Source organism: Lissotriton helveticus, chromosome 6 (genome assembly GCF_964261635.1).
Source record: "Lissotriton helveticus chromosome 6, aLisHel1.1, whole genome shotgun sequence".
In the NCBI taxonomy this organism is placed as follows: domain Eukaryota; kingdom Metazoa; phylum Chordata; class Amphibia; order Caudata; family Salamandridae; genus Lissotriton; species Lissotriton helveticus.
The window spans coordinates 1,138,697,923-1,138,842,101 of record NC_136067.1 but is presented as its reverse complement, the minus strand read 5'-3'; positions in this window follow the sequence as shown (position 1 = coordinate 1,138,842,101).

Below are 144,179 nucleotides of genomic sequence, written 5' to 3'. Positions count from 1 at the left end.
ATCCCAGAATCCACTGCCTGCAGTATCCTAGTACACCCAGGAACATTCTGACGTCTTTTTGAGTACGGGGCAACTGCATCTTTTGAATTATTCTCACTCTTTCTGATGTGACTTTTCTGACACCCTTTTCTATCTGGTGTCCTAGATATTTCACTGATTTTGCACAGAACTGTAGTTTGTCAGGGGCCACTTTATGCCCTTTCTCACACAGATAATTTAGGAGGGCAATGGTGTCAACTACACAGTCCCTATGACTTTTAGACGCCAGTAGAAGGTCGTCTATGTATTGCACTAAGACAGAGTTCCCAGGTAAGATCAAAGTCTCTAGACATTTTTTCAAGATCTGATTAAAGATAGAAGGGCTCTCTGTATACCCCTGAGGGACCCGGTTCCAGCAATACACGTGACCTTCGAAGGCAAACGAGAAAAGAAATTTGCTGTCGGGGTGCAGGGGTATCGAAAAGAATGCATGACACAAATCAATCACAGTGAACCACTCAGCATCCCAAGGAATCTGGTACAATATCACTGCTGGGTTCGGGACAATAGGGCAGCAAGGAACTACAATTTTGTTTACCTTTCTCAGGTCTTGCCACTAGGCTTCTTGATGCCCATAATCGGTGAGTTGCATGGGCTGCTCATCACTTCCTGTATGATGTTTCCTTCTAATAATTTTTGTATTTCCAGAGTGACACCTGCTTTCACTTCAGCATTCATTCGGTAGGGCTTAGTGTTAGGATATACTGCATTGTCCTTGATGGCTATCTGTATGGGGTCCACATCTTTCATTAATCCCACATCTTTTCCAGTGAAATCCCACACCTCTGGCTTTACCGCTTCCTGGAGTTCTTGGGGCAAATCCTGCAGGGTCAATCTTTTAATTTCTGAGTCAGGTCTAAGTAACAATAGTTTATAAATGCCATCTTCATCCGGGGTCTGTATTTCAACACCTTTTGGTGTGCAAAAGATGGTACAGTTCATTTTGCACAGCAAATCACGACCCAGTAGATTCACTGGACTGGTGTCACAGACGACAAACCTATGCATTTGTTTAAAATTTCCAATTGAAATCTCCATTGGTTCGGTAACAGGAGTACTAATCAATTGATTAGATACACCCACTACTTGGATATTTTCTCCCGAGAGGGGTAGGTTTGGAACGTCCACTGTTCTTACAGTAGAACGGGTAGCGCCAGTGTCCAATAGAAAGGTGACATCATTTCCGTCGACCTTTCCTTCAATGTATGGTCCAGACTGGTCTACCGGCAAGGAAGCGCCAAGTACGCACTCCTCGTCCTCCCCTCTCAGGCCCCGTCAGTACTGATCATTACAAAGGAAGGTATCATTTAGCAGATACTGCGAAGTTGCTGTATTTCTGTTCTCACCGCTTTCCCAAACTTCTATCTCCTCACCCTCTCCCTGTTTTCCCCTGTATACTTGCTTTGGCGCACGAGGCACCTGAACTGTTTTTACCTGTGGTTGCGTTTTTCTTGGTCTTTCTTTCTGCGTCTGTGGAGTTAAATCAGGTGTTTTGGGGTTATCATCTGTCAGTTGGGGACACTCGTTTCGCCAGTGTCCAATTTCGCCGCACTGATGGCAGGGAAATTTCTTCATAGCCTCTTCGCCGCTAAATTTGGGCCGGGGCTTTCCTCCACCCCCTCCCCCAGGACTTTTGTTCTCAGCATTTTTAACCATGTTACTCAATTGTTTTTCCTGCTGTTCTGCGAGCTTTACTTGAGCCCACATCACTTTTTCCTTAAGGGCCTTTTTCTTTTCTGCCATCTCGTCCTCGCAGTACTTAGCGTACCGCAGGACCTCATCCATTTTCTTTGTATGCCAACAGATTTTATTATCTTTTATCCACTGACAAATTTCAGGTCTTAAACCATTTACAAACCTGTAAATAAAGTGCGTCATGTCCTTCAAATCGATGTTATCAATACCACTGTATGTTTTAAATACCTGCAATAACCTCTCATAGAAGGAGTGCACTGTCTCGTCCCTTTCCTGTGTTGTTCTATCTATTTTTGTCCAATCAGTTTCTTTTGCGGGCACCTTTTCTTTCAAATGCTGAATTACCTGCTCATATTTTCGCATGACATCCTTTGATGGCTCCCCTGTTTCCTTATTTCTTGGGTACTCTTCAGTAGGCCAGTCTATGGCTATTTTACACTGGGTCCATAAATCTACCGGAACCACAATGTCGAAAAACCCATCCAGGTCTTTCCACAGACATTTCTGTACCTTCACGAACCTTTCCACCTGCCTGTACCAGTCTACTGGTTTCTCTCTTAATTTTGGAAAATCGTTCGTAAAGGACACAATATCCTGTCTAGACCAGGGGACATGCACATATTTCCCTCCAGGTACTTCGCGCATGGGGCATAACTGCTCAGGTTTCTCTACCTCCCTTAAAGCAAATTCAGGAGTCACTTGTCGGGAGCGAGCCTCTTCCCTCTTTTTCGCCCACCTGCTTCTCCATCTTTCCACATCTCCCCATTTCTGCAGTACCCCCAATAATTCTTTAATCTGCAACTTTTTTCCCGCCACATTCAGGTGCTCTATATCTTTGTCTGAGAAGTCTGCTCTGTACGGTTTCTGTAAGGGCTTGGATTTCGAGATATCTACCCCCATACTAGCTGCGGTTTCGGTCAGTTTTTCGTGGAGCACTCTGGTGTTCCTTGTAAAGCTTTTACATATGAACGACAATTCTTCTTCAGAGTAGGTATTCAATCGATCCAACCCCACATTTCCTGCCATTAATTCTTCTATTTCTACCCTCAGCTTGTAGAGATCTAAAGGTTTCGTTTGCGGAGTCTGTTTCTCTAATTCACGACTCCAACTCTCAATTTCATCCGGAGTTACCAGAGAGACATTCCTAGTGCCTGTTGCTGACTCTAATTTAATTTCTTTCGCATTAAAAGGGTTATGCCTCTGCTGCATTCCCTTTCCGGTCGGTTTGTTTGGCAAGTCCAAGAACGCAACTTCAGACTCGCACTCACTGGACTGATCATCTATGATTATCGGTTCCTGTCTCGGGGGTGCCATGACTGGGGTCATAACTGGAGTAATCGGATTTCCCTGACCATTTCCGTATAACGGGACCACTGGTCCAATAGTTACTGGAATAGTCAATGCCTCAGGACTGGTATTTAACTGGGAGATTTTCTGAATTATTTCTGTCCTTTGTCTAGATAGGGCCTCTTGCTCCTTTTCCACTAGTATCCTTCTTAAAGTCGTGTCATGTAATATCTGTGGGGTCAATGGAGGAGTAAAACTCGGGGCAGTAGGATGCGTTTCACTTGGTCCTCCACCATAATTTGGTTTCGGGAATAAAGTTCCAGTGTTAAAGGACCTGCGTTCTTCCTCATATGGAGGTTGAACAAAAAGCAGTCCTGAATTCGATGGTTTCTCTTCGTTTTCATACAGGGGTCTGGGAAAGAAAACTTTTGTGCGTGAATATTTTTCTTCCTGGCTTGCGGGCACTTTGGTATATATATCCCTTGTTTCCGCCGGTTCGGGTTTCTCAAAATAGGGCAATACTTGACCACCCCCTCCCAGTCCTAGGGATCTGTCTTCTTCCTTGAGGAAGTGGCGTCGGGGAGCATCTCCTACACTGGAAGGTCGGGTTCCCTCGTTATAAGGTGGCGGACTTCTGGTACAGATGTCATCTATCAGTTCATCATCTGACTCCCCAGGGGCCCCCCAATGCTTACACTTTTCGGTACTTTTCTCACCCGCTGCAGGGTTATGACATGCCGGCATCATGGGAAACAGACCCTCAACAATCATGCTCTGCCTCCACTGTTTCATCCTTTTATCCCTGGACTCCTGTTTCAGCCTGGGGTACCACTTGGTCAAACCCTTGTCCATTCGGGGTCTTTCTCTTTCAAAAGCCTCAATCTCCCATTCCTCAATGCCTCATACTGCGTTAGTCTCGGTCTGGGATGCAGTTCATTCATCCGAGTTCTTAAATTAAATAGGATCCTACCATTGAAAGTCCCATCTAACGGAAAAGCCAATACTCCGTCATCTTTTGTGTACTTCACCCAATTCTCCAACCACACACAGGTATTGTATCCTCGGTCAAACATCATGAATGAGGCGGGAGTATTGGGTGGTGTGGGACAAGAACACCTTCTCTAGATTTAATTGGTTTGTCCGTTTTAAAATAATTTTTCACCTTACTTACAAGGGACAATTTTCTCTTTGTTCCGTACATAATATCGTATCTATTAGTTTTCCACTGATCCCTTTCAAACCCTAGGTGCCTTGGATCAGGTCGAGTTCCTGTAGTCTGCGAGTGCCACATACGACTTCTACGCTAAACTTTGTTTACAAACTACCTCCAATCAGAACGCGCTTCAGAAATCTGTGCAACCAATGGGTGCGCGACTCTAAATAATCTCCGCCAATGGGTGCGCGGCCCCTTCGTGAGACAGTTCCCACGCTCTGGCGCTCACCCCTCCTTTACAATCTCAGCTCCGCTACCCGCCCGCTGCTTCTACCAATCCCAGCGCGGCACAGAGTGACGTCAGAGGCGCTTCGCGACTGACTCCCTCCCTTCACAAGGTAACGGAAACTTTCTTTCTTTTAAAGTGCTCAGTGCTTGGTTATTTTACAACAAATACACATTCGCCACAGTGCTCAAGTGTCTAGACAGAGAAAGAATTATTTTACTGCAAGTAAACTACTTCCATTTACTTTTCACTCGCTGCGGGTAGATCTCTTCCGCCTACCCTTCACTTTAGCATCGGTGAACCTGTTATTCCCCTAAACTCATCCACTTCTTTCCGGGATATATTCCGAGTTTAAGGTTTCCCAGCGGACCCCTCTGCTTTCACGCTAGCTCCGAGGAACCTGCTACTCTTCCGATGTGACCCTTACCAGGTTACGCCACTATGGGAATTTTGCCAATGAACCCCGTTACTGACATTTATTCACACATGTATTCAGAAAACCCTAGTTAGTGCTTCCCGGTTATCTTAACCTGCACCTAACTTTCCTCGAGCCTGTGACCTCAGGACAATGGATTCTATTCACCACTTGCCCTTTCAATTCCCCGGGGAGTTCGGACAACAAGAAACTAAACGGTTGACAAACGCATGGATTAATACCTATAACAATATAAGAACAAGAATAATAATGAAAAAACAGTTCATTGATTTCAGCAGCGTATTCACAAGAGAGTGATCAGTCCCCTCGGAACAGCCGCTCTTATAGCAGCATTAATGTACTAGCAGCTTCCGACTCAACTAGTCTAACTAATCCTGCCTAACCTTTAGCTAGTCCCTAACCATACCTCTGCTTACCAGTAAAACTGATAGAGCGCGCGAGGCCACCCGACCAATAATTTTCGCCGTTTCCGGCTTCAGGGCCCATATACTTTCAAATCACCATATACATTGACCAGGTGACTTCACGAGCTCTACCAATTTGTGTGTGTGTCCCCTACTATTATTTCTCAGTGCACCCGACTTACCATCCACCGATGCGGGTACCTAATGACCACAATGAATCAGGGAGCTAGCTGTAAAAGGAAAGGCAGCAAAATACAAACCCAACCAATAACATTCAAATACTGTTTGAAATGACCACGGACAACGGGAAGTTTTAAAATGTTTATCTAAAGTTCATTTGCTTCATGTATAAGGTACATCAATATAAGGCAATCAATAACCAAGATAACGTAAATGATATAACTGTAAAGAAATAATGACAGAGTAATCATTGAAATACTGATATAAATGTAACGAGAAGATACTATGCTATTCAATAATATTTAAGCATGGGCGGATTATGTAGGTATAACTACAGGAGGGCCTATAAAGAGTAACACGCTTCACTTAAGGTGAACGGGCCTTTAAACAATCTAGGCAATGAGGTTCTAGACCATATCAGAAAATGACAAACTGCAATGCAAAATATAATTTCTAACAAGTGAGAAGACATAGGAACAAACTTATGGAAAAATGCAAATGACTTTCAATAGTTGCGGAAAGACATGGAAAAATAACATGTGCAATGGTAAACTTTATTGAAGCAAAAGTTAGAAATTCAGAAGGTGCAAGATTTAAGAGGTTCAGAGCAATATTTACCTAGAAAGGTGTGGAAACCAAACCCTGGCCACGGGTCAGTTAAGGACAGGAAACCCTCAAGGAAGGATACCCCTCAAAGGACAGCAGGTGCAGAATGGACACCCCGGATAGGACAGAATACCATCGGATTAGGAATCAGGACAGGACCTCAGGACAGGACAGCAAACCCTCAGGACAGGACCGCTCAGGACAGGACCGGAACCCACAGTTCGGAAGCAACGCCTGCGCTCCACCCGCTCTGCAGTTATCGATCAAGACCCCGATTGGGTCAGCGAACTTCCAGCAAAGTGCTTCGCCAGCACTTTAAGGTTCAGTAGAACCTTAGTCTATGGTCAAATTCGGACAGAGTGCTCTGCAGCGCTCTGTATCTTCAGTCACCTATTGAGTACGATGGGTCAGTGACAGGTCAGCTAAACCAGACAAGTCGGACGGTTCCCTAGGTGAACCCAGGGTAGATATACAGTTTGGGGACAGTGTACCACCCCCCAATGTTGCAAAGTGTCAGAATCCCTCAATTTCGATTGGTCCTAAGGTAGGATTTGGGTAACACACCAATCACAATTCAACATTTCAAGCCTGTATTTGCATGTTTGGGCACCGCCTAGTAAGATTGGGGTTCCCATGAGAAGCTACACGGCAAACAGTAGCGTAATATTACAATGTAACATATCAGGAGCCACATTCGCTGTTCTCGCAGGGCAGAGGTGACTTTCTCAGGAGCATCTCGCCCATCGCTGCCAACTGGCTATGTTCCATCAGTCAAGGTCTACTGTGCTGCCAAAGTTGCGCAGGCGCAGAAGGGACCTCCAATATGGCTCTCCTTTCACTCAGACCCCCATTCCCCGCGGTACATGAAAAGTAAGCGAAAACAAATTAATACATAATAATGTCATCATGAAAACACATCACAGGGTTTGTACTTTCTACTTATCATTATAAAATATACTTATGCAGGTTAAATGTTAGCTACATTGATACAGACACAAGAGCAGTGGCACGAGCAGTACCACATGATGAGCACAGCTATGGATTACGCATGCGCATAAATTTCCCTCCACTTCTGCAGACGCGTCAGGACACGTGAGTGTGGCTGACGCATGCGCAGTAACTAAAATACAAGCGGCGGCCATTTTAAAGTACACGGGTTAAATGTATTAGAAATACACGTAGGCAAGCTTCGCAAACTTTGCCTAAACAAAAATAAACGTTAGTAAAACATACGTTTTTGTTACCTTATTACACATAAACGAGGTTCTTGACTTCGGCAAGCCGCAAAATATGCGAAGCTTTGCTTCATCAACACCACTAGGTGTAGCTGGAAGTTGGTCTCTGTGTAGTACTCCCATCCAGTGAGACAAAGTGGGAATAGTGGTTGGCAGGATGGACATTCTCTGACTTGTTAGCGGGGGTGGAGCTGTCACCTACCACACTTGCACATCATAGATACTGATGAGCACACTCACAAAGGTTTTCACACTAGTATTTTGTGCCCCAGACTATCTGGGCAAGGGTAGGGATGAAGGAAACTTCTGGCACCTCTGTTAGGTGAGGACACTAAAAGCTTCTCGCATTTCAAAGTAGGCACCTGGTATAAATAACGGTCCCTCTGACCAAACTCTTTAGGGCACATCTCTACCTGCAGAAGACTCTGAAGAAGAACTGCTGTGCTGCTCTGCTGCAAGAAGGACTGCTATTTTGCTACCCAGCTACTCTGCTGTCCTCCTACTTGACTGAGAAGGAATGGAATGCATTTTGAACCCAGGACCACCAGAGTGACTCCAAGGGATAGTTGGCTGGCCTCCTAATCAGAGCCTCAGGGACAGAAAAGGCTCCAACCATCTTGAACCCTGCCCCTTGACTTTGTCTGCTGTGAGTCCCAACCAACCCCCAAATGTGCCTCTCCGGTTCTGGGCTCTTGGACGTAGTGATATAGGTGCTCTGCCAAACCAGCTGTTCTCCCAATCTGAACTAACGTGAAGCAACGTGATGCATCGCAAAGCCCAAAAAGTCTGCCACACAGCTGCCAGCCTCATCTGAATCAATGCCGAAAGATGCAGCGCCCTGCAACACCATAGTGCACAGCTGCAAGTTTCATCAGAACCAACACAGATTGACATAAAGCCCCGCCAAGCTTTGCTGCACAGCTTACCTGAACTAAGACAGAGTGATGCAAATCCCCACAAAGCCTTGCAGCAAATCTTCATCAGAACCGATGCCGGACGATGCAAAACCTCACAAAACAACGGCTTGCACATCAAGCACTAAGGACAAAAGGAACTTTGTTTAGCGGGCTTAACTTGGTTCCTGTATCGGGTCAGCTCTTCATTGCGATCGGCCTGAACAGAGTCAGCATGACCAGTTAACCACAGTTGGCGCTTTGTGTTTTAAGCACTGTTTTCACTGAAATCTTTAAAATTGCATATCTCCAGTACTATTGATTGGATTTTTGTTGTTTTGTTCTAAAATCATTTATTATATTTTACTCAATTTTTCTAAATTGGTGTGGGATTTTTTTTGTGTTGTGATTTCACTTTATTACTGGTTGAAGTGCTATATGAATACTTTGCATATTGCCTCTATGTTAAGCTAGACTGCTTTTGTGCCAAACTACAGAAGGTTGAGCACAGGTTAATTTGGGATTTGCTTGTGTTTCACTCTGACCAGAAATATTGTTACTGCTTGAGTATAGTTTTACCCCCCACAACCAGTAACCCAATTTGCTACAACCATAATTTTATCAATTCTATTTCTACATTTGGTTTTATTAAAGGTGTTACTTCCATCAATACCAGAACATGTTCGGCCATTATATGTCCTGGGTCCCTGTGCCAATGTTAGGGCAATCAACTGGAGTGCAGCAGAAGTCTACTTTTTTTATAGGGGAGAGTGCAAGAAGGGGCATTACCTACTTCTTGTCTTCTTCTTCTGTAATTGACATTTTATTACTAACAGTTCAAAAGTAGGGCTAAAGCCACCTGCAACTAAACTAGTTCCAGATTCAGAATTCATAGCCCTATGGTATGGCTTTATTTATGACCCCATAGGGGAGTCTCAGTGACTCCTAAAATATCTCTGAAATAAATCTATTAGTTTAATTTTGTAATTTAAGGACATTTTGATACAGAGTACAAGTCCTCCATATTGGCGTCCTGCATGCTTACTTTGGACTGGTATATATTGATTTGTACATCCTGATCTGACTATCAGTGTGGGGCTCCATGTCTCCTGGAAGAGTCAGATCTCATACTGTTCTATGAAAGAACTGGGTTCTGGCACTACTACTTTTGATTTGACTCATGCTACCTTCTATGACAGAATATTCAGAATATTAGTCTCTGCTTCGCAACTGACATTTTTGTACCATAAATCAGTGCTCGCTTCACCCTGGCATCCTTTCCTTTGTTTTTTTGTGGTATCCTCTTCTACAACTGTTAGGGTTTGGGCATTACCTGTATCATTGATTCCTTCACTTGTTCAATCCAGTAAGTCAACCTGTGTAAGCCATGAATCCTGTACAAGGAAAACAACAGTGTGTAACTTAACTAAAGTGTTGTGATGAGCTGAATCTGCGTGAATCTGACCTGAGAGTTTGTAAGAGGGCCCATAAATAAATCCACCCCAATAATCCCATATAGCAGTATCCTACTTTTAAACCATACGTCTATGTAATCAAAAAGATTTACAAAGATGACAACCGGAGAAGTCGCCTTGCCCATAAAAGTTTAGCACTTATCACAGATTGACACTTTCAAATTGTTTGTATCCAGTGAATTCATTTATTAATCAATGAGCACTCGTCCTCTGTAGTTTGAGAGGAGAATTTGGCTACATTAACCATATATACAGATCGAGAATCAATATCCCTGCAACTTCTGCTTATGACCCTATCTGGCCGAAGGTATGGGATTCCCTCATATATCTTGTGCTCCCTTCTCTAACCTTTCTCCAGCAGATGATTTGGTGCGTGTAAGCCCCCCTGAACTTGGGGGCATATTAGCAAGAACCTTGTTAACATGATCGCCATTTTAGCGGCAGGAAACTGACGCTAAAACGGCGATAATGGGCTTGCTAATATGCGTTATAGAATTCCAATAGAAGCACAGGTTAGATATACTGCACATCTAACCTGGGCTTCTATTGGAATTCTATAACGCATATTAGCAAGCCCATTATTGCCGTTTTAGTGGCAGTTTTCTGCCGCTAAAACGGCGATAATTTTAACTAGGTTCTTGCTAATATGCCCCTTGGTATCGTGACTCTATTACCGATGACTGAATCCTGCATGGGCAATACCTTTTTTTTTTGTGGCGTAGAGTTCTTTGTTACAAATGGACAGGGTGGTAGGCTTGATTTTGCCTCTCCACAGGCACTCCACTCCCCACCAGTGCTGCTTGGGTATAAACAGGTTCCCCTTGCTCTTGGGTGTCATGCAGGGTATTTACTAGAACTATTAGTTCTTCTGCCATGCTTGTAAGCGAGGGCACCTTTGCTTTCAGCTCATTTACCTCTGCTGCCAGAATTCTAACGGGTTGGGGGTTGCTGCCTTTCCTATGACTATCACCATAAAATGTGTTGTACCCTCCCACTCTGGACTGGCAGCAGTATCTATTCCCGGCTCTGCAGATTTGTGGGGGGATATTTTTACATATGATTAAAGGCTTCAGTGGGATGACAGCAAGTCCAACAATGGTATGGTGCAATTTGCTTATTGCTCTAGGTAAGTTTCCACTGTTATCACTTCATCTTACTTTTGGTTCAGGTACTTTGGTTTCTGATGGATTTATTTTAAACATACAAAGTGCCCTAGGAGATGTATTAATCTCATTCGCCCTACAATTCACCCCTATTTTTGGGGCAAGTCATCTTTTTTCCCCAACCCTTGAATAGGCTCAGCTGCCTTGCATTTATTCATTTGAGCAGGCAGTCATTGGTCCAACAATGTTTCCTCTCAGAGTCTCAAGGTCAGCTTGTCATAATGCAGTGCAAAATAATTAAACTTTCCAATCTTCTGCTACAAAAACTAAGGAGAAGTTAGGAAGATTGTTAGGTGCTTTTCAAACTCAATTTGAGAGGAGCAAATAAGATTTATCAAATGTATATCTCACCGCCATCGATGACTCTGTCTTTACTAACAAGTCTAGGAGGGGGGACCCAGGGTCTTCTGGCCGATGACGAACACAGACTGGTATGCCATTGGCCTGGGCATTGGCCGGGTGCAGCCCTCGAGTGTCCCACACAGCAGGAGTGCCATTGGAGCTTTGTAGTGCAAGCTGCAGGGTGGGCCCGTCTCTTCCTCCACCTTCCTCCTGCTGAATTCTAGGGCTTAGAGTCTACTTGCAGTCTCTTCTCTCCTGTGCACCGGAAGTACCACTGGTGCTTTGTAGAGCAAGCTGCATGGTAGGCTCACCTCCTCCTCTCCTTTGCGCCTGCTGGATTCTAGGGCTTAGAGCCCGTTTGCAGTCTCTACTCTCCCCCTAATCTAGTCACTATTATGTATTTCTATATTTTTTATATTATCTATATATTTAATTAGTAGGAGAATATTTTTGTTACAATATTTGTGTGTTCAATATTGTTAAATTTAGATATTTTTGATGCCGAAATTTTTTACATTGATATTTGTGTTATTTTTTATTAAGTAAAAGATATTTTTGTAAAACTATATTATTTTGACAATATTTGGGGAGTCAAGTTTGTTTTACCTAATATTCTGTCATGAAACTGACTCCAGGAGTCTCAGGATTTTGACACAAATTGATGTCTGCAATTCTTTGTAGATAGGGATTTGCTTCAAAACCCATGGGTGCTTGTATGGGAATGCCCATGCACCATTCAAGGAATGCTCCCTTGGTGCAAAACAACGCAAGGCAACACATTGTGCAGCTTTGCATTACTTTTGGTTATCCCATACAAATCACAATTTGCGTTGTATTGTTAATTCTAACACAACACTTTGGGCCCAATATGAATGTCAGGCAGAAAGCCTTCCGTCTGTCTGTCGGGGGCTTTCTACCCGACATCCAGGGTTTCCTTCTGACCGCTGTATTATGATGACAGCACTTGGCAGGAAACCCATGAAAGCTGAAGAGCAGAGTTGTAATCCCTTGAATGACAGCAGAGCCAGCCTCAGCTCCGCTGTCAAGATTACAATGTTGGTGTCCGACAGCCTTTTCATGTAGGGCTTTCTGACATGAAATGCTGTTGGAAAATGACTTTGGGGGCCCCAAGCAGGGCCCTCTTTCCCCCGGTCCTCTGCTATGGGGCCTGGGGGGCATCTATGGTGCCACCTAAACATGCCTGCACTGTGTGGCAGTCACCGCATGGTACCTGCCACACGGTGCAGGAATGTTTGTTAACATTTTTAATGGAAGCTTGTGCTGCAGACCTTTTCCACCAATAGCAGAAGCTTCTATTGACAAATGGAAGCTTGGGCATTCACATCACAATCCTGAGGTCGGAACCACTGACCTAAGGTCAGGCAGTTCCAAACCGCAACGGTGTCGGGCTGAGTTCGTAATGAGGCCCTTTGTGATGGGTTTGTATTAAAAAAGTAATGCAAAGCCAAAGCAAAGTCTTTGTAAATCTGAGTTTAGACCTATCAAAGTTTCAGTTTCTCCTCTGCTACAGTCCATTCACTACTTTGATATATTTCTGTCTCCTTGACCCCCCCATAATAGAATGCTCTCGTCCTTGAGCTTCCAACAATGCCTTCCCTACCCATCTTCAAGATTTCCCCAAAGAACCCCCTATAGAGGGTCTCAGCATTACACTTCCCTAATGGTCAATACTTAATTTTGAAAATAATAAGCACTGGTGCCCAAACTTTTTCTCATAAGTATGCAGTGGTGCTTAAATATTTCAGGATTGTCAGATAACAGGTCTACGCCATCTTGGTTCTACCTTATGTCTCTTTAATCCAGCAACAGACACTCTTCTTTATTTCGGTCTTGCAAGGTGTTTCTGCTCAATAAATACCTAAATCAATACACCTACATAGCAATTCATGTATCTATTCATCAATGCATGCATGCTTGTGTGTCGTATTATGTGTAACTCTATATTTATTATTTGTGTGTATGGGTACCAGTGTGTGCACACGTGCCCTGTATGTCTCTTGGGCTACGGGTGTGAGTGCCTTTAAATAAGCTTTTCTGTGTGTATGGATGCCTGAAGGCGTTTTGGTCTGTGCTGGCATGTTACTTATCTCTTTATTCACATGCAGTATACAAAATTCAAACCTAGTGACATTGTCAATCCATGCTGCCTATGATTTAGCTCAGATTTTTCCTTTTTTTTCGGTTGTCTTTAGAAAGTCTTGTGTTGGTCCTTTTTCCCACATTTCAGGATGTCTTTTACCAGATGGTTTATTGGGCCAACTAGGCCCAGATTATACATTAAGCAAAGTGGAATTTCCTTTGGGGAATTATGATAGCTTAATCATGAGTGGGCTAGCGCAGGATTTAATGGGTGTGAAAAAAATAAACCATATTGTATCCATCAGAAAATTCAGCGGGTAAAAAATCACATTGGGAAAGGGATCCACTTCAGATTGAACTGGTCCCTGGCACACATCCAACCCTCATGGAAGGACTGGAGGTAGCATGTAATGTGCCGCCTAGCAGCCTACATTTTCCCTTACTTTTCCTACCATTCAGGGCTGGACTGGCCGTAGCGTGCACTGGGCAATCCCCCGGTGTGTCGCATGGGTGGGGGGCCAGTTTGGGGCTCCTTGGGGCCGTTTTTGTTACAGTGCCGTTTTTGCAGCATAGCTGCAAAATTTGCCCTGCAACAAAATCGGCCAAAAACCGGCCCTGGCAAAGAGCATGGCGGCACCCACAACCCCCCGGGGGGGGGGGGCTGAGCACTTTGCCAGGACCGGTTTTGGTTCCCAGTCCGGCCCTGCTACCATTCCAACACTCTTCTTCAAACCACTGATTTAGAACAGCCTTAACAGAAACATTTACCAACTTCTCAGTGCATGGAGCAAAATGTGCATTTATCACCCCTCAGAGCAGTTTGTAAATGCTTACGATAATGGAAACTGAAATACTGTTCATAAATCCAGCTAGGAATTCCTAAACCTTGGACTTATTCCACATTGCCAGGGGGTTAATTTATAACTGAAAGAATTGTATGTGCAGATTCTATTCAGTATTTATAATTCTGACTGCCAGAAACTCCACGTTTAAATCCTCGCAGATCGTAATGAGGGCCATTCTGGGGGGGTATATTTATGAAATAGTGGTGCAGTGCACCACAGCAAGTCACCTTGGTGCGCTGCACTGCATCGCTGAGAAAGGGGAGGAATGAGCAGTATTTAAGGCCTACGACACGTTCCTTGCTTTTTTCCACTGCCCTGGCACACAATCGGCTGCCTAGCGCCAACACAGGCACCTTTGCACCATGGTGCAAGGGTGCCTGCGCTGCATGCAGGATTGTTTTTGTGCAGGAAGGAACACCTTCCTGCACAAAAACAAACCTGACAGGCATTTTCCTCTTTCAATGTGTGCTTGCAGCACACATAGAAAGAGGTAGTAAGGAGAAATAAAGATATTTCTCCTTGTTACTCCTCTTCTGGGAGGCTTACCATTTTGGTGCATTCCCAGGTTTACAAGGTCTTGTAAATCTGTGAATGTGTAAAAAACCATGGCAGTTGCGTGGGAACACCCACACAACGCCTGCCCAGGGCAGAGTAATGCAGAGCTTTGCACTGCATTACACCAAATTTTGGCTTCAACAATCTGACTTAAGGTTTGCTTCGCTCTTGCATCAAGAAATGGCCTTGATAGTGCTGGCAGAGCCATGCGTGCAATTTCGCTGCAAGCACAACACGCATGCCTTGAACACACATTTGCGTGGTTAAGGCAGTACGCGGTCTAGATGCACAGTTGGGTGGGCATGGGAAGAGGAAAGATCGAGAGAGGATGCAGACTGATAAGTGGGGTGGGGTTAGCTTTAGGGGTGAGTCATTTTCAGAGCACAGCAGTGGCGCCTGCCTCAGATCTGGGTGGTGCGGTGGAGGGTGGATTGGAAAAATTTAAATAAACTTACTTTCTCTGACTCTTGGTCACACCGCCACGCCACTGCACATCTCTCCCACCACTGCACGCCTCTCCTCCGTCTGCTGTGCTGGAAGCACCTGAATCCTCCAGGCTTTCGGACTCCCCCAGCCAATCATGATGCTGTAGGCGCAGCATCGTGATTGGTCTGAGAGACCTTTTTCGATGTTCAGTCAGTGTCTGGGGAATCTGGGCATGTACGTCACAAGGCTGTGCAACACAGCCCAATGGAGAAAATGCCAAACCGTCATGTGCACTTAGAGTGCAAACCACCCCCCCCCCCCCACGCTCTGGTATCACAAGCCTAGCCCTGCCCCGTCTCCAGCATAGAAAAATAAAGAGATAACAACATCCTGTTATTATTTTTTTTTTTAATGTTGTGCACTGCTAAAATAGCAGTGGAGAGACGCTCCTCTGCCTTAGCGGAGGAGTCGCCACTGGGGCTCAGGGGGATAGGGTTTTTTTATAGGGCAGGGGCCAGGATTTTAGGGCTCGGAGGCAAGGTGGTCAGGGTAGTTTAAGGTTTTAGGGGTGGGGCTAGTTTTTAGGGCTCAGGGGGTCGGGTTAATTATAGGGCAGCGGCCAAGGTTTTTGGGCTCAGGGCTGAAGGGCTAAGGTGTGAACCTTACCACTCATCCCTTTACCAATCATGCCTTTACCACGAAATTATGTGGTAAAGGCATGCTTGATAAAGGCATGCGTGGTAAAGGAATGCATTTTTGAGACACATCCGTTGTTCGGGCTGCGTGGTCGAGGCACGCACGGTTTAGACATGCCTGCTTCTGTGATACAACCTCTTACACTACGTTGTGTGGTGCAAGAGCGTCGTAAACTGGATCATAAATATGGCCTCGGGTCTCTGCGTACTTAGCACTAAGACAACGTAAACCGGCTTACAATGTGATTTGCACAGATGGAGATCGAATAAATCTATTTATATCATACAAACCCCCAGATTCATCATTGTCCTGTTTTGCGAGTCCTTAATAGCGATTATTAAGGAATCGCTATTAAAGACTCGCAAAATCACAATATTATTTGCGATTTCTACAGCTTCCTTATTTGCAATTAGCAAATTGCTAATCGCAAATAAGGAGCAATTTGCTAATCGCAAATAAGGATGCGATTTCAAGGGTGCCAGGGGTGTCCAAAGGACACCCTGTAGCACCCCTGAAATGAAAATGTAGACTGATGTTGCGCACACACATGTCCAAAGGACATGTGTGTGTGTAACATACAACTTAGAAAAATGCCCTAAAGTTTTCGCTATTTACCACAAAGTCAGACTTCGCAGGAAATAGCGGCCAAAAATTGCGATTTCGCAATTCTAAAATGGTTCATGAATTGCATTTAAGGAATCTCAAATAGAGATTCCTTAAATGCAATTCCTCGCAATTTAGCGATTTCGCAATTTGCGATTTTTGCATTTGGGATGATGAATCCCAAATGCAAAAATTGCGCTCGCAGAGGACCAGATTCTCAGAATCTGGCCCTTTGCGAGACGATTTTCCGTTGATGAATCTGGCTTACAAATTAGTGCTGTAAGAGTGCCCCCAGGCTTGTCAATCAGTCCATTTAAATGCACCAGTACCCCCTATTGAAAAATCGGAATTTGGCATAGCTTGGAACCATAGCATTTTTGTCAAATCCCTTTTCACCAGAGTTTCCCTCAGATCTTCTCGAACAACATAAACAAAGTTTAAAATAGCTCTTTGTTCCCAAGGCTGCTGGTACATATTTGAAACCATTGAATGCTTTCTTAGCAAACAGGCCAGATATATCAGCTCACTGACGGAAACTCCCTAGGGACATTTGAGGCAGTCTTGTTCTTCACGGTTCATTATAACACGTATGAGGAATGCCATGGAATTGATCAACCGAATAAGGAGTCATAAAATAACTGCACGCTCTCTACGCCGCCGTTGCCCCAGAAAAGCAGAAAGCAACAAAATGGCCTCCCGGGCGTCACTGGGTGCCTCAGCAATCCCAGCAGTGTGTTTCAAAAAGTGCAATAGAGGATGCATGTATGACAGCCCGCAACAGGTGAAGGAAAGATTGCTAAATACAACCCACCACCCCCAACTGTGGAGCCGAGAATAATAAATATCTTCAGCCTATCTTTGAAAGTATTTCCAGTTAAGTGCTGTTCCACCGAGCTCCGAGCGTAAATGCTGAAGCATCATAATAAAAGCGGCCCAGGAGCAGATGGGTGTTTATTTTGCAGAATGATATGCACCGCACGATCTTGTTATTCTACATGAAGGTGTTAATTCTTGGCAGCGGACAATCTGTCCAAGAATAATTGCTTTATTTCTGGCGCTCGCCTATGTGGTGGGAGCACGCGCGGTGTTTTAATATCTTGCATTCGCTTCCATTTAAATCCTTGGGTCAGTGTGGCTGCTGAAGGCAAGCAGCAGAGGCATACAGTCAGCACATTTGTTCCTTTATAAATAGATGAGATAGACTATCTAAACCTAATGGGACTTTCTGAGGAGGGGATGCGGGGAAGAGATGGGATCCTCTCTAGGACGTGCTCATCATATAAATTACTTGATTCCCTGGTCCCTTGATTGCTTTAATGTGTTTTTGCTTCAGAAAGACATGTTGCCCAAGAGCATCGAATGCGCATCTTAAGCCAAAACTAAAAATATTTGAATTAAATATATGGAAATTGAAGGATAGAAATAAAGTGAATAAAGCAAGTTACTATATGGTTCATTGAACCTATTTACATAATGTCATGCATTTAAAGAATGTGAACAGTAGGAACATTTTAAAGTAACAAGTAACATTTTATTCTACATTGTCTTTAACTGTTTTTCAAGTGTACGTAATGGATACAAGCCCCAGTAGTGGGAAGAGAACGGAGCAATGTATATAGATAGGGCCAGATGTAGGAAGGCAAATACCGGTTGGTAACGGCCTTACCGACCGCTATTTGGAGTTTGGGATGTAGGGGCATGTTAAAATACAGATTCGGTAATTTTACCGAATCAGTAAAATACCGAATGGGTAAAATTTCCGAATCTGTATTTTGACATGTAGGTAGCACTGTCATCAGTGTTACAGGGGTTTAAGAATTCGTTATTTACCACCAACTAGAAGTTGGTGGTAAATAATGAAAACCCTTTAAAAAGCATTTCTTTTGCTTTTTAAACAGTGCCATGTTGCAGACATACAAGCCCTAAGGGCATGTATGTCTGCAACATGTGCACCCATGCATAATTGAGAGGTGCAACAGGGTGTCAAAGTGACACCCTGCCACCCTTCAATGTTTCCCCCAATTACCGAATCGGTATTTACCGATTCGGTAATTGACATTCATTCCTATGAGCCTCCAGGCCCATAGGAATGAATGGCAATTACCGAATCTGTAAATACCGATTTGGTAATTACCGAATCATACCGATTCGGTAATTAAATCGGTAAATTTACCTACATCCCGATTGCCAGTTCTTAAATACCGAATCAGTATGATTTGGTATTTAAGAATCGGTAATCTGGGATTACCTACATCTGGCCCATAGTTTCGGAAGTAGTAGATGAAAGGCAGCTGAAAGTCACAGTGCAAAAAAATGTTCAGCTTGAGCTGAGATCGGATGAGCTGTGATTTTATGTGTGATACGAAATGTTAGGTTCATGATTTTTAAAGCACTGCTTGCTAAAGGTTCTGTTTGGCCATAAAAGAGCAGATATATCTCCTGACCCGGCGATCTGTCTAAATAGGCGGACAAGTATACACGACTCAAATAAATGGGCACCTCAAGACAGTCCAAATACATTTATTAATGCACTTTCGGCGTGGACATTGATTGAAATCCCATATTAAAATAAGACAGTGCAAACTTTTAAAAATAAAAAATAAGACAGTGAGAAGTAAAGAGTAAAAAGCAAGATACGCAAGAAGAAGGAACAATACAAAAATGTAAATATAAAAACATTTTCAGCTGTCTTTATCTCTCCATTGTTGTCATGTTAATGTCTGAGCCCCTATCTTTCCGTTATGCTAATTTCAAGTGGTTTTATTTCTCTTTCAACGATGCACAGTTTTACTTAGTTTGGGGCCTCAGTTTTTTTTTTTTATAACTAAAGTGCCTTGTGCTTGTTCATTGTATTATCTGTGAGTGACTTTTTTGTCCCATAGTTTCCATGTTTGGACAAAAACATTACAATCTTAACCGTGACTGAAGAAGAGACATAGGGGCATATTACGATGGACCTTCGGTCGGAGGCTTTCCAACCACCATTGTCGGTTTCAAATCCAACTGGCCGATTATGTATCAGACGGTCTGAATTGAAACCGGGCAGTGATTCTGGCTGGCTTCTGACTGGCTCAAGGAGCCCGTTGGCCAGTCGCAACCGGCTGGTAATCCTAAAGGTTGGGCCTTTCCGCCTTTGGGATTACGATGCATGGTTTCCGGCATGGTTTCCATGCCGACCTGGCTGACTTGGAAACCATGTCGGAAAGCCTGTTTAGGGGGCCCCCTTGTCAGCCCCCTTGCGTGTGCAGCCTCCAGTTGAGGGCCGAGGGGTCACTATGGTGATAGAGCACGCAGGGACCAACTAGCTCAGTTTACCATACTCACCTTGGGCCCATATAACATTCACACTTTGAACTAGTAGTCCTGCCTAACCAATTACTAAATTAGTCACCCTATCAGTTGCCCAGAGGTCCGATTTGGAACTTATACCTGTAAACCATGATTTACCAATCCTTGTCACCTTGCTATAAGTCCTGTTAATCAGAGAGTTAGAATAAACAGGTTGCATTTAAACTCATTTTACTTTCGTATATAATAACCACAGACTCGGGGAACGTTTTAAAACCTTTATCTATGAGAGATTTTCTGAGTCAAAATAAAAGGGCCACAATCTTGTGACCATTAATTTTACGAGCAAGATTATAACCAGTAGGACATAAAGTTTGTAAGAAATCACAGCAACACCTTTAGACATTGGTACCTGGGAAGGGTGAGAAAGGGAAATAGCACATGGACACACCACATAGTGGTGACAACCTGGACACCCTGGACAACCTGGACACACCTGAAGCCGACATACACCTCGGCGGGGCGAGGCTGCAGTGGTACCCCACCACATTCCGCTATTTAGGCATACGTGTATATCGGAATCCAGCAGACATATTAGACGGAAACTTGATGAGAGCGATTGCCTCTATCCGTGCTCAGATTGGCTTTTGGAAAACCCTGCCCCTAAACGTGCCTAGCCGGGTAGCACTAGCCAAGATGATAGTCCTGCCGCGACTATTGTACTACTTCTCCAATGTTCCGACCTACATCCCCACCAGAGTATTTCGGGACCTCGAGATACTGCTTCGTGGCCTCATCTGGAACACGGGCCGACCCCGCGTAGCCGTGACCAAACTATATATGCCTACAGGCTCAGGAGGTCTGGCGATTCCCAACATGGAATTGTATTACCTGGCGGCGCAGATGCAGTGGGTGTCGGGATGGCTCAGTGGCAGGAATCTGGAAGATACAGCCTCGGACATTGATGCCTGGACCCAGGCACAGATTTGCGTATTATTCCACCCCCTGGCACGACCCCCTTGTCCCTCCCAGTTACACCTGGCGGTGGCACGCAAGTGCTACCTCCGCTGCTTGCGCCTCACCCGGACCACGATGCCGTATGCTCCGGCGATCCCTCTACAGGGCACCCCAGGGGCGACGGGAGCACTGACGGACACTCAGCTGGCAAGCTGGACACGATCAGGAGTGGAGACACTGGGTGACCTCTACGCTGAAGGCGACCTACTCTCTTTTGACGCTCTAGCCACCACCACGGACCTCCCAGCCTGGCAATTCCTACTACATGCAGCCATAATGCGCACGCTGACAGCCCCCTGGGGCGACATCATGGAGGAACCGCCGATGCACCAATCCATGCAATATCTGCATGTTATGGACAACGGCTCCCATGTTATACATTAGCTGGCGCAAGCCCTATTGGCACACACGCAACCTTCACTCGCGCAATTGAGGATGAGATGGACGGCTGACAGAGGCAGGGAGTGGACAGACAAGGAGTGGGAGAGGATATTGCAGGGACCGACCAATGTTCCACGCAATCCCCGTTTTAAACTTATACAGCTGTACATTCTGCACCGGGCTTATCTCACACCTCACAAAATCAATAGATACTTCTCCCTCACGGACGCAGCCTGCCAGCGCTGCTCCCTGGTGGGAGCGGATCTTTTACACATGCTCTGGCATTGTCCCAATATCCAATCGTATTGGGAAGACGTTACAACTGCACTTGCACACTGCACTGGCGAACGTGTGCCACACACGTGGGAAGCCTGTATACTAGGGCTATTCAAACACACGAAGTTGAACAAAGTGCCGACACGGTTCTGGGACATGGGACTTATAACAGCCAAACGCCTACTCACCAAACACTGGAAGGCTACCACCCCCCCACACATCCGACACTGGCACACATCCTTCATTAATTGGGCACGGGCAGAGAGTGCGGTGCTCTGCCGGGAGGAAACGGCTGGCCTCCGGAAATTCCCTATAGCACAAGCTTGGGACACTTTCGTTACTTCCTTTCAGCGCGCTTGCCAGGAAAGAGAGTCGCACTGAATCAACGTGACTAGCTGCCGCAGTATGGGAATGAGAAGAGCCGTAACTCTATGGCCCTCGCCACCCCCCTTCTCTCTCCTCCCCCCTCCGACACCCCCCCTTTTTTTGACCCCCCCTCCCCCACTTTTTTCCTGTCTGGCTACCGCCACACCCAAACCATGACCAACACTTTAACCTCACGCTCGCCCACTATGACCGCGGACACACCGCACTGTGCCCATACCCGTGCGCTCGCTCCCCCCCTTGAACACTCTTGCTGTCCGCCCCGCAGCTATTGCCAACTCGCTGCCCTCCCCCCCCCACCTCTCCCCCTGGGCTCGCTGACAACGGACCTCTCATCGCACACCACACTGATAACAAGACAGGTTTCTCACCCCCGCCCCGCTATTACTCCACAGTTGCACATATGCCTATTGTTGTTTACTCATCGGTCATGTTCCCCGACCGGACCTTCTATTGCCATAGACAGAGACATCCCACATACGGTGACACTGCTACGGAACACTGAGAGCGTTGAGGCGAGATGCTCTCCTGTCAAGACATCTACAGATCCTCCCCTGCACACGCACGTTGCACACCATGGTGAATGATGCCCCCCCCACCCCCACCCCCTCCCCCTTCCCTGACGCTGAAGGATTAACCGTGGGAACAAGCTAGCGCCACTGCTGCGAGCACACTCATGGCCTCTGCTGAGAGATGCCACGGATGTTCAACTGACGAGCATCCCAGCCTTGGCTGTGCTGGCCAGGCACTGCCGTCACCAGCGCTGCGAGTTCATTTCCTTGCGTTAGTGAGCTCACTCCATAGCGACCCTACATGCATGATGTCCTCAAACCCTCGGCAATGTATCCACAACATGCCCAGCACTTACCTCTGTCACTACACACGAGCTGTGGACATAGATTGCTGTCTGACTGTTACAAGCGTCATGGGCGCACTGTCGAACCAACCAGATTTACTGCAGAAAATGGGAAAATGAATGGACCTAATAGTTTGTTGTACCCAATGCTATACTGTGTCCACACGTTCTCCACACAATACGCCGCCGGACCCCCGGGTTGTCGGTTGAATGGCTGTGTCACACTGCTCAATACTCCCTGTCTAACAACCATTGCGGCCGGCCCTATGGGTTGCAGGCTAAAAGCTGTGTGAATACGTGAAGGTCTGTCTAGAACAATAAAGGTTTAAAAAAAAAAATCAATAGTCAATATACAATTAACTACCTATGTTTAACTAATCCCTAACCATCATACTGCTACCAAGAAAAGTATACTGAGAGAGCGCGCAGGGACCAACTAGCTCAGTTTACAATACTCACCTTGGGCCCATATAACATTCACACTTTGAACTAGTAGTCCTGCCTAACCAATTACTAAATTAGTCACCCTATCAGTTGCCCAGAGGTCCGATTTACGACTTATACCTGTAAACCATGACTAACCAATCCTTGTCACCTTACTATAAGTCCACTGAATCAGAGAGTTAGAATAAACAGGTAGTATTTAAACTCATTTTACTTTCGTATGTAATAACCACAGACTCGGGGGAAGTCTTAAAACCTTTATCTATGAGAGATTTTCTTTTAAAAAAAATATATTTTTATTAATCCATGAAGCCACATCAGAGAACAATAAATACATTTCAGTTATACAATCAATGGTTAAAATAAAACACGCACATGGTCCTATACAGGAAAGAGAAAAAAGAAGAATCAGCAGTGCTAGCATAAAATATGCTTGGTACGGTGCACAAAATATATTGAATATTGCTTTTGATCAAGGGAGAAGAATAGAAGTGCAAAGTGCAATATAAGCTGCATGTCATAATTCCATAAAATACATATGTTTATTTCATAGCATTTCATTAATCCAAATAGGAGACCACCGGCCCCCAAATGTCTCTACCTAACTTCCTCTTCCGAGCCCCCTTTAATGCATATAGGCTGTATTCTAGATTAAAGATGGAAAAAAATCTTGCCCTCAATAGCTCGAAAGTCAGGGCATCCTTTTGCAGCCACATTGATGCCACGCACAACCGGGCTATAGCTGTGGCTACAAAAATCTGATATTGGTGTCTGTATGCCAGCTGGTCGCATCCATCTCCCTGCGTTACCCCTAACAACACATGGGATGCAGTTAATTTAATCGGGCCCCCAAGCAGTTCCGCCAAGAATTTTTCTAGGTCTCTAAAAATTTACCACATATAAAAAATATATGGACAATTCCTGCATCCTCTGCTACGCACCTAAAACATTTGACATCATTAATGCCACTCCATTTTAACAACCTAGTTGGAGTATAATAGAGGTTAAAAATGGTCTTATAGTGCTGTGCCCAGAGGTTGGCGGACATCAGTAATCTCCCCGTCAATTCAATGGAATTTTCCACCTGTGTCCCTTGACACCCAAGTCTATTATCCCAATTAGTCTTTTGCCTATCTAAATCCCCTTCCTTAGTTTCTAGTAATAAGTTATATAACAAGCCAATGCATGCCACTTTCCTTACACCTTCAATTACGGGGTTTATATGAATCTTCCATTGGCTCTTAAGTAGGTAATCATGGATTTGTAGAAATTAAAAAAATTCAGTTCTGGTGTGGTGGTACTTCTCGATCAGCATCTCAAACGGCATCATGTCCCCATTCTCATATAGGTCCCCGATGTATTGAATACCTCTTGTCCTCCATCTATCTATAATCTGCCAAAATATTGGTGGCAAAAGCATGGTGGCAGAGAACGGGGTATACTTGAGAGCTTGCTGCACAGCAGAAGGGTGAGATTAGTGGCAGCCACAGGGTCTGTTGGGAGGATGAAGTTCTATACACTGAGGCCAGACTCCCCCCTCATCCTCATTCAAACTCAGAGAGTGGTAGTACCTCAGAGGTTTAGCCATACTCCTCATTTTGGCCCATGCTTTCCCCCAAACTGAGTTCAGGATAACATTTAACTAGATTAGTCAGTCACTCCTGGTGACTCCTGCCAAGCCAGTGGTAAGGCTGGAGGCCACAGAAAGGCCACCTTAATTCCACTTCCTGTGGTTGGGGTACCCTTTGAAAGGGTAAGGGTTGTCATTGTTGGCTCTCTGAACCCTCAAATGACCTCAGGCAACAGATCTATTCTGGTAGTTGTGGATCATGCCACCAGGTGTCCTGAAGCTAATCCACTTGGGACCACTACTGCTCCAGCAGTGGCCAAGACCATCCTCAGTATCTTTACAAGGGTTGTTTTCCTAAGGAGGTAGTATCAAACCGAGGTACAAACTTCATGTCTGCATACTTAAAACACATGTAGGAGGAGGGTTTATTGATTTATAATCACTAACCCGGACCACCTATAAATTAATGCATTTGGAAAACCATGGATATATGTTCATTATTTTTCAAATCTGAATCATATCCTAGTGTACACAATATGATTTGCAACTACAACAAAGACAAATTGAATGGTGTATGTAATTTTTGTGTGGATACTTTTTGAAGTGGACCAACAGATGCGGGACCCAAATCAAAAAACGGTTGACCTTCACAACCCAGTAAACCTCTCATACAAAGATTTGTTTTTATTTTTATTATCTGTGTAAAATTTTTTGCATTTATTACAATTTTTTTGTTGTCATTTTGCATTTTTAGTTCCATAGTGGGATGTGGGTTTATAGGGGAATAGGGTGAGAAGTTATTTAATTGAGATTAGAGGTTACCAACTCCTGAGGCAGAAAGCCGGGAGTACGCTCGTTTTTTAAAAATTGTGAAAATTGGAACTGATTGTTTTTATCTGTTGTGCACTTCCCCCTGACCACTCCCCCGTCCTTATTTGCATCAGAAATCCCTGCGCAGCCGATCTAAGTGCTGCCGCGCGTCCGAGATCTTTTGCCGCCATTCGTCTCCAAGCCCACAGGCCACGCCCACGGCAGTAAGGCCACGCCCCCTCCTGGACCACTACTTAAGGCGCGCTGACTCACAGAGCCCGCATTAGGGGTTACCAACTCCTGAGGCGGAACGCCGGGAGTACGCTCGTTTTTAAAAATTGTAAAAATTGGAACTGATTGTTTTTATCTGTTGTGCACTTCCCCCTGAGCACTCCCCCGTCCTTATTTGCATCAGAAATCCCCGCGCAGCCGATCTAAGCGCTGCCGCGGGTCCGAGATCTTTTGCCGCCATTCGTCTCCAAGCCCACAGGCCACGCCCACGGCAGTGAGGCCACGCCCCCTCCTGGACCACTACTTAAGGCGCGCTGACTCACAGAGCCCGCATTAGAGGTTACCAACTCCTGAGGCGGAAAGCCGGGAGTACGCTCGTTTTTTAAAAATTGTAAAAATTGGAACTGAATGTTTTTATCTGTTGTGCACTTCCCCCTGAGCACTCCCCCGTCCTTTTTGCATCATAAATCCCCGCGCAGCCGATCTAAGCGCTGCCGCGGGTCCGAGATCTTTTGCCGCCATTCGTCTCCAAGCCCACAGGCCACGCCCATGGCAGTGAGGCCACGCCCCGTCCTGGACCACTACTTAAGGCGCGCTGACTCACAGAGCCCGCATTAGAGGTTACCAACTCCTGAGGCGGAAAGCTGGGAGTACGCTCATTTTTAAAAAATTGTAAAAATTGGAACTGATTGTTTTTATCTGTTGTGCACTTCCCCCTGAGCACTCCCCCGTCCTTATTTGCATCAGAAATCCCCGCGCAGCCGATCTAAGCGCTGCCGCGGGTCCGAGATCTTTTGACGCCATTCGTCTCCAAGCCCACAGGCCACGCCCATGGCAGTGAGGCCACGCCCCCTCCTGGACCACTACTTAAGGCACGCTGACTCACAGAGCCCGCATTAGAAGTTACCAACTCCTGAGGCGGAAAGCCGGGAGTACGCTCGTTTTTTAAAAATTGTAAAAATTGGAACTGATTGTTTTTATCTGTTGTGCACTTCCCCCTGAGCACTCCCCCGTCCTTATGTGCATCAGAAATCCCCTCGCAGCGGATCTAAGCGCTGCCGTGGGTCCGAGATCTTTTGCCGCCATTCGTCTCCAAGCCCACAGGCCACGCCCACGCCCACGCCCACGGCAGTAAGGCCACGCCCCCTCCTGGACCACTACTTAAGGCGCGCTGACTCACAGAGCCCGCATTAGAGGTTACCAACTCCTGAGGCAGAACGCCGGGAGTACGCTCGTTTTTTAAAAATTGTAAAAATTGGAACTGATTGTTTTTATCTGTTGTGCACTTCCCCCTGAGCACTCCCCCGTCCTTATTTGCATCATAGATTCCCGCGCAGCCGATCTAAGCGCTGCCGCGGGTCCGAGATCTTTTGCCGCCATTCATCTCCAAGCCCACAGGCCACGCCCACGGCAGTGAGGCCACGCCCCGTCCTGGACCACTACTTAAGGCGCGCTGACTCACAGAGCCCGCATTAGAGGTTACCAACTCCTGAGGCGGAAAGCCAGGAGTACGCTCGTTTTTTAAAAATTGTAAACATTGGAACTGATTGTTTTTATCTGTTGTGCACTTCCTCCTGAGCACTCTCCCGTCCTTATTTGCATCAGAAATCCCCGCGCAGCCGATCTAAGCGCTGCCGCGGGTCCGAGATCTTTTGACGCCATTCGTCTCCAAGCCCACAGGCCACGCCCATGGCAGTGAGGCCACGCCCCGTCCTGGACCACTACTTAAGGCACGCTGACTCACAGAGCCCGCATTAGAGGTTACCAACTCCTGAGGCGGAAAGCCGGGAGTACGCTCGTTTTTTAAAAATTGTAAAAATTGGAACTGATTGTTTTTATCTGTTGTGCACTTCCCCCTGAGCACTCCCCCGTCCTTATGTGCATCAGAAATCCCCGCGCAGCCGATCTAAGCGCTGCCGCGGGTCCGAGATCTTTTGCCGCCATTTATCTCCAAGCCCACAGGCCACGCCCACGGCAGTGAGGCCACGCCCCCTCCTGGACCACTACTTAAGGCGCGCTGACTCACAGAGCCCGCATTAGAGGTTACCAACTCCTGAGGCGGAAAGCCGGGAGTACGCTCGTTTTTTAAAAAATTTTAAAATTGGAGCTGATTCTTTTTATCTGTTGTGCACTTCCCCCTGAGCACTCCCCCGTCCTTATGTGCATCAGAAATCCCCGCGCAGCCGATCTAAGTGCTGCCGCGGGTCCAAGATCTTTTGCCGCCATTCTTCTCCCAGCCCACAGGCCACGCCCACGGCAGTGAGGCCACGCCCCTTCCCTTCACCAATAAAGCAATGTACCTTCCCCGGACGCGCAGCGGGCGTGGCGCCAGCGCGCCAAAGGCAAGCCCGTCTGCGCCCGTCCACGCCAGGCCGGGCCAGCCATGCCGGTTATTCCATCTCATACTCGCCCGACTCCCTCAGAGAACTGCAACTCCCATACCCACCACCCTCCCCTTCCACCATCAGACGTATCACTACAGCTGGCCTCGTGCGCTCAGACTTTCACCCCCCCCAGCCGGAGCATACCTCCCGCTAAACCGGCCAGGAGTGTCACTTCCACCCGGGTGTTGTATTTTAACACCCGCTCCCTGGTAAAACACCAAGCTGATATCTATATCCTCCTGTCTAATGAGAAACCACACGTACTTCTGCTCACAGAAATCTGGCTGACCACAGATTCCCTCCCTGACATTCGGGCGGCCCTCCCTCCAGACTACTACATCCTCCATGCCGACCGCACTGGTAAACGTCCCGGGGGTGGGGTGGCAGCCATTATATCAAAACATCTTAACTTCATCTCCACATCTTCCCTTACCCTCCCAGAAGTAGACAACCTAATCATCAGTCTTAAAACTGACGCAGGAGCCCTAACACTCCTTCTCTTATACCGGCCCCCACACTTTATGCCATCCTTTGCTACCACCCTGATCGAACACCAGACTAGCTCTCTTTGGCGACCTTAATTACTGGTTTAATGACGTCAACGCCGGCCCCCACGCCACATAACTCTTCGAAGCCCTCATTAGCCTTAACCTGACCCAACAAATTTCCTCGCCCACCCAGATCAAGGGCCACATCATGGACCAGTTATGGTCCCACAATTTAGCACTCTCCCAGCCATCCGTCTCCCCCTGCGTTTGGTCAGACCATTACCTAGTCGACACCACCCTCACTGTCACTGGCAGGACTTCCGTCCCTTTGATGGCTGGCGGCCTCTCTCGTAAATGGAACTCCCACGACTCCCAAGGCTCTCTCGCGACCTTAGCCGATACCCGTCCAGCTATTAACACACCAGCCAATATTGACACGATGGAAGGTGATATCGGCACCTGGCTAAAGTCGGCCAGTGACCACTTTGCCCCCTTAACCAAGTTCCCCCGCACCAGACACCACAACTCCCACAGATGGTTCTCTGGCGACCTTAAGAAACACAAACTGAAGGTGCGCCAGCTGGAACGGACGTGGAGACGCAATTACTCTGAGTCAGACAGACTACAACACACTACAGCTCGCAGAGAATACAAAAACGCAATCCTCCTAGCCAAATCGGAACATTTTTCAAACAGAATCTCGTCCGCGGACAATAAATCAAAGGAGGTCTTCAAAATCATGAATGAACTTACCTCAGACGACAGAACTCTCCCGGCTCAGACCCCCACCCAAGAGACCTGCGATGCTCTCAATCTTTTCTTTATCGAGAAAATCAATAAAATCAAGGACTCAATCCCCCCCTCCCTTAGATACCCCCCAGACACCCCTCCGAACAATTTACTGACCTTCACCCACTTCCCCACCCTCAACCCCAACTCACTAGCTGAACTTGCGACACGGGTAAAATCAGGCTCTCCGAACGACTGCTGCCCTCCTTCGGTCCTACGGGACGTCTGTCCCAAACTACCCAACTGCATCTTACCCCTGCTGAATGGCTCTCTCAGCACCGGCATTGTCCCCAGCACCTTCAAGGAGGCCATTTTAGTGCCTCTCCTGAAGAAACCTGGCGCGGACCCGGCGGAACTCTCTAACTACCGTCCCATATCGCTCTTGCCCTACTTTTCCAAGCTAATGGAGGCCCACGTCACCCGGTGTCTCTCCAACTCCATCGAGACCTCCGGCCACCTGGAGCCTAACCAGGCCGGCTTCAGGCCAGCCCATTCCACTGAGGCCGTTATCCTGGCAGTCTTGGACACGTTGAGGAGGAACGCTGACACAGGGATTCCCCAGGCCCTCGTACTCCTGGATCTGTCGGCCGCGTTCGACATGGTTGACCACAACATCCTTCTTCACTGTGTCGAGCGGGCAGGAATCCAGGGTCCTGCCCTCAAATGGACCCAGTCCTTTCTGACTGGCAGAACACAAGCCATCCTCTTGGGCCCCTACACAGCGTCCAAAACCCCCACGACTTGTGGAGTCCCTCAGGGTTCTTCCCTGTCACCCCTATTATTCAACCTCTACCTCCCGCCCCTGATTCACTCGCTTCAGAGCTGGGACATCAAAGTGTACAACAACGCCGTCGACCTGCAGATCATCTTCCCACTCAACACCTCGGACGCCGTGAACAACTTCCATTCCGCCATGATACACATCCAGCAGTGGATGAACTACAACCAACTAAAATTAAATCCTGGGAAAACTGAACTCCTCCTCCCCGGCTCCAGCCCTTCCCACTGGGGTCCGCAGTTTTGGCCTAACGAATTAGGCCCCTCCCCGGTCCCTGTGAAATCAGTAAAAAGTCTTGGTGTGACCATCGATGCCGAACTCTCCCTCAGATCTCAAGTGGGCGCTGTGATCTCCTCATGTACGTTCCAGCTTTGTAAAATCCGTAAAGTCAGTCATCTTCTACCACCAGCCGCTCTGGTCCAGGTTATCATCTCCCTATTACTATCCCGTTTGGACTTTTCCAACTCCCTGTATCACGGACTCCCACAATCTCTGCTGCGTCGTCTCCATGTCGAGCAGAATCAAGCAGCCCGTCTCATCTACAAAACTCCTAAATGGCAGTCGGCCAAACCTCTGCTACACAAACTGCACTGGCTACCTATAGAACAAAGGGCGGCCTTCAAGCTGGGCTGTCTCACGTTCACATCCCTCCTCTGCTCCAGCCCCGCCTTCCTGACAACACTTATCAACCCACACCGTCCAACGCGCAATCTCCGTTCAGCTCACCTCAACCTGCTTGTTGCCCCCAAAACCCAAACCAACAAATTCGGTGGCCGTCGGTTTGCCCACCTAGCCCCCAAATTTTGGAATCCTCTTCCCCTGTCCATCAAATCCAGTAGCTCCCTTCTTCACTTTAGAAAACTGCTCAAAACCTTCCTTTTTCCCCACCCGGCTAAACTCCGCCTCCTCAGATCCCACACTCACCTCTGTCTTACAGCGCCAGGAAACCCACGGTGTCAGTGCGCTCTACAAATTTCACCTAACATAACATAACAATTGCCTTAAATTGTAAAGCGCTCTGATATCCTTCGGGATCAAGTTCGCGCTATATAAAACTTTATAAATAAAAATAAATAAGGTAACTACACGGCTAATATGATTAGTAGACCCATCATCTGTTTGAATCTATGTTGCCGTGCTGAGACTAATGGGGTAATAATGTCAGCCAACTGGGTCGCGAGGATTTTGGCATAGATTTTGCCATCTGCATTCAATAATGATATTGGCCGATACGAGCCTGGCTGTTCGGCGGGCATGTCTTTTTAAAAAAAAAACCTATTATGCTAGCTTCATCCCAGGACAGTGGGGGGGGGGCTCCTGTCTGTGCCTGAAGAAAGGTGGTATGCATATCCATTTTATTTTATATACTTCTAACGGTAGCTTATCGAGCCCTGCTGCTTTACCCGAGGCTAGAATATTAATAGCTCTTTCTAATTCTTCCATAATAATGGGTTCCTCAAGTCTTTCTGCATCTAATATAGCTATTTTTTTGCAGTCAAGGCCCTGTAACAGCTTTTCAGCGGCCTATTTATCAGGAGGTTCACCTGCATAAAGTGCCTCATAATATCTCTGGAATACCTTTAATATCCCTTCGTCCGTACCAGCCAAGTTCCCTCCAGCATCTACTACTGGTCCAATTCTTTGGGCTGCTTTCCTTGATCGCAGCCTTTGTGCCAAGCAGCGGCCAACTGCCTCCCCGTATTCATAGATCTGACCCCTATTAATAACGTGCTTCTTGGCTATTTCTTCGCTCCAGTGTAGGTTTATTTTAGCCTTACACCTAGCTACATGCACCTGCATATCAGAAATCTCAAGTCCAGCCTGAATCCCCTGCATAAGTCTTTATTTCACTGCAGACAAATTGCCACATAATTCCTGCACATATGTATGTAGCTGCTTCTGCTCATGTAGCCCAAAGCTCAGGGTTTCACCCCGGAAACCCGCTTTTAGGGCATCCTACACTGACCCAATCCGAGCTGTGCTTCGGTTAATAGCCAAGAATTGCTCAACCCAGACTTTCATATATGCCACATACTCGCTGTACAGAAGCAAAATGAAAATGTACGAGGTCTAGTTCCAGTTTTAAACATATTAAGATTCAATACAAGAGGGCCGTGGTCTGAGGAGATCCTCGGGTGAACCTTAATGTTAGCACCTGACAGTAACAGCCCGGATAAAACAAAATAATCCAACCATACCAATTTCTGGTGCGGATGTGAAAAAATAGGTGTACCCCGGACCCTGACCGCCGCAGTGTTGCCCATGCATCCACCAGGCAATGATCTACTACTGGAGACTGCAGTGGCTTAAAGACTTTCGGTTTTCTTCCCTTATAAGACTTGTTATTATCATGTAACAGCCCTACCTCCAGATGTATATTTAAATCTCTGCATATAACCAGTGGAGTGGGCCATAATGCGAGTTCCAGATTTAGACCTTCTCATACTGCAGCCTCGTTGTAATTCGACCCATATATTGAACAAACAGCGCACTTTTGTTTACCCATCATACATTCCACAATGACCCATCTCCCGGCTTTATCTGCTAATACTCTTCCGGTCCCCTGTGTAGTGTTTTTAGCTAAAATAGCTTATGGTAGTGGATTGCTCTGTGCATGCCAACACATTAAACCCCAATTCTGCCAGCAATTTTTGTATAGTCCATGGGATAGGAGTTTCTTGAATGCATACCAGATCTAATTGAAGCAATCTCAACTCTGCCAAGATCCGTTGTCCCTTGTTATAGCTATTCAATCCACAAACATTCAGGGAGCCAAGCCGAATGCCAGTATTTTTATGCCTATCCCCCATTCATATTCATCACAATCTTGAGCATTAGGACCATATGGCCAAAACCATTGAATTTCTTGATTACTCTCATTATAGCTTCATGGATTCTTTTTCCCCGTACCCAACCCCCTTCCCCTCTCTCTTCCCCTGCACGGTTTCAGCCGAAGCATGCACTCCCTCCACCTTCCCCCCCAAAAAAGGCTAGGAGACCAAGGGCCTCCGTGATGGAACGAGCTTTTATCCCCCCGGACCCCCCCCCCCTGTTCCACTGTCTGCAAAACCATGCTTTTTTTTTCTTTAGCACCTGCTTTGCCAAAAATCAAAAATAAATTCCCAAAGAGCCGCTAAAAGAATACAAGAAGAATGAAAAGAAGAGCTAATCTAATCCATACATATCACTGTTATTAAATAAAAGTGACACATCTAGCACCCCATATCACTTTACCGAGGTTTAACCCAATATCAATTCTTCAATGAATGCAAATACTCCTTAGCTGCTGCTTCTGTGGTAAAACCGCTCTTGCTCATTATATATGATCTTAAGCTTGTGGTGATCTTAAGGCCTGTGCCTTTCTATCCCTGAATGGAGTAATGAGCTGACCCAATTGCCATCTTTTCTCTACAGTAAGGGGGCAGTAATCAGGGCACACAAAAAACTCTATCTTCTTCCCCTTTTTCTTCCGATCTGGTCGTGCCAGGTCATATACTGCCTCTCTTGCCAGAAAATTGTTGACTGATATTAAGATTGCCCTTGGTCTGCTTACATTCTGCCCCGCTCTGTTGTTCACTGTAAAGGAGAACCTATGTGCTTGGATGATTTCCTGATCCCAATCCCATTGGATCAGCTCAGGAAAGGCCTCAGAAAACAAATAGCAAATAAACTTTTGCACATCTTGCCCTTCCGCCTCCTCTGGAATGTCCAATATGCGAAGATTATTACACCGTAGGCGATTCTCAAAGTCCGTAATCTTCCAAAGTGTATCGTCCTTTGCAGTGCGGAGTGCTTCAGTTGTTGCTTCCTGCGCTGCAAGCTCGTCCTCTAGGTTTGAAATGCGTGCCTCTGCCTCGTTGAACCTCTCAGCGAACTCGGAGCAAGATTTTGCCACCCTCCGCACTGGATTCTGGAGCTTGCGACACGCTCCCTGAGTGCGTAAGCTCTCCGTGCGGGTTGCCTCCCTATGGGCCATGATGCTCCGGTAGATGAGAGCCAAGGAGATATATTCGGGGTTCTCTGTCTCATTCAGATTGAATTGTGTCCCAGAGGCTGCCCCATTTACTCCGGTGTCACCCATAAATGAATAATCCCATTGGAAGGAACTGCCATCATAGAGCCTACATTCTCCCCTGAATCAACCTTTTTACGGACTGTATCATGGAGGTCCGCCCTGTTTGGACAGAGTACTCACATCTGTCTCAACCCCCGAGGTATCAGATGGTTCAGACATTGGGAAGAAAGAATAATCTCCCGAGTCACTTTCCTTTACATTGTCCTGGTTGTCAGTCTTACTTCCCCTTGCCCCCAACCCTGCGCTTTCCTCGTGTGTTTTGGCTCCTTTTCCACTTCCTTCCCCCTTTTTCCCCATTTCTCGGTGTTTGTCACCCACTATGTTGTCCTTATCCAATATCAAGTCCGGTGTTAAGTCCTGAGAGAGCTCCTCCCCCAGTGTATCAGCTTCAGTATTTTTTATTTTGATGCTTATTTTAGATGTAGGGGGCATAACTTTCTGTATCTGTCCAGCCAAAAACAGCGTGGGAACGGACTTTTTACTGCTCTCCAAGCAAGTTTTCTCTGTGGTATACTCCAACTTCTTCTTCTGGGGCTCTTGTACTGGCCCATTGTCCGCTGCCTCCATAGTGCTCCTCGACTTTCCCCATCCTACTTTCTGGGGCATTGCAATGTTGCGCGGTCTAGCTTCCTGGGCACCTTCCGACCTCGTCAGGGTTCTGCATGCACCACTGCGCGCACACACGGAAGACCGCCCAGCTGGTGTCAGCAGCCTCCAGACCTTCACTCTGGGAACCCAGCAGAGGCTCAACAGCAGTGCCGCCGTCGCGCACCAAACCAGTAGCTGAGTCTACAAACCCCTCACAGCCCTGCCTGATGATCAGCTCCGACAGAGCGCTGCCTTCGGTGTCTTTGGCACCATCGGCGCGGTAAGCTTAACAGGGGGCGAAAGCTCCGGGAGCTGTGAGCTCACGGCCGCCATCTTTCCCTTTACATGGGCATGGTGCCTCTATGAGAGATTTTCTAAGTCAAAATGAAAGGCTCACAATCTTGTGACCATAAATTTTACAAGCAAGAATATAACCAGTAGGACATAAAGTTTGTAAGAAATCACAGCAACACCTTTAGACATTGGTACCTGGGAAGGGTGAGAAAGGTAAAGAGCACATGGACATACCACATAGATTATTTTTACCTAGAATAATGCAATGACCAATCCTGGCCACGGGCTGGAGGAAAAATATAGACCAGGACAAGGCTCCCGACTAATCAGGTGCCCACGGGAAAAGACTGGTGCAGATCAGGACTGGTGACCTCAGCTAAGTGCAACGCCAGCGTCACACCCCTCTCTCTAGGAAAGCCAATTAGTACACTGATTGGGTAATCTATTCTTCTGGCAGAGTGCTCTGCCAGCACCTCTGTTCTCGATCGCCTATTGAGTGCGTTGGGTCAGTGACAGGTCAGCTATTTGGACAAGTCGGACAATTTCTCTATCTAAGCCTACCTTAGTTATACCATTTCGAGGGCAATGTACCATCTCTAAATGTTGCAAATCTATGTGTTTCCCTTCAGTGACTGGTTGGAAAGACGAGGAGAGGTTATCACACCATACTAAGATGAGATAATTCCAAATGAATTGCATTGATCAAGTTCCCACCCATAAATTATTTCTCACGATTTTATTCCGCCCACCAATATTATTTCATTTTAGCATACAATGTTGAAAAATGTTGTCAGTCTACTTCCTTTTCCCAGGTCATGGGGTGAGATTCTCAGGCGCATCGTGGGTAAGACAATCGCTGGCACAGTTTCAGTGCCACAGTTCGAGGTCTCTCGTTTCTCCCAGCACATGTGCAGTGCGTGTTCAAAATGGCAATTCAGGACACCCCTCAGGCCCACATACGAGCTAGTAACAAAGTGAAAAATAAACATATTAGAATACAAAAATAAAGGAATGCACTGTATACCACTTATCTCTACTCTAACCCCATTACTTTATTTTAACTTGTGCATTAATAGTTAAGCAGAACGAACAAGCTTAGTACCGCTAGAAAAAAGACAGGGGTTATGCCCAAATCAACCTCCTATACATGAGCAAGGGACATCAAACGATGTGTATAAACAAAGAAGTAGTACAGAGGGATCAATTCAACATTTATTTACATACAAGGTACAATTAATTACCCTGATGTTCAATATGATATTTTAAATCAGTTATATTCGCAAAACACAACACAATATATATACGTGTCAAGGGACAAGGTGGGGCACAAAGAAAATAATACTGAAATAATACATATACAATAGGGGCTGTACAACAATGTAACACCCTAGCTTGCATTCATCTCTATATACACTACAATATACATCAATATATATACATCACATATACAATATATACACTACATACACAAAAAGATTCTTTAAATAACACAAATATATATCCATATATACCCTAAAAGAACACACAATTTTTTTTTAGTACAAGCTGCAGCACAAGCATTAGCATGTGAGATTTAAAGCAGCCATCTTTGGCACTAGTGCGCAGAAGCAAAGATTTCCCACCAAGCAGAAAAGACGTCACACTACGTGAGTGTGGCAGACGCATGCGCAGTGAAATTCCCGCATTGCGGCGGCCATTTTAGGGCATTCGAGTTATTGTTAGTAAAAGCACATTGTCAAGCTTCCCCTAGATACTGGAAATGTCGTGAAATGTAAATATTAGTAAACACATTATGTTGGTTAATATATTACAGGTTATTTAGAGATGGTTGAGTAAAAGCAAGTCTCAGTATATGTGAAACCTTGCTCCATCATTGGTGCCCCACTGTTGATCCCTGCACCCCGTGGCAGGCACAGTGAGGTGCCTGCTAAAGGGTGCAGAGAAGAACAATACCTCCCATTTCCCTATGGGAGCATGTATTACCGCTGGTTTACAGCCGTAATGCATGCTCCCATAGGGAAATGTCAGAATGCAACTGAACAGTATTCAGTCACATCCTAATGAGGCGGGTGGGACCGCCATCCTGGGGTCAGTCCCATTTACCAGAAAGTGTCTGGCTGACACAAGTCTGACCGACATTGTAATCACCCCATAATGTTTTTTATGGGCCCCTCTTTTTTCTTGATTATTTTGCATGCTTTAGTACTGTGAGCACTATGCTACTACATGTACTGTGCATTGGATTTTTTCTAATTGGCTTAAGTACCTTTCCAGTAAGACCATGTTAGATGATAAAAGAAAAGAAAGTTAAATGTTGTATGTTGTCTGCAGTATATATGTACACCACCTGCATATGTAAAACAAATCAGAGGGTGCTTGGGCACCATTGTTTAAAACAATTGCAGTGAGACATTGCAGGGAAAAGTGTATTTGCAATGTAGGAAACTTGGTTTTATGTATTAAGTAAGTTGCTCCCACAGTGTGATTTCTAAACCTACAAGGGTAGGTGCTTAAAATATTTAAAAAGTGTAATGCTATATTTTGAGATTGGCATGGACACTCAAGCACAAAATACCCCAAAGTTGTTGTTGCTGTTTGGGAAGGCTGCATTTTCATTGAAAAGGCCTTATGTTCACTTGGGAAAATGTTATCAGAATGATTCAAAGTTATTTATTATTTAGTTTAAAAAATCCAATTTAATGGTAAAAGAAATGTTTGGATAGCTGGAGGAAAAAAGTAACTTTTAAAAGTGTACCTTTTGCTGTCTATGAGAAAACAGTTTCAGAACCACACAGTTACTCAGCCCTTCTCCATAGGCTTATTATATATTATCGGTTGTGATTGTATGTATGTATTTAATCTTTATTTCGGCAAACAATGCCATAAAAGAATCGAGCACAAAAACATTACAATAATAAAACATTTTTAGACTGTTATACAATTCTTACAAGGCATAAAAAAGAAAAGGGAAAAATATTAAGCACATCTTTTAGAATATTACAAATGTCCCTCAATGAGAGATTGTTGTCTGTTGGTTCATTTATGAAATATACATTAATCAATTATAGCTGTTGTCCCTTCCTTTTCCTTAGAAAGAATATTGAATGTAGAAAACGGCTAACACTAAATATTATTATTTGGTTGGAATTTGTTTTTACTATTCTTAGTGCCTGGTTACATGAATTTAGCCCTAACAGTAAGAAAAGTGGTTTGATCCATCTTTTCCTGGCTATCGTATAAGCAGGACAAATAAAAAGAATATGAGCCTCGGTTTCAGGATGTTTACATTCGCACATGGTACATAGATCATCGGTTTCCAAGGAAGGATCAATTATCCTCCTAGACCATGTTTTTGCTGTGCTTTTGATTAACAAGTTGCCATACCTAAATTTTAGGAATAGAGTCTTGGCTAAGGGTGGTTCAATCTCGTCGAGAAAAGTCTCGAAGAGAGGCTCATCCTTGAAGCTCAAGAATTTTGTTGCCAAAGATCCTGCAACCGAAGCATTTGTTGCCCTGCTCACCATACAATTCCAGAATGCCCCTTTTAAGATTAATTTTGCATTGGGTGGTAAAAGTTCCGGGTTTTCCCAGAAATGGATTAAACCTATATCAGTGAGCCAAGTCTTTACATGCTTTATCCATGGGATGGTTAAGGAATTACCATATTCCATAATTTCTTTTAACCCATCCCTGTAATCCTGTAGTTCGGGCACTCTCCATAATCTGACCCATAGCATCAACGGTCGGATTATGGTGTAATGGTCAGTTCTTTTGAAGTTCAGGTCCAGTTCAAGAGGTACTAAAGGGGTTCCTCTTGGGACTCTTACCAAGCTCCTCATAAAGTTATTATCCAAAAGACGAAAGCAGTCTCTCGACCCAGGCCCCCAAATTTCCGCGCCATAGAGCGCTGACGGTTGAACCTTAAATTTGAATAGCTCAATTACCGGGGAGACCGCTTTACTAGTGCTCAAGCTTTGTTTTGCGAGGATTGGCTTAGCATTCTGATTAAATACTAGCTTGCTTTTTTCCCTTTGGGATTTCCAGGTAAACTTTGAATCCAAGGTAACACCCAAATACATAAAGTGCGAAACCGATTCTAATTTAGTTCCTTCCAAGGTCAAGCATCCTTTGGATGTTTTTTGTGGGTTAAGGGACATGCATTTGGTCTTGTTCCCATTTATCTCCAGGCCTTTCTTCCTGCAATAACTGCTGAAAGAATTCAGTAAAGCTTGGAGGTCTCTTTTTGTTTGGGAAATCAAAATGGTGTCGTCAGCAAACAACAATGACGTCACCCTTTCGCCATTTAATTTAGGTGAGTCGTTGATGCATCCTTCTAAAATTTTTGGAATATCATTCACAAAAAGTGAAAAAAGGGTGGGGGCCAAAACACAACCTTGGCGGACTCCGCGCTCGATAGGGATGTTTTGGGTTAATTCCCCATTTGGGCCCCTTCCGATTTTTGCGAAATTCCTTTCGTGTAGTTCTTTTATTTGTACCAGAAGGTTATTTGGCAAACCCATATCATACAATGTTTTCCATAAAAGGTTGCGAGGCACTAGATCGAACTCTGCTCTCAGATCAACGAAGGCAACGTATAGATGACCCTTTTTGATATGAACATATTTCCAATATAGACAACAAAATCTGAATATCTGATCAATTGTGCTTACTTTGCTACGGAACCCAGCTTGGAATTTCGTTAAGATTGTATTCTCGTCCATCCAATCACTGACACGAGTTAATATGTGCCGTGAATAGATTTTCTGAAGGATGTCCAGCAAGCTGATTGGCCGGTAGTTAGAGGGATTCTTCCGATCCCCTTTTTTATAGATTAAAACTATTTCAGCCCCGCGCCAACTTTCCGGGAATTCTAAGCAAAGGGATAGTACATTACACAAGTAATTTATATACGGTGCCCAGGTAATTATATCATGTTTGTACAGGTCACCTGGGATCTTGTCCAAACCTGGTGCTTTACCCGATTTTACTAATTTAATTGCCGATTCGGTTTCGGCTATTGTGAAACCTGTAGGGTATTCAAGACATGGGGCATCCAAATCTATTCCAGTGCCCTCATATTTTTTGTATAGGTCAGTAAAGTGGCTAACCCAAGTTAATTCGTCCAAATGGACGTCTTTAACCACTCTCCCTACATGATTCCTATTGGCAACCAGCCTCCAAAAGCCAGCGTTGTCATTATTTTTAACAGCCAACAACATGTCGGCCCATAGTTCATCTTCCCAGGCTTTTTTGGAGGCCTTTTGTACTTGCTTGTAGTTATTCCTAGCATTTTTTATCTCAGGTAAAATATTTGATTTTATAACTGAGATGAGAACTTTTTTGGATTCCCTACAGTTTCCATCATACCATGGTTTACTATGGGATAGATTCTGTATATTTTGTTGGGCTTTTTTGGGCATTTTAGTGACAAGCATTTTTAGTTCGTTAAAAAAGTTTTTGTGCAAGGAAATAAAATGGGTGGGATTACCTTCTATGATAGTAAAACCTACAAGGGAATCTAAAACCCCGGCAAGGAGTATATATATCTGAGCCAGAATCTCGCCATGATCCAATATGAATGGCCATTTTAAGGCTCGTCTGTTGTTACTGACATGTATCTCTGTATTACCAGCATTATCTGATGGCAAAGTACCCACTTCACCCTGCAGTAGTGGTTCTATTGATAGGCTCAATGGAAAGTGGTGACTTTCTGTTCTGTCCTTGACCTCGAAGTCTAGGATATAGGGCCAAGTAGAAATAGATACTATTATAAAATCAAGATTACTCCTGCAATTATTTCTACTGAAAGTTGGTTTTTTCAAGATGTCGGACGAAAAGCGTCCATTACAGGCCCTAAGAGAATGAGTTGCACATATATTAGTTATCTGGACAGCCAAAGTTGAACATTTGATTGGTTTGGCGTTCTCTAGTGCGGGAATTTTATTTGCATTATCCTCATCTTCGAAAATATCACTAAGTCCCATTACTGGTTCATAACTGCAGTTTAGGTCACCAGCCAAAATAACATGTTCATCTTTCCTGTCTAACCTACTTAAAAAAGTGTCTAATTTGGATAAAGTTAGCGAAACTTTTGATAAGGGTGAAGGTCTATTATAAACATTTATTAAGTATAGTGTTTTCCCTTCACAAGTAGTAATCTTAAGCGTTAATATGTCGGGTGAGTTTACATCTACCACCTCGATTTGGACCTTTAAATCAACTTTTACCCAAGTTAAGAGACCCCCCGACGGCCTGTCGGTTGTGATTTAATGACACTAATCCTAGAAGACCATAGCCTGGCATCTTGGCTCATGAAGGCAAGGGTGCTATTGACAACTGTCCACTTTGAAGGAAGTAGCCATCTGGGACAGGGATAAAAACATTTGGATAAAGAAAGGAAACCTTCCCACTCCATCTTTGACTTGGTAATGCCAAATCCAGGTGGATGGATCTGCTCACATTAGGGCCAATGTAGACTCTATGGCTCCACCCCAGCAGGACGGAAAACATTTTTTACATAAACGAAAGACCATTATTGGGTTTTGGATAGACAGGGTGAGATAGGGTGAGAGACTAGACATAATATATAATAGAAATTCTCCACCCACTAGCTGGTAAACAGCATAAGACTGGCATTTCACCATCACTTCCTCTAAACACTCATGGAAAGAGAACATTTAAAAAATGAAGATCCTTTACAAAACCTCAGGAACTCTTGATGCTTGATGGTACCCAGGGATTGGAACTGCTCAAGTGGTTGCCCTTCTGTCTGCTTAATCAAGGAAAAAAAGCAGAAATATTCCTTATTCCAAGTAGGCCCAACTGATCACAGAAGACTGGGCTCTGCAGAGACCCTGGTGGGCAAGCAAGCTGGTGCTAGGAAGACAGCCTTTAGATCAGGAGTTTATAGGTGTGACCAGCAAGCTCTTTCCCAGCAGGTGGAGGGAAGTGGGGCTTATTAACATGGTGCTTGTAGACTTGCTGCATTTCATTTGTGAACAGAGAGGGACAGATTGTGTTGTGGGCTCGGCTGGGCAGTGTCTGGAGTCTTATCTCCAGCTCGCCTGAGTTTTCTTCTTGAGAAGAAAAAAGGGTTGGTTTTCAGTATGGGAAATTTCAACCTATGCACATACCAGCTGTAACAGGCATATATCTTCAATGTTGATTCAAACTTGGTGGTCGATTAGGATGGCGGATGGACTTGCGTCCGTCCGCCACCCCGAGGTGGAGGGACCGTCCGCAAGGGCAGCGGCGTTCCCTCCATGCCAATTAGGATTTGACCGCCACCCTGGCGGTCACATCCTGTATCTTTAACATTGTGGCGGGTGCTGCTTAAAGCAGGACCCGCCGCAATGTTAAAAATGCATGCATTGCATTTGCATGCACAAAGCGGCAGGCACCGCGCGGTACCTGCCGCTTTGTGCATGCAAATGCAGGGGGGTACCATAGGTACCCCCATGTGCACCCCCACCCCCTTCACCCTGGGGGTCCGCAAGGGCCCCCCAGAAGCAAAGGTCCACATGCTTTTCCACGGCGGAAAAACCGCAGTTGAAAGCATGTTTGCACACGCTTCCTAATTTGGCGGGCGGTGTCTTGCAGACGCCGCCACCAAATAGCGGTCTACACCCCGCGGATCAGCGGCGGACAGTGGCTTCCACCGACCCGGAGGATGCGGATTCACCACCATCCTAATCGACCCCCTGGTCTAGGACAGAACATAGAAGGTATACATGTTGTGTTTATAGGTACATAATATAGCTTTTTTAAATGTCGTAGTATGTAATATCGTTTTATTTACTCTAAAATATTGTGTTTCAATAATTTTTATTAATATTAGTTAATATGGCATTATAAGGTATTAGTATTATATTATTTGTTTTTTGTATTGTCTGTAATTTTTCATCTGATATTTAATTGTTTTTAAATGTAATTAGAAACTTCTGATTTAGAGAGTCGCGCTAGCGCGTCGACAAGATGGCCGCCGCCACCGGAGCTCCGTAATTTCATCAGCCTAATGAGCTGATTTACGACGATTTTCACCTCAAGGTTTGCTCGTTTTTAATAGCGCTTGCCTCTTCTGCCGGCCCCTTACCTTTTGAAGTGATTTTTGGGCGTTTTCATCGTGTGGAGTTTCCTCTGCCTGCTTTCTGGCTCCTCTCCCCAGCCTCTGCTCTGATTCTGCCGACTGTCTCAGCTCAGGGGGCGGTGCATTTCTAAAGAAAGGGCCTGGCTTGGGCCTAGCCACTCCCATGGCTCTCATTAACTCTTGCACTGCCTTTTTCTCATGCACTTTGGACGCTTTTAATACTCTTTTCCCTCACATTTATTAAATTTTTGAGGTGGGATTGGTATTTCTACATTTTCCTGACGCAAAAAGTTGTTTTTTCTCCTCAACATGGATAACAAAAATCTTGCTACCAACAAAAGGAAGCAGCAGGTGTCTCCACCCCCAAATAAATCGAAAGTTGTTGAAACTTCTGAACCTTCACTTACCCTGATACTGGAAGAAATAAAAGCGCTGCGTATGAATACTGATGCTATTGCAAATGAAGTAAAAAAATTTCGCAAAGATATGGCGTCAATGTCCATGAAAGTTTCCGACAATTCTATTAAAATTCAGGACAATAAAACCAAGCTCGACGCATTTACACCTTTGATGGCTCAGATAGTACCAATGCATAACCAATTATTGGAATTGGAGAACCGTAATAGACAATATAATCTCCGTATTTTCAATTTGCCTGAAGAAGTTGAGGGCTCCGACTGTCGCTTGTACCTGGAATCCTTGCTGCCCGGTCTTCTAAATATCAAATTTCCAGAAAAATTTGAGGTGGACAAAGCGCATAGAATTCCCTCACACAGGAATCCACGCCATACAAAACCTAGGCAGATGATTTTTAAGGTCTTGCGTCACCATCACTTGGTTCTCATCAGGAAAGCTGCCAGAGACATTCCTTCACTTCTGGTAAATGGCTCCAAAATATTTATCCATCAAGACTTTGCTAAAGAAACGGTTGCTATTCGCAAGGAATTTTCTTCTATGCGTCCACATCTGAAAAGCCTTGGTTTTAAGTATGGTCTATTTGATCCGTCGACAATGAGAGTTTGGAAAGACACCTTCTCAAAATCTTTTCATCGTCCTGCAGACTTAAGACTCTTTTTGGACCAACAAGCTTCGTCATCAATGGAGACTCAAGCTTCTATTACTTGATTGCATTTAATTTGAGCATTCCTGGCGATTCTTTTTTCTTCATGGGCTCCAACGGTTTCTGGCCATGCTTGTGCAACGGGTGTGCGACTCTGTGTCCTTATTTATGTGCCTTGTTTGTACTTTTTTCTTCCTTTTCTGTTTCTTCCTTTTGTGTCTTTCCCTGCCTTTTCTAGCTTCCTACGTAGAGTTACTTTTCTTCCATGGCTGTTTTCCCTCTTCTCTTTCTCTAACTCCTCTCTTCATTCTCTTTTTACTTCTTCATGGCTACTACACATGATATTAAAATTGTTTCTCTTAATGTTAAAGGTTTACGACATCCAGTTAAACGAACGAAGATTCTAGACTACTTGGGGGCTTCTAAAGCTGATATCTGTTTTCTTCAAGAAACACATGTTGATGACACCATTTTGCAATATATGAACAAAAAGTGGGTAGACACTATTGTTTCCTCACCTGCCCTTGGTAAAAAAAATGGGGTTGCGATTTTCTTTGCAAAGAGGTTACATTGTCAGGTTATTAATAAATTCACAGCTACCAATCCTGTTATAGGTACTATAGATATTTCAGACCATGCTTTAATTTCATTTGTCTTAAATATTTCTTCTAATTTTACTAAACAAACGAGGTGGCGTATGAACTCCGACATTGTCCTTACTGATAAGCATAAACCTAAACTATTGCAGGCTATAAAGGATTATTTCCTATTCAACCCCGAAGACTCCACATCACTTGTCACCAGATGGGATGCATTTAAGGCCTACATTAGAGGTACCACTATTTCAATTATGGCTCATGAGAACAAACAATTTAACGCTACCATTAAACATTTGGAAAAGCAAATTGCTAAATTTGAGCGTTTGTATATCTCTTCCAATGACCCCCAGTACAAACTAACGCTTCAAAAACTCCGCTATGAATTTAATACCATTCTCAGTCGCAGAGCAGGAGTCCTACTTTCAAAGTCCAATGCTGAATTTCGTTTTAATTCCAACAGATCAGGTAAACTCCTTGCTAATTACTTACGAATTAAAAGAGATAAACTCAGATTACCTCTATACGAGCATCTCAAGGCACAGTAGCTATTTCTCATAAAGATATTGTGCAATAATTTTTACGTTTTTATTCTACCCTTTATAGTAAACCTGACACCTGCCCTGACTCTTTAATCGATTCCTTTTTAAATAAGTGCAATTTACCCCATATTTCCTTATCAGATAGAGCAGGTCTAGATTCGCCAATTACTTCTGAAGAAATTTTGCTTGCCATTAAGTCACTTCCCAAAAATAAATCCCCAGGTCCTGATGGTATTCCAGCAGAATTTTACAAAGAATTTCACTCCCATCTCCTCCCTTATTTGCATGCCCTTTTCTCTCATTTTGGCTCCTCTGGTACTATCTCGGGCTCGTTTACGGATGCCTTAATTATTGTTTTACCCAAGCCTGATAAAGATCCTACCTTGGTCTCTAATTATCGCCCCATTTCCCTAATAAACCAGGATTGTAAGCTCTATGCGAAAATCCTGGCTACTAGACTAGCTCCTGTACTACATTCCATTATTCATCCAGATCAATCTGGTTTCATGAAAAATAGATATTCTGCTAATAATACTAGAACTCTATTACATATTATTGAACAAAGTTCTCAACTTACTTCTCCTGCGGGAGTGATGGCATTAGATGCTGAAAAAGCGTTTGATAAGATTCACTGGCAATTTTTATTTAAAACTTTACTGTCTTTTGATTTTGGTACCCCTTTTATTCGTATGATTTCTGCTTTATATTTTGCCCCTACTGCTCGTTTGTTCATTAATGGTCAAATTTCTAGTCAATTTTCGCTCTTTAGAGGAACTAGGCAAGGTTGTCCCCTTTCCCCACTGTTATTTCTCTTAGGTATTGAACCTTTTCTTAATTATATTCGCCTCTGTGATGACATTCAAGGTATTATGATCAATGATGTCACTGTTAAAACTTTAGCTTATGCAGATGATGTTTTATTATTTATTAATAACCCTCTTTCTTCTGTTCCTTCCCTATTAGACATTATTGCTCAATACTCTATGGTTTCAGGTTACAAATTGAATGTAAACAAAACTGAATTTTTTCCTTTGAATGTGTTTTGTACCTCAGAGATGCTCCCAAACAAAGATATTCTTTGGCAAACAACCAAACTCAAGTATTTAGGTATCCTATTTGCTTCATCGCTACCAGCTACATTGAAACTTAACTCTGATTTTATAATTGACTACATTAAAAACAAAACGTCTAAGTGGTCCGCCCTTCATCTCACTTGGTGGGGAAGAATGGAATCTATAAAAATGACTATAGCGCCTAAAGTTTTTTACTCTTTAGCTATGATCCCCACCCAATTTCCTCTCAGTTTTTATAAAACTATTGACATACTCTTATCTAAATTCCTTTGGTCTAACAAAGCCCCTCGTATTGCTTATAAAAAGTTACAAATTCCCAAGGCTCAGGCTGGTTTTTCCCTTCCAGATTTTCGCCTTTACCATAAAGCTTTTATCTTGAAACAGAGTGCCTTTTGGTTTAATACGTCACATACGGTAAAACCTCCAATTTGGTTGGACATTGAAGCATCCATTGTTTGACCCTTTTCTTTACCTTCATTGCTGTCAATGTCATCCACAGCGAAGATTGTTCATCTCTCCTCCATCATTAAGTCCTCCAGATTGATAATTAATGATTTAGATTCTAATTTTGAATTGCCCCTACTTTCCACAATCCACTTGTCTTTGTGGCACAGTGCACTCCTTAAATTGAACAGAAACATTACTTTCTGGTCCTCCTGGATTTCAAAAGGAATTTTATATCTTAAAGATGTCTTTACTGGTAATGCTTTTATTCCTTTTGACCAGCTACAGTTAAAGTTTGGTCTCCCTGCTATTGACCTTTTAAAATATCAATGCTTATGTAACTCTATTTTAGATTCCTTTCCCAATGGTATTCCCTCTTCCACCACAAATGACCTATTAATCTACATCACAGCTGCAACATCGTCCCCTAAAGCTGTATCTGTTTTTTATAAACAGTTTTCCTCCTCAATGGGTTCCAATGTTCAGATTATTTCGTCGTTCTGGAATACTGAACTTTCCATCTCCCTGTCAGATGACTCATGGTCCTCTATATGGCTTGCCAGTATCTCAGGCTGGCTCCCAGTGTCCCTTTATCAAACTAATGCCTATATTTTATTTAATGCTTTGTGGACTCCATTACGTCTATTTCGTGCAAAACTGTTGCTTTCTGATGTTTGTTGGCACTGCCATGCTAGCTCTGGTTCACTTCGCCATATGTTGTTTGAATGTCCAGTTATTATGAAATTTTGGTTAGCAGTATGGAGTGTAATTTGGAAAAATTTACCTTTACAAGATGATATTTCCTTTAATTTATTAATTTGCAAATCGATTGCCTTGACTTCTCCCCTTTCTGAATCAGAGGCAAAATTATTTAATTTTCTAGTCACAGCTGCTTTAAAATCCATTACTTTCTGTTGGAAAGATGCTTCTTCTCTTTCAGTCCATGCATGGTGGTCATGGATTACCTTTACGAGAAGAGGTGCGCAGCTATCTCTTAATGGCATTACTCATAATTCACAATCATTTCAGTCGTTTTGGTCTTCTATTGATTCATATGTTTTACAATGAAATTATTATGCATTTTCTTATGTTCTATTTTTACATTACAATATAACAGTAACTCTGTAGTTTATGAATTTATGACCCTATGACATGTTCTTTCCTTCCCCTCTTCCTCCCTTTCCTCCTTTCCCTTCCTCTTTAATTGCGATTCTATTCTATTATTATATGTTAATATTGCGTATTTTGGCTTAATGCATTTCATATTGATTAATGGATTGCTTCTGCTTGTAATTTCCTTCCTCTTTTTTGTATTGTATTTATTCTTTTTCTTAAAACTTAATAAAATCTTTCTGAACTAAAAAAAAAGAAACTTCTGATTTATTAGCGGGTTGCAAATTATTGCTTGTAATTTATAGTTAATTATTAATTTAAATGAATGTATTAATTGATAATTAAGTAACTGGATAAATAGATAGCATAATTGCTATTTTGTTTTTTAACTAATTGTTAACTGATTAGTTTAAAATAATGTTATTTTTATCATCATCTTACATGACAGAGGCAGATTGGACACATGGCAGGTAGTAGCAAAAGGAAAGCAAGGTGCAAAAAGATCAGTTTCAGGCTTAAACTTTATAGCAATAAAACACCCCAGCACTGTATTGTTTTACGGTACACGGCCCCCTCTATCTGCACTGGTAACTAAAGGCCCCGGAAACTCCAACGCAAGTAATATCTGGCTCCTGAATTTATGCTGTGTAGCCGAGCTGTTACAAGCGTTATTATATAATGAGCCTTGGTTCTAATTGCTCTCCTATAGTGTTGTCAGTGTCATTCTTATCTGCGTCTCTAGCTGACAGGTACGTCATGTACAGCCCCCAGAAATGTTTTGGTCTACTTCGAGGGGGGGGGGGAGGAGGTCACTGAAATTTTCGGTTTGAGTGCTGCAGTATAGCATGTCGTGTGACCACTTCGCCATAGAAGGGATAGGGCCCCTCAACCAACTAATTGCTCCTCTACGCGTAGCCAGTAGCAACCCTTTGACTACCAATCTTCGCACTCCCCATGGAATATATTTTGAATATTTATAATTTTTGTATTTGTCATTTATTTTTCATATAAAAAGTATATTACAACATGTAATTTAATTTGATTTAAAATTAATGAAAATATGGTTTGTTTTAAATATGTTACATTTGCTATTTTCTTTGATATTTATATATTTTTATAACAAAAATTACGAGTTGCTAATAGTAAACCTAAACGCTTTAAACTCAAAATTTTCCCTACTTCCCTACTTTTGCTTATGCTACAGTGGAAACAGTAAATCTAACTTCTTCAAAGTCCAGCACTTTCACAAATGTACTTACTTTGGAGAGGGAACAGTAAATCTAACACCTTGCTGGGAGTGCTAGCCCCCCAGAAGTTTGGCTCTAGTTGTGCCCCTGAGCAAGCCCCCAAAATTGGAAGGGCATTAACTTAGCTAACCTAATCGTGCTGTTAAAAACATAATGTAACTAATACAGCCCTGCAGCCACAGGCTGTCACAGAACTACACATCACTGGCACTGACACTGACAAGGCGTGACAATTGGTACGGGCTGCTTCACTGTTACAACATTCTTGGAAACGCCGGCCCGAACAAGATACTATGGCTCAGTAGAAGCTGCACCAGGACAAACTTTGGCCTCTCAAGAAAACTGTACAAATGGCCGGTATTTTTCTTAATGTGGAAACCATACACCCAACCAGGATGTCTGGCTCGGCCCTGTCAATCATATGACGACTTGCCCTCTTGTAGAAAGCAAATATTCTAATCCACAAGAGACCTAGCAGACACGGTGTGAAACAGGCAAAGGAGGCGCACGATAAGGAGTTACATATTCAATCCTTATGTCGCACACTTGACTCCACGGCGATAGGTGGCTCCACCATTCCATCAAGTCATACTTGCCCAGCACCCATAACCATGATCCTGTATCATTCCTCGTAATTCCCCCTCAGTCACTCAGAACTTATCACCAGGTTGCCTTCAACAGCGTGGGCTATCGCTGCTTCTGCACCGCTTGATCAGGGCGTCGATGGGCCAACTCCAACCTTCAGTCACTATGGCTCTGCCCTCTCCTGCCACGCTCACTTTAACACTCACCCACTGCCTAGCCCCACCCGCATGTAGTGAAAGTTATGATTCTGACTCAGCTTTGTTTTGCTTGGAGGGAGCATTCAGTTGAAAACTGAACCGAAAGAAGCGCACAGGAGTTAAAGTCAGTCAGTTAAAATAAACACAGGAGTTAAAGTTAGTGAGTGAAAATCGGGGCGCAAGAGGGCGCACACACGGAATGGCCGCCTGACGGTGAGGCTCCTGTTCCCTGGAGAGTTTATCCTTCATTAATCCTGCCTTACTGGAGAGCGAGTGACCCCAAACGCTAATGATTCGGAGACGCATACTAACATCTAGACTCGGTCCAACTTTGGAGTCTCTGCATGCAATTGAAACCGAGAAAGTGACTTTGATGGTTTCCCCCGGAGCTGCCACTGGAGCCGGCGAGGCGAGAGGATCGGATTACGGCTGCCAGGCGAGGCCGGGGATCACCACGAGGCGACAGGCCCTGACCGTTGGCCTCTGCCACGGAGGTCGGAATTTCTGCTTTTGCCAGCGAAACGATTGATCCCCTCCCCTGCCACCTGAGGATCCCCCACACGGAGCCCTGGACCCGGACGGAATATAGGTATTAGATCTGCCAGCCCATGCTCTGATTATACGCATACCCGTGCCCTGTCTGGGCAGACGGGGATAGGCGCCCTGGGAGAGACTCAGCGCTGACTGCGGAGCGTGCTGCGAAGCCCCGTAATTATCACTGCGGGCTACGGCTGCTGCCGAGTGAGACGCCTCTCCGGAGCTGATCCCTGCTGGTAGTGAGAAGGTACGGTGAGCTGCTGGTGAAGGCGAGACTGACGCTGTAGACACCACGGTGAGACCCATTGGCGACAGCTGAAGCTGAGCGCTGGAGGCATTGGTGAAGCCTGGGGACTGTACTCGATCCCTCTGGCTCGTGACAGCGTCTGGCATTCTCATGGCACACTTGTTGTGGGGGCACCTGGTGAAGCAATATACTTGCTGCTCCCCTGATCCCAGAGAGGCATATCGAGGTCGTCCTGCGCACCATTGGTGGAGACAAGGAGGGGAGCTGCGAGGGCGACTGCCGGCAGCCGCTGGCTTGCGTGAAGACCTGACAAATTGCCCCACCATAACGCTGTCGTGTGGAGACGTGGAGCGGTCAACTGCGCCTTGACATCGCGCACGCTGTGGCGACTGCTGATGGTGCGCTGGGTGCAAACTGAGGTGCCAATACTTCACAGCACGTACCCACGCCAGAACAACTTCTGGATTAAACAACGCCTCCTGAGAGGAGACAGGCGATAGACAATATCAGTGAGACATTGCCCTTGTCAGTGGCCTATGAGGACTTCCTGCTATACGTACCATCCCCAACATCAGTACCCTGACTGGGCAACATCCCGTGGGGCATACATATTCGCTGCGAAGAGACAACGCAAGAGGGCACGCGCTGCAGAACTGTCGCAATACCTCGAAAGAGGGTGAGCCACAAGGTATCGTGACTTCCCACTGGGCCAGGTGTGGCACACTCTTGTACCGCTGTACTCCAAAGTGGCATGCAGAGAACGGCGCAGAGGCACGATGGTGAGGCCAGACAATCGCCAATCGAAAATTAACTTTGAAACCACGAAGAAAGGATCGAAGTCAATGGCGGAGGGGCCTAGGTTTAGTGGAGCAGGCGATGCTGACAAAGACTCCCCCTGCGGAACTAGACATGCACCGAATATTGCAGGAGATGCGACAAGGTTTTGCCACAGTGGTAGAGAAGGTAGATAGAATGTCCTCCAGGTTGCACGCCTTAGTGCACAAAGTAGACCAACATGAGGAATGGTTAACAGCGACCGAACAACGCATCTCAGACAATGATGATATCACCGCGTCACATACATCCCAACTAGCCCGTTTGGACAACCTCTTACTTCTTATAGCAGCCAAGAATGAGGATTTGGAAGCCCCCAGCAGACGCAACAACATCCGCGTCACGGGCATACCGGAGTCCACAGACACGGGCAGGATGGAATTATACGTGGAGAAACTCCTAAGAGCGGCAGTGGGGGAGGATGCCTTCTCACCACAATTCATTGTCGAAAGGGCGCATAGATCGCTGGCCCCAATACCTAAACCTGGAACACCACCGCAGCCTATCATTGCCCGTCTGCTGAACTATCGTGATCGGGATGTAGCACTGAGAGCAGCTCGCACTAAACAGAACTTGAACTACAATGGTATTGCCTTTTCTATCTACCCTGATTTCACTCCAATGGTGCAGGAGGAGAGACGAAAATTCATGGCTGTCAAAAAGAAACTGCGCGAAGCTCAGATAGATTATGCATTGCTCTACCCAGCGAAACTGCGGGTAACGCACCAAGGAAAGCAGAGGTTTTTCACAAATCCGCAAAAAGTGGAGGACTATTTGAAAGCAGTGAAGGACAGCACAGAGGGGAGGTCAGGGCAGGAATGCCGAACACGATGACGACGAAGACAGCTGAGGCAGAGTACCTCCAGCGAGTTCTGAACCTCCGATGCTGTCGTGGCTGACTGGAAATTGAGAACATTATGACCGAAGGTCCGGATGCGATACTGAAGTTGGGGTCGTTCGAACTCTTCCAGTGGTAAAGTACTCCAGGGACCACTATCCCTCCTTGGCCTCCACCGAGGGTGGCACAGAACAGGAGGCTAAAGGGGGGTTAAGTGGTTGTGCGCTCTTGATGTTGTTTCCCCTATGGGTATACCCCAACCATGGGACTTGCGTACTAGGGTTTGTTGCATTGCATGGGAGGGTGGCTGAGAGGGGGATGAGGGTAGACTTCTCTTTCTTAGCATTTTGGTGTTGTCATTATGGGGTGAGTTGGGGCGGGGGAGGGAACAGGTGGCTGCCTGCATGATTGGGATGCGGTGGTGGGAGAGGGGTGGAGAAACTTAGTTGGGGGGTTTCATTTTGCAGAGGGGGCGGGACGGCGACTAACTCCACACAGGGGCGTACGGCATCTGTGGAATATGCATATTGTAGACATGTACGAGATATATCCTATTCTTACAATATATGCACGGCTATGGCAGGGATAGAGAAAGACAAACTACTAAGATGTATGTCATGGAACATTAGGGGCCTGAATGATGCGCAGAAATGTCGAAATGTGCTAGCGTATCTGGACCGACATCAGGTCCAACTTGCCATGCTGCAGGAAACACACTTGTCACCACAGACACGAGCAACATTTGCCAGAAAATGGGCTGCTACTCGAGCTTTCTCCTCTTTTTCCACATATGCCAGGGGAGTTGCTATCTTGATAAGGCGTACTGTGTCATTCCAGGTCATTGGCGAGAGCCTTGATAACGAAGGGCGTTACGTTATAATATGGGGCCGCCTTGGACAAGACACTATTACCATAGTAGCCTGGTATGCCCCTAATGTGAATACACTGACCTTCTTCACGATGCTCTGGGGTAAAGTTGTGGATATAGGCTCCAAACATGTCATCTGGGGTGGAGACTTCAACGTCGCCCTGGTAACTACTCAAGACAGGGCGGAATGGGGCGGCACTATATAAGAGTAGAACCAGAGATGCACTGCTGGGTATAATGGACGAAGGCGAACTGATAGACGCCTGGCGACATCTTCACCCCCGCAAGAGAGAAGGTACCCACTTTACATCGTTAACGAGTACTTGGGCGCAAATTGATTACTTCCTACTGTCCAGAGGGTTGGGAGCCGGTCTGGTAATGGCAACACATCTACCCAGAACGTACTCAGACCACTGTCCAGTCCTGATACACCTACAGATGCCTGGTTGGGATAATCCCTGACCGCACTGGTGGCTGCAACCTGGGGCCTTATTGGACAATGTCTTCCGCACAGAGCTAGGGGAGGAAATAGCTGATTTCTTACCTCGCAACAAAGGTACGGTCGACTCTGTCGAGACAATCTGGGAGGCATTCAAAATAACGGTTAGGGGTCACTGCATTTCGAAGAGCTTCGGAGTCCTGCGCGATATACAGCGCACATTACGCACACTAGATAGTGATTTGAAGAGACTGGAGGAACAGATGGTGACGGGGGATTATACAAGGACACATGCAGAATTCAGACAAAAACTGACGAAATATGAGAAAGAGGCAGCCAGAGAGGCTAAATTCAAGGGGAAATACTGGACGGCTAGGAAGTATGGGGAAGGTGATAGACTGGGCAAGGCTCTGGCGACTCTGACTCGTAATCCCCACCTCAGTACCACGATTCTCGAGATTGAAGACGAAGGGGGGTGAATCATCAGGGATGCCGAGGGGCTAATGAATGTCTTCACGGTACATTATCGTACGCTATATACCACTGCTACGGCAACTGACGTACACTATGATCCCTTTCTCAGCGATGTAGCACTATGCTGGCTAAGCGACGTACATAGAACTTTCTTGAGTGCCCCCTTTGAACTAGACAAGGTCAAGGATGCCATAATGTCACTGAAAAATGGTAAGGTCCCCGGTCTCGACGGGATCCCTGCTGAGTTTTACAAAACCTATATCGATATCATGGCCCCCGTTCTTCGAGAGGTCTTTGAAGAAGCTCTTGCTGACGGGATCCTGCCCCGCTCGATGCGGGAAGTCATGATCACATCCCTTTTAAAACCCGGAAAAGACCCTCGTGTTTATGACTCCTACCGCCCACTATCACTATTGAACTGCGACGTGAAAGTATTGGCCAAGGTCCTGGCCACCAGGCTGTCCCTTCTAATGACAAAAATAATACTGCCCGATCAGTCAGGATTTGTCCCCGGCAGATCCACATCCCATAACCTTCGAACTTTATTCTCCCTGATCCGGACGGTGCATCCCGAGGTCCCCGTAGCTGTGATATTTCTAGATGCCACTAAGGCCTTCGACTCCGTCGAATGAAACTATCTATTTACCGTCTTGGGGCGTATGGGATTTCCCAAGTTATTTATCTCCTGGGTCCAATTGCTGTACACACAGCCATCCGCGAAAGTCCTACTTAATGGCCGTTTATCGCCCTCGATAGCTCTCACACGGGGCACCAGGCAGAGATGCCCACTCTCCCCGCTCCTCTTTGCGATAACGGTGGAACCGCTTGCCTGCCGATTGCGCCAATTGCATCCGGAGGGGGCATTTCGCTGCTTTCAACGTCAGATCGCTGTGTCACTATACGCAGATGATATGACGTTATTCGTCAAGGACCCCATGCACAATTTAAATCCCTTGCTGCGGGAATTCGTTGTCTTTGGTAGATTATCGGGGGTGAGGATTAACTGGGCAAAATCACAATTCTAACCTCTCACGAATGCGGTCACTGACTTTCCGTTAGACTATCCGTTTGAGTGGTGTCGCACGGACCTACGCTATCTAGGAATCCAAATCTCTAAAGATAAGGACGAGACGCTGAGACTTAACTATGGAGTTGCTGTCACTAAACTTGCCACCACTGTTGATCGCTGGCTCTCCCTCCCCCTTTCCATGGCGGGCAGAGCCTCACTTATCAAGATGATAGTACTGCCCCGCTTTTTTATCTGGTTTTGAATATTCCCTATTATCCGGGTGCTTTCTTCTTCAAGACATTGAGGATTGAATTGTGCCGATTGTTCTGGGGAGGTAAGCATCCGCGACTTTGGTGGTCGGTGTTGACACAGCCATACGACAAAGGCGGATTTGGCATACCTGATTTCGAAGCCTACTACGCCTGTGCTCAGGCGCATTATGCGTACTACTGGATGGTCCCCACGCACTTCATACCTCAGATAGCAGCGGAGGACTGGATTGCAAATCCTCTTCCACTGAGTGAACTCATACAATGTCCGTTGGCGGCTATAGAAACACCATTCACAACGGTTACGTGCACTATCGATGCCTGGAGACGCATCGCTAAGCTGCTGGGTTGCACCATGTTCTATTCTGCTCGGCTGCCTTTGACATATCACCCTAAACTAGCGCTCCTTCAGGAAAAAGGCTTTCAACTTCTGTGCGAGCGCCTGCAGATATCTACTTGGGGCGATCTATTCACTGATCGCCAATTCAATAGCAGGGATGTGTTTTTTAAAACTCATAGTCCCACCCCGCTCGATGTTTTTTATTACATACGATTGCGACAGGGAATGAGGGAGATATTGCCGGACTTTCCCTGTGAGCCAGAGGCTCTGCCTCCCCTACACTTTATGCTCTGCTCACAGGATGGCTCACACCTGGTGGTAGGTATGTACAAACGGGTTCGGATATCCAGGCTGAGTATTGCGTCCTCTGCTCGATCTCACTGGGCCACCGACCTAACGGTGGAGATTACTGATGAACAATGGCTCTACTGCTGTGACATCACGGCCAGGATCTCCGCTAGTTGCAGGCTCAAAATGATTCACTACAAATTCTTGCAGAGATTATATTATACCCCGGTCAAGAAGTATAGATTTCATTTAACTAATGACGATAGATGAGAGCGTTGTCATGCGGAGCGAGCTGGCTTCCTTCATCTAGCCTGTGAGTGCCCTGCAATACAGGATTACTGGCAACAGGTACGAGATGCTCTGGAGACCATGGTTGGGGAGCCCATAAACCTCAACCCTCTATTGATGCTCCTAGGATACACACTGCCTATCCCAAAAACGTGTAGGAAATTCCTAGATGTCGCCATACTCCTGACAAAACGACGAGTGGCATGTCGTTGGGGTCGTGGCAGGGCCCCGAAATTTAAGGAATGGCTGGCAGATGTGATTTACTGTTAGGAGCAATCGGCAATCTTTGCCAAGACACTGCCGATGCCCAGTATGCCTAGAGACATATGGGGACCATTGACCACATACTTGCTTTCTCGGGGGAGTACCGATGACGACGGAGCTCTGGGAGAGATGCAAGATGTAGATGAAGAGAATGTTGCTTTGTGAATTTGCATGCCTATAATGGTTATTGCCCCAGTGCAGTGAGTAGAGATGTTAATTTTCATATGGGGCATTCCTGGGACGTTATCCTATCTATGTCAACACTATGCATGCTATATGGCAGATTGCACTGACGCCCTCTGAATATGAATCGCTATTATGGCTGAGACATTTCTGATTTGCTTAAAGTTGTTGTCCATGTTCCGGACCCCTGTGGGATACTAAGTGCCAGACCTGTCACCTGCCTAGATACATGTCGATCCAATTACAAGCTGTGCTATGTGTACGATGTGAGATGCAAATGTCCCTGTGATGCCTCCTTTTGTTTATTTTCTTGTTCTGAAAATGTCAAAAAAATAAATAAATAAATAAGAAAAAAGTTAGTGAGTGAAAATTAATCAGTCAGTATTAGTGCATGATTACTAGCACTTCTGAGGACCCGCAATTATGTATGACTTTACATTTCAGTGCAGTGATGCGGACCACCACACTGAAATGTGTTAGTCTAGCGCATTGATGCGTGGTACTTGGCTGGGCTGATAATGATAATGATATTTATAAAGCGTGCAAATACCCAAAATGGTGTCTCGGCGCTAGAACCATGAGCAGAACACCAACCGACACCCCTCACTTGAACAACCAGGTTTTCAAGTTCTTCCTAAAGCTCATAAGAGAGCTGGCCTTCCTAATCTTGGGTGGCAGCAGGTTCCACAACTTAGAAGTGCCGTGATGGAAGCTTTGTCCGCCCCAATGCAAAGTCTGAATCTTCGGCACTGTTAGTAGTTTGGCACCCGTAGAGCGGAGTGATCTGCCTGGCTGGTACCACACAAACAGCTCCTGCAGGAACAACTGACCCTTCTGTGTCAGGGCTTTGAAGGCCACGCAAAGCGCATTGAATTTGATCCGTTGCACCACTGGAAGCCAGTGCAGCTTCCGAATCTCTTCTGAGATGGATTTTTGCCAGGGTAGGCTCAGCAAAAGGCGAGCTGCTGAATTTTGAACTGCCTGAAGTTTTTTCAGGCACTGCTTCTGGGCATTCAGATAAAGCCTGTTACAATTGTCCAGCTTGGACTGTATAAGGGAGGTGATGACCACTTTCTTGGTTTCCTCAGGGATATAGGGAAGTACCTTCTTGATTTTTTTTATCAGGGAGTAAGAAGCAGACACGATGGCATTGGTTTGTTGAATGAAAGTCAGTCTATTGTCAACCAGAATACCCAAGTTTCTAGTCTTAGTCATTGGAATGGGCGGTGGGCCCATTTCTGCAGGCCACCAGAGATTACTCCAGGAAGGTTGTAAGTTGCCAAAAATCAGCACTTCCGTCTTCTCGGAGTTTAATTTAAGGCAGTGACTACTCATCCAGATGTTAATGGCGGCCATGCAATTATGAAATTGCACAGCAGGGGAGCTCTGTTTTTTATGAGCTGCAACCACAATCTGAGAGTCATCTGCGTACGATGTTAAAGAGAAGCCATGATCTCTGACCAACAGCGCCAATTCCGTGACATAGACATTGAACAGCAGTGGACTCAACGAGCTTCCCTGAGGAACTCCACAAGGCAGCACATAAGGCTCTGAGTTAAACCCGCAGAGTGACACTGCTGATCTCCTCTCCTGCAAAAAGGAGGCCAGCAAGGCCAACGCCTTGCCATCCACACCTAAAGTTTTTAATCGGTGAATCAAGAGAGTATGATCAACAGTGTCAAACGCGGCGGAGAGGTCGAGTAGAGCCAGTGCCGCGGTACCTCCACCATCCATGACCGCTCTAATTTCTTCGGTCACCTTAATAAATGCTGTCTCGGTGCTGTGTTCCTTGCGGAAGTCAAACTGAGAATGGTCCAGCAACCCATTGTCATCAATAAACTGCGTCAATTGGACGTTCATAATTGTGTCCACGATTTTGTCAGGAAGAGGAAGGCGTGCAATGGGACGATAGTTTGATGTCATAGATGCATCTAAAGTAGGTTTCTTAAGAAGCGGGAGAACAGAAGTCTCCTTCCAACTAGTGGGAAAGTTTCCTGAGGAAAAACATACTATTAAAGATGCCTGCCAACACAGGACTCACCAGATATACTAGTTCCATCAGAAAGGCTGACGAACACGGGTCTGAGGGGGAGCCTGATTTAGAGGCCAGAATGTAATGGCTCACTGTATCAGTCGACACAGGGGAAAACTCGAGAAATCTACTGGTGCCGGCAGCTGCAACCTGCGTGCTGGGAGCTGATTGAGCACCTAAGCAATCCTTGAAATTGCAGACAATATCCAGAACTTTGCTGAGAAGGCTGAGACTTCAGAGATGATTTAAGGCATGGCAAAAGTGGGCTGTGGCCCAGGCCCCCAGCCTTTAAAGGGAGCCTCCTCATAGTCTTGCTGTGATGACCTTGAATAATTACTAAACTGATTGTTTTGAATACCATTATCCCTTAATTTTATTTTTAAGGTGAGTGATGTGTGAGAGTCTATGATAGCAATTCTGCAGAAAAATGTTTATTTTTCATGCAACATCCATAAAAACGTTTCTTTTAGATCGCAATAGGACCATACATATGAGAAATATGAGAACATATAAGTCCATGCCCTGCAGGAACTTGGGGTACATGCACACAGGGGGGCATATCATGTGCCCCCCTGCATGTATCCCCAGGTATGCGATCTTGTATAAGCTCCCGACGTTTCCCCACCCTATGAACAGAGCTCTAGTTGACAATCTTTAGTGAAATCCTATATTGGTACCACTATTGGAGTCCTGTGATTTTCTAAAGCTGAAGTGTACTTGCCTGTGTAACCAATTCATGTCATGGTGTATGTATGTAAATTGCAAACCTGCCTTAAGAGCCATCTTGTGGCGCTGTATGTGTGGAATGCACGGTATTTTAATTTTTCAAGCAAAAGTTTGGAGTGATGTTTGCACTGATATTTGTTGCTACACACATATTTGCGGTCCGGTTCTTGGCACACATAGCATGGGCTGCAGCGCACAAAGACCTTACACTGCTGCACACAGATGAAAAAATGGTGAGGGAACATTGACCAGGATCATAATTGGGTCCTAAGTGTGAAAGTAAAAGTTTGGACCAGGATGAGGTGGCAAATCTATCACAACAACAAAACAACCTCAGCCGCTACACAATCCATCTTTCACCCAATCTGTTTCTTTGGTGCCAAAACCAATAGCTTCACCAGGAGCTGGACTACTATGTATCCAACTTTGATGGACAATTACCAGCTTCAGCCTTGGACCTTGTCCTGCCGGTGGATTCTTACTTCTGAAAAAGTAAACTATCAGCTTTGGATGGAATGGCTTGTTTTGTTTATCCAAACTCTGCTCCATCATAGTTGATCAGAAGATTTAGGTAGGCCACGGCCAGCCACAAACTAATAATTTTTAATGGCTCTTTACATTTTCCATGCACTAGGTCTTAAAATTTAATAAGAAGCGTTTCTCTAGAACAGCGTATTCAGCTTTGATCATTTTTGACTTTTTTTTCCTATAACATTTTACTTTATTTGTGTATATTGGTTGGGGAACTGTGTTGTTTCCTTGACTTCAAAATTATTGGTAATGTGTGCGCTTAAGACATATTCCTCTAGGGAATTCTCTGCTACTTGTGCCATTGCTACAAGGGTTGAGCTGGCTTTTTGGGCTTCCTGTTGGGCTAATACTGCCAGATCGACTTGCTTAAAAGGACTAGTATGAGGGCTATTATTTTTAGTTCCATTATGGCATATAGAATAAAAGAAATGACCCACACACTGGCTCTTTCAAACTATCCCATCTGGTAGAGCCAAACTACCCAGGGGTTGTGTAGACGTTCTTTAAGAACTATTGCGTTTATTTCAGCCTAACCAGATTGTGTTTATTAAGGTGGTAGGCTTCTCCACCACTCAAATTAAAGATCCAATCCTGACTGTGACTTAAAGGATCAGGTGAGTGAGGAGCTATATCTTAATTTCCTTTGTTTTTCAGATAGGTGGTGTTAGCATGGTTGCCTTTAACTTCTTCCTCTTTCACAATTTTATCTTCAGTATGAAAGCATAAAATGTATAAAATGTACTTCTTGCTCAAGACCAGTGTCTATTCTCCAATTTATTTTATCTTGATTTTTCTCTACTATAGAGAGAACATTGTTTCATATTTGCTTGAACAATTTGATTTCTTCTACTACAGTTAAAACATAAGGTTGTGGTAAGATGCGTGTGAACTGTTTTCTACGTAGAATATATGTAATTTTTGAAGGAATTACAGGAGTTATTCAATCTTTGGTTGGGCTGTTGTTTGCTTGAAAATTACATGTGAGAAATTCTGTCTTGTGCATAATGCACATGAGGTACTAGCTCAATGTATGGGGGCTAATTACAAAGCAACCCGGAAAGGTCTGAGCCTTCAGGGCTGCGTCTTAAAGGGCCACGTGGTTTACTTTCGGTCTGCCTCATTATGATGGAGGAGATAGGAAAGTAAACCAGTCGGTCATTACGGCTGGCTTCCGACTGGCTCAGAGAGCTTGTCAGCCAGTCGGAAGCTGGCCAGTGATCTCAAAGGAAACCATGTCTGAATGCATGTTTGGGGATCCCCAGCAGGACCCGTTGGATGCACTGCCTTCGGTTGGAAGCCGAGGGGGCACCAAAGGTGCCCCCCTGTTGATCCCTGCACCCCATAGTGGGCACCTTGAGGTGATGCAGGGATGAACTACACCTCCCTTTTCTCAATGGGAGTGTGTGTTATGGCCGGTTTACTGTCGTAACATGAGCTCCCACTGAGGAAACAGAGCATGCGACAGACCAGAGTTTGGTTGCATTGTAATTGGCAACTCAGGACCATCAACTGGGTTTCGGTTGGTCTCAGGCCCGAGTCAGTGTCTGGCAGTAGCAATTCCGCCCAACATCAAAATCAGGCCCAAGTCACTTGATGAATAGTGCTGGTGCAGTTCCCATGGCTGCAGTACACATCCAGTTTCACAGTTCCTGTAAGACATTTTTGCACAAACACATTGCCCATGCACAATTATTACATGAACAGTGTAAGCGTAAACATATCATGCAAAAATTGTGAAACCCAATAACAACTGTTTACACGAGCCTTAGATACAATTTGTCACCTAACACAAGCATTATTTTTTTTTCATAGAGCTGATTTGAGTTAATCTAGGGTTTTTATGCCATTTTTCCAACTCTTGTTCTTTTTTCTCTGTGTATCAGGACTGTTTTTAATGCCATCAATAATATGGACAAATAAGTTTGCCAATTCTAGCTATGTCACTGTCTTTTCCAAATACTTCATCACTTGAAATTGGGTTCTTGACTTCAAGGAACTCTTTCCAACATCTGTCCACCTGATGGAATATTGGATGCCTTTTCATATATCCTTGTACCTTTGACTGCCTTCTGAATAACATAGTTCCATATTGGGCCAACCACGTTTTTTAATTTATCCTAACATCAGTGATTTGTTGGAAATTGGACTTTCCAGTGGCTGTTAAAGTCCAAAATAGTTTGAGGTTTTAGCACCACTGACTTCCAAATAAATCTGCTCATTCCTTCTATTGTGGAGTTCCTTTTTCCCTTTTATTAGATATTAGTAGTTTGTTCTGATGCCCATTATTCCTTTGTTGCTCATTCCTTGTTCGAAACTTTCACGCTTTCTTACTTTCCTGCACTAGATTGTTGAGGCACTAGGATTAGTGATCTTGTATTGTCATTATCCAAAAATTGCATCCTTAGCTAACAGGTCACACTAGTAAAAACAGTTCTTTATATTAGAATCTTACGGACCCTGTATTTAGAAGGAGAGCTAAAAACCATGACAGTTTGACTGAAAGAAGAATAAATAACATTTGTTTTAGGGTCTACATCAGTGGTCTTCAAACTTTTTAATGCCGCGCCCCCCCTAGTGGGGGAAATAAATTATCGAGCCCCCCTCAAAAATTTTCCCATTCTTTTATTAAATTGGCAATGTTTAAATATGTCTATACATATTTAAACATTGCAGTTACGTTCTGTTACATTTTTAAAAATGTAATCAAATACTGTCCCTTCCCTTTTGACACCATCTCCCAGCTAGGATATAAATGACAAAACATGTTAGTGATGGGCCATTACAGAGTGGCTTCGTGCCGCTCATTTTTGTCAGCTTAAAACAAAGCACAATGCTTCTTTTGGGCAGAACCTGGCGCCCCCCCTGGGATCACCTGGGGCCCCCCTAGGGGGGCCCGCCCCCCAGTTTGAAGACAACTGGTCTACATGAATGCCTATGAATGGGTTCCTCCCACAGCTTTGAGAAGCGAATGCTCCAAGATCACCAGACTGAGGCTTCCACAGAGATCTTCATCAGTTGAAACTCTAATCCTGAGAGCCATCCAAAGACTTATATGCCTGATAGTGACTTGATTAGGTAGGTATTCTGGGTGTTAGGGTATAAGGGATCAAAAAAACTATGTTTAAAATGTCAATTGAAAGGCAATTATTTAAAGATATGCAAATTAATAATTTAGAATGTTTACATTTATTTTCTCATGTTACTATTTTAATATAACTACATTTGATGTTAATTGAGATATATGTTAATTGTATTACATTTTATAAATGCAAAAAATATTATCAAATATTAAAAATATTCTTTTTTAGTCAAGTAGAATATTTAGAAATGTTTTCCTGTTAACATAATATTAATTAAATAACACATTTAGAATTGGGTACATTTTTAAACATTTGTTATAAAAAATTAGTTTTCGTGTTGTTACTTTTTTAATTTTGTAAAAGATGAAATTCATATAATGTAAAACAATTATGATTGTTAATTTTGTGTTTGTGTATTGTTTAATATTCATGAACGGTAGTAAATATTTTGGACTATTTATTATTTATTAATAGTAATTTAATTATAATTTTTAATTTAAAATATTAAAAATGTAAATATGTATATAAAGGTTTGTAGTTCAGATTAGTGCGTTTTTAGATAACATTTTAGTAAAGATTATAATACAAAAGATATGTGAGAATATGAGTATTGAATTTCCTTGTAATATTTTTTGTTGGGAGTGAGAATAGTAAATGTCACCCCTTTAATGTCCAACACCTTCCCCAAATTGGTTTAGATTGGAGTGGGAATAGTAAGTGTCAGCCCTTGAGTGTCCAACATCTACCCCAATATTGTTAGATTGGAGTAAGAATAGTAAACGTCACCCCTTTAGGGTCCAACACCTTCCCCCAACATGGTTTGAATGCAGTGGAAATAGTAAATCTTTTAGCGACTGATTACGATGGCAGGCGGATTTATGTCCGCACGCCACCGTTTCAGAAACGAGACCGCCAGTCATGCTGTTGGTGGTCCCGTAAGAGGCATTACAATGCGACCGCCACTATGACAGTCGCAATGCCTATATTTTGCATTGCAGCGGGTGCTGCTGGCTGCAGGACGCATGCCGCAATGCAAAAAGGGGTCACTTTCAATATCCCTGAACTACGTAGCAGGCACCATGCGGTGCCTGCAACATGGTGCAGGGATATGTAGGGGGGCACCATAGGTGCCTGCCAGTGCCCATATCGGGGTACCAGGGGGGAATGGGGGCCTGCCACAGGCCCCCAAATTCCCTTACCACTGTCTTTTTAATGTTGGGTTACCCGCCATGAAAAAGGGAGGCGGAAGAGGACATCATAATCCCTATGGTAGTGCCTGGTAGGCACTGCCACTGTTGTTGGGGTATGATTCCCCTCCGACGGTACGATGGACTCCTTGTGCCCATCCGCCCGCCTTTGTAAAATGACGGGCATGAAACCTTCTTACAATGACAGTGAGACTGTCACCAACAGCCTGTCATCGTAATTAGGCCCTTAGGGGCTGATTAGGATGGCGGGCGGTCTTTGTCCGCCCGCCACACTAACGGAGAACGGGATCACCTGCCATAAGGGCGGGGGTCCCGTAGGGGGAATTAGGATGTGCCCGCCACTGTGGCGGGCACGTCCTCCATGTTTTGCATTGTGGCGGGCAGTGCAAATGCAAAACAATCGTGCAGGCATTTGCATGTGCAAAGCGGCAGGCACCGCGCGGTGCCTGCCGCTTTGCATATGCATATGTGTCCTCCCCCTACACCAGCATCACCTGGGGGCCGCGCAGGGGGCCCCCGCAGCACACACTACCTGCCTTTCCGCGGCGGCATTGCCGCCGCGGAAAGGCACCTCTCAGTGGCCATTGTAATATGACTGGCGGTGTCCATTGGACACCGCCACCATATTATTCCATTACCGCCGCGGTCGCCTTGCGACCGCGGTGGTAAAGCGGCGGACGGTCTTTCCGTCCGCCGCGCTCCCCCCGCCATCCTAATACGGCGGGGTTGAATCCGGGCATAGGTGTCGGGCAGATTGCCTCCCTGGCGGAGGCAATCCGCCCGACATCATAATGGGCCCCTTAGTGTTCAACACCTTCCCCAATATGATTACATTGGAATGGGAATAACAAATGTTATCCCTATACTGTTCAACACCTTCAACAAATTGGTATAGATTGGAGTAGGAGTATGTAATGTCACCCTTTAGTGTAAAAAAACGTCCCCACATTAATTCTATATACATTTTGACTGTACTGGGCCCAATTAAATTGGCTTTTGGAATGGTTAAAGGGACTTTGAGTCTATTCTTAAATCTTTTTGGTGTGACATGTTGGTCTCTGCTGAGACCCGCCCGACAGCACTACCACAGATAGTAGGCACAACCACATGCACAGCTATTTCTCACTCTCCTTCTCTTCATTCCATGCATAAGAAAAGCAAAACATTATCAAATATTCAATAAAAGCCCTATATACCAACACTAAAATATATCAGCACAAGACTCAATTTTCATCTAGGCACACTTGAGCAGAAGTGTGCTAAAGTCCACAAATAAATTTCATGGTCTCTTTAGGGTACAAAGGGACAGATGTGCTGTGCAATGGTTGCAAAATACTGGTTGCAATTTGTGACCATTGTTTTTGCAAATAGTGCAGTATTTTGCCAAATCGACCTATGTACTAATAGCTCTGTTTGCAAAGTATCAAAGCATAGTGGCTTGCAATTTGACCTATCTCATGAATATTAATATGGTAGGTCACATATTGCCACCCACTAAGATTCTCAACTATCATAGTGATTGTGGCCTGCTGGGGTCAGCAAACCCCCATGTCTGTGATTGCTTTTAAAGGAAGCCGTCATTTTTTTATGTGCAGCCCATTTTCCTTAAAGAAAAATGTGATGCATAAAAAAATTAAAGTTTGACAAAATATGTATCATTTTTTCAACATTCACAAATCGGTTTGCCACTATGTTTATGGAGTCTGTAAAACATTATTAACGTTTTGAGACTAGACTTGGGTCGCAAATCGGTATTTTGGAAGGGACGCCTTAAACACACCCTTTCCAAATATCGATTTAGAATGAAGTTACAAACCAAATTTGTGATTTGGTAACATGTTATATATACAAAGGGGTTTTTGCAATCGCAAATGGCCAGAATTTGCAAATCAAACCCTTTGCGAACACAAAAAGCTGTAGTGAAAATATGGTACCATACAACTTCCCACATTTATTCAAGCACCTAGCATACATAGTGCAAAAAATGGTGTTGAATGCACTAAGAAATCCGATTCGTACAGTATGTATACAGGAAGGACGCCCTTAGGTAATTTGTAGCAAACAATAATAATTAACACATTTGGGGGCACATGCATCAACCAAAATACCAGTCGCAAGCGGTCCGATTCACAGAATCGACCCCTTTGCAACCAGTAATTTGGGATTTGGGAAGCATCAACCCAAATGCAAATTCGCAAAATAGGTAATCGCTAAATTTGTGATTACCTAAATTGTGAATGCATTTAGGGAATCGTAAATTCTGCTTTCCTATTTGGAATGCGACAAGCTTTTCCTAAATGCGATTTCGCATTTAGGAAACGCTAATTACCATCAACTACAAGTTGATGTTAATTTGCAAAAACTTTGAAAAATGCACAAAACTGCATTTTTCAAAGTGCCATGTGGTGCACACACATGCTCTTGGGGCATGTGTGTGCGCCACATGTGCACACGTGCCAATTTCAGAGGGGCATCAGGGTGGCCTTTTGGCCCCCTTGCACCCTTGAAATTGTATGCGCAATTTGCGAGTACCTATTTGGTACTCACAAATTGCACATGCAATTCCCATTTATTCCTATGGGCCATTAGGGCCATAGGAATGAATGATAAGCTATTCCCTAATTGCGAATCGCAATTTGCTATTCACAATTAAGGAATATGTAGGAATCACTAATATTGTAGAGAAACCTACATGGATAAATGTAAATGTGAATGTACCGGTATTTATAGAGCGCACAGCTACTTCCCTGAGGTAGTGTCCCGGCGCTGTCCATTTACCGCTTAGGAACCCTTCCTGGTTTTCCCTGTGAGTGTCCACTCCTGGGCACCCCCCAGGGTGAAACCAGGCATCCCAGCACTTTTGGGGCCCTTGTGGAGATTAAGCAAGCTATTGCCCAGAGTCGCAGAGTGGGACCCATGATTAAAGAATAGGCACCGAGGCGAGAATTGTCAGGTCTGAGGAAATTGAGCCCAAGACCTGCCAAGGAGGGTATTGAACCCTGGTCCCAGGCCGGACCTCTGCATCAGGGTCTGCCGCTCTAACCATTTGAGCCACACTTCTCCACAGGCAATTGCGATCCCATAATTGCGATTCCTTAATAATCGCAATTAAGGAATCTCAATCACCCACCTTGAGACATGTGCCCCTTTAACTTTAAAATGCTTCCACCCTGACATGGGCTTAAATTAAAGTGAATTAACACATACATAGGGTTAGAAAAAGGAACGTAAAGCTTCATTGTAATTGAAAATTGTACAAATTCATCCCTATAACAAGATATTCATACTTTTAATGTGAGTAATACTCATTGCTTACTTTATTGTTCTTGTTAATTACGACTAGCATAATGCACAATTTGCCATTAGCGTTGTATCGCAAAGCCTTCTGATAGTCGCACGTATAAACCACTGGTCACACTCGTATAGCCTTATCCCACAGCATTGTGAATCAGCCGCAAAGATATTCACAGCAAATGGATCTAATTTACCTTAATAATTCTTGCCAGAATGTTACTTTTGGATATTTCAAACAATTGTTTTATTACGTGAGTCATCTTTGGAATCTCGCTGTAACAGAATTAAGAAAACGGCTTCACAAGAGCCCCACTCCAGTCAGACACACAGACCAAGATTCCATCACTTGAGCACAGTAGCTCGTTCTACCCTCAATCACCACTGCAAGATAGTACAACCTGCAGCCTCTTTCAATAATTTATCAACAACATGAGTGGTGAAATTATGGTGCATTTTGCAATAAAATTATATTGCGGCTGAAAATTACACCCAGGAGAAAGCCCAGCTGTCCGGGCACCAGATTCATTACGTAGCTCTGTTGGAAAACACATCTAGGATGGCAAGGCGTGCAGTTTTTCTAACACATATAAATCAAGCATATGAGAAAGCAAATAGGTTTGCTGTTTTTTTTAGTGTATGTACATGTGCAACTTGTACGCACAGGTTGTCTTAAATCACACACACATGCTCATATGCAGAGTAACATGCATGTAGACACCCACAGTTGTAGACGAGCAGTACAACAGGCACCAGGCGTACAGACCACCAGACACACAGCTACCGACACCGATCATCAGATGGTATACTGATTGCTGTAATAATCTTTAATGATGCGTTAAAGTGATGGATGTGAATGGAAAGTATGGAATTGGAACAAGAGTAAATGAGGAAGCAGACTTGTCAATGAAATGATGTTTCACAAGGCAGGTATAGTTTATTGTTTATTTTTATTAAGTATCAATTTTTTCCTACCCCATACTATATTTAGTCCTCCATTGGTGTTATTTTGAGTTGTTTCTTAAAGGAAGAAGACACATTTGGGTGCTGCTGTTCATCAGGAAGGGTAAGTTAACTTTTACCATTTTTAAGGTGTTTATAAGGTTGAGGGTATGTAGTAAAGTTGTGTAAAAGTATGTAAGTGCTGGTGTTGCTAAGAGGCTAATTATAAGTACAGTAGTCTTGAGACCGCTGTACCATTGGCGGTGGTCTGACCACAACCTCTTCAGTGATCTGACCTCCTGATTGTGAGGAGGGCAGTGGGACCTACACAAGGCCGTCGTAACCACCAGCATCTTGGATCCTGCAGCAGCAGAGGTGGTCAAAGCGGCACTCTATGGCATCAGTGCCGATGCTGGCACTGCCGTACTGATCACCATCTGCCTTTCCACCAACCTTTTCATGTTGGTGACCCTGCAATAAAAAGGTCAGCGGAAACGAAGGGAAGGGGCCCCAGATAGGGCCAGAGGGGACTTTGCCCATTGGGGACTGTGCATGGGGGCACATGTTGTACCCCTGTTTGCACTGTCGCACATGCATTGTGTGCACAGCATTATGCCACACCATGCAGGAAGGTGCAGTCGGCACTCTGCAGCCTGGACAGCTGGGCTTTCTCTTGGGTGTAATTTTCAGCCGCAATGCAATCTTATTGCAAAATGCACCATAATTTCACCACTAATGCTGTTGATAAACTATTGAAAGAGGCTGTAGTTTGTACTATCTTGCAGTGGTGATTGAGAGTAGAACGAGCTACTATGCTCAAGTGATGGAATCTTGGTCTGTGTATCTGACTGGAGTTGGGGCTCCTGTTAAGTTGTTTTCCTAATACTGTTACAGCGAGAGACCAAAGATGACTCGCATAATAAAACAATTGTTTGAAATATCCAAAATCAATATCCGGGCAAGAATTATTAAGGAAAAGTAAATCCATTTCTGTGACTATCTTTGCAGCTGACTCACAACGCTTTGGGACAAGACTATACGAGTGTGACTAGTGGTTTATCCGTGAGACTATTAGAAGGCTTTGCGATACCACGCTAATGGCAAATTGTGCATTATGGTAGTCATAATTAACAAGAACAATAAAGTAAGCAATGAGTATTACTCACATTAAAAGTAGGACTATCTTGTAGGGATGAATTTGTACAATGTTCAGTTACAATGAAGTTTTACGTTCCCTTTTCTAACCCTATGTATGTGTTAATTAACCAAACTATATTAAGCTTGTGCCAGAGCGGAAACATTCTAGAGTTTAAATGTGTTAATTAGTATTGTTTGCTACAAATCACCTAAGGGCGTCCTTCCTATATGCATACTGTATGAATCGGATTTCTTAGTGCATTCTCCATCATTTTTTGCACTATCACCCAGATTCATGAAGGTGCCATTCTGCGAATTGCAATTTGCGAGAAATTGCGATTCGCAATTTGAAATTCGCAGAATGGCATTCATGTAGAAATGCGATTTAAAAAAGCGAATCGCAATCGGCCGCAATTGCCGATTGCGATTTTGCCACAATCGCTTACATTTCGCAGAATCGGCATTTTTCCATGTAGAAATTGCGATCTCGCAATTAGCGAAATCGCAATTTGCGATCTCGCTAACTGTGAGATCGCAAAAACGGGAAGTCACATTTCGAGCCCATTGATGACATCATAACCAGGAAGTAGGCTTTTCCCACCCACAAACAGAACACAGAGCCAGAGAGTGGAAGCAGCATTCTGAGGAGCTCCAAACCTTTGACTGTGCAGCACCCCAGTAGGACACAAATCCTCAACATGTCCCAAGATGCAGCAGGGAGCAGTGGGCAGGAGAGGAAGAGAAAACTCAAGTTCTCAGAACTAGAACTGGAGTATTTGATCGAGGGGGTCACAAAGGACCATGCACGCCTCTTCGGCATAGACTCCCGGAGGGTGCCAGAGGCAGACAAGCGCCGGATCTGGCAGCGCATCCGCGCTAAAGTAAATTCGGTTGGGTGACCCAGCGGTCAATTGATGACCTCAAAAAGCGCTGGTACGACCTGAGAGGTCGTTCAAAGGAGCGTATTGCCGAGAGGCTTGGGGAGCGACTGGCCACCGGTGGAGGGGAACCTATAGCCACACCAAACACTCCATTGGAGTACCTCATAGAGGACACCATCGCACCCGAAGCCTGCGTGGGGGTGATCCAGCTGGACTCGTCCCGACCCAGCCAACAATCAGAAGGTAAGTGCCATGCGACTGCGACCCTGTCCCCCAACAATGCCCATGACTCCTGAGCTAGCAATATGACATCCCCAACAATGCAGGCCATGCACACCTGAAATGCCCTATTGCATTGTGGTAGTTGTAGTGAAATCATATATCCCCAGTTAGCTCAACACAGCCAGACCTGCCAATTCCAAAAGCCAGTCAGGGTAAGCAAGCCTGCATGCATGTATCAACATCACATGTGCAAGATACATAACATTAATCATGCACCCTTTCACATTACAGGTGCTGTTGAGCAACCCAGCACAGATAGCGAGGCCCTGCACATCGCGGAGACCCAGGAGTACACTGAGGGCGAGGGCCCGTCCAACCAACGACCCGGTCCATCACAGCCACCTGCAGTGCCATCACCACCACCACCACCCCGTGTGGACAGGGCCACCCCTGAAGCCACAGGTGTCCAGCCAACACCCCAACAGACACCCACAGCAGTGGTACATGCCCCACCACCAGCGCCTAGGAGGCAAACGAGGCGCACAGCTGGAGCAAGAACACACTCCAGCGCACTGAGGCGCCAGCAGCGTCAGGCCTCAACAGGCACGGGCAGGGCACTCCTACTTCCAGATCCTAGAATGGCCATTGAACGCCGCATGCTGACGGTACACCGTACCCAGGCGCGTCACCTGGCAGCAATACACACACAGCTGCAGGCGACTGGCCAAAATATCGCCCAAATGACCGCTGCTGTCAGAGAGAACAGCCAGCTGCTGGTAGCCCAGCAGGACATGACCCGCCGCCGCCACCGCCAACTACTGGCCTACACCAGGTCGAACCACGTTGTTGGTAATGCAATGTCACAGCTGGCACGCAGGTCACTTACCATGCAAGGCCAGATGGTACAGTGTTGCCAGGATGTGGCCAGGTCACTAGATCAGCTAACAGCAGCAGTGCTCGGCAGCCAGCCCACTGCCCATGGAGAACCAGGGGGGCCTGACGATGTGAGCGAGGTAGCGTCGCCAAACAGCAGCGCATCCTTGCCGCCTGTGCCTGTACGTCGCCGCAGCAGCAGGCCCACAGCATCAACTCGGGCCGACCCCGTCCCTCAGGACCCAGAGAGACGACTTGGTGCGTCTCGTCGCAACCGACAGTGAGAACTTGGACACTCTCGGGGAGGCGATGCTGGACACCCCGGCAAGCCCTCTACCCCTGCATGGGGAGGTATGAAGTAATACTCTCTTCATCTGAGACCAAAGTTACAAAAGGCCAATTTATTGTGCATTAACAATAAAGATTTATGGTCTGACTTGAATCAAACTCATGTCATTATTTCATTTGTCATGCATGAGTGCAGTGTCTTGTGAGGGGAATGGGTACACTAGAAACAGTTAATAGTGATGTGGTTGCTGCGCCTGTGTCCTTCAGCAGGATTTTCTCCGCGTGCATGACGCACATGTGGAGGTGGGCGGTTGTCCCCTTCCGACTCACTGCCAGATATCTCCACTGGTATCCTGCGCTTGGTAGCAATGTTGTGGAGTATTGCACACACGGCCACGATGCGGCAGCAGACCTCAGGTCTGTATTTGATGGCCCCACCAGTCTTGTGAAGTATGCGGAAACGGCTCTTCAATTGGCCAAATGTCCTCTCAATGCAATTTTTTGTGCGTATGTGTGCAGCATTGTAACGCCGTTGCTGTGGTGTGGCAGGGTTGAGGAATGGGGTGAGGAGGTACTCACGTAGACCGTAGGCGCTGTCACCTGAAGGTAAGAAGCACAGGGTGAGTGCCTGTTCTGCGCAGATACATGATCACAGTGTACTATTTGGGGGCATGTGTACTTACCTAGTAGGTGTCCTTCGCCAAAGTCTCCCCTGGCCAGTCGTGTGTGCATGCCGCTGTGCCGGAAGATGAAGGAGGACGCCCTCGCCACCGTCCCCCGCATCCAAAGAGCCACCACAGGGGGAAGGTCCTTCTCCTACCTCGCCGCCAAGACCTGGAACTCCCTGCCGACCCACCTCCGCCTGACCCAGGACCACCTCGCCTTCAGGAAGCAGCTCAAGACCTGGCTGTTCGAGCAGTAGCGGACCCCCCCTAGCACCTTGAGACCCCCCGGGTGAGTAGTGCGCTATATAAATGCTTTGATTGATTGATTGATTGATTGATTGATTGATTGATTGATTGATTGAAGGAGTCATGTGTGCTCCCCGGATATTGTGCCACTATGTCCGTGATGATAGTCTTGGCGTTGCACACCATCTGGATATTGAGGGAGTGGTAGGACTTGCGGTTGCGGTACATGTATTCCGTTTGTGCTGGTGGGCAGATGTGGATGTGGGTACAGTCAATGCATCCAATTACATGTGGGAATTGTGCAATGTTGTAGAATTTCCGCTTGGTGTCATTCAAGTCCTGTTGGGTAGTGGGGAATGAGATGTAGTGGTGTAGCCGGGTCAGCATTGCATCCAGGAAACTCCTTAGGCAGCGGGACATGGTGGGCTGGGATATCCCCCCTTCATCAGCGACTATCCCCTGGAAGCTTCCGGAGGCCAGTAGGGGCAGGCTGCACAATACCTGCACATGGGTGGGCACGGCATTGGTCCTCCTTGTTGGGTGCTGCATCAGGGGGTCCAGGTCCCGGATCAGCTTGATGATCATTGCCCCATTCAGGTGGTACTTCGAGTAAATTTGCTCATCAGTTTGGCCCAGGAGGGTGATCCGCTGGCGGAATATTCGCTCCTGGATCCTGCGTCTGTTCTGTGCTGCTCGCTGTAGCCTTCGCCGCCTGACCACCATGTAGAGTCCTGGCATTGTGAGAGTCCTCATGCTCCAGCTGCGTCCCCTTGAGTGTGTTTGGTCAGAGCTGCACCTGTTGGTAGTTTAGTAAAGTTATTTTTTTTTTTTTCCTTAATGGTTACCACCTGGTTTGAGTTCTCCTTAAATTGCGCCTCGCAAATAGCGATTTTTGGGTTCTTCGCTCTTTGCGATTTTTCTTGATTTGCGATAGCGAATATTTTGCGAAATCGCAACTTGATTCCCAGAATCCATGGTATCTCGCATATTCTGAATTGCTAATGGGCTTCTTCCAGGATTCTGCGAATTTATTTGCGATTTCGCAAATTTTATTTAGCGAATTCGCAAATATTGAGTTTTCACTTTCAAGAATTCCTTTTCTTCAAATTGCGCTCACAATTGCGAATTTGCAGCCATTGCGAGCGCAATTTGGCTTCATGAATCTATCTGCAAGTATGCTAGGTGCTTAAATAAATGTGGGAAGTTGTATGGTACTATATGTTCACTACTGCTTTTTGTGTTCGCAAGGGGTTTGATTTGCAAAATCTGGGCATTAGCGATTGCAAAAAGTGCTTTTAAAATATAGGAAACACAAATTGTGATTCAGTAACAAGTTACCAAATCACAATTTTGGTTTGCGACTTCATTCCGAATTGATATTTGGAATGTTTAGGGCGCCCCTTCCAAAATACCGATTTATGACACAAGTCTACTGTCAAAACATTAATAATGTATTACAGACTCCATAAAGGTAGTGGCAAAACGATTTGTGAATGTTGACAAAATTATACATTTTTTGTCAAACTTTTTTTTAACGCATCACATTTTCCTTTAAGGAAAATGGGCTGCACATAAAACAAGCATTTGCAATGCAATAGGTCTCGGGTTGATTAAGTTTGAGCTATTGGCATTGCTAAATATTGCAACACCAACTGCAACCAAAGCTATTGGTGTTGCATTATTTAGCAATGCCAATAGCTCAAACTTTAATAATGCGAGACCTATTGCATTACAAAATGCTTGTTATACCCATGTTTTGAAGTTGATAAAGCGGTGTTTAAGCGTTTTTATCCCCAGCATACTAGGATGACAAACTGTTATATATCTCTTATAATTCTGGAAATATGCACTTCATACCGATTTCAAACGAGCAAGATTGCAATGATTTTAATTGTGCAATAAAAATTATCTAACTACCTATCTAAATCCACTACTAGAGACTCAATGTCCCTTTACACCACTCGTGCAAGTTCCTGCGTTCTCCCTCTGTTAAGGGTTTTCCACCGTCCTCTTCCTCGTCTTTCTGCTTTGTTTGTTTACCCTCTTTAGCACTGGACAAATGTCTGAAGTAGAAAACTCAGATGCCTTTAACGCTTGATTGTCACCGAGACTTCCTGGGGAACAATGTCAGTTTATTCACTCGGTGTTTACACGCACGTTCAACTACTAAAGGCGCATTATCAGAGATTGGGAACACGTGTCTCGCTCTAACTCAGCGAAAACAAGAGCATTTTGTGGTTCACCGCTCTGACACACTAGAATGAGTGTCCCTTAAAATCGCAGGGGTGACGAATTTACACAATTCATATGCAACCGCGGCTCACTGTGAGAAGAAGCGCCGTCGCGACAACACTCTAAAGTGACCGCGCGCTTCACAAAATTACTTCGCACATTAAACAGTTTTGCTTTGTTTAAACAGAGTAAAAATAAAGAAGAAACATAAAAGCGGGCGCGCATTATAGACAAACGGCTGCACACATACAAAATAAACAAGCAGTGTCCTGAGGCTCACATATGGCTCGGCAGACCAGGCTCGAAAGCTGAACTCGAGGAGAGGAGATGAGCTAAACCGAAGACAACAAGAACATTTATGGTCGAGTTAATAAGTAAAGCAAGTTATAACTCTGATTAGTGACTAAGTGTAAAAAAGAAAAGGAAAACACAAGCCAGCAGGACTTTTCCATATGTGAAATGCTCGGTTTGTAATTTGAATCCGGCCGCATTCCACGCTCAGAGACGAGACGAAAAAAAAAAAACATGGCTGTTTATCAGCGCCGCGCGCCTCTCTGCAGACTCCCCCTGCATTCCAGAGAGGCGCGCGTCGCGATCCGGTCTGCCATGCCATGCTGTGGAGACAAGACCTGGCCGCGCGCACAACGTTATCCTATGGGGAAACCCTGCGCGCGGCCAGGTCTTGTCTCACTTCGTCGTTCTGAGACTGCTGAGACGCCGACTATAGTTCTCTGGCGAGAACGCGCTTCGCGCTTTTCTAGCCGAGACCTAAAAAATGATGGCTTCCTTTAAAGCAATCACAGACGTGGTGGTCTGCTGACCCCAGCAGGCCCCAATCCCAGTGATGGTTATGAATCTCGGTGGGTGGCAATATGGGACCTACCTCATTAATATTCATGAGATAGGTCAAATTGCAACCCACTATGCTTTCATATTTTGCAGATTGAGCTATTAGTACATAGGTCGATTTGGCAAAATACGTTAACAATTTGCAAAAATACTGGTCACAAAACCAGCATTTTGCAACCATTGTGCAGCACATCTGTCCTTTTGCACCCTAAAGAGACCCTCAAATGTATTTGTGGATAGTAGCACGCTTCTGCATCAGAGTGCCTGGATAGAAATATGTGGGTTACCAGTGAGTATTGTGTTGATATGTTTTACTGTTGTGTATATAGGGCACCAGCTGCTTTTATCGAATATTTAATCATGTTTTGCTTTTCTTTTGCACGGAATGAAGAGAAGGAGAGGGAGAAGTAGCTGTTTATGTGGTTGTGCCTACCATCAGTGGTAGTGCTGTGGGGCGGGTCTCAGCAGAGACTGACAAGTCACACCAACAAAAGAAGATTTAAGAATAGACGCAAAGTCCATTTGAACTTCCCAAAAGCCAATTTAATTGTGCCCAATACAGTCAAAATGTATCTACAATGAATGAGGGGAAGTTGCTAGACTCGGAAGGGTGACATTACATACTCCCACTCCAATCTATGTCAATTTGGGGAAGGTGGTGAACACTAAAGGGATAACATTTACTATTCCCACTCCAATTTACCACATTGGGGGAAGGTGTTGGACATTAAAATGGGGGCATTTACTGTTTTCACTGCAACCAAACAACATTGGGGGAAGGCGTTGGACCCTAAAAGGGTAGCGTTTACTATTCTTACTCCAATATAACAATATTGGGGTAAGTGTTGACGCTAAAAAAAGTGACATTCACTATTCCCACTACAATATAAACTACCTCAAGAAGGTATTGGACACTAAAAGGGCAACATTTACTATTCCAGCTCCAATATAGCCTAACTCCGGGAAGGTGTTGGACACTAAAGGGTTCATGTTACTATTCCCACTCCATTATAAAGTAACTCAAAGAAGGTGTTGGCCAACATTTACTATTGCAACTCCAATATGATGTAACTAAGGGAAGGTGTTGGACACTAAAGTGGCAACATTCACTGTTCCCACTCCAATATAAAGTAACTCAGAGAAGGTGATGTACACTAAGGGCCTGATTAGGAGTTTAGCGGTGCAGCGGCAGGACCACCCCACAGCTGCACCGCCAAACCCACGTAAGACCCGCCCGCCATATTATGACTTCTTTTTTAGTCACCGGTTAGTGGTTTCTTTGGCGTTTCCACGGCGGTGTCTATAAAATAGGCACCGCAATGGGAACATCAAAAGAAGCTCCAGTACAGCATGGTCAGTGAAGTGTATGCCGTACTGGAACTGGGGGTGCATGCACACAGGAGGGAACATGTTGTTCCCCCCTGTAGGCTTCACCATGGAGTGAGGCACAAGGGGACCCAGCAGGTCCCTGTTTCTTTCCTCACTGTGGCTGTTTTCATGGAGGGAAGACCTCCATGAAATCAGTGGCGGTGAGAAACGTCATAATATGTTTGGCTGGACTGCGACGGTCCTGTCAATCATATTACTGCCTCAAGCCACCACCCCACAGCCAGGGAACAGCAGTTCCCTGGTGGAGTTGGTGGTCCCAGGGAGGCACCAACGCCAAGGTTGTAATGTGGTGGTCAGAAGACCACCACTGCCGCCCCACCACGAGTCTGACGGTTCGAGTGCTGCCAGACTCATAATTAGGCCCTAAATAGGCAACATTTACTCTTCCCACTGCAATATAAACTAACTCAAGTATTGGACACTAAAGGGATAACAATTACTATTCCCATTCCAATATAAACATACTCAGGAAAGGAGTTCGACACTAAAAACATTCAATTTAGTATTCTCACTGCAATATAAACTAATGAAGGGGTGGTGTTGGACACTAAAAGGTAACAATTACTGTTCTTACTACAATATAAACTAACTTAGGGAAGGGGTTGGACACTAAAGGGGCAACATTTACCATTTCCACTCCAATATCAACTAACCTGGGGAGGGAGTTGGACTCTTAAACGGATAGCATTTGCTATTCCCACTCCAATATAAACTAATTCAGGGAAGGTCTTGGATGGTAAAGAGGTAACGATTCATGATTCCCTACCTGCTACAAAGTTAAATGAGAGACAATATTGAACATTACAAAAATAACATTTACTATTTTTGTATTTATGGATTTTACTGGGAAATTTTACTAGGGTTTGTGCTGTTTTGTATTGTATGTCTTTTATGATGTAAATCGAAATTAAGACCTTTTTGACTGACTGACATTTACTATTGCCACCACAATGTCAACAAACTTAACAAACATATATCTAAATATTTTAAAAAAGAATGTTATTCCAAATAAAAACAAACATCCTTAACTGCAGTATATTTTTCTCCAAAAATGATTAAATATAATTGATACAAAATTTTAGACAATATTATGTTCTAAAAAAAATTGCGCACTTCAATATTTTTTGAAATTATGTAAATCGAAAAAATTTTTTTATTAAAAAATGAAAATATGATAATTTAAAAATGAACAAATGTGTTTGAGAAAAAAAATATATATATATATTTATATATATTTTTTTTCAACACCGAATACATTTAATTACAAATATAGTATATATATATATTTTTTTAAATACTGTTTTCCCAATTAAAATGCTAAATATGTTTAAAAGTGTGTAAAATTGTATTTTATTTTTTCAAACAGAACTATAACATATTTGTAAAGTATTTTATAATTTAAAATGTATTTTCTAATTTCTCTAAAATTCCAAAACATTTCTTAATTTAAAAGAAAATATTTATTCCAAACAAGAATTATATCATTTTTCATCTAACAATAATATTACTATTGTAACAAATATCAAATTGCAATATTTATTAAAAAAAAATCTTTAAACGTTTAATGTTTTTTATAACAATACATTTATACATTTTGAAACTTTATTTACAATATATAAAATTGACTTCCAAATATTCAAAATATATACAACTTTAAAACTGAATAAAATAATATTTTATAAAAAACATGATAATATAAAAAATTCTCCCCACCATAATCCCCTATAAACCCAACATCCCACCCCTAAATATATAAAAATAAATGAAACAATTTCAATTACAAAATAACATTCTTATATGTGCATGATATCCAAAAATTAAAAAATGTCATATAAATTAAAATACCATATAAAATGAACATACAATATATAACACACTATTTATCACTAAAGTATGATACTATTAGCAATGATATAAACTATGCCAATATTAAATACATCAATATTTTAAACAACACATAAATCAATATGTTTGATGACAATATTAAAGATAACAATATTTTTGTTTAACAATACTCTTGACACAATATTTATGTTACATGATATTTTTGATTCAATATTTTGTCCAAAGAGCGATAGAGCACTTCAGTCTCTATGCTCATCCAAGCATTGCCCTTTAACATATAAACATATTTAAATATTTTCTATACATGCAAACTCTATCCTTGGCCTCTAGGGTTTGTCCAAGAGGTGCAATATCTACCAATATGTCTTTAATGATAATATATGGTACGGTTTTGCCTGTGTTATTAATATCAAGTTCCTTGGTCCCACAGTTGCAAGCAAAGACTACAAGTCCAAGAATGGTTGGATTTGTGTCTAATGGAAGGCCAGTACAGAAAATAAGATTTCCAGCATAAAAGGAGTTTTCTAGCAACAAATAGACTTGCTTGTTCGTATTTGTACTTTCAAACAAATTGCACCCATCTTGGCTTTTTGAAAAAAGATTGAAAAGACACTACCCACACATATTTTAATTATTGTACTATGATGATCTTACATTTGGTGTTTATGGTGTCGTATTGTTGCTTTCCTTCATATTTAATTTGTTTCTGTTACTGTTTTGGCTATCAGTTTGTTTATTTATTTTGCTGTCAATCACTTCCATGAAAAAATCATTGTCAGTGGTCCAGGGAGGAGACAGGCCTGGTTTAAAAAGAGGATGTTTGATTTAATATGGATTTAATATGGATCACATATCTATCATATTAACTACCTGACAGTGTTTTCAATACAAACTCCACTTTTTTAGGTCTGGAGTTTGCCAAGACCTTTTAATTAAAAAAATATATATGTACAAGATGCTAATATAAAGGGACTTTCAGCCAGCTTTCTTCATCCATTGGTCGGTTTATGTGTCATTCACATTTTGCTTCCGCCCACTACAGCATACAGCATGGGGCAAGCGGTCATGCGGTCAGTCAACCATCAGGCACTCAATAGCTTCACTATGAATTACTGCATTTTGCATTTTCACAAAGAGCACATCCACACATAAGCTAGTACCCTTCTGTACCAATGTTTTTTTTATGTTTTACTTTGATGTTGCCATTGTGTCTCCTGCCAATGTTGTTGTAAATCCCCTCCGGAGTATCCTTTGTTTACTGGTTGACTGTTTGTATTTCACTGCGTAACAAAAGCTTGAATATTATGCATGTGAATTCATTAGCTGACAATTCTACAGAACATGTTTATTCTGAACCTAAGTACATTGATGTTTTTAATAAACTTTGCACAGGAAGAAAACCAGCCTTAATGTGTTTAATTTGCACCATTTGTAACACTTTCATTTGTTGCTTTCTTACATTTCTAATTTCTTTCTGTTTCTTACCTTTTTCCTTCTTTCCTTCCTTTTTTCTTTCATTTGTTCTTTCTTTCCTTATATTCTTTCATTCCTTTTAATTACTTGCATTCTTTCATATTTCATTCTTTCTTTTCCTTTTTCTTTCATTCCTTATTCATTTCTTACTTTCCCTTTTTTTATTCCTTCTTTCCCTTTTTCTTGCTTTCCTACTTCTTTCATTTTTTATTCCTACATTCATTTTTACTTATTTTTCTTTTTTTTCAATCTTTCTTGCCATTTTTCTTTGATTCATTCATTTCGCTTTTCATTCCTTTGTTTTTAGTTCTTCTTTCTTTCCTTTTCTGTCTTCTTCTTTCCATATATCATGCATTCCTTTTTTCTTTATTTCTTTTATTCTTTCCTACTTTCTTTTTTACTTTCATCCTTTTTCTTTTTTTTCTTTCTTTCATTCTTTCCTTCCTTCTTTCTTTAGTCGTCTTTTCATATTTCATGCTTTTGTTTTTTCTTTCATTCTTCCATTCCTCCTTCTTTCTATCTTTTTGTTTTATTCGCTTTTTCTTTTATCCTTCCATTCCTTCTTTCTTTTTTCCTTTTTTCTTTCATTCCTTCTTTTCTTCTTTCTTGCTTTAGTTTTTTTCTTGAATTCTTTCATTACTTTTTTCCATCTATCTTGCTTTATTTATTCTTGTATTCCTTCTTTTCTTCTTTCTTGCTTTCTCTCTCTCTTGCCTTCCTTCTTTCTTTTCCTTCCCTTTTCCTTCCTTTCTCTCTTGTCTTATTGCTTTCCTTCTTTCCTTCTTTCTCGTTTTCTTTGTCTTGCTACGTTCCATCTTTCCTTAGCTTGTTTGCTTTCAATCCTTCTTTCATTCTTTCTTGCATTGATGTCTTCTTTTTTGCTTCTATTTCAACTTTCTTGCTTTTCATCTTTCTTTACTTCTTCCTTTCTTTCTTTCCTTCTTTCTCTCTTGTATTTCTTTCTTTTTTCTTTCTTGTTTCTCGCTTTCATTGTTTTTTCCTTTTTGTCTTTGTATCCATCTTTCTTTCCTTCTTTGTCTTTTTTTCTTTCTTTGATTCTTTCTGGCTTTCTTTCTTGCCTTCCTTCATCCCTTCCATTTTCTTTCTTTCCTTCTATCCTGCTTTCTTTCTTTCTCATAGGCAAGAGGTTGGCAGCCAATGGCACAAAGATTTGCTTTTTTAGGTCTGTGTTAGCCATGACCTTTCCATTTTAATAAAATGATGTATATGATATAGTTACTTAAAGGGGTTTTCAGCCACGCTTCACCCATTTGCCTGTGGTTGTGTTATTCACTTTTTAGGTCTCACTAGCGAACGCAGCGCATGTGCTGATTCGCTTGAGAGCCTCTATTGCTGCCGCTTTCTGTCCAGAAGGGAGACATGAGGTGGCATGCGCGGACAGGAGATGTGCACGGGTACGGACAGAAGATGTGCACTCCGTACACATGCACATCTCCTGTCCCCGGAGGCTGGATGTGCGCGCATCGCGCGCTTTCAGTTTCCCTTCCCCCGAGAATGTTCTTCCATTCACTTCCTAAATGCCAGTTTGCGCATTTAAGTACGTATTTATGTGATTTGTCCAGCTTTACATGCCCCCACCCAGACTAATGGCTTAATGAGAGGATGCGGCTTAGCGGCTGGCGGGGCCGACTTTGAAGCTGGGGAACCAGGTTGCCGTCTTGCAGGAGATTCAAGCATCCTGTGATTCTGGGCAAATCACTGAATCTCCCCGTGCCTAAAATGAATGTGTCTGCCTGTAATACAACTGGTGCTCACGTAAAGCGTACTGATATCATCGGGTCGATTTTGCGCTATATAAAACTGCAAAGATGAAAAGTATCCCCTGACCATCAAGGAACCTGTCCTACATTCACAGTGTGGTAGTAAAAACAACAATATTTGGGTGCTGGGGCCGCTCCTGCCCCTGGGCCCTCATGGCACTGCACATATTACGCTTTGAGTAACTTCACCATGACGCAGTCTTCAGGCGTCACCAGTGTGTGGTACAGGATGCGGCAACTATGTACATGGAGGCTGTCTTTCATCTCTTCCATGGTGTGGGGTCACTGCACGACTTGAACGATGGGATTAGAGCCCGGCCTCTGCTTCTACCTGTGCAAAACATTGTCTATATTTAAATCTTTAGACGTTAGAATGTGTGTATAATTCTCAGGCTTTTTGGCATTTAGTGCATACGTTTTCTCGTGCCTAAAACAGGGTCCTCTAAAGAAAGGTATGAAATTTACTTAGATAAAACAATGGGCATTAACCTAATTCCTATATCGACGCAAGCCAATTGTAAGGTATGCAATAAAAACTGCTGAACATCAGGCCCTTTCAGCCTTCGCTTCTTCTTAACTTTCGCAGCTTCTTTAAATAGTTGCTCTGATATGTATAGACCCGGATTGCATTTCCTGGTGTGACAAGCCTCAAGCAGGGAGCTCCCCTGTCCCATCCTTTGTTAAACAAGCCCCTGAAGATGGCCTCCAGGCGCTACTTTCAGCTTTTATTTCCTGCACTAATTCCTCCTGGCGTTGAGGTGAGGTTGCAGGGTGGGGAGCTATTAAAGTGATTGCTAATTGTGGGATGTTCTTAGAGGGGACAGGACAGGGTGCTCACTGTCCCCAGTTAGTGCCTGGTTGCAAAGTTGAGGAGCAGGGCATTAATGTGGCATGAGTGCGCGGTTTCACCAACAGGTGTGCACACACAGGCAGGAACCCGGGACAGGTGCAAATTGAGATCAGGGCTGGGGCCTATCCAGGGAGCAGGGCACAATCAGGGGGCAAGATCAAACCTTCCTCCTCTTCAACTCCTCACCCTCCTCTTCACAGTGGCCTTCTCCCACGACCCTTTTACCTTTCACCTCTCCCCTCTCTTAGGCATTTGTTTCTTGCTCACCCATGTCCCTCCTGCCTTCCTTACATGCTTGTGTGAGTCATGATGCACGTTATATATGACTCATGTCTCCAAGCGTTCTAATATCATATGCCACTACCCAACTCATCATACTTCATTCATTGACTCAGAAAGATGAATGTCTTTGATGGCTCTGCTTTCATACACACACAACTCTTCAGCACTCATTTTATTGTTCCCTTTAAATGCTTTCATTTTGCTCTTGTGGTATCAATTTCTCTCTTTCTTCTTTTTTTTGCTTTTCTACATCCTCACGTTCTATTTTACCTTTCTATATAATTAATTTGTTCTTCTGGATATTCCTTATTTTTATATCTTTACTTCTTTTTTTCTCATCTTACCCTTAAATCCCTTCTATCTTGTCTATTCCATCCCCTCCGCTCTCCTGTTCTCTTTTCCTGACGTTTTCCTCTTTCACCAGATCTTTTCAGTTTATAAACAAAAATGGGGTTATTTACTAATATTTTACAGTAGCGCTTCTGCAAAACGACAAAAAGCACTTACGTTGATTCATGCACCACTTTAAAAGCTGCAGGTGCAACGCAATATTGTGCAGCGTAAGCCTTAGGAAAAAAAAACACGTTATTTTGATTCTTGCTCTCTTGCCTACTCCTCCCCCTTTGCCTCCTTACAAGACTCCGGTATTTGCCCCTCAACCCCTCCTCCCTGTTTGTCTCTATACAAACTCCAGTATTTCCCCCTTACAATCAGCCCACACTGCCCCTGCTTAATGTGGTTTGGTTTGTCTGCCTTTATTAGTAAGCACGCCGTGCCCTTACCTGCAGCAGTGTCTATAGCAGCCTAAATTAAACCCAAACTCTACCCCCTGAAGAACCAAAACAAGCATTGGCAATGCCAATAAGTCCCACCATCTTCCCTAATAACTATATTTTGCACAAACCAAGATAAAACAAAACTGCCAAAAGGCTGGCGGATGATACCAGAAATATTCGATTTGCCAGTGCTTGTTCTGCAATGGTCGGGGGGAAATCAATGAAAAAAATAGCAAGGAAAGTGGCATGTGAGAAATCGAACACTCCCCATTCCTAAGGCATGATTGTTGCATATCACTCATTCTCAACAGTTACATAAACAGCGATTCCTCAAAGAAAGAAATCCTTGACCATTCATTTATATTATTGTCACTGCTTTTTCATTTTCTCACACCTGCTAACGTACAAAGTATTTTCACTATGTGAGGAACAGGCAGGGCCTTAGAGGGGGTAGGGCCAGGTACTGAGAGCTAACTAAGAGGCACTCTGCTCCTCACCAAGCCTCCCCACCCCCTCCCAAAAACAAACAAAAAAGGGTCATCTGGGCTGTCACTGATGTCCTGGGGTGTTTTCACACTACTCGACATCGGCTGCTTACAGTTTCCGAGAACGAGTTGGAAACTCCGAGAGCGTGCTGGAATTCCTCTGTTTATAGTGAGTTTCAGCTTGTTTTGTCTGCGACCGTGGAATTTCGGCTCCTCACCTGGTGACCGTGTGAAGGGAGCCAAAATCGCAGGACACACAAGGAACTTTGGGGCATATTACCAAGGAGGGCGCTAGGCGAATATCGCCGCGTTAGCAGCCGTTTTTGACCACTAAGCGGCGATAATTCGATCGCCCTATTCACAAGCTGTCGCTAGCTTGTAGGCGATAGCGAGTGGTTTGGGGCCCGCTTTGCATGTCAGCGATATTTATCGCTAATGATGGGCGTACCCAACCCGTTAGCGACTGAAAGCAGTCGATAACGACGCTATCACCTATTAGCAAGTCAGGCATAGTGATGGAAATATTCGCGCTAAGCGTGAATATCTCCAAATACTAACACCTGCCCAGACCAGTTCTTAGCCATGTTATCCAATGGGAGGTGGATAACATGGCTAAGAGCATTTTGTCTCTAATGCGTGAATATCGCTCTATTCTCAGCGATATTCACGCATTTTGCTGCTATCGCCTGGATTTTTATCGCTTTTGAGATAAACGTTGCTAATAGCAAGTTATCTCAGCGATAAAAAACGGTGATGCGCGGCGATAAAAATATTGCCGCTAAGCCTACTTAGCGATAAATATCGCTATTTGTTGGTAATATGCCCCTTTTTTGTGAGTTGCCAAGTATGCATTCTCATGAATAGCGAAAGGGTCTACGAGACAAGCCTAAAATGTAGCTCAATATTCAATGAAGTATGACTGTGCTTGGTAATGCACTCGATAACACACAGCGCACTGCAAGCAATCAATTATGTGAGTGAATACAGTCAATTTTAGCCCACTGCAATTAAAACGGAGGGGAAGTGGACCTTAGCTTTTACTGCACAAATGAGAAAGTGTTACATATGGCTTTGGATTCTGTGTACCGGAAGTTCAAGTTACAGTCAGTCAAGAGTTCTGACCAGAGCTAGCAGCAGAATGCAGATTAATTAGGTAGCCTGGTTAATGGTGTATTAACCCGGGGGATTGTGGGCCTTCACCTTCGTGGAGGCCAAGACAGCACGGTGGCCCGTTTAGATTTACACAGCCGCTAAGAGGTTCTCATTAGACTGGGTACATTAATATTGATGTGGCGCTTTCTTTCTCTCCAGAGTGCGAGCTGCCCATCTGAATTAACTCACCACACAAAACTTCCAAATCGAAGCTCAGATGCAAATCGAAGCGGTTTTTGGAGGTTCTCCCGCGCATCGGTGATCAGAAGATTTTCTTGTTCTTGTTAATGGCTAACAGGTCGTATTTCTGAGAGGTGAATCCCTAGTGGAGTGCACATTCTGACATTTTTTCTAATTAAAATACCATAGGAAAAAAAGCTATATATTGCAGGAGGGCACGGTTGCTAATTCAGTTAGCTAATGAAGCTTTAAGCACAGAGAATGTAGGTGTCTGTTCAATGTCTCATAAAAGCTGTATTGTGCAAAAACACATTTAGTTTCAACTTTCCAATAACACTAAAAATAATTTCTGTTAAATCAGAAAACCTCCTTCAATAACAATTTTCATATTCAATGGCAAGCAGCCACTTACTGCCACATAAAATGATGTGAGATCCTGGGTCATTGATTGACCAATGCTGCTCCACCACCCAAATCTCCTGCCTCCCAAGCTAGCTTAGGGCAATTCATGCATTAATCGCAAGTATCTATATGCAAATAAGGTAGATCATTACAACTTCACCCTCTTATGGCCTAGATGTTCATTTTTCTATTTCTAACAGTGGAAAAGGTCAAGATAGCTTGCACTCTTTAACTTTTGGTTTATCCAAAGAATACAAGCTTTGACTTCTTTAGCAAAAACAGAAATCCTCCCCTTCCCCCGTGCATATCTGAGTCATAACCAAATATAAAAAACTAAATGTAAAGAATATTCCTATGGGAAACCCCACTATGTGTTTTGTGCTTCCTACTAGACAGAAATATATCATGGAATGCAATCTTATGTCATGCAGCTTAGAGTTTTCCAAGTCTGTCTATAGAAAATATACTTGTGATAACATCAGGTATGTGGGGTCCGATTTCGAAGTTGGCAGTGCGACACCTGGTCCGCCCCACCACTGCACACCAAAGCCGTGGCCGGAGCACCTGCCAGATTAGGAGTTTCTTCCTGTCTGGTGGCCTTTTTTTGGCGTATCACCAGGGTGCCTCTATAAACGGGCACTGCAATGACCACACCAGAAACAGTTCCTGCACGGCATGGACTAAAAAATCCATACCATGCAGGAACTGGTGTGAATGCACACAAGGGTCCACATGTTGTACCCCCTTTGTGCATCCACAGCGTGCAGAGGCATCGGGGACCGTGTAGGGCCACCTTTGTTTCCTCTCCGCCAGGGTATAAATGGAAGAGGAATCGCCATGAAAACCCTGGCGGAGAGGAAACTCCTAATATGATTGGCGGAACCGGTGCGATCCTGCCAAGCATATGGATGGCTCCACAGCACCGCAACACCACCAGGGAGCACCAAACTTGTTTAATTCCCTATAGCATAATGACACAGAATTACCTAGGAATTCCACAAGGTTACACTTGAATTATGCAACAAGAGTAATTCTGCATTTAGCGCTATTTTGTGGCGCAAAAATGCAGACACCACCGCATTGTCTGGAAGGACACCATACTGACTGAACCGGTCCTCCTTGCTCCTACGCGATTAAATTACCCGTGACGCGTGCTCCCGGCTCCCGACCCTGGGAGGTCAGTGAATCCTGTCTTCCCGCCATCACCGCTTGGCAAGCGCCCCGGGCTCCCCGTTGGCAATAGAGGCTTACATCAACTAGGCACTAAATAATGTCCTGATGATGATGCCCATGATTACTTAGTGGGATCGAAAGGCCCTCGACTTTTATGTGCACTTATACAAATTTATACCATGTGTCATGTATATGTAAAGGTGCCTCATGAATTTTCTGTTTCTTTTGAAATCACAGAATCCTAAAGCTTTTGCCTAAAAAAGCCCTGTTTTGTTCTTTGTTCTTTACTGTACCTACCTGTATGTGTTTTAGTAGGGTACAGGCTTGTGCCCCACTACGTTGAACGTTGAAAGAATTCTTTTCTCTTATCCCTCCGTAAGTAAACATTGAGACCACTGTCCGGCTGGACATGTCATACTAATATAGAATCAACTGTGTCTATATTTATTGTGCTTGATATTCGCTTATGTAAGGGACCATTGTTGCTCAAGCAAAAATGCCCCCTGCATCCAAAATGAATGTGTGGGTACTTGTTGCTCTGAGAAGAATCTTTTGCAAAATGCACGCTTGTGTCCATTATGGAGAAGAGGATGCATTTTGCAAAATAAAAAACAGTGTTAAATGCAGCCGAACATGAATAGTGAACGGCTACTCACATTCGCTAAATGTGGTCTTGCTGTAGGATTTTTTTCTACCAAATTACTATTAATTGAGCAAGGAGGAATAATTGCGCAATTATTGGCAACTCAGCATCAAAGAGTAATGCAGAATTGTCGAATTCATTCTGATTACACCAGCATGATTAAAATTCTTCCCAGGCCTAATCTAGGTCTGCACTTTCATACAAAAGGCTCAAACTTAAATGATGATCTACATCTAATGTGTAATAACAAGATTTTGTGTTTGGTTATAAGCATCTACAATGACATGTTTATGTATTTATTCTCCTTTTTGGCGTTTTTCTTTCCACCCTGTGTATTTTCTATTATGAATGAATTTTGTATCTGACTTTCTTGCAATAAAAAATAAAACCTAAAAAAAAAAAAAAAGGCTCAAACCAACACTCACAGGAGAACATTATGCTCCTATGTAGGTACAAACAAATTGAAAATGTGTAAACTACAGGTATGAAAATAATTGCAAAGTCCACAAGAATTTGCTGGCATAATTAATGCTTCCCGCTCCCATATTTATGTAGAACTATCCATGTGAATGACTTATGAACACTGACTAACACAAACACTCGTACTTCAGCAAAAAACCTGCAAATCATCTTTTTGACCAACCGTTAAAATCCTCAAAAAATGAAATCTGAGGCAAGGAATGCTCCAGAGAACTGATAAATCTAATAACATTGGGGTATATTACCAACAAGTAGCGATAATTATCGCTAATTAGGCTTAGCGACGATTTTTTTATTGCTGCCTATCGCTGGATATGTTAGCGGAGAAAACATGCTATTAGCAACGTAGTTCTCCATTGTGCTAAAATATCCAGCGATAGCGGCGAAATGCGTGAATATTTCTGAGAATACAGCGATATTCACGCATTAGCAACGAAATGCTCCTAGCCATGTTATCCACCTCCCATTGGATAACATGGCTAAGAACTGGTCTGAGCAGGCATTGGTTTTTGGCGATAGCGGGAATATTTCCATCGCTGCGCCTGCCTTGCTAATAGGTGATAGCGACGTTAGCGACTGCTTTCAGTCGCTAACAGGTTGGGTACGCCCATTTTGCATGTCATTAGCAATAAATATCGCTGACATGCAAAGTGGGCCCCAAACCGCTCGCTATCGCCTAAAATCTGTCGCTAACATCAGTTAGCGACAGCTTGCTAATAGAGCGATAGGATTATCACCGCTTAGCGGCCGAAAACGGCCGCTAAACCGGCGATAATTGCCTACCGCCACCCTTGGTAATATGCCCCATTCTGTTCTAAAGTAAGTTGGTGAAGTAATGCAGACAAGTAGCTAGACTATGAGAGGGGTAAATGTAAGCTCCCTTTAGGAGCTGGCATAGTTAGTTGTTCAGCCCTGGTCACTATCGCTCAACTGCCCTCCGGGCAACCCTCATGATTCTGACATTCCATTGCCTTATTGGGTAACTTGCCAAGCAAGACACAACATCTTCTTAAAGTAACTTTTAAATCCTTCTAACTTTGAGCTGTTCAGAGGAAGTAATCATTTCTCCTTCCTAGAAGGAATAGGGGTGGCAGAAAAATCTCCTGCGACTTAGGGGAAGTAAAGCAGCTCTTATGGTCAAAATCTTGATAGGACCCAAGGCTGAACAACTCTGGTCTAACCTCTAGGAATGAACATCTACCAAAAAGGCACTCCAGTTCACCCAACCACATAGCTAAAGTATTGGCCAGTTCTAGCAGGGTAGTAGGGCTACACAAATTTCTGAAAGTGTGAATTCTGTACAAAGCCAATTAATGGACCTTAGCTCCAAAGTACCTATGTTCTATGGTATCAATAAGACAAAAGCATATAATAATGAAAGGCTAGAATATCAACGGTAACTAGGAGTAGGAATCAGATTTTAATACTGTATGATCGCAGCTTAACACCAATGAATGAATGAGCAATAAATGCAAATTACAAAAAGAGGCGTTTGGGCAAGGGAACTCAGTGAAAGACTATGAGGCAGTGAAGTGAGGGCCCTTGCCCGCGGGGCCCACGAAAATAGGTCTTTGTCCCGCAGTCTTTTTTCCCGCATGGAATCACAATGTGGTTGTTACAACGACCGCGTTATGATTACGCATACCATTACTCCGCAAGTCGGAACAACGACTTGCGGAGGGGGTGCTCTATGTTGGAATAGTATAATTTACTATTCCAACTCCATCTGTGCGGACACTAGTGAAGGTGTTGGATTTTAAATCCAACACCCCCCCCCCCTCCGCAAGTTATTGTTCCGACTTGCGGAGTAATGGTATGAAGAATGACAAAGCGGCCGTTGTAACGACTGCGTTGTGATTCCATGCGGTAAAATGTTTTGTCATAAACGTTTTTTACCGGGACCCACAACTTAGGCCCAGCCCACCCTGGCCCGCAGGCAGTGACCAACCATGCTTTATGCTTTCTACCACACTATGACCTCAAGCGGTCCAAGGCTCTTTATTTATCCCCATGGGCTGCACCCAGCCCTCGGCATGCTACATCATCTGGACATCATGTGGCCGGGTGGCTCACTACATCCCGTATAACCATTGTTTTTGAAAGAAAAGGAAAAGAGGGTATAGAAAAAGTTTTAAAAAGTGCAGGAACGGGGGCGTGGCCAAGATGGCGACGGAGTAAGACGTGTCTTCGGTCCCTCCGGCGCCAGGCGGCCCTTCATAGCATTGTCCAGCTTCTGCCCCGGGCTTCTATTTGACTTTCTGGACACCCTAGCGTCCTCCTGAGGGCAGTGTCCGGTGCCTGACCTGAGTGAGCTGCCGCTGAGCCTGGGAGCGGCGCCGCGACTGAGACAGGTGCACCGAGGGCCGCTCTGCAGCATCGGGCCGCCGCGAGCAGCGCCGGCCGCGTGGCAGGGAGCGGTGTGCTGAGGCGGCTCTGAAGTGCCTACCGGGACCCGGGGACTCCAGCGGGAGACGAGGCAACCCCCCCCTGCCAGACCGCTGAGACGGCGGCCTCCGGACTCGGAGCGGAGGCGGAGCTGGAGACGTGGTGAAGCCGCCTCTCGGACTGCAGCTCAGGCAAGTCCGGGGCTTGCGGCCTGGTCGCGGAAGGCGGGCCGGGTAGCTGGGGCCCGCACCAGAGGCACTGCAGCTACAGCTACGACGGGGCCCAGATCGACGCTCTGCGGAGGAGTGCGGAGGAGTGCGGGGGCCCATACCGAGGAGGAGGAAACTGGGCCGCCCGGCCTCTCGACCTGCGGAGCGGGTGCACAGTGTCCGGGGAGCCACGTGGGGGAGAGCCGGATGCCGGGGATAGCCAGGACCCTGAGCCCCCTGCACAGCAACGGAGTTAGTGGCGGTGCCTAGCGCTGTCCGTGCGAGGGCCCCACACAGCCCACAGTGGGGAACTCATAGAGGCGAGTGCATTCATCGCGGGGCCCGGCCACGTGTGGGGTGACCGGGGACCGGCGTGGAGCCATTCAGGGAGCGCGGAGGAGCGGAGATTTGGGAACGTGAGTGCCCTGGCGATCACCGGGTACCGAATCGGACGAGGAGAGAGCGGTGAGCCGTCGGGGGTCCACCTTGTCCCCCCCCAACTACAGCACGTATCCTGCATGAACGTGGAGTGGCAGCGCTTTGGGGAGACGGTCCCAGCGTGATTGTGAAGGCCAGTCACACGTGAGGAGGCAACTGGGAGACCGGTCCCTGGGCCCGACGGTAGGTTGACCCTGAGCTGGTGGCCCCAAGTGAGACAGTGGCCCTTTGACCATTCCTTGCCGCCCTACAACAGCAACTGGTAACCACCTGGTAGGCTGGGTGGCTAAGGAATAGCTCCGTGTGCGCTGCCCTGTCTTTCCGGGTCCCGGCTCGTCTGCATACTGTGATCAAGGTCGGGAGACGACTTACGCCGCCTGGAACCTCCGCTTCTGTTGAAGGGGCTTTGGCATCATCTGCGGTCGTGGGGGAGGCATCCTTGCTTGAGACCGGCTGCGACCATCTTGACGGAGCTCCGCGCTGCTGCTCGGTGCTTCCTGCCTACCTTCCCTGACGGAGTGAAGTAGCGGTGATGTCGGCCTCGCAGCGCAAAGGGAAGCCCGGCAAGGAGGGCCAGGCCAAGGGTTCCCAGCCACCAGCCTCTCCTGGCCCTAGTGCCTCGCCTGGGCAGAAGGATGATGAGGCCCCTGCTACCAAGGCCTTCATGACGGAGCTCTTCGCATCTATCAAGGAAGATATCTCGGAGCTTCGCTCTCAACTAGCGTCTGATCTCCGCGAAGTGCGACGGGATGTCGATGGTATTGGAGAACGTGTGGCTACATTGGAGGACCACGACCTGAGCATGGCGAATGATGTCCACCAGCTGCAGCAGGACGTGCTGAGGCTTATGGAGCAGAACTTAGACCTGCAAGCTCACGCGGAAGACCTGGAGAACCGTTCCCGTAGGAACAACATCCGGATACGGGCGGTGCCGTGGGACGGCGAAGCGGGCGACCTTAGAGGCTATGTGCAGGCACTTTTCCTGCAAATACTGGATGAAGAGGACTTGCAAGAAATTAGGATGGACAGGGTTCACAGGGTGGGACTGCCCAGACGTGGGGGCGGACCGCCCCCAGACATCTTGGTCTGTGTGCATGACTTCCAGCTGAAAGAACGAATCCTGAGGAAGGCGCGGGACATTCCTTCCTTGCAATTCCGAGAGCATCACCCTCAGCTTTATCAGGACCTGGCAGCCACGACACTCCAGAAGAGACGCGAGTTTCGACCAGTGACCTCCTATCTGCGAGAGCATAATATCTCATACTCCTGGGGCCATCCCTTCCGCATTGTTTTTCGGTGGCAAAACAGACTGGCGCAAATCCGTTCTCTCCAGGAGGCAAAGGAGCTTTTGGGCATAGATGACTCGTCCCCAGCGCCTGGAACTGGCAGCCCGCCTTCACGAAGACAGCGCCGATCCTCATCATGGAACAGAGTGGGCTCGGAGGCGAGCCGCAGGCGACCTGACCGCATGACTAGTTTGCAGGAGAGAGGAGCCGCGGTGGCGTCCGTGGCCTCGGCAATGGAGATGTCCTCCCAGCAGAGCTCCGGGGCAGCCTGAACTCTCTACTGGCCGTCCGGTGCCGGAGGGGCACATGAACTAAGGTACCGAGGGTATGTTTGTACTTTTTGAGAAGACAACCCGGTCCTTGGCCCTGGGGGGCCCTACGATTGGTTCCCGACCCCAGCCCTTGGGAGGTCCTTCGGACTACACTACTCCTTTGGGATTGTTTTGGTTTGTTCTATGGGGGTTCTGGTGTGTTGGGGTGGGGGGGAGTTCTGGGGGAGGGGGTGGGGAGGGGGGTAGTTGGGGTGGGGAAAGGGAGGGTTCTCCGAGTGGGTTGCTGAGGGAGAGGTGGGGGTGGGGGTTGGGACGATCGGGTGGATTGTTCGGGGGGGTGGTGATGACAGGAATGCTTGGATTGTTATGCGTGTCGAATTTGTTGGGGAGCTCTTTCCTGGTCCCGTGAGGTTGGGGCTCTACGGAGGTTACAGGCCGCTTCTTGTCTCTGCTGGCCCTTATGGCGGGAGGCTTTTGAGGAACCCCGGGGGGGGGGACTGGGAAGCGGAGCTGGCTGCAGCAGAAGAAGGTGATGGGGCATGTTGGCACGAGGGGCGCTGAGATTTGGAGAGGCTGGAGGACTTGGGCTGATGTGCTGGCGGGTACAAGGAGGCGAGGGGATGGGATGACTGCAAGGCGGGGGAATCTACTCTGTTTCAATGCCACTTAATATTGCTACTTGGAATGTGAGGGGCCTGAACTCTCCGCAGAAGCGCCAGAAAGTTTGGAAATACCTGACTGATCATCAGCTAGATGTGGTGGGCCTACAGGAAACCCACTTGGCGCGTAAAGATGAGCTCCGTCTTAAGCATAGACACTTTCCTCTTATTTATAGGTCCTCGGCCTCCACCAAGCATAGAGGGGTGGCTCTTATGTTTCGAGCGGCCCTCCATTTTCAACCACTGGGGATACAGGGTGACAAAGAGGGCCGTTGGCTGATGGTCAAAGGATTGCTGCACGAAAGGCTTTGTACGTTTGTGGTGGTGTATGCTCCTAATTCAGGGCAAAATAGTTTTCTCCAGGATCTGCTGCGTAAAGTTGAAAACTTTGTTGAGGGTCATTTGATTTTCCTAGGAGATTTTAACTTGGTGTGGGACAAAACCCTGGATAGTTCAGGTACTCTAAGAGCCGATGCCGGCTCGTTTTCTTCAGCCACGCAGAGTGGGATTGGTGAAATGGGTCTGATTGATAGCTGGCGCGCGCTGCACCCCCACTCCCGAGACTACACTTTTTTCTCTGCTGTCCATCGCTCCTACTCCCGTCTGGACCATATCTTCCTGAGTCAGGCCCTTCGGGGCGATGTCCGCGACTCGAGCATCTTTCCACTCTCTGTCTCAGACCACAGCCTGCTGGTCCTTGGGTTGTGCTGGTCGGCGAGGGGAGACGGGCTACGCAAGTGGTATTTCCCAGCCGCCTTGCTCCGAGATGATACTTCGTGTAAGGCACTGCGGACGGCCATCCGGGACTTCCTGGCTCTAAATCCCATCTCGGACACCTCCATCTTTAATACTTGGGATGCCTGCAAGGCTTCCCTGAGGGGCACATGCCTCTCCCTGAACGCTAATCTTAACAAATTGCGGAGGGCGGAACGGGAGAAGTTGGAAGTGGAGCTTGCCTCCCTGGAATCAGCACATAAATTGAACCCCTCCCGACTCACCCTTCGCCCCCTTACGGCGGTCAGGGGGAAACTGAGGGCCCACTACAACAACAGGGCGGAATTTACTCTACTGCGGCTGCGACACACTTCATATGCGCAGGGAGACAAGGTAGGGAGACATTTAGCCCGTCAGCTTCGAGACAAGCGAGAAAGAGAATATATTGGGGGCATGCGGGACGAGACGGGTGACTCACTCCATCGAGACGAGGAAAAGGCGGCCCTGTTTGGCCGTTTTTATGCTGACCTATATAGAAGCGATGTCCTCGATCCTGAGGCGCAAAGGAGATATCTAGCAGACTTATCACTACCTCAAGTCTCTGCTGACCGTAATGAACTCTTAACGGCCCCCTTCTCCCGAGAGGAAGTTCTAGACACCATCAAAGCCCTGAAACCTCACAAGGCGCCGGGGCCGGATGGGTACACCGCCCTATTTTACCAGACTTTTTCCACCAAGATCTGTGACTCCCTGGTTGACCTCTTCAACGCGATGGCCGAGACAGGAGGCATCTCTGGCTCTATGGCCGAAGCGGTGATCTCTGTCATTCCGAAACCAGGGAAAGACCCCTCTAGTTGCTCCTCCTACCGACCGATTGCCCTTTTAAATGTCGATGCGAAACTATATTCGGCTATCATTGCAAGGCGCCTCCAGGATCTAATGCCGTTCCTCATCCACCCGGATCAGTTGGGTTTTATCACGGGAAGACAGACTCACGACAACTTGCGTCGGGTGATTCATTTGATTGAAAAAGCCAAAAGATTCCGCATCCCGGCAGTGCTAGTGGGACTGGATACAGAGAAGGCCTTCAATCGGGTGGATTGGGGGGTTTTGTTCCATACCCTGGCGGCCTTCGGATTCTCGGATAAATTTATCACGATGATCCGGGCGAACTACAATACTCCCCGTTCCAGGGTGTCGGTTAACGGCCACTTGTCCCCCTTTTTCTCCCACTCCCGCGGGACCAGGCAGGGCTGTCCCCTTTCCCCTCTGCTCTTTGCGCTGAGCATTGAGCCGCTGGCGTTGGTGGTGAGGGAGCATGAGGGGATTCGGGGCATCCCCTTCACCGGGAACAGCACAAGATTTCACTCTTCGCGGATGACGTTCTACTATCCGTCGGGGAGCCAGCCCGCTCGCTCCCACATATCCAGAGGGTCCTGTCCGAGTTTGAGGAGGTAGCCAGATTTAAGGTTAACTTTGGGAAGTCGTATATCCTTAACCTTACACTTTCGCCGGCTGAAATGGAATGTGTACGGCTTTTGACCCCCCTGTCCTGGGCAACCAGCTCCCTCTTGTATCTAGGGGTCCGCTTGACACCTACTGTAGGGGGCCTGTTCTCTGCAAATTTCCCCCAGATGCTGACGTCCATGAAAGCTGACTTAGCCCGATGGAAGCCCAAATACATCTCGTGGCTAGGCAGAATACATGCCATCAAGATGGTTCTCCTCCCCAAACTTCTTTACCTTTTCCAAGCCCTTCCCTTTCCACTGCATCTGGACTTTTTTATGCGCCTCAAGACTTTGATGCTCCGCTTCATCTGGCAGGACGGGCGAGCCCGTTTCTCTTTTTTTACATTGCGCCGATTGCGGTCAGAGGGGGAAGTGGGTCTTCCTGATATGCACTTATATTACAAGGCTGCGCAACTACGAGTCCTTGTGGAATGGTCCCAGCAACTCTCAGAAAAACACTGGTTGCATATGGACAGGAGTGTCGCGGGACAGTCCGTTTGGGACCTGGCCTGGAAGCCCAAAGGTGATAGGCCCAGGAATGCCTATATCAGTACCCCCACTAGCACGGTGCTGAAAGTGTGGGACACAGTCTCGGGCGATGACCGCTGGACGACATTCCCGTCGCCCTTCACCCCCATTCATTTCAACCCGGCCTTCCCCCCGGCGTTGCAGGAGGGTCCCTTCCGACTGTGGCGTGAGGGAGGCTGTAGAGCGCTTACTCATCTCTTCCACGGTACCGTCCCGCTTACCTTCGCTAATTGCATGAGAGACTATGGGGTTCCTCCATCTGAACGGTATCACCATCTCCAGCTCCTCCACTGGGCTACCTCCACCGGGGTAGGGGATGCGGCCACAAGACCGCCGTCCGCCTTCGAGGCCTTCCTCCTGCGCACTACCTCCATGAAGGGTGCCATCTCCTTTCTCTATAAGTTGCTTCTCACTACGGCGGCATCGCCCCGTCCACGTTATATGGGACACTGGGAGGAATTGCTCGGAAGAGACATCGCCGATGCAGAATGGGCGGGCCTCTGGCGGGACATCACGGCGCACAACCGATCGGTGGCGCTACGGGAAGCCCATCTCAAAACACTGATGGACTGGTACTTGTACCCATCCAAACTGCACCGCATCTTTCCGTCCTCATCAGACCGCTCCTGGAGGGGCTGTGGTTTCTTGGGGGATTTCCGCCACATCTGGTGGGACTGCCCGATCATTCGCCCTTACTAGGAGGAGATTATGTCCCACCTCAAGGACATACTGGGCTACCCAATCTCTGACTCACTGGAACATTTCCTACTCGGGCTTCGAGATCCTGGTCTCGAACACCAGACGAGAGCCGACAAGCAGATTCTTTGGCTCTGTCTTGGAGCGGCTAAACTTACCCTTGCGGCAGCATGGAAGAAACCAGCTGCTCCAGCGATCTCCCTCTGGCACGCTCGGCTGTGGAGGCTCCTGAGTGTGGAACGAGTGGCGGACATCTTTCTGGGCAACTTCAAGAAATTCATCTTCCGCTGGGGCCCACTAGTTCGATTCCTTTCACGGGGATTACCATCAGCAGTCTGCCCTTCCTCAGTGCGCGCGCTCCACCTGTTTCAACTTTAACTACGCAGATAGTATGTCTGTGTGTATGAATGGCTGTCATCACCACGGGGGGGGAGGGAGGGGGGGGGGGTTCTTTGTTGGTTGGTCCTGATATACGACACCCCTGGCACAGTTAGAAGGGTCCAGCGATTTGTGCACAATGTTGCCTGCTTCTGCTCCGGCTACCCTCCTTGGCAGGACTTAAGACATGGACTTTGGATTTTCTCTGCTGAACTGCGAGGTGCTTGCTTCCTGAATTGCTCTGCCCATATGTAGTCTGCATTACAGGGGTGTCGCTTGTTGTACTGTTTTTTCTTCTTTTTCTCCTATTTTGTACTTTGGAAACCGAAAATAAAAATGTTACAAAAAAAAAAAAGTGCAGGAACATGGAGAGCATTATAAACACAGGAAATGTTTGACACCTAGGGGTAGGTGAGGCTGTTAAGTGGCTAGGTGAGATCAATATCCATCTGGGGTAAACCCACTGAGCCCGAGGTCAAATCCCTGACTAAATCCCCTGCAGTTTTTAACCTGCTCCCTAATGTTTCCCACCCTACGCACAATAAGGGCCACACCCTCGACCACATTTTCTCCAATTCCGAGCTCAAGGTGGATCTGTCCCTTCCATTAGTGTGGTCAGATCAATGCCTTATCAGTTTTAAGGTTTCTAGGTCTGAGAGGGGCCGTCAGTCCCCTGCCAAGAAATGGGTAAACACTCAAAGACCTTTCCATCGTGTCACTCCATCTGCTTTAGGTGAGGTGCTGGAAACCTCAGGTGATCCTGAGAGAGATGCTCTCCAACTAGAGACTGGGTGCAGAACAGCGCTTATGCATTAGCCCCTATGCCCACAGATACCCCCAAGAAAGCAGACTGTCGTCTCCATGGTTTAATGAGCTACTGAGACTGAGCAAAAGTGCCTGTAAACGCCTTGAAAGGAAGTGGAGTAACATTTTTAATTCTGATGATAAATGCCTTTAAGGCCCATTCTACAAAAATTCTCGATGTCAAAACAAGCTATCTGAAAGCTAAAATAGAGACGTCCTGCAACAAAGGCAAGGAGATCTTTAATATTTTGAAAACCTTCTCTGCCCCGTCATCTGTTGCTAGGGCTTTACCCCTCTCTACAGAATGGACTAACCAAGTAGCGACTTTCTTTCAAGACAAAATCATGACTATTCAGGACTCCTTCTCTAGGGGGTCTCCAGAGGCCCATGAGCCTGCTGATGGTTTAGCCCAGAGGGCGCAACCCGCCACAATCCGCTGCCCAAATCTTGTACAATTTCCTTTACTTCAAGCAGAAGTATCCCTGGATATCATCAATAGTCTGAAGTCAGGGTCCCCTACTGACCCTTGCACAGCTAAACTGTTGGCCTCGGTGGCAACGTCATTAAATCCTGTGACAAATAAGGTACTTAATTCTTCCCTTACGGCCGGCCACGTGCCTGGTATTTGGAAAGGTGCTAAGAAGCCCCCTGATGACCCCTTAGAGTCAGAAAATTACAGACCTATCTCACTATTGCTGTTTTTCTCCAAGGCCCTAGAGCAATATGTCAATTCAGTTATATCTGACTACGCTGAAAAGAATAATCTCCTACACCAGAGCCAGTCGGGTTTCATCGCCAACTCTAGTACAGAGACTGCCCTATTAGATGTCTCGGAGCATATTAAGGAGAAGCTGGATCAGAGCGGTAAAGCCATTCTGATTTTATTAGACCTTTATGTGGCCTTTGATACAGGTCCTCACACTAGACTCCTGGACAGTCTACAGGACTGTGGAATAGACAGCACTGTTCTGAAATGGTTTTCCTTCTTTCTAGAGGACAGAAGCCAGGAAGCCTGGACCCCCCCTTCCTGGCCCCCATCCCCAGAGTGAATGTGGGAGTTCCTCAGGGCTCTATACTGAGCCCTACTCTTTTCAACCTATATATGTCCCCCTTGGCACCACTGGCAGAGGCTTGTGCCACTAAAATGAGTTCTTACGCAGACAACATGCAGCTCCTTTTTACCTGTGACAAGTGAGCTGACTTTGAGGGTGAGAAGATCAGTACCTGCCTCTCGAAGGTGTTCTCGTGGTTGAGGAAGAACCTGTTAAAATGTAACCCAAAGAAATATGAATTCATCTTTTTTGGCTCCCCACCCGCTGATGAGTGGAAACACAGGTGGCCCTCGGATATGTGACCTCCTCTCTCTGCACAAAGCTCTGCTCAAGGCTCTGGGCATCATGATGGGTAGCACTCTCTCAAAGAGAGCTCAGGTCCAGTCAGTAGAAGGCTCCTGTTTTGGGCTTCTACAGATGCTTGGAAAATGTCTCCACCTCTTGCCTCTTGAACACAGGAAGACCACAGTCCAGGCATTGATTATCTCCAGATTGGACTATATCGATGTCCTGTATCTGGGCCTCCCTGAATATTTGCTTAACTACTTACAGGTGGTCCAGAATGTAGCCACTAGAGCGGTCCGTTTGCTTAAGCCCAGGACTCATATCTCCCCGCACCTCAAGGCTTTACACTGGCTCCCTATAAAAAAGAGGATCAGTTTTAAGGTTCCGGTACTATTCTTCAAGGCCCAACATGGAAACGGTGCGGAGTATCTCAGAAGGAGAGTCATTTATTATGTGCCACCAAGAACTCTGAGGTCCTCCACATTGAGCCTGGCATCCGTCCCCAGGATACGCCGCATCCGATCCAGCGGCCGTTTCTTTCGGTTCCATGGAGTCCAAGCCTGGAACCTTCTCCCACTGACAATCAGGAAAGTGACTGATGTAGCTGTTTTTAGGAAGGTGCTTAAAACCTGGCTTTTCCGTAACTAATTCCTGGTCTCCCGCTTCTAGGGTTTGCAGAGGGTCTGATATAGTCTTTTCAGTGCTGGGACACTCTTTCTGAGTAGCTGCACACTTTATAAATGCTCTTTCATTAATTCATTATCCTTCTCACCCCTGGTCACCATCTGCCCTGTTGCGTTGCATACAAAGTCTCTGAACCTCTGACTGAGTAGAAGATTTTCTCTCAGGCTATAGGGATGACTGCTCGTGCCTGTATTTGCTTGATAGAGTGGCTGACAGGATCCTTCGCTGCTACCCTGGTCAACAAGTCTGTTGCTCCCCGGACTGTTAGAGCCGTTGTTGCTGGTACTGTCTTAAACTTGATCCAAATCTCCCTCTGCTCTGGGGTTGTCCATGGGTGAATCTGACTCCCATTCAGGCTCGCCACAGTCAGAGGAATCTTCCGTAACCAGGACACGTTTTTCGAGACCTCATGATTTCCTTTTCTAGCCACCACCATTGTTCCTTTCACATGCACCACTATCCATGTTTCCCTTTCAAAGGCTGTCCAGAACTTTCACCCCCGATGGTGATCTTTAATGACTACTTTGTCGCCAACCTTCAGGGTGAGGCTCACTGCTCCCCTGTCTTGGCTGGCTCATCCATTGTTAGCGTTTCTCTGCTTCTGTGTAGCTCGTACTTCAAAGATAGTGATTTCCAAGGTGGGTCCAGCAGGCAGGACGTCTCACATTGCCATGTTCATTAAAGTTCACTCGGGGCAGACACTGTGGGGTTGTGTGGCTTTTGTCGGTAGGCATGTAGGAATTGGTTTAGGCTGCACTCTGGATTTTCACCTCAATCTACTCCGATGCTCTGGGTCTTGTTCAGTGTTCACAAAGACCGCTCAACCTCCCCATTGGCTTGAGGCCACAGCGGTGTGATTCATTGATGTTTGATATGAAGCTGGTGCAGGTATTACTTGAATTCCTGCCCTTGAAAAGGTGGCCCGTTATCGGTCTTGATCTCCTCTGGCAAACCTAGCATTTTGAGCACTTTCTCGAAGGCCAGGCTTCACATAGTCGAGCGCGGTAGAGCGAATAAACTCTACCGCTGGAAATTTGGAGCAGATATCCATTTTCTAGCATTGTTCGGCTGTCTGGTAAACTACCAAAGTCCATGCTGATGGAGGACCAGGGCTCCTTGCTGGCATTCTCGGTGATAATCGGTGTAACAGAAGGGTCCCCTCCCATGACGATGCACGAGTTGCATGTTCTGACTTTGTCTTCCACGAGGCGATCCATGCCGGGAAACCCCACTTTGCTCCTAGACTCGCCTTTGTCTTAGCAACGCCTTGGTGTCCTTGGTATGCTAGCTCTAGGACTGCGAGGGATGACAATTTGATGACCTCTTAGTAGGAATCCTTCCTCGCTTTCACTGAGTTCGTCCCAGCATTGCCATAGTTGAGTCTGTGACTCGTGTTCTTCAGTGGTTAGTCTGCCTGCTTCATCGAGGAAGTTCCTCTACTGATGCCCCCTTAGTGCACTCCTCACTTCTGCAGGCAAGGGTCTGACTGGGTATGCTCAGCAATTTCAGAGTGCGATAGTGCCCAGGGGTAGGTTGATTGTGTAATCATTCTGACAAAGTCTTCGGTGCCTTGATCGTCATGCACCATGTCCGTCTTCCTCATCACAGGGTAGCGCAAGAGATAATCCACATTGTTGTTGACCCATGGAAGATAGGCCACTTTAAATGAATACTGTTGTGGCTAAACGGCCCACCTTTCGATCCTTGGTGGCCCATTGCTGACTGTTACGGCAAACATTGGAACCAGGGGCTTGTGATCGGTCACCACTTGGAATCGTTGCCTGCACAGGTAGATATGAAATTGTTTGCATGCTCATTGAATAGCTAGGGCCTCTCTCTCTAACTGTGCGTAACAAGCCTCCACGGCTGTCAGGGCTCGTCTTGCATATGCTATTAGGACCCTTACACCTTCCCTCTTCATTTGTAACAGCACAGCTCCGACTAATCCATGATTAGTTCAGTTCTCTGGGTTGGGTCTAAATATGCCATGGTGTCTTCATGTAGTAGGTCGTCTTTGACAGCCACAAATGCCTGAGCCAATTTGTCATTTCACTCCCATGGGACCTCCTCTCTCATTAGCATTCTCAGGGGTTCCGATAGTATAGCGAGCTGTAGAATGAAGTGACCAGAGTAATTGGTCATATCAATGAAACTACAGACTTTAGAGGGGTTTCCTGGAATAGCGGCTATCTTGATGGCTCCAACTGTGCTGAGATCAACTTGGAGGCCGTCCCTGGAGAACTTATATCCAAAAAACTCAATCTTATTTGCCTTGAACATGCACTTGCAAGAGTGGAGGGGCAGCCCTCAGTCTGACATTGATCACGCCCATCAGCCCGGCCAGGATTTCTCTGAAGGTGTCTTGAAAAACCTCTGCAGCCAAATACACACAAAAACGGAGGCACTTAAAGTGGCGTATCCCCACACCGTTGGTATATATTGGGTCGACTCTTTGAATAGCAGTTGGTGATAGCCAGAATTAAATCCCAAATAAGAAACCAGTTTGGCACCATTCAGGTCTGCTATGAATTTATCAATTGTAGGTATAATATGCCATTCTCAGTGAAGGCTTTGTTGGGTAACCTCATATCAATGCAAAGGGTTATTGCACCTTGCTGTTTGTGCTTTGGAGCAATGATCAATGGCTGTACCCAGGGAGTTGGCCCTGGAATATTCTCAATGATGCCATCTCACTCCAACTGATCCAGTTCCCTGTCCACTTACGGTCACAGATGAAAAGGCACACTGTGGTGCTGCAGGGCTACTAGACACACTGTCATCGATATGAAGCTTTATGTGTACATTCTTAAGGCCCCCAGCCCTGTGAACAGTTGCAGGAATTCAGATAGTATGCTACCCACATGCGATTAGTGCAGTTGCCGGGCAAAACAGACTAGCCCTAAGTCTTCTGCGGTTTGGCTTCCCAGCAAGGTTCCAGTCCTGTCTTTTGTCACATTGAACTTTGTCTTTGTCTTGATGTCGCTGTTGTTGACTTCTACTTCTATGACTCCCCTGAGAGGAATCGGGTCAAGGCCCCTATACATATACATTCTAGCCTTCTTAGGTAAGATTGTTGGTTGAAGACTTAGCTTCAGGATCTGCTCGGAGTCAATGGCGTTGACTGATGCCCCCATGTCTATGAGAGCTGAAATTGGTACTCCATTAACTTCGACCTGGCACATGGGGGTGGTCTTATTTTTTTATTATTCCGGCCTGTGAATGAAATAGAAAACATATATTTATCATCGTCCTCTTCTTGTAGACCCTTCCCAATTTCTTGAGGTGAGGTGTGGTTGTCCTCTAGGTCTTCCAGCTATAGATTGTGGACGTTTCATGTTTTCTTCCCTCAGTTGTTAGCGCCTGCCCTGGGTTTGAGTTGTGACAAATCTTTGCAAAGTAGTTTGATCTTTCACATTTCAGGCACATTTTATCCTGCGCTGGGCACCCTCATGGTGGATGGCGTATCATTCCACAGCTCTCACATGGTCTTTCAATTGTTTTGGGAGGGTTCGGTCTCCGTCCTTTTGCAGGACTCCACCTAATAGCTTCCACCTGCTCTTTCTTGACTGTCCCTGTTCCAGCTTTCGTGCTGATCGTGGAGCATCTGGTCAGTGCCGATTACATGGCCAGGCACAGCTGTCCACTAATTAATGTGACCTTGCTAATATAAGGATTTCACCCAGAGTGATCCCCAGTTGCCGGAGCATCTGTTTGTGAAGGTTAGATGACTTTCATCCTTGAATGAATTGAGCCCTGATTTCGTCCTGACAGTCTATTCCTGGGCACCTGGTGGCCAGTTTGCACAGCCATGCAAAGAAGGTGCCCACGGATTCACCATCTTTCTGGTGGACCTTTTGCAACTTGAAACGCTCGTAGTCAGGATTCAATTGAGGATCGAAATGTCTATCCAGCGCGGCCACAGCCACTTCATAGTCATAGTCACCAGCTGTGTTAGGCAGATTCTCAAACACGTCATAAAGTTAATCTCCAACCATGTGGAGCATGAGTGAGGGCTTGATAAGTGCCATCTGTTTCCTATGTGGTGTGAAAGAAGTGATTCAGTTTGTGCCTATCAATGGTGCCAATGGGGTGCTGCCTTTGCAGGGTCTTCCAGTTGGCTGAAAGGCTTGAGTGCAGCCACCGGGGCCTGTACATTTTGTTGCTGTACTTGTGAAACATCTGCCACCGTGGTTGCACCCTGTGCTTGCATTTTAATGATGGGGTCGGCGCCACTGCTGCTGTCGCCGAGTGCTTGCGTCAGGTACCAGCCACAGGGGAGGGCATGGTAATGGTGGTAGTGGTGCTTACAAATCCACCCAGGACAGACTGGGGTTAATCAACCTCATGGTGCACATCCAATCTATGTTCCTCTATGTCCACGTGTGCCTGAAGCACTAAGCATGTGATTTGGCACTCCCAACTCCCATGCAGTTAGACACCTTGGCAGAAGCGTGGAACTGGATGCAGTGGGAGAGGCCCTGGCTATGAAATAACTGCCCTGAGAAACCATGCTCAGAGGCAGCCCTGTCATGTATGGCAACAGGTAATTTTGTCTGCTGTCCTCCTCCAGGAAAGCAGCTCCATCAAATGGCACTGAAGCCCACCAGTGCCGATGCAAATTTACTTATTGGCGCCTAGAGCAGTCACTGTGCACCACCTTCAGTGTTAGAGGCAGCGGGTGGTGCAGCTCCGACTTGCACCCTCTGCTGATGCTCAAGGGCTACTAGCACCGCAAAACTCTCCCCGTCAGCTGATGCTCAGGGGCTACTAGCACCGCAAAACTCGCCCCGTCAGCTGTTGGATGAACCTGGTGGGTGTCACCCACCTCATCACCAGTGTAGTGAGGGCCCTTGCCCACAGCACCCATGACTCAGGCCTAGCTCACCACCGCCCACAGACAGAGACCAAGCGTGCTTTATGCTTTTTACCACACTCTGACCTTGAGCAGTCTAAAGGTCTTTATTTATCCCCTGACCTCCAAGCAATATCTGGAGGCCCATTAGATTGGTGGTGGTCATTCCTGTGGTGCATTACACCTGTTTCCCTGGGAGGATAAGGCCATGGCCATCTGCATTCAGAGGGATTGATAGGAACAGCTGGGTGAGTGGGGTCTGGTACGTTACTCCTCACTAACTGTCAAAACACTTCAATGTCCGGTTTGTTCTTATCTCAGCTTTAGCTATTCTGTAGTCTATCTACTTTCCTAATATGCGATACCTAAAGTATCAGAGATGTTTGATTGTCAGTGTAAATGTGTATTGTTGCATATAAGATCACAGGTATAATTCTTCATTACATGCCACATGTTGGAATGGTGTTTGTGCGCGTATTGCTATTAAATTATCATCCCAGGACCCATGATATGTGCCAATATATAAATATATGGTCCAACCCATTTGCATTCTGGCAACAGATATGTAAGACTAACCATCTGTCAAGTGTTGGGAAGTAGAGATTAAAATGACTACAACTACCATGAGACACTGTTTCTGTAACAGAAAACAAGATGTAATATTGATTTTGCCCATTCTCACCTGTCTGCCATGTTACAGGTGATGTTCACTTCTCATCGAATTAGCCATTTGCTAAGTGTTGGGCAGCAGAAATTGAAATAAATACAACTACTATGAGGCCCTGTTCCTGTAACAGAATACAAGAAGCAATAGTGATGTTGTTCATTCTCATGTGTCTTCCATGTTACAATTGATGTTCACTTCTCATGGTGTTAACCATTTGTCAAGTGTTAGGAAGTAGAGCTTGAAATGACTACAACTACAATGAGGCACGTTTTCTGTAACAGAAAACAAGATGCAATAGTGATTTTTCCCATTCTCACTTGTCTGCCATATTATAATTGATGTTCATTTCTCATGGACTGATCAATCTACATACAATGCTCTACTCAGAGGCATGTCTGCGTACTTACCTTGCTGGTGTCCTGGTCTCCTCAACTGAAACTATGGATGACATGAGGGTCACCATACCAAGTTTGTACCTCAAATATTTGTTAGGCATTATGGTAAGTCAGCACATTAGAAATGGCAGGTGACCCATTGACTGTGCACTGCTCACATGGTGACCAATGCTAAATATAAAAGCAAGTTGTGTGTATCCCATATTGTAAACAACTAGGTCTTGAATTGGTCAAATACACATGTTACTTCTCCACTGTGTTGGTTTAAATGTTTGTCATGTTCATTCCTTAATCCAAAATGCAACATGTCAGCACATCTAGTGAGGTGCTCATTTCTAGAACATGTATTGAATACCTGCAAATGTATTGTTGACAAGTTCAATGCCACAGTAGTAATGTCTACCTAATTTCTTTAATAGGTCTCCACTTGCTGTGACATAAAAAAAATTGGACATAGATTCCACACTTCCACCAGTGTTCTCTATTTCACAACAGGTCGATCTGGTACAACACCTGGGCAGTGTTTGGCCACCAAAACAACTCCCACTCCACCCCTAGATGAAACCCTCAGTGATGACAACACTCCTGGACATGTGGATGTGGATGACAGTCCTGGCCCATCTGTTCAGCCTGGGCAGACAGCAACAGTGAGTCTCACTGTGTCCACACCAACGTCTCCCACCCCAGCTGCAACACCTCAGCCAACACCAATCCTCCCAACCTGTGTACCTAGCACAGTTTCTACCACCTTGTGTCCCCCAGTCCTGGATTCTGAGGTGAGAATCACCAGCCCAGTCACAGTGGAACTAGGACCCAGAGGAAGAGGGCACCTGGTACCAAGGGTGCAGGCTTGTGGGGCTAGGGGTTGTGATTGGGGTACTGTGGGCCTGCCTAGTGAGGCCACTGGGGTCACTCACACCCAGGCCACCATTGACCAAGTCGTGGGAGTCTATCATGAGTCCCAAGACGTGATGGGCCAGGTATTGCAGAAATCTGGAGATGAAGCAGCTGCAGAGGGACTTACACCAGGACCTGGCCACCTACAACACCAACATGGGTTGGATGGATTGGGGTGCTGCAGGGCATCAACACAACCCTGTGCAGGGCTTTTCCACCGCTATCTACCTCTTCCAATGGTCCAACTATATCCAGGCTATCTACATCAGCGGCAACCACAGGAAGGGAGGCCCTGACAGAGGAAGACATTCCTGCAGTTACCACTGTCCCTGCAGCAGTTGATTCCCCAACCCGTGCAAAAATCCAGGCAAGACACCCACCACCGCCAACAAGAAACCTTAAACATAATTTCCTCCAGTATGTGTAACACATTCATTCTATGGACTATTTCTGGACACTGATTCCTTTCTGATGGGAGTAGTATTTTGGACTTTGAACTTCTGACAATTTGTCATCACAACTATGGTTTTATACACCATGACAGACCACTTCACTTTTTTTTATTATGTTTGTTTTTGCACAATATATCTCTTCACCTTTACCACTTTAATAAATACACAAGTAACACACTCATTGTCTGCTGTAGTAAATTTCACATCTAGCAATATATATGTACTGTCATGTGAACTTTACAATGCCAAAACAAGCTAATTGTGTATGCCTGTATATGTTGCATGTACATAATGTTTAGATTGGGATCACAACCATGTCACACCAACACATACATACAAGTTTCTTGCCTTATAACATCTTTATTCCATTGTTCCAAACATGGGCTGGCATGATTTCAGAAACATAACTAATCATACATGACTCAAATATTCTTTGTCAATGATCACATTTTAAGGTGCAGACCTTAACAACATGGAAGGAGGGGCTACAGCAGACCATTTCCTATAGAATAGGAAAAATAAAATTGATGTATGTCAGCAGCCACGGCCATATCGCCTACCTCACAAGAGGAATCTCACATCATTTATACCAATAAACAGGCGCATGGCAGTACAACAGTTTCTGATCACAGGGTTATTCTAATCCTGTGTTGCTGCATTTGGTGGAATGTCACAAACAAATGTGAGTGATGTACCATAAGCATGTTGGCTTACAATGAGAAGACTCATCAACAGCTACATACCGTTTATACACAATGAACATTTAGCCAATTTGAACGGAGACTAGAATGATTTGGGCTCATAACAACATTTTGTTGTAGCACATGATGGCACACATATTGCATTAGGACCACCACACAACAAGTCCAAAGGATTCATCTGAACTTCAATCCTATCACTGTGCAAGCTGTCTTGGTACAGGTTTTGTACACCCAAAGTCTGTGACAGACATTTCCAGGAACAATCCATGCCGACTTCATACGTCCAAACAGCATAATTTACCTGCTAATGTCACAACTTTGAAATGTCTAAATGAAGATGCCATGGCGAAGGTACCTAAAACATACCAAAATAAACAGATTAGCTATGAAAACCTACATATGGCACAATTCACATGGTCAACTTTTATAGAACAGAGCCCATGACAAAAATCTAAGTTAAACAAAGCAACACTAACAAAGTGAACATATGTCATAACCTTCCTCCACAAACACCTTTCACCAGAATTTTCCAAAGCTTTCACTTCCTAATATTTTCCCTAAACATACTCTTCACATCATCACAACAGATTTGCTTTAATAGTCAAAGCATGACATCTCGCAACATACATAGAAGAGGTGTGGCACAATGGCCAGGGTGGCTGACTCCGGAACCCGGGGGTTCACGGTTCGATCCCCGGAGCCGGCGAAAGATCAGCCCAGCAGCATGTGACTCCGAGCAATAGCGTGCATATTCTTCCCGACGGCCGCCTGCGCTTTGACGACTTTGGGTACTTGTTAGCACTTTACAAATACTGGAAATTTACATACATACACTCATGAGAAGACGTGCTGATGAGATCTTGACGTACATCAGCTCCTTCCTCTACACCACTTTCATCATCATTTGGCATTCCAGGATCCTCACCTGGTGGCACTTCATCGTCTCTATCCTCTGTGATATAAGAGATGTTCAGTCGCAGGATGAAGTTGTGGAGCATGCAGCAGGCCACGGTGACTTGACACACATTTCCCAGGCGGGTCCCCCAGTTTTGTCAGACATCTGAATCTAGCCTTTAAGAGCCCAAAAGCCCGCTCCACTGGCCATCGTGTTCTTCAATGGGCCTCATTGACACAGAATTTCCCTGGTGTTGTTGGATTCCTCAGCGGTGCCAACACCTATGGACGGTTGGGATACGCTTAGTCTCCTAGATGGAAGATGCTACAATAAATTGCACACTTTCTGACATCATCCACACAAAGTTAGGACAGATCAAACTTACCAACAAGCCAGGCCCTCTCCGGTAGTAGCTGTGACATCAGCTGGGGTATGGGACTGTACCGCAGTATGAAGGACTCATGGGCTGATCCTGGAAACCGAGCAGAGACATTAGAGGTGTCCATATCCGGTAAGCAGACAACTTGCACATTGTTAGAATGGAAGTGCGTTCTGTTACTATAAACGTATTCCCTGGCTTGCGGTGGTATTAAGGCAATGAGTGCCATCAATGGCTCTAACCACATGTGGGATTCAACCAAATCCATAAAAAAGTCAACCTTCAAATTGGCTAAATCCTCATGTCTGGGAAAGTGGATGTAGCTGTTAATGTGTGAACATTGGTTATGACATACCACTAGATATAGCCACAGTGTATTGAAAGGCAACTGTTTCCAGAAAATGCAATACTGCCATAAGTCTCGCAGTAGGTGGGATACATGTGCGATTAATGTTTTCAGGAAGGAGATCATGCTCCAACTGATGACATATTTATATTTATAGGTTTGTACCGCGCTAGAATAGACTCCCGAAGGAGTATCTCTGCGCCTGTGACCTAGTGAGCGCTATCAGCAAGTCCAAAGAAAATGATTTATAACTGAAACAGAAAGGTCTTAAGTTGTTTCCTGAAACTCAAATGTTCTGTGCATCTCCTAAGTGGCAGAGGTAGTCCATTCCACAAAGTGGGACCGGCTACGGACAGAGCCCTACCACCCTGCCTTACTTTTTTGGCGACTGGCGCTGTTAGGAGCAGCTGGTTACTGGACCTGAGAGATCGCACCGGAGTGTAAGGTACAAATTTATCTGTCCAGTATGTTGGTCCTAGTCCATTTAAGCTCTTATGAATAAGGCAACAGGTCTTAAATATCACCCTTTTCCGAACAGGGAGCCAGTGTAATTTATCCAAAAGTGGTTTTGGATGGCGTTCTTGGAGGGGCATTTAAAACCAGCCTTGCTGCTGTATTTTGCACAACCTGGAGTTTGGCTTTACCTCCCTCGTTGGCTGACAGCAGAAGCCCATTGCAATAGTCTAAACGACTAAGAATCAGAGCTTGCACCAAGGTTTTTCTAGTGGCATCTGGTAGCAAGGGAAAAACTTTACGAAGAAGGCCGATCACATGAAAACAAGTGCCCACCACTGAGTTGGCATGTTGCTATATGGAAAGCTCTCGATCCAGGCGTACCCCCAGGTTTTTCACGACCAGTTTGGGTTCAGGTACTGGCCCCAGTTCCTGCGGCCACCAATATGGGGTCCTCAGGATCTTAGCTTCTCCAAATAACAGGACCTCTGTCTTCCCTACATTGCATTGAAGGCAGTTTGCTGACATCCATTTGGCTACAGCCTTCATACCATTGGAAAAGGAGACCTTCACTTCGTCCGTGAGATGCCTAAAAGGATACAATAGTTGGGTATCATCCGCGTAAGATACGGGGACGAAACCAAACTCTCTCATGATATTTGCCAGGGGGGACACATAGATGTTAAAAAGAGTCGGGCTCAAATCCTGTATTCTTTGCCTATTCAAATGATTCTTCTTGATTACATACCTTTCTTCCATGGTCTGAAGGTCTGGTAATGGGCAGTACACTGGAGGTTGGCATCTCCTCCCACTCCCAGAGTACCTATGTGTGGAGTGAAAACTATTTTAAACATTCGTCACAGTGTTCAGCATAACACATACAAAGAGTAAGCCAAAAGTAATATGGAAAAACATAACTGCTTCAGAAAGAATTACACATAACAATTGTCTACCAAAAATCTCCATTGTGGTCTACACATGTGTCTGTACAGAAATGTGTACATTATACATTCAAAAATGAATCCTGAGCAGTTTGAATTGTTCTCACAAAATACAGAAACTGGTGGTGTGCAGTGCACCACAGTAATATAGGGCCCAATTAGGTTTGCGGTGAATCCGCATCCTCTGTGCGGCGGCCACAGAAAAGACCCCCCGCCAGATTAGGATGGGTGGGGGTCATTTTTCCGTCCGCCGCGGTCGCCTTCCGACCGCGGCGGAAAAGCTCTAATATGGTGGCGGTGTCTGTCAGACACTGCCAGCCATATTAGAATGCCGGCGGAGACATGCTTTTCCACGGCGGGTTTTCCGCCGTAGAAAAGCATGTGGAGTTTGGGGGGTGGGGGGTGCACATGGGGGGGTACCTATGGTACCCCCCTGCCTTTGCATGCACGAAGCGGCAGGCACCACGCGGTGCCTGCCGCTTCGTGCATGCAAAGGAACACATGCACATTTAACCTTGCGGCGGATGCTGCTTGAAGCAGCATCCGCCGCAATGTTAAACATAGGGGATGTGACCGCCAGGGTGGCGGTCACATCCTAATTCCGAGGGAGGAAACGCCGCAGCCCCTGCGGACGGTCCCTCCACCTCGGGGTGGCGGACGGACGCTGGTCCGTCCGCCATCCTAAGCGGGCCCATAGTGTGTATGCATAGTAACACACTACACTGATGTTTGGGTAAAGGAAATTACAGAGCAGTGGAACAATACATATGTAAACCTGTTACAACACATTAGTAGTGGTGGTGACAAACTTAACAGTCACCAATACTGTGGTTCCAACTGCTAAGATGGACGATGCCTGACCTCGCATATAGGACATTCGGAACCTACCCCTGCTGGTGGAAGTCGACCACGCATTGGGTAGTTTCATCCCTGAGAGAAACAGGTAACTATCTCACATACAAATTTTACTCTGTTCAACTCCCAGAGTGAATTCAGATTACTGTTGCAACATTTTATGGTCCCTAAATAGGACATTCATGAACTGGATTGTAGAGCACTGCACTTTGTGTATTTAGCATCACCATTGTGATGTGTGATAAGCCCTATATCCTATATCCTACTTGTGTTGCATGCACTCTATGCATGTATACATTTAATGGTATCTATGACATATTTGCTAATCAGATCATGGTAAATGTACAAAGAAATGTATAGGCTTTACAGCATGAGCTGTGTATGCATACTGTATGCATACTGTAAGAAGCAGTTGAGGATGATGTTAGTTATGTGTACAGTCCCACATATCACTCAGACCACATCAGGCCTCGCCAAACTATTGTCTGGGACCAGCTATACCTCATAGACCCCTTTAGAGTGCCACACAACCTTGAGGTAATGTATTGGAGGACCACAAGATGTACTTTTATTTATTGAATTGATGGGAATGTGATGTTCATTTGGGCTCAGTATGCTCAGCCTGCAAAGAGGAAGGAAGGTCTTACAATGAGATGAGCGCAGTCTGGGCCATGGCCCAGGTGGGGGCAGAGGTAGTGTGGCACTACAACTGATGCACAGAGTAATCTCACTGTAGACCTGCAGATCCTTGAATGTTCCCAAAATGAGTTTTCTTGACCAATAGTAGCCTACATTTGGCATGGTGACTGAGGAAACCCCTGGACCTGGCACTTCTTTCCATTGACCCTTATTGTCAATGTGTGACATTTACGAATGACAGGCCCCTTACTCCCACAGGTCTGTTGTCACTATTTCAAAAGTCATGCTTGCACTGTATAGGCCTATTGCATATGTGGCACATTAACAGTGCAGATAATTGGTTACTTCTGAAGAGATTTTGATATGTGAATTACCAACTTTGTTACATTCAACCAATCAAACAAGATATACAATGGTATGTTGAATGTCATCCCTGTAACAGTTAAAAAAAAGTGTACCCCTCCAATTGGGGAGAGTCCCCAGGTCACTACTGGTATCCCCTGATGGGGTTTAAATGTTTGCTCTTAGGTTTTGCTGAAATAGTTACAAAATTCTTCCACTATTCCTTTTTGTTTTGAATCAAATAATTTTATTTTTCATTTTTCATCATTCGAGTTGTAATTCACTCCAATCGTATATTAATTCATGATTCAAATACATGTGATAACCTAATCCAATGTATTTCGGCTAGGTAGTTTTCAAATATGCACCCCGCCTAGGTTTCACTTACTAACCACGTTTGGAACTTCACACCGTGGCATGAATTCACGATGATTATAAAACAGTGTTATGTTAAGAGAAGAGGTCACACTATGTACATTTAACCTAACCACAGTGATATAAGAACTCTGTTTAGACATATATGGCACATAGGCATCCTCATGCATTAAAAATAGAAATGTTTATGCTTATTTCCAGATACATGTTCCCTGATGAAGGCTAGATATAGCCGAAATGCATTGGATACAGTTATCACATGTATTTGATTCATGAATTAATATACGATCTATTTCAATGGGCCTGGCTGTAAAGGTGTCTGTACAGTCATGCACAAGTAGTTTACCCTTCAGAAAGTCACAATGGGGTTGTGTTTCATATAAGCTCAAATCACAGTACATGTACGATGGTCCTGGGCTACATGATGTTAGTGGGCTGGCTTAGTCAGTGTAGGACATGACAAGGGTTGAGGATAGTCAGCAGATGACTAAAACATGTGTATTCATGTATTTGCAGTGCTTATCATGTGAAAATTACACATGTAATGTGTTAACTATTGATTAATGCTAATGCTAGATGTGTCAACCAAACAGATATCCTAAAACTTGCAGTTATAATCTGTTTCTCCATCCATTGCATCTATATAGGGCACCGCCTATAGAACGCCCATCAGAAGCAAGCCATTTGGAAAGCCATCGTCCAGAAGGTGTGGACCCTGGGGTCTATCACAGTGACCATTACAGGAAAAAGTGGGAGGACCTGAGGCACTGAGCTCGGAAGATCACCAGGATGTCCTACCAACGTGGACGGGGCACGTGCCAGACTCTAACCCACCTAATGTCCTGCATACTGGCGGTGGCCCACCCGGAGCTTGATGGGCAGCTGAAGGCCCAACATCAGCTACAAGGGGGTGAGTCCTGGCTAGAGTCATACATGTTATATTGCCAACTTTGTGTGTTACAAGCAGTTATTTACCCATTAATATTGGGGGTGGCCCATATGCGACGCGCACAAAGAGTTATTGGTTGTGTAGGTCTGGCAGTAGGTGCATGTGATGTGATTTGCCTACTGTCTTACTGACTAGGAACACAGCAGAGTACAGTCCACTACCAATGTTCTGTCTTGAGCAGGCACATGACTGAGTAAAGTGATTAATCAGCTCATGTTGTTTGATGTTGTCTTCAGTGTGTTAGGAGTGATGCTCCCTCACTATTGTGTCTCATGTGATGGTGGCCCTCTTACATGTGACATAGTGTACAGTGCACTTTGGATGCAGTCACTGAGCAATACTCCCCCCTGGTAAGTGGGGAATGTAGAGAAACATGATATAGCAAACATCACTGGTGCCATCAGTATTAGTGTGTACATGCTGGCATATGTACCTTCCCCTGTGTGAGTGTCTACCCTCAGTAATACACTGGAATTTGTGTTTGTGAGACACAAATCTATTGTGATGTGCCTTTCCATTAGGACACAGGTTAAATCATCACTTCATGTAATGGAGATTCCCTGAGCCTCAACAACCTTCAAATGTCTATTGGCTTTTGGGAATGCAATGTAAGAATGGTATTCTCACCAGTACCAATCTGGACTGAGGATGTCCCTAGGCCTATCTGATTCATTATGCTGAGGGTATTTGAAGACATAGTAAATTCGGCTGAAAGGCACATCATAATTGGGCCGGTGGTAACACTGGTGACCTGCCCCCTGACAGGTGCATTTGCTATCCCACTGTGGTTGAGTTTTCCTGCCCGCAGCAGCGGGACTGCAGCAGTCTTTCATCTATGTAACCCAATATACAAAAGAGGGTCCATGTAAAGCGAATATGTAAGGGGAAAACCAGAGAAGAACAACAAAATATACAACACTAAACCCCTTACTGAATATTCACATCCTACATTACTTCATAGATAATGTCCCATAGAGGAAAAATGCAAATTCTCTTCAGAGTTTTTGTTTTTATTATCAAATAGTAAACATATATTCTCTCTTTTCTTTAAATATATTGTACATCACATATAATTAATTCAACATATACAGTATTTTTTTTCATTTATCTCAGACAGAGGAGCCCCAATCTAATAGGGAGCAAACCACATAATTTCGGTACATGTCTCCACATAGAACATCAACAGACAAAAAGAAGAAGAAAAAACATATACTCAAAAATCACAGTATTACAAAGACTAACATAATTACAATACACTACAACTCCGGTCACAATTACAAATCAAACAACATATTTCAAATATACAGTACACAACCAACACAATTGTGCCGACGCGCGTTTTGGAAATACCATGTACCATCCTTCATCAAGGCGCTAATTTAATAGGATGCTTAAAAATCAGGTAAACAATCTGTCTAACATATTATACAATAGTATACTGATACATTTGACGGCTCCATATCATATGCGCAACCGGCTCTATAGGGACAAATATTACATAATTAATCATTCTATACATAATTTACTCATGTAACTATTGCTTAAAATCACACACAAGCTTTTACATCTGAGCTGCACAACCCTTTAGAGAAGGAAGCAAACGTTTATGCTATTTCAACTGGATAGGTTGTTTTGTGGCCTTCTTTATTATGTATTGCAGTAATAGACTTCTAAGATTCTCTGTAATAAGGTTATAGACTTCCAGTCCTACCACCTGTAAGAACATGATACAGGGAGGACCTGGCTTGGCAGGGTGGGCTGGAGTGTTCGCCTGAGGAGCAGAGTTAAAAAAAACAAAAAAAAACTGATTTGTATATGGCTGGGTCTACATTGGGGTGGCATGGTGTGCAAAAGAACAATGGATTAATCCAGATCTCTTGACTGGGGGGTGTGAATGTTTGATTTGTTCGCATTCCATCCATCATTTGCGTGTCTTTTGGGTATTTAAGGTAGGACATATAAAAGATAATGTGGACACGTCCTTACAGTGAAGAGGGTCCAAAAGTTATTTTGACTGTAGAAGGGTTAACTGTTCTCTAGAAAAACACTGCCAGTTAATATTATACGTGCTATCTCAGCCTAGGAACCAGACAAAAATATTATTTCTTACACTCTTTGATCAGATTTGTTACAACTAGTTTACGAAAGGTGTAAGAAACTCAGCTATTAGTTGAGAGAGGTGTAAACCCTAAGCAAATAACAAATACACTTCTTACCATGGTGAACCACAAAAGTCACTAAATTAACCTGTGCTTAACCATCAGTCAATCTTAACTGAGAGACAATGTGTAAAGTATTTATGCAGCACACATATAGTAATACAATGAAAATACAACATAAGAAAAATCCCAAACCAATTTAGAAAAATAGTGTACATTTTAATAAATAGAATTGAACCAGAATGACAAAAATCAAATCAATACAACAGGATTTATTCATATTGAAAAATCTTAGGTGAATATAGCGCCAAGAAGCATAAAGAGCCACTTGCATTTTTCTGGTCGCAATAGAGTGGGGGACGTAGCAAGTTCAGGCCAAGAGTGATGAAGTAAGGCCGGATACAGGGACCAGGTTAGTCCTGCTTGCCTGGAGGCAGGTGCAAGTAGGAGGCTTTCGGAGCAAGGTGTAGGTCGAGCGTTGTAGGCATTTGTTGATCATCACGCATGGTTTCTGTGAAGTACAAGTCTCAGGTTTGCAGACATCACAAATGATCACTGTCGGCACAAAGAGCAGGTCCCTTTGGAGCTATGTTTCAAAGGTAGTCAAGTCTATTCTCTGTCACTTTGCAATCACAGGGAGGCCAGAACATCATGTTTTTCATCTGTTCTTGAGTATGAGTTCACACTGATGCCAGCCGAGCACACTGGGCATGGGGGCCCTTCATGGGGATCAGAACACCCTCCAGCAGATACCAGTAGAAGGACTCTTGCATGTCCAGCTGATGTTAGTCAGCTGGGCAGTTGCAGGGAGATCACTGAAACATTGTTGTGTCCCTGTAGCTCACACAGGAGGTCAGCCAATTGGCCACTGGTGTCACTCTGGTAGCCTGAGGCCAAGGAAAGCAGGTCCAATCCTTCTTCAATTAGCAGGGTAGTCCCTTTTCTGAATCTTCCACAGGCCCAGGAGTGTTCTAATAACTGACCTCACTTTTATGCTAGGGGTGGGCAGAACTCACAGAGCTTGACTCCACGGAATTCCACAGAATGACAGAAAAGTGAGATTCTGCAGAATTGCACCAATGGGCAAAAACTATGCAGGTTGCACTCCAATTTACCTCTGGTAGCACAAGCAGCACTAAAAATCAGCGCAAATGGCACCATGCATTGTGCAAGAGCACATGGCCATTTGAGTTGATTTTGCTGCTGCTCAATGAGAAAATCTACTCAAGAGACTGCAAATCTACTTGAATGGCATCCCTCTCTGACCGCGACCGCTAGTGTCCGCCGGCGTTATAAAATGCTTCGGAAGACTGTGTGGCGACTGGAAAATGTTCCAGGGGCCAGCAAATCTCGCTCTCAAGCGTGAGTAGTGGAGCCTTATGTTATTCCTGTGAACATCGCAAGGCGCTATCAGCAGAATGATTCTGCCATGTGTCCATTGGTGGAATTTGGCAGGAACTCTGCATTATAAACGTAACACAGAGTTACCAAATTCTGCTATTTCCTTGAGCGGACTTATAATTCTGCCCGGGTCTATTTTATACCTGATTTCAGCCTTTGTGTGGGGGAATTCCCAATGTACCCCCAAAACTGGTTCTGGTCAGTTCTTCCCCTTTCCTTGTTCCTGGCTCCAAGCTAACTAGGGTGTCAAAGGCAAGGACCTGGTGTCAGGTTCCTTTGATTGTGCTGCACCTTAGAGGCCTTTGAGTGTAATTAGGGCAGGGTAGAGTTCCTTCCCAGCCAACATGTCAGATAGTCCCTCTCCTCTCATACCTAGGATTATTTTGTCTCACTGTCTGGAAGCAATGCACAACCCACAACAGCAGAGTTATTCACAGTCATGTGACCGAGGATACTGGCAGTAAGGTACAATTGGCTTGGGCAGAAAAATGTCAAGTTGATATTTTAAAATTGGAACTTAAAATCCTTCTTCACCATCAAAGAGGATTTTAAATAACACTTCAGTTGAGTGTAAAAATAATTTCTCTATCTGCTCTTAGTCTTGTTAAAGGTAATAAGGTGACCTAGTGATAGTCTATAGGAGAGATGGGATTAAGATTGTTAGTCTATGCGAGAGACATATGCTTTACAACAGGAGTTTTTCGCTGTTAGGTCATGTGAAACTTAAACACACATATTCATCTTTTAAACACCATGCACCCTGCCTGAGGGATAGTTAAGGCCTGCCTTAGGGGTTACATATACATTTTAAAAAGGAAGGTTTTAGCCTGGCAAATGGTAAATTTTTCCAGGTATAAATGACATTTTAGAAACTGCACTACAGGCTGCAGTGGCAGGCCTGAGACAAGTTTTACAGGGCTATTTATGTGGGTGACACAATGAGTGCTGCTGCACACAAGTAGCATTACCATTTACTTGAGACTTACAAGTAAATTAAAGGTCTTAATTAGATATAGACGAACACTAGCATGTTTTAAGCCTGGGCGGAGTTCGCTGAGTTCTGCTACAAAAAAAACTCTGCTGCGCTACGCGGAGCTCCACAAGCGGCAGAGTTTCTTTAGATAAATGCTGTTTGCACTGATTTTCAGTGCCTGGTGCTTGTCCGCACTGTCCAATCATCGTGAAAGGCACCATGCACAGGGCAAGCGGGTCCTGCTTCCTTTCTGCCACTCGAGTAGATTTTTACTCGAGCGGTAACTTTCTCAACGCAAACGGACGGTTTCTCATTGCGAGCGGTCGCGAGCACGGGCAACCACTCGCAATGAGAATTCTGACTGCCCGTGTTGAGAAATTTCAGCGGGAGGTTGAGTTTCCACGCTCGCGTTTGCCAACTTGATGCTGGCGAACGAGGAAAAATCTCACCAGGAGGTGCATTTTCCTCGCCCGTGAACTTGCCATTGATGAACGCTAGTGAGGGAAAAAACTCCACTCTGCTATGCGGAGCGGAGTTTTTGGGAACTCCACGAGCTCCGCATAACGCGTAGTGCGGAAAACGCCGCAAACTCTGCGAGCGGAGCAGAGTTCACCACACAGACTTAGTTTTAAGGAGACAGCACAAGTGTTTTAGCACTGATGATCAGGGGTAGAGTCCCAAAGACAACAACAATTAGTTTAGCCAAACATCATGGAGTCTAGCAAAGGGTACTTTTAAAAAGTCACCTTTTACTTACCTAAAGCTTTAAGAAGTCTATTTGCTTGGGGCCATAACCCAGAACCAGAATGGTCCTTGATGAGATGTGAAGTGGCTTCCAGAGCTGAGACAAAAGCTTGGGTGGGGGAGAGATTGACTTTCTCCTTGGCCGGATGGGCAGGGGGCTCTCTCATACCTCTTGCATAACTTCAAAGTATGCCTACCCCTGTCACTGGCAGATGTAGTGCATACCTGCCCTTCATTTGTCCTTCTAACCAGTCAGGCTCCAATCCTCATGGGAGAGGAGCTGCCCCCATAACCGGTCTGACCACAGAAGGGGATTGCCCATTACACTGGCCACACCTCTGGGTGGGCACAGGAGCTCTACACAGGGGAATAAAGGTTCTTCTATGTAGGTGTTATGTATAGAGGGGCACTGTGGGACTGTCTGCATTAGGCCACCCAAGAGGTGCTACTAAAGCATATATGGTTACCCCCTAGGAACATTTTTGCTATTGGATAGTGAGGGGTCAGTAGTCACCTCCACCTACAGGCTACTGTCAGGCATAATTAACTACTGGACTTGTGGAAGACAAAAGAAGCACTGCACCTGCTGTTGAGAACCCTAAGGGCTTTTCCTGCTCCCAACTTGTACCCAGGGCTCCAAGTGTCAGTTGGCTGACCTCCTGTTAAGCTATATGGACTCAAAAGAAACCCACTTTCATGAAAGAGCCCAGCTGACTAGTTTCAACTGAACCTACCCTGCTGGTGGCTTTTATTGGCATGCTTTCTGACTCCCTACTGATGATCCTGAGATCTTGGAACTCTTGGCTAGTGTTAGAATGTATTTCTCCTGTCCAAACCTTAAAAGATGTGACTTAGAAACTTCTTACTAAATTTCATCCTGGAAAACAGTTGTGGGACCAGTACCAATCTGCCAGCTGTTCTGCCATAAGTGCATGGCTGGTGGGCCTAACTTTGCCTAAGCTCCCACTACATTCGTCACTGCTGCAGCAAATCCAATTCAGTGGGGATGATGCCAATTGGCATTTGACGACTTTGAACTGTCTTCTTTTACAGTCTTGCCCTGCTGAGGAAATCAGAATTCCAGAAATAAGACTAAATCCATGGTGGAAATATTCACCAGGCCTGACGCTGAGCAGCATTGATCGACATCGATGACTTCCTAGACTATTCTCACTCAAAGCTTTTCCTGCCTTCACCAACAGATTCAGTAAGACCTCGTCCTTCAACAATCCATCATCAGCGATCAAAGAATAGAAACACGGCTATGGTACAAGATTGCACCACTTTCTATAGTTCCTATTGAAAATGCGCACACTCTCAGGGTCAACCGTTTAGAAACTCCCAAATAACACAAATCATGAAAACTATAAATGAAGGAGCATTGTATAGTTGGCTAGTTATTCCTTAAGAAACTAGTCATTTGTTTCACACTGATCTAAATATCTATAAATAATCAAACCTCCAATAGTTAAATGGCAAACATTATCCAAAAGAAAGCAACAGAATGTCATGTATATTCCTTATGTTCTTTCTTTTAATGCTTTTTTCAAATTTTTAACATATGAAAATACAGCCAATGCGTTTCATCCCACAACATGGGGACTTCTTCAGGGCAAATGCTTGTGCGTACAGACTATTAGTCGCTAAATAATATTGTTGTGTTGAGAGTCCATGAGTGAGCTTATCATATCGAAGTTACATCTGTAGGACTGCGGTCAGGATGAGAGACACCATATGTGAATCCAAGCCCTGTATTCTATACAGGTTTGTAATAGTAGCTGTCTTTTAGAAATCACGTTGGCTCACGCTTGTCATACGATAGTCTCCAATTTCTTAAATTCATCCAACCACAAATGTCCGGGCGTATCTATTGGCAGGAAAACGTTTCTGTCTGTCCATCCAAAACACCACTCGCCGGTACCCCTCCCCTTCTGGTCCATTGAGAAAACACATTTTACCCCGAACTCTCCTACAATCAGATATGACCCACAACTCATAGCTCGCCACCAATATCAGACCTTGAACATTACTCCCACAGACGCACCATTCCTCTCCAACCTCCTGCAAACTATTATCTCCCCCTCTGATTGCAGCCACCACCCTTTTCTTTGCCCCCAAGTTGGCCCATATGTCTCCCCCTCACTCCCTACCATAATCATCCCCTGCCCTGACATCTCCCAAAAGCAGATAACAACATCCGGTGCCTCCCATACCTGCACATCAACCCCTTAGAGCCCATTCCTGACCGTCCACCCGTCTTCCTTCCACAATTGCTGAACATAACTTGCCTCTGTTCAACAAGCTCCTTTCCTTGTTCACTCACCTCTCTCAAAGAATGGACATCCTCACATCAGCTATATTTCATCTAAGTGACTCTCTGTCCTCTCATCGCAGCTCCCCCATCACCCTTGTGGACTCTTGCTCCCATCCTTTCAGCATACCAAGAGACAGCCGCCTACCCTACCACAAACTATGAAGTTATTAATTGTTAATTCTTAATAGCAAATATCTGCATGTGGTTCGATTAGATGGAAAAACCGGAATGGAGAACCAAGGACTTCAACCACTTTTAACAATAGGTTTTAGGCTTTTCAATTGTTCCTCTAATTAAACCTTACTTTTTAACCCCACTATGATGGTTCAAACGCAAGTATTTTAACAACTATTCATGACACATGTTTTATATTGTTCGCATGTTCACCATTGTAATGATGTTTTATTAATCAAACAATAAACTTCTTAACCGGAGCCGCCTACTCAGATCCTAATGGACACAATCCCCCAATCAAATCAGACCTACTCTATCTCCTGGACAGTTACACAGTTTCAAATTACGCTACCCTCTCCTCCTTGTTTCCCACAAGGGTCTGCCACCTTCATCTATTATGCCATTCAAACTCACATACACCATCCCATTGCATGATCATCCCCTCTGAACTTTAAACAGATACCAACTGCCCTCCAGGAACAGCCAAGTCAGAAAACACCAGCTTCTCCCTGAACTTCTTGCTACACAATTGTTGGTCTGCAGTCAAACACTGTCTAAAGATATCAGACTTGATCCTTACTCATAATGTTCACATCCTGATCCTCATGGAAATGTGGCTCAATGCCTCATCTAACCACGCTACAGACCTTCTACTTCCTCTCAACTACTCCATTTTGTGTCAAGAACAAAGACACTGTGGAGTGCTCGCACTCATTAACAAAAAATCTCTGAAATATAGTGCCCCTCCCAACAGCCCATTTCCAGTCTTTCGAATGTTTGTCAGTGGAACTGTCCACATTCGCTGCCTCCAACCTCCAGACTGAAACCTCAGTCCTGAAGTGCAATTTATCCAGATCAAAACCCTCTAGGCCCTGATTCTCATAAGAACACAAAGAAACATGGTCATCATTCTCTCCAATTTCCGAACAGGACCTACAATGAACAATCACCAAAGTAAAACTCTCCAGCCACCTTCCGGACGCCATGCCACGGTTCCAGCAGAAAATATCTTGTCACACACTATCCTCCCAATGTGACCACTATGGTCAACTCCTCACTCGAATAGGGCCTTTCCCCAGAATGACTAAAAGTGGGTGAAATCTCTTTTCTCTTGAAAAAAACAACCTCTTGATCCAGAGGTCTTGAATAACTACCGCCCAGTCCCCACACTCTTTAGGCCAAGTAATTTAAAGTTGCCTACCATCCCAACACGCTTCACATATTCGATTGAACAACCTTCTTGAAACTCTCCAATCAGGCTTCTGCCCAGGTCACAAAACAGAAACTGTGAACCTACAGATAGTTGATGACTCGTTTAGAATCCTTAGCTCTGTTAAATCCTTCTTTCTGGTCCTCATGGATTTCTCTACTGCATTCAACACTGTCAACCAGCTGGATGACCTTCATACTATGGAACAACATATGGGATGTGGAGGCACAGTACTCAACTAGTTCTCCTTATACCTTACCAAACGTTCCCAAATTGTGAAAAATGGGCAATTTGTTCTCAAGACCGGTCAGCGAGGGGTCCCTCAAGGTTCGATCCTCTCCGCAACCCTTTTAACAGCTACCTAGAACCAATATGTGTGATTCTCAGAAACTCTGTGTTGTGTTGTTTAATATGTAATGTACCTTTAACGTTGCACTTTCCACATTCTTTGAATGGAGTGTACTGTGTTCCACCTTCCTTTGTATGTTCTACATTTATCCAGTTGACGCTGACTGACTACCTGTCAGCTGTGTACCTGCTTGCTTTAAGATTAAACTAATTTCAACCTACATTGAAGTGGCATTCTTCAATTCTACAAGTGGTGACGATCGGGATGTTCTACTCTTCATAATTTTTTTCTTAAAAAAAAAAAAAAGAAGATCTTTGTGGATTTACAAGCAGAGACGACGTTACGGAGCAGTTAGATACGCTTTAAGAGAAATTAGAAAAGACTTCAAGTTGCTGGACGGCGGTGAGCACGTTTCTTGTGTTTTGTGAAGCTGTAAATATCTTTTAAATTGGATATTTCACATGTTAAAGCAAACGCGCATTGACACTCGCAGCTCTTACCGTTACAGTTCAAACAATGCCATTTGGAGTCTTCGCGCGTGACTGCCTCTAATACTCTTTTCATCTGCACGCTCGCAAGTTCTCTGGCTACCTCCAGCTGCTCCTACGTCAAACGTTCAACGTGAACGTGTGCGTCATACGCGGCGGCCATTTTGGATTGGTCTAGCCTATTCGTGATCGGAAAATCATTCGACTGACACGAGTGAATTCTGCTCATTTAGTCTCACAAGAAGGTGACTATTTCAAACGTTCTCAAGGTATTTACAGCCTTTTCCTATACTATTTAAGGAATTCTACGATTTGGCATTTATTCTTAATTTTTTTTGCTGTAACTAACTTCAACATTCCTCGAATTTAAATTCATTGACGGTCAAGAAGGGACAGGGAAGGAAAGACTATTCTACTTTCTAATATCTCAAGTAAATATTTATTATTTCCTTTTTCACTGAACAATTCCACCAGAATTCATCGCATTTTTTTCTGTAAAAAAAAATCATTTGGAAATGAGTCAACAAACTTTCTCTTTAAGCAATCCGCAAGACTTTTGGTCCAAAGGTTCTTCACCAGATTTGAAATGGTGGGAGTGGAAGGACTATTTTCTTAATTACATGGAAACTGTGGACTCTGATGGCAAAATGTCTGTAGAACAAAAGAAACGCATTCTTTTACACTCTTTAGGTCCACAAGGTCTTAAATGCTATAATCAGATGAACAAACCTGTTGTTGGGGCTGGGGACAGTAATGTTTTTGTCGTTGCTTTGTCTAATCTAGATAAGTACTTTGCCCCCAAAGTTTGTATTGGTATTACGCGGTTTACATTTTTTCAGAGAAAGCAATCCAAGAATGAAAGTGTTGATGACTATGTGGGTGAGTTACAAAAGATGGGGAATGATTGTGCGTTTGGTGGCTTACTGGATGATTTAATTCGTGATCAGGTGGTCATGCAGGCAAACAATCCAGCAATTCAGGAACGTTGATGGATGAATGGCGACGCTTGTCTAGATGACATCTTAAACCACTTCAAATACTGGGGCGTGTTGACGCCCCAATCCGGACGCACAGCTTTGAATAGTGCATTGCAATAATGCCACAGTAAGTCCATTTTCATCAATTTTTATTCAATTAATCCACTAGTTAAACATTTCAAACTCGTTAATCCGTCACATGTACGCCACTTATGGATGCCTGTATTCCTTTAAACGCTGAAGGTATGCACGTGGCTTTGTCCTAAAGCACGGAATGCAACATAAGTATTTCTCCTGAGATAATCTTTTTCACCCAATGCATTTCGAGCCCCTTACGGCTCTTCGTCAGGGGTTTATCTACAAAGTTAAAACATTTCGGTTAGACTAAACATTCACAAATTCCTGTCACAAGAGTATTATCCGCAGATGCAACAATAGAGAGATATATACATACTATTTCCGTTCTTCCCGCCACTAACGTTTTTGCCCACTGAAATCAATTAAACCTGAATAAATGCTGGTCCCAACTTCTTTAACTAACTCATTTCATTTTGTTTACACCATGTGAACTTAAACACCCACTGCTTAGTTCCCATGAATGTGAATACACCACTTTTTACAACCCCCAAACATAATCCCATACCTTCAATAAAACGTTCTGGTTCCTACTCTCCATCCGATCAAAAACCCAACTCTGTACATCAATGCCTCACTCCATTTTCAACGGCTGTGTTGTGATCCCACCCCTTCCTCATCATTTAAACTCTCGCTTTGAACGAAGAGCCGTAAGGGGCTCGAAATGCATTGGGTGAAAAAGATTATCTCAGGAGAAATACTTTTGTTGCATTCCGTGCTTTAGCACAAAGCCACGTGCATACCTTCAGCGTTTAAAGGAATACAGGCATCCATAAGTGGCGTACATGTGACGGATTAACGAGTTTGAAATGTTTAACTAGTGGATTAATTGAATAAAAATTGATGAAAATGGACTTACTGTGGCATTATTGCAATGCACTATTCAAAGCTGTGCGTCCGGATTGGGGCGTCAATTCGCCCCAGTATTTGAAGTGGTTTAACCAGCACGTGATTTGGCAGCTCACGATACCGGGTCTCGCACGCAACATAAGTGGAAACTCAATATACAGAGACTAACTGGAGAATTAAGGTGTGCACGGCGTCATTTGTTTTTAGATGACATCTTAGCCTTAGTTCGTTAAGCTGAAACTTCTAGCAGGTGTGCTAGCGCCTTAAAATCCGATAGCACTACAAAAGATATAGTTGCTAAAGTTGGTTCCAATTATAAAAAAATCAGCAATTTCAAACAAAAGAATGAGACTTGGGCAAAACTTAAGATGAGTGGTGAGACTCCTAAATGTTACCGGTGTGGGAGCTCTGAGCATTTGGCTTTTGCTAAGTCGTGTCCGGCTAAGAAGAGTAAATGTGGTGCGTGTGGTCTGTATGGCCATTATACCAAAGCATGTAGAAGGAGGACTAAGACGGTCAAATGCATTCAAGAAGATATAGACTCTGATAATAACTCTTCCAGTGGTGATGATCAAGCCTCTGAATGTGCAGTAGTCCTAGAAAAGAAACTCCTTCTCAACATTCGGGATGGATGTTTATTGGTTGACAATAAACCTGAATGTTGGATGCACATAGGTGGTGTGCATGTTAAAGTTTACGCAGACTCTGGCTCGCCTTACACTATTGTCAATGAGGATGTGTGGCGTAGCAATTTTGTTGACCGAATTGGTTCAAATTTATCCTCTCCCGATATTGACCCTGAAGGTTATAATGGTGGGAAGATTGATATCATTGGTTATCGTTGGTTGAAATTTGAATTCAAGAATCGCAAATCTTATGGTAAGTTATACATTTAAAAAAAGGGACCATCAGTTTTAGGATGGAAAGATCAGGGTGAATTACATATAATCCTTGATCCCAATTCTGTTGAAAAGGTTCTAGTAGTGGATGAAGGGACCAAGACTGGTGATGTATTGCTAAAAAAAATTCCTACTGTTTTTCAGAAGAAAATTGGCAAATTAAAGGATTTCGAACATAAGATAATCCTAAAGGATGATGCGATTCCCAAAATTCATAAAGTCAGAAGCGTCCCCATTGCTTTAAGACAAGATGTTGCGTCTGAGCTTGATAGATTGGTATCCTCTGATATAATTGAGCCTATTGAAGCATTTGCTTGGGTTTCTCCCCTGGTTGTGGTGAAACGTGCAAACGGAAAATTGAGACTCTGTGTGGATTTGCGCCATTTGAATGATAATATAGTGGTGGACCAGTTTCCTTTACCAAAAATAAATGAGATGCCAGCCTTGCTCGATGGTGCCAAGTGGTTCTCCACAGTTGATTTATCTGCCGCATACCACCAGATTCCTTTATTTAAAGACAGCAAGCAATACACTGCTTTTATAACTCCGCAAGGGTGTTTTCAGTTCAAGAGAATGCCTTTCGGCTTAGCTTCTGCAGCTGCTGTTTTTCAGCGTTTAATGCACAGATTGTTCTCCACCGTTAAAAACACAAAATTCTTCCAGGATGATATCCTCATTTTTGGGAAACACAAAGAAGATCATGATAAAACTCTATAAAAAGTTTAAAACATTTTGGAGGAAAAGGGTTTGACAATTGAGTTCTCAAAATGTACCTTTGCTAGTGATCATGTTACCTATTTAGGCCGTGTGATTGACTGTGAAGGGATCAAACCTAAGCCCAACCTGATTGACGCTATCAAATGTGCACCCTCTCCTAAAGGGAAAGATGATGTTAGATCCTTCATAGGACATAAAAAGCTGCATTATCAATATTGCTTCACTAAAAAGTTTTAATCCAGAAGCACAAACCATTATTACTACTGATGCCAGCATCAAGGGACTAGGTTCAGTTTTGTCTCAAGTTGGAGAGAATGGAAAAGAACAAATAGTGGCTTATGCATCCAGGTCTTTATCCCCTACTGAGGAAAAGTATTCGACCATTGAAAAAGAAACCTTAGCATGTGTGTGGGCTGTGAATCACTTTAGAGCTTTTGTATGGGGTACACAATCTATTTTACGTTGTGATCACAAGCCGTTACTCAGGGTTTTAACCACTGAAGGAACCATAAATACTTCTGCAAGAGTAGCCAGACTTGCGATCAAGTTACAAGATTATTGTTACAAGATGGAATTCGTACCTGGGAAAGAGAATTGTATAGCTGATTTTTTGTCTAGGATGCCCAAACAACTAGTAGAATGTGAAGATGATTTGTGGAATTCTTTCCAAGTTGCGTATGTGCAAGACCTGGAAGGTACGGGTATTATGAAAGAGAAGTGGGATGAAGAATATCTTAAAGATAATGAATTAGCATCTGTGAAATCACATTTAGCTGGTTCCTGGCCAAGGAAAGTTGATAGCAAACATCTTTTAAAGTCTTTTTGGGAGGTCAGATTTGATCTAAGTATCAGGGAAGGCAATATCTGGTTTGGTGAAAAGGTCATTCCTCCCAAAACGTTGCGTTCATCTATTATGGCTTTGTGTCATGAAGGACATTTTGGCATTGTCCGTTCCAAACGCACTGTTAAAACTTCATTTTGGTGGCCTAGAATGGACGCAGATATCGATAAATTTGTGAGGAATTGTAAATCATGTCAAGCTGCTGATAAATCTTTGGTTACGTGTAAGCCCCCTATGGGCACTTTGGTGGAACCTAATTCACCATGGGAGCACACAGCTATTGACATTATGGTCCCAATTGGTAATGACCAGAAGTATATTTTGGTGTTGATGGATCTTTTCTCAAGATGGCCTTTTGTGAAAATAGTTAATAGAGCTGATACAGATACTGTTTTACAGTTTTTGGATAATTCTTTCACCTTGGAAGGCATTCCTTCTGTTTTATTAAGTGACAATGGTGTTCAGTTTATGTCTAGTAAGGCTAAAGAATACTTTGATAGAATTGGTATCAAGCACAAAACCACTGCTTTGTATAATTCAAACAGCAACGGCATGGTTGAGCGCTTCAACCGAGTCATCAAAAACACCATTCAGATGTCTGCAAGTAACAAGGATTGGGAAACTCAAGTATTAAAAATGGTTTGGTCTTACAGAACTTCTCTTTGTGAAGCCACAGGGTTTCCTCCTTTTGTTCTTATGCGTGGTAGAAATCCAAGAACAAAATTTACTCCTGGGTGGTTGTTCAAATCTAATGTTGTTAATTGGTCTGAAAAATTTGTAAAAGAAAAAAGTCAGGCTTCGCACCTAAAGAGTAAAGTTTGGTATGATTCAAAGCATAATGTTAAAAATGTTGATATAGTGGTTGGTCAGTGGGTAAGAGTTAAAAAACCTAACAAAACTCCAAAGGAGGAAAGTCATTTTTATGAGCCTTTGCAGGTTGTGGAGGTCTTGAATAATTCTGTTTGTCTTACTGATGGACGGGTGTGGAATCTTAAAAGGATTGCTAAATGTTGTGATCCTTCGGATTCCTCGGATCAGTTTGATTCTGTTTCTTTGCACTCTTTTAACAAATCCTCTAATTTGTTTGACTTTGAGGATTTAATGTGCTCAACTTCATCTAAGTCATCTGATGTAAATGTTTCAGATGAGGTTGTTGTTAACTCTAATCTACCTGTCCCTAGTGTATCAGGTTTAGCAAATCAAAATGTTTTGACAGGTTTAGCAAATCAAAATGTTTTGACAAATTTGACTGTTTCCACTATTCCTATTTCGTCTTGTGACAGCCAGGAAACATTCAACACCAACAGGAATTCTAGACGTGAAAAAAGGCTTCCTGTTTGGTTGGCAGATTATATTTCTGAAAGTTTTCCATTATAAAGCTTGTTTTTTTTTTTGTTCCAAAAAGAGGGATGGTGCGTGTTATAATTATTTTATGTTTTTATTTGTTTTTATTGTGTTCCGAAGGGGATGTGTTGTGTTGTTTAATATGTAATGTACCTTTAACTTTGCACATTCCACATTCTTTGAATAGAGTGTACTGTGTTCCACCTTCCTTTGTATGTTCTACATTTATCCAGTTGACGCTGACTGACTACCTGTCAGCTGTGTACCTGCTTGCTTTAAGATTAAACTAATTTCAACCTACATTGAAGTGGCATTCTTCAATTCTACACTCTGGGATTCTCTTCCATCTCTAAGACAATGACATCCAATTATACATGTGCATCCTATTCCCGGTAGACGTTGTCTTGCTTTCAAAAACACTCTTAAAGATTCAAAACTGGAAGTCCAACCATGATTTAAACCTCAACCCAACTAAAACAGAATTTCTTTCGATCTGACCTCTGAAAGCAAAAACTCCAGTACAAGTATGGATTGCTGACCTTCCTGCCCTGGATTGCGACTCACCACTGTCTAGAGTGCCAGATCACTTGGCATCACCTTGATAATCATCCCAATCTTCATAGGTACATCACAGTCATGCCCAACAGCACACCACACCAACTTAGGCAGCTTTTGGGCATCAGACAATTGATTCCGGAACAAGATCTTAAAACGGTGGTGCATTCCCTTGTTCTCTTCAGACTAGACTATGGAATTGCCCTTCTCTCAGCCATTCCCAAAGCTTATCGAGGCCCACTGAGAGCAAAACTACATGCTGCAGCATTCTTCGTTTTAGGTCTCAAGAAATCTGACCACATTTCCCCTGCTTTGCTAACCCTCCAATGGCTTCCCATTTGAAGTGCAGGCCCAATTCAACACTGATTGCATTACCCACAGGATGCCTCACTCCACTTTCCCCTTCTATCTAAACGAGAAATTGAAAATCTCCTGAACAAATAAGGGTTCTAGAAATGCCCAATCCCTGCTCCTGGACCCCCCCCTCCTCGCCTTCAGTTAAGAACTATGCATGAACCAGTCTTTCTGTGGATCTCTATGCCTTCCTCCTTCTGCTTAACCACCTGCCTAGTCACCTTCAAAAAGGACGCCAAGCTCCTCCTATTTGACTGGCATTTTGTTTAATCACTCTCAACCAGACACAAGTACTCACGCCACTGCAATCTGAACTACCTTCGCTATATGAGCCTCCCATCTAAATCTATGATTTAACTGTGTATGTCCTCTGACCAATTGCTGCAACTGTCTCCTGGGATAACTCCTGCACACATTTACTGATGTAAGCATCCAAGTTTAATTACTATAACTTTGAACTACTGTAACCAATGTATCCTGCTTACTGTAAAGGGCTCTGATGCTTTTTAGGCATGTCCACACTATATAAAATTACAAATAAATAAATTACCTGTGAAACCATTAACCAACATATTTATCAGAAGCATACAAATCAGTCTACTGCTTGTCAATGCAGATGAATTCCAACTTCATCTGGACTTCAGAGAGATAAGGTTCTCTATTCCCACTCCAGTCTATGCAAAAGTACAGAAAGCATTGAACTTTGGAGGTGTAAAATTTACTATTCCTATTTCTGTCTGTGCAACACCAGGGAAAGTGTTGGACTTTGGATGTATTTGATTTGCTATTCCCACTCAAATACATAACATATTTGAATAACCCTATAAATTGACAACAAATATAAAACTCTTAATGTGAACATTATTATTTAACCCAAAATTATATTAATGTATAAAAATAAAACACATTAAACAAAGTGTATGATAATTAAACAGTTTAATAATTAATTATCAATTACAAATACATTATTATTTATTACTAAACTAACTTCCCTCACTATACCCCACACACCTAGCAGCACACACTTTGAATATAACTAAAATAAATAGATATAACACAATCAACAAAATTAATAATCAATTAAATAATTAATAATAAATTAATAATTAACTGTCACATAAATATCACTTAATTAGCTTCCCACCTGATACCCCTTCAAACCCAGCAGCCCACACCTAATATATAGCTTAAGAAATATAATTAGACAATTTACATAACTAATAATCAATTAAATAATTATTAATGACTCAATAATTAATTGTTATTGAATTATTGCTTAATTACCTTCCCAGCCTATTCCCCGATGAACCCAACAGCCTGTAACTAATATATAACTTAAGAAATATAATTATTATACAATTTGCATAATTAATAATCAGTAAAAAAACTAGTGAATTAATTGTTAATTAATCATACTTATTGAACTTTCCACTCTATACCCCATCAAACCTAGCAACCCATTATGATACTATTATCAATTAAATAAAAAAATATAAAATACTTGACAATTATATTTTTGCATCACAATATTTTTTTTCTAAAATTTCTGTAAATCGATATTTAAAATGCGATAATATGTCCAAATACTGCAATAGCTACACCTACAAGGGTGAAGAACTAAAGACAGTCACTGAAGTAAGTGTTATCATGCATCACCTTTACCATAATGCATTGGGTCAAACTGAGTGCAGGGATATGAGACAGTGTGCTCCCACCTTCCTTTTATATAAAACATTGTATGAAAATTAATTTAGAAATACAATTAGCATATAACAGATTTATTTAATAATGTTAGCTATATATATATATATATATATATATATATATATATATATATATATATATATATATATGTGTGTTACATATATATTGGACGATAAAAAACATACAAACCATTATCTGAATATTAATTATAATAAGAAAATATTAATAAATCCTAAACAAGTTAAAGCTAGCAAACATAATAAAAACAAATATCATGCAAACTGAAAAGTAGAATTAAAATAAAAAACTAAAATTACAATTAATTTTGATAAATAATGTAAACATAATAATAAAATCAAAAAAGATAAAAAAAATAACAACTATCGGAAATTAAAGAACATTAACAAAAGTGTTGGACTTCAAAGTATTCACATTTAATATTCTAACTCCAATTTAAAAAGCTGCAAACGTGTTTTACTTTAGGGGGTACATTTATAATTCCCCCTCCAACGTAATAAACAAAAGGGAAAGAGTTGGCCTTTGTAAGGATTAGATTTAATATTTTCACTCTAATCTGCACAAAAGAAGGTAAAGTGTCGGACTTGGAGAGGATAGATTTACTATTCCCACTCCAATCGGAGCAACAGTAAGGAAAGTGTATAACTTTGAATGGGTTAGATTTACTATTTCTATTCCAATCTAAACAACAGTAGGTAAAGTGTTGCGCTTTGGAGAGGTTAGATTTACTATTCCTACTCAAACGTAAGCAAAAGCAGGGAAAGTGTTCTTCTAATTCCAGATCAGTTAAATAAGCATTTACATGCCTAATAACATACACATATTAACACAGATTCAAAATACAAACTAAATGCATTATAAATAAATATATTTAAATATCATTGAAAAAATCCAAATAAATCAAAAGCAATTTATCAAATATAAAAATGAAATAAATACATTTAAAAGAATTTAACTTCCCTTCCTCCTAATGCAATAAAACCATCAACAAAAAGACCTGTAGATATAATATAAATGAAGCAATAATAACATGAAAATACATTTATAAAAACAAATATTATTACAACAGGCAATACATCTAAAATTAATTTTATAAAACGTTATTATTAAATACTCCTATTGGTGTATTAACAGTCAATTAAAATACAGCGAATAAATTACATGCCAAATAATCAATTTAAAAATTTGCACAATTGGGGCGTGGCCTGGCTGAGCATCAAGATGGCTGCTCGTCCGTGAAACTCTGGAGTCGCTGCATGATAAATGCAGCCATGCTCTGCTTCAACGGTATTCCAGCAGCCACAAAATGTATTTCCATCCTTTGCAATGGTGCCCTGCTGTTCACTGGCAGCGGCTTGACAAGGCTCTTGGAGGCCCCTCGACAACAGGATGAGTCGCAGGGCGGGGTTGTGGCTGGGCCGAGCGGCCACTCTGCAACTTGAGGAACAGCCAGGAGGAAAGCGTGGCAGCGTGACGGCCAATGAGACTTTCCGCCTGCTGCGCCTCAGATCACATGGCCGGCCTGAGATGGGTGAGTCCTGGCCCTTTCCCCATGAGCCCTACCAGCACTTGTAGGTACGACGCTTGAGGGCTGCATTGGATGTGGTCTGACAGTGGCTTACAGCCTGCACTTAGAGCTGAGCCCCAGATCCATGGCACACCTGACATAGAGGCAGCTGGGTGGCCCCCCTTTCCCTGATGCCATACCAGCTTAAAGAAATAAAGGTACTACATGTCATATACGCGTGGGGAAGTGATAGCCTTAGCTGATGCCGTAATGCCCACACTATGAGTAGATCCCAGGCCTTGATGAGTGGTGACAATCGGGCATTTCTTGTTTTTGGGGTGCCCTGCGACTGTTTGCCCCTACCACCGACAGGACAGGAAGGCCCTTTCTAATTTGGAGGCTTGGAAGATAATGGGAATTCTCCTCTGTGATGCTCACTACCAGCACGTGCCGCTTCTTGAGGTTTGGTAACATCGTTGTTACCTTACAGGACCCAGTGCACCATGCGCTGTGGGCACCCCAAACAGCGGCAGCTGTCGTTTGACATATCTAAAACTCCCAGATGGGACGACAATGAGGGTGCCGCCCGAGGGTATCCATCAGGCCCACTGAACCCTCCTGGGACTCGTCTTACTTCTGTAGACAGCGCAGCGGCCATCATGGTGGAGCTACAGGCCGGCTTTAAGGCCATAGGCGCGAGATTCAACATACTCGCCACTCGCTTGGATGACATGCGCGGCTGTATGGACCAACGTGAAGCCTGCATCGATGCCTCTGAACAACGCATCTCTGAGATTGAGGACACCAAAACAATAGTGGATAAGCACCTTGAGCGTGTTAAATGACTCCTGAAGACGAGGGCTGCCAACGCAGAGAATTTGGAAACCAGGTCCCGGCGCAATAATATTTTGCACATCTGGGTTACCTGATTCCACAAACATGGGGGCCATAGCGGCCTATGTGGAGCGGCTCCTAGTGGAACTCTTTGGCAAGGAGGCCTTCTCTTCAACATTCGCAGTTGAGAGGGCCCACCGGGCGCTTGCACCATGATCGTCCCACTGCGATTGCTGTTAGCCTACCTCCTGAATTATCACTATCGTGACACTGCCCTACGTATGGCCAGGGAGAAGGGTGAACTCCAACATCAGGGTATGTCGCTCTCTATGTTTCCCTGAAGTACCATATAAATAACATAAAGAGCTATACCTACCAATAGCCCAATCCCATTACCAAATAATCAGTCAGTTGGCAGTGAAGAAAGCTCAATCATTTATTAAGCAAAAATACTCTATAGAGGAGCCTCTCCAACCCTTACCCATTAGGTGCGCGGAGAAGACTGTTGGCTCGCATTCAAACATGAGGTTATATACTTTTCAGTTCAACACATATCATCACTGTAAAAGGAAAAACAACAGTTGGCCCTTGAGCTCCAGGAAAAGACATATATGGCACACATGATTAGTTCAAAGCTTAACTATTTATTACTGGGAAGGTCAGGAGGGCTGACTCCCTTTCGTCATGGTGCCCGGGAGTGTAGGCACAGTGCCTCCAGGAATGCGCTTATCTCACCCAAAGCCAGATTCGACTTTGAGTCTCAGGATAGTCGAGTAAACAACCTACGTTCAGCTGCTCCCAGTAATTCAAATGAACTGGGGCTTGACAACTGCCAGAGACTAACACGTGATCACAGCCAGTATTCGAGCATAGGTTCGGAAAATGGCGTCTGTATGGTTCTCTGCCTACTCTGTTAGCAGTGTTAACGCAAGGAGCGAATAAACGTTTCCCCCCTACAAGTGCATATAAAATATATACATATAGTTTTAGCAAAAGAGGGTGCGTATAGATGCATCATGCTAAAATAATATAGGTCTGATGCTCCTTATGTCTTGTAGATCTACTTTTTTATCCCTCAGAATGGCCCTTTTAGCATGATGTAGCTAACTAAAACAGCTCAATCTTCAAATATTCCCTCATCAATCATCATTAAATCTTTGAGCTCCTGCTGAACTAACCGAGCCTTTACTGCTGCTCGGGATAGACCGACCACGGAGGTGGTGAGTTTAGTTGCGTAATAAGAGCAACAGGCAGGTCCACATTGAACACAAAGGCAACATGTGAATATGATACCGGCTATACATGCCAGCACTATCAGAATTTTCCATACCCAAGAAGACAACAGACCCCAGAACCAACCAGAGAGGGACCGTGTACCTGTCTCTACATGTATTTGGGAAGCCAAAAGATGTAGATTCTGGATAGCCAAATGAACGGAGGGGCGGAGTCAGGAATATACACACACAGCAGGAACTGCTGACCACACAGCATGCTCCTCCTTGATCTGCCAAGATAACCTCTAAAACCATACGATTCTGAAGCGAAACGAGCCTGGTCTCATGCAGCTCTATGGTTAGATTAGTCAATATTCCTGCAGTGGTGTTAATGACCCCTTCAACTACTCTGGACAAATGGCGTACTTCTTTGCTGGTGATTATAGGCCCCCAGATGGGAAACACTCCTTTTACAATGTCGGTAAAATGCTGTTCAGGAGTATCTGACTGATCTATATCGGTAGTATCTATCATTCTTTTATTTCTCTTAACAGGCATACTTCGTCTATCTAAACGGTGATCCTTATGATAATTAGAAGGGGTAATATAGACTGGTGGGTACAGGAAGGACAAGTAGCAACGTCCAGCTCAACCTCGTGGAAGCCAAGTATAGGCATTTTCTCCACAAACAAAATATACATTAGGAGGGGTTAACAATGTGGGGCTGCTAAAGGTACTCAACCGATAAGTATAATTACATCGGCTTTCTCCTACTGGTATGTACCCTACTCCCTGAACACAGAACGCAGAGGTACTATTTAGTATAGGCACTGGAATAGCCCTATCTTCAGTAACATTACGGTCTTGAAAATGTCGAAAATACTGAGTGAGATTAAACTCAACAAAATCCAAAATCTAAGTTTTCAACCAAGTGGTATTTAGATGTGTTGTATACATATTCATACATGCATTCGGATCTAAGGTTCCCTCTCCATTATTCCCTTCTGGGTCGAATCCTTGATGAACCTCAATATATGCTAAAATCATTTCACAATCCTTTTCCGAAAACCTTTGAGTGTCCACAGTATAATGCATATACATCATTGAAAGTAATTTAAACCAAGCCTCAATCAATCAATCAATCAAGGACATTTATAGAGCGCACTACTTACCCGGAGGGTCTCAAGGCGCTAGGGGGGGGGTGCTGCTACTGCTCGAACAGCCAGGTCTTGAGCTTCTTCCTGAAGGAGAGGTGGTCTTGGGTCAGGCGCAGGTCGTCGGGAGGGAGTTCCAGGTCTTGGCGTCCAGGTGGGAGAAGGACCTTTCTCCTGTTGTCGTTCTTCGGATGCGGGGGACGGCGGCGAGGGCGTGACTGGCTGATCGGAGGTGGCGTTTGGGAGCGTAGAAGTTGATGCGGTTGTTGAGGTAGCTCGGGCCTTGATCGTGTAGGGCTTTGTGTGCGTTGGTGAGGAGACGGAAGGTGATTCTCTTGTTGACGGGGAGCCAGTGCAGGTCTCTCAGATGTCCGGAGATGTGGCTGCGTCGGGGGATGTCGAGGATGAGTCTGGCTGAGGCGTTCTGGATCCGCTGGAGTCTCTTCTGGAGCTTGGCGGTGGTTCCGGCGTAGAGGGCGTTGCCGTAGTCCAGTCGGCTGGTGACGAGGGCCTGGGTGACCGTCTTCCTGGTCTCGGTGGGGATCCACCGGAAGATCTTCCGTAGCATGCGCAGGATGTTGAAGCATGACGAGGAGACGGCGTTGACTTGTCTGGTCATGGAGAGGGAGGAGTCCAGGATGAAGCCCAGGTTGCGTGCGTGGTCTGTCGGTGTGGGTGCGGTGCCCAGGGCAGGGGGCCACCAGGAGTCGTCCCAGGCGGAGGGCGAGGAGCCCAGGATGAGGACTTCCGTCTTGTCTGAGTTCAGTTTCAGGCGGCTGGTCGTCATCCACTCGGCTACATCTTTCATCCCTTCGTGAAGGTTGGCTCTGGAAGCGGCGGGGTCGTTGGTCAGTGAGAGGATCAGCTGGGTGTCATCGGCGTAGGAGATGATGTTCAGGTTGTGTTGGCGTGCGATGGGCGTGAGGGGGCTCATGTAGACGTTGAAGAGGGTGGGGCTTAGCGAGGATCCTTGAGGGACGCCGCAGATGACTTCGGTGGCCTCTGACAACTCCCCAGATGAGACAAGGGAAGGGATATGAATAGGTCGTGCTTGTGCATAACAGACGGTAAAAGACCACAAACCCAACAATTTGTAGTATTGGTGGAACTGTGTGTTTGATGAAGCATTTCAACAAATACATTTTTTACATAAGTCTGACGATGCCTTTCCTTATGTGGGGCTAAAGTATGAAACACATGTTCCGGAGGTGGGGCAGTTGTTCCTAAAATGGTATGCATAGGGTGGCAAAATTCTAAATAGATACATACTCCCATCAATGTGATTAGTAATATTGCTATAACTATAAATGCAATTTTAACTCATTGGGTCCAACTAGAAAAGACAGGCATATATGCAGGAAATAACGTGGTACAAAAGGACGTTCCTCTTCAGAAATGAAATGAGCAAAGGGATACATGCTAACTAAAAGTCCAAAAATAAACTCGGGCAATGGCATCACATGCATTCCTAAGGCATACCACCATCATGCACGTCTGCATGTCCGCATGCCTGACAACAACACCTTCCTGTTTGTCACTCTGAACCACTTCATAGCGCTTCCATGCATGAATCATGGGAGCTGCCTTCTGCTCATATGTGTCTGAGGGAGGATAAAGCAGTCATTCTTCCAGGGGAGGGGTGAGACTCGACAGTGGGTCACCTTCATACTGAATGCATACGTACTTTTTTATTTATAGGTCTATTTAGTGTCTAGAGGAGGTATTTGCAGGACCTTTAAACGATACAGGGCAGGCATTTTTCTTTTGGCAACCTTACTTTATATACCTTTTCATGAAATACATTCTCACACTCTGGCAGTAAATGTAAAATACAAATGTAAGGAGTGGGGACCCAGGGGGTACTGGAACCAGGAAAAAACACTAAGCCTCTATAACCAGTTTAGAAACGCATTTAAATATGCAAAAAAACTCGGACGGGCGTGCCGGAGATAAGACTCCAGACACTGCCCAGCTGAGCCCCCAGCAGCTCGAGTTGCACTGCATTAGCCCGGGCTGAGACACAGGATGGGGGAGAAGGGAGGATGAAGCCCTTAAGCCTGGGCAGAAGTGTGACTGGGAATACGCGACCCCCTTTGCATCACTCCACGGCCCCCCTGAGGGTCACGCCCCAAAGATTGAAGACCCCTGCTGTAGTGTATAATTGTTTAGAACTTCACAATAGTTTTTACATACACTAATTCATAGGTAATACTTACTTCAAACACTCACATATAAATTACTATATGGAACACATGGAACATATTACACCTTGATGCATTACAACAGTTGCCTAATGAGTCATGAGTTTGGCCTGATTTTGCGTTTTCCTGACTTACGCAATTGTATGCCTATCACAATTATTTATCCAAAAACAGACTGGCTTACATGCACATATTTGTGAAGGAGTGAGACATCATGCTACTAGACTGTCACTTGGAACATGTATGAAACAGTATTTCTGATGTAAAACACAATTTAGATATGTTTCAAATAAAAAATGTAGCCATTAATACTGATGTTACTAGTCATTTTAGATCGCATGCTCTTGTTTATGCAGAATCTCAACTTACCAATGTGATGTTTGGAACATCCACTGTCTCATAACCGCCTAGTATGCTATGTCATATGTAATAGTACTACCATTACATCATCACCAATAGTTAAGGAGCATCCCACCTGACACAATTAACACTATTGGCCTGTTTGGTTCAATTGTCCCTCATGGCCTTAACCAACATGATTTATATGTGGAGTTTAGGCAGCTCTGTGTCTGCTCAAAACAGTCCATTGGCTGCTAACAGTAATCAGGTGGGGCCCTTAACAATTTATCAATAGACAAAGCACATCATCATTCACACTGTGTAAAGCTTACACCTTCAAAAACTCTTCTTGTGGTTGGTCATAGGTCCCCATTAATGTTGATGAGATAAAACTCCACAGCAAGCGCCGGATAGGCCACTGCAAGAATGTGGGCTATTAGGGGGGTCAGCGTGCGGCACACTTGTCTCCCACGCTGGGAGGACAGGCCGGGCTTGACTTTGGCTGACTTTCGGGTCACGCATCATAGCTCCTTCTACCTTTTCCGGCAGTGGATGCTGCGCCGCTTGAAGACCCCCAGGGTCAACACCTTCCTGACGATGGCCTTTCATATGTCCTGCTTCTGATGAGTGTTGACCTGTATGCATACGAGAAATGATAGAAAAAACAATGGATTTGTGAATTTTTGTTTTTCTGTACTGATGTAACACAATTTCGCTACATTTATCACTAGCATAACTCATAAATTAGCATACAACATGTGTATTGTCACATGCTGACCAAAACCAATATCTTCATACATACTTTTGTAGTGACTTGTTGCCTAACCTCAACCCATGTCATGGTCTACATTCACCAATCCAGGCCTGTGACATCATCTAGTCCAAGAGACTTCTACATTGTCTGTGATGTGATCCGCTCCCGGTCAGTGAAATAGATAGTGAACTACTGAAGGGTAAACATAACTATGTATGGCACAGTCAATACTGGCCACTGAGAATAAGGGGCCTGCAGTTTGGAAATGACACACTTTGAAATGGTAGTCTAATGACATGTTGTGTTAGCTCAAGTAATTAGGTAACTCTCCCTTTCTACTGTTGTGCATTTAAAAGTATACAGAGGCATATTTTTATGCACACCTCAAAATTTGCCCTGGCAAGGATATATGTTTACGACAGATTTACCTCAGGACTTCAGATGTTTGTCCCTATGATTCAGCCACAGTATGGCCAATAATTCTGACTGAGCACTGCTCCTTGTCAGGCCTTGTTATCTTCAGCCTGATAATCTGGATATGACATGAACACAGGCTTCCCTTAACTTTTCAATGCAAAAGGACCTTGTGTCTATCTAATAACTGGCCTCAAGGCTGTGTGATACTCTGAAGGGGTCTGGGAGCTACTGGTAGCTCCCATCCACCTGTTTCGAAAGGCCGATATAGACTGAGGGCCTGATTATGAGTCTGGCTGTCTGATAACCTCCATATTTCTGGTGGCGGGGCGGTGGCAGACCAACCACGCAGCACCAGCAATCCCATCGTCCCATTATGAGTTGGGCGGTTAGACCTTCTGGGACTGCCGCCAGGGAACCGCCATTTCCTGGATGTGGTGGGCAGTCAGATTCTGCAATAAGCTTGGCGGGACCTGTCATATGTCCCGATCAGGCCCATTTGTGTTTTTCCTATGTTAGCATGAGCATGTTGCAGATTATCTTTTGCTTTGCACATGTTACTATAAAGATGTATTTTGCTTTGTGCCACCCTGTACTTTCACACAGAACCTGCTATTGTTTTTGTGTTCTGTTCTCTCCTGGGATTTAGTCTGCACACTGTAGACAAGGTCAGACAACAATGCCCTTGTTATTTTGTTCTGGTCACGACTCAGCACCTAGACAAAATACACAGATGCAGCTGATGTTTGGGAACACATGCATTGTCATATAGCTGTGCAAAGAAGAGGTAACAACACACTTGGAGAAGGATATTTCCTGGGCAGAAATCGTGACAGCATCTGAGATGTAGAACTTTCATCTGTGCATGCTAAGGTACAGGGTCTGCGGCCAACATCCAGAGATCTTCTCATATATAATCACTTTGCTTCTGTAGAAGGGAAGGGGGTTAGACTACCCTGTCTTATATAATGACAGCTGTTTTTATGATTTATGGACTACTTGGTATGCTGACCGTATTTGTGTTAGGCATCTTCTTACTTATTGTGGCATATATACTGCATACTGGCACTCCGACATACAACTCAGGAGATATGGCGCGAGGTATAGTTAATAACCATTGGAAACTCTCGGCACCACTTACTTTAGTTTGTTTGCTCTCATTTTTTGTAATCTGAGTAGAACCTGCACCTCTGGTGATTCTGCTTTGCTGTATTCGGTGGTCCCGCCCGGTGCAGGTTCTCCCCTGTTCCGCAAGGCAGGTCAACTGCGGAGGGTTGACGGGCAGCAACTCGTTTGGGCTTCCGGGTCATCCAAGCAGCAGCTATAGAAGGCAGCATCGGCGTAGGGCTCTGGAGGCAGAGGCTGCAGCCGCGAGGCTGAGAGGATGATGGGGAGACCGTGGGACTGGAGTCCCCGGGAGGCGAGAGCAAAATACTTTTTGTACAGCCTAAACGGGATGATTCTATTTAGCCCCAGCTCTTAGAAGGGGTGGGGAAACTCTACAAACCTATGACCAGCAAAATAGGTAATAGAGGACGCTCCAGGAAGAAACAGAGGGCCTCATTTATGAAAAGTGACGCATCGCTGCATGAAAACAGCGATGTCCCACTTTTCATTGCGCCCTCCTTGTGACACCAATGATGCGTCATATTTACAGTATGACGCATCATGGCATAAGGAGATACAGATACGTCAGTATTTCTGACGTATCTATAGGCGCAAAAATTACGCATTGCTGGAGTGCGTCACAAAAGTGACGCAACTCCAGCAATGGGTCATTACACATGGGCAAGTCCCATGTTCAATGTGCCTGCATCAGTCTTACTCCATGAGGCAGTCGTAAGATATTGATGCATTAGAGTCCTAGAAGTGGCGCAGTGAAATCTCATAGATTTCACTGCGTCCCTTCTACGACCCTTTCTTGTGTTGCAACGCCCCCCGCCTGCATACATTATACCTGGTGCAGGTATAATGTGGCACAGGGGTTTACAAAGTGACGTATCTCCCTAGATGCGTCACCTTGTAAATATGACGCAACATGGCACATTTGTTACACCACTGGTGCGTCACAAAAAGTGACACACCGGTGGCGCAAAAGTGACGCATGGGTTCATAAATAATCCCCAGAGTGTACAAATGCCTGTGAACTCAGACATGCGAGGAAAAGGGGTAGAATATGTGGGGAGGAAGCAGACAATCATTGATCCTCCAGGAACAAACCCCGCGGTTGAAGCTGTTGTGACATTTAAAAACAGGTACTCCGTGAGCATTTGTTAGCCAAGGGGGTGGGGGAGCCCAATAAGGATAGAGGCTCGAGTATGATAGTGGTCTCCCCTCCCCTGGCTGTGCAAACTAAGATCACTGCACAACAGTCAGGCAACATTGAGAGACGGAGGAAGGAGTTGAGGAACAATAAAATCCCAGGGGGGAAAACTAGATTTACGCCATCTCTAAGGTCCTATTTTAAAATAAAAGAAATATAGCCCGTAGACAAAAGCCTTCTCCAGGATCTAA